The 140,979-nt window shown below is 37.6% G+C and overlaps 4 protein-coding genes across 11 annotated transcripts in view; 2 read left to right on the top strand and 2 right to left on the bottom strand.

Moving 5' to 3' along the window:
• ppp1r1c (protein phosphatase 1, regulatory (inhibitor) subunit 1C) overlaps positions 1–14,699 on the bottom strand; it is a 31,606-nt gene extending 16,907 nt beyond the window's left edge. The window contains exons 1-4 of one of the 3 annotated variants that reach the window (XM_046845630.1): positions 14,384–14,699; positions 12,364–12,424; positions 442–473; positions 1–58 (exon numbers count right to left, since the gene is read on the bottom strand). In XM_046845630.1, coding sequence (XP_046701586.1) covers positions 1–58; positions 442–473; positions 12,364–12,424; positions 14,384–14,464 — 232 coding nt within the window. In that variant the 5' untranslated portion in view covers positions 14,465–14,699. The remainder of the gene's footprint in view (positions 59–441; positions 474–12,363; positions 12,425–14,383) is intronic. The other 2 variants (XM_046845631.1, XM_046845632.1) reach the window with 2 other exon arrangements.
• A 6,247-nt stretch (positions 14,700–20,946) lies between these two features.
• On the bottom strand, positions 20,947–102,157 carry itprid2 (ITPR interacting domain containing 2). 4 transcript variants are annotated; one of them, XM_046843595.1, is made up of 21 exons: positions 102,005–102,157; positions 91,120–91,213; positions 60,292–60,510; positions 57,594–57,636; positions 52,334–52,383; positions 46,296–46,349; positions 44,406–44,445; positions 42,890–42,991; positions 41,711–41,919; positions 37,394–38,037; positions 37,054–37,111; positions 35,912–36,000; positions 33,283–34,962; positions 32,791–32,865; positions 30,620–30,735; positions 29,034–29,178; positions 28,561–28,626; positions 27,934–28,203; positions 26,298–26,435; positions 23,650–23,770; positions 20,947–23,194 (listed from the first exon to the last, which is right to left on the bottom strand). In XM_046843595.1, the coding sequence occupies exons 3-20, from the start codon at positions 60,473–60,475 to the stop codon at positions 23,663–23,665; spliced, it is 4,071 nt and encodes a 1,356-aa protein (XP_046699551.1). In that variant the 5' UTR covers positions 60,476–60,510; positions 91,120–91,213; positions 102,005–102,157; the 3' UTR covers positions 20,947–23,194; positions 23,650–23,662. The 4 variants fall into 4 exon arrangements, with proteins under 4 accessions (XP_046699551.1, XP_046699552.1, XP_046699553.1 ...); XM_046843596.1 differs by lacking the exon at positions 102,005–102,157 and adding an exon at positions 97,387–97,511; XM_046843597.1 differs by lacking the exons at positions 91,120–91,213; positions 102,005–102,157 and adding an exon at positions 65,771–65,875.
• A 20,326-nt stretch (positions 102,158–122,483) lies between these two features.
• neurod1 (neuronal differentiation 1) lies at positions 122,484–125,642 on the top strand. The gene is made up of 2 exons (XM_046841876.1): positions 122,484–122,621; positions 124,157–125,642. Exon 2 carries the CDS (start codon positions 124,161–124,163, stop codon positions 125,370–125,372), a length of 1,212 nt encoding a protein of 403 aa, XP_046697832.1. The 5' UTR covers positions 122,484–122,621; positions 124,157–124,160; the 3' UTR covers positions 125,373–125,642.
• Positions 125,643–130,311: 4,669 nt separating this feature from the next.
• Positions 130,312–140,979, top strand: part of cerkl (ceramide kinase-like) — a 98,659-nt gene continuing 87,991 nt past the window's right edge. For 2 of the 3 annotated variants that reach the window (XM_046841864.1, XM_046841856.1), the window contains exon 1: positions 130,312–130,866. In XM_046841864.1, coding sequence (XP_046697820.1) covers positions 130,548–130,866 — 319 coding nt within the window. In that variant the 5' untranslated portion in view covers positions 130,312–130,547. The remainder of the gene's footprint in view (positions 130,867–140,979) is intronic. The other variant, XM_046841848.1, reaches the window with a different exon arrangement.

Below are 140,979 nucleotides of genomic sequence, written 5' to 3'. Positions count from 1 at the left end.
CTCTCATTGTGGGTGGTGTGTACACACTGGTCTTCCTCTGGGCCGGAGACAGTTGAGTCTGGCGTATTCAGTGGAAAAGTGAAAAAACACAGCGTGAGACAGAAGTAGGATCACTTTACACTCACACTCTATTTCAGGAGGAGCGATCGACAAGAAAATGGCCTTCGAGGTCATGTTTCAGCAGAGAATTCTGGGTACACGTAATAAGCGGCATCCACTGAACATGTCATCACGTGTGTGTGAGTGAATGTAAATGAATATGTGTGTGTGTGTGTGTGTGTGTGTGTGTGTGTGTGTGTGTGTGTGTGTGTGTGTGTGAGAAAGTGTGAGTGTGTCTGAGGGGACAGTGGATCAAAGTGGGGCTTTTAAAGGTTAAGTGGAGTCAGCTAAGAGGGAGATAAACTTCTCTTTTAGCACATTAACACATACAAAGGTCCTTACCTCTGACTGACTACTTGCAGACTGCTTATCATCTGGAAAGAGAAAAGGAATGAGAGCAAGAGAGAGAGAAATAATGAAAGAGAAAAAGAGTTACAGGGAAACAGAGCAGGACAAATAAAGAGGAAAAAACACAGTGGGGTCAGAAGGAAACAGAGAAAGAATTAGAAGAGGAAAAGAAAGAGAAAGAGAAGAGGAAAAGAAAGAGAGAGAGGTTAGTGAAACAGAGACATGGATACACTGAGAAAGAAATTTTGAAACAGAGATAGAGAGAATAAAAGAGAAAATTCTGGAAGTAATGCACTCTGTCAGTAGGTTTATCATATTCTGATATAAAACTAAAAGGAAAAAGAACTGAATCTGTTATACAGGAACTGCTGATAATGTATTGTGGAGTGCAGCCAGGCTGATATGATGTCTCTTGCTGACGCATGGTCCCTAACTTCAGCTTTACAATATTTAGTTAGTTGGCTGGGGGGAGGAAGGGAGGAAGTGTATAAGGAAAACAAGGCAGATAAAAAGGGCAGGAGCACAGAAGGTCAGTATTGTGAAAGGAGGTAAGGGATGTGGAAGGCAGGAAGTGCCAAAGGAAGGTTGGAAGTGTGAAGGTAAGTGCAGAAGGAAGGAAGGAAGGAAGTAAGGAAGGATGTAAGTGTGCAGGTAAGTGCAGAAGGAAGGAAGGAAGGAAGGAAGGAAGGGTGAGAGTGTGAAGGTAAGTGCAGAAGGAAGGAAGGAAGGAAGGAAGGAAGGAAGGGTGAGAGTGTGAAGGTAAGTGCAGAAGGAAGGAAGGAAGGAAGGAAGGAAGGAAGGAAGGAAGGAAAGAAGGAAGGAAGGAAGTGTGCAGGTAAGTGCAGAAGGAAGGAAGTAAGGAAGTAAGGAAGGGTGTAAGTGTGCAGGTAAGTGCAGAAGGAAGGAAGGAAGGAAGGAAGGAAGGGTGAGAGTGTGAAGGTAAGTGCAGAAGGAAGGAAGGAAGGAAGGAAGGAAGTAAGGAAGGGTGTAAGTGTGCAGGTAAGTGCAGAAGGAAGGAAGGAAGGAAGGAAGGAAGGAAGTGTGCAGGTACGTGCAGAAGGAAGGAAGTAAGGAAGGGTGTAAGTGTGCAGGTAAGTGCAGAAGGAAGGAAGGAAGGAAGGAAGGAAGGTGAGAGTGTGAAGGTAAGTGCAGAAGGAAGAAGGAAGGAAGGAAGGAAGGAAGGAAGGTGAGAGTGTGAAGGTAAGTGCAGAAGGAAGGAAGGAAGCAAGAAAGGAAGGAAGGAAGGAAGGAAGGAAGGGTGGAAGTGTGCAGGTAAGTGCAGAAGGAAGAAAGGAAGGAAGGAAGGAAGGAAGGAAGGAAGGAAGGAAGGAAGGAAGGAAGGAAGGAAGTGTCAGGTAAGTGCAGAAGGAAGGAAGTAAGGAAGAGTGTAAGTGTGCAGGTAAGTGCAGAAGGAAGGAAGGAAGGAAGGAAGGGTGAGTGTGAAGGTAAGTGCAGAAGGAAGGAAGGAAGGAAGGAAGGAAGGAAGGAAGGGTGAGAGTGTGAAGGTGAGTGCAGAAGGAAGGAAGGAAGGAAGGGTGTAAGTGTGCAGGTAAGTGCAGAAGGAAGGAAGGAAGGAAGGAAGGAAGGAAGGGTGAGAGGTGAAGGTAAGTGCAGAAGGAAGGAAGGAAGGAAGGAAGGAAGGAAGGGTGAGTGTGAAGGTAAGTGCAGAAGGAAGGAAGGAAGGAAGGAAGGAAGGAAGGAAGGAAGGAAGGAAGGAAGGAAGGAAGGGTGGAAGTGTGCAGGTAAGTGCAGAAGGAAGAAAGGAAGGAAGGAAGGAAGGAAGGAAGGAAGGAAGGAAGGAAGGAAGGAAGGAAGGAAGGAAGGAAGGAAGGAAGAAGGAAGGAAGGAAGGAAGGAAGGAAGGAAGGAAGGAAGGAAGGAAGTGTCCAGGTAAGTGCAGAAGGAAAGAAGTAAGGAAGAGTGTAAGTGTGCAGGTAAGTGCAGAAGGAAGGAAGGAAGGAAGGAAGGGTGAGAGTGTGAAGGTAAGTGCAGAAGGAAGGAAGGAAGGAAGGAAGGAAGGAAGGAAGGAAGGAAGGGTGAGAGTGAAGGTAAGTGCAGAAGGAAGGAAGGAAGGAAGGGTGTAAGTGTGCAGGTAAGTGCAGAAGGAAGGAAGGAAGGAAGGAAGGAAGGGTGAGTGTGAAGGTAAGTGCAGAAGGAAGGAAGGAAGGAAGGAAGGAAGGAAGGGTGAGAGTGTGAAGGTAAGTGCAGAAGGAAGGAAGGAAGGAAGGAAGGAAGGAAGGAAGGAAGGAAGGAAGGAAGGAAGGGTGGAAGTGTGCAGGTAAGTGCAGAAGGAAGAAGGAAGGAAGGAAGGAAGGAAGGAAGGAAGGAAGGAAGAAGGAAGGAAGGAAGGAAGAAGGAAGGAAGGAAGGAAGGAAGGAAGGAAGGAAGGAAGGAAGGAAGGAAGTGTCCAGGTAAGTGCAGAAGGAAAGAAGTAAGGAAGAGTGTAAGTGTGCAGGTAAGTGCAAAGGAAGGAAGGAAGGAAGGAAGGGTGAGTGTGAAGGTAAGTGCAGAAGGAAGGAAGGAAGGAAGGAAGGAAGGAAGGAAAGAAGGAAGGGTGAGGTGTGAAGGTAAGTGCAGAAGGAAGGAAGGAAGGAAGGGTGGAAGTGTGCAGGTAAGTGCAGAAGGCAGGAAGGAAGGAGGGAAGGAAATGCTGATGAAATAAACGAAGGATATTTGAAAAGAAATGCAAAAGGAAGAAAATAAGGAAGGAAGGAAAGAAGTAGGGACAGACATGCAAAATGCCTAAAATGTGCATAAAATGAGACCAGACACTTCCCTTCCAAATTGATGGGAAAGTTGGTTCATTTGCTTAAGCCTGACACCCTATAAATCTCACTTGACTCTGTGCAAGGGGTTTAGGAAACTGAGGGGAACTGCAAATACATTTGGTAATTTAGACATGCTATTTAGACAAGTCCAGCGTAAAACATGTGCCAAATCAAACGTGCGGAGGATCCGCTGTGGCGACCCCTAACGGGAGAAGCCGAAAGAAAGAAAGTTTTATAAGTAGAGTCTGAAACTATTACTGATGTTAGCTATTTTAGGTTACAACCACATTTTCCTAAATACAATAAAAATAATATATAGTATTTTTCTGTTAACGTTTTGTCCTTCTATCCACACAGCCACAGCATTTATATCACCAAAGTGAATACATTTAAAAACATAATTTTTCTCTTTGACAAATTCGAAAACCAGGATGAAATTTTTAAGTCATGTGACCCATTCAACTAAAAAAACAAAATGGCAGACAATGTTGTGTGGCAGTTGCTATGTCAGATTTGCAGTTTATTAGCATTGTTAAAACGTAATCTTCAATTATAAGCATTAAATTACAAGTTTCCTAAAAGTGTACCAAACATTCACTCGCACCAGCAACAATCCAAAGTGATGAAAGGTGAATGAACAGAAAGTAAATGAGGCACAGCAAAGCTTACTTTTTCATGTAGGTAAGCGTTTTCAGAATGGAGGACGAGCACATTTTTTAAAATGTTTGAAAACACATGACCAAAGGTCCCCAACCACCAGGTCACAATCCAGTACCAGGTCATGAAAGAGATTCTACTGAGTGGCAAAAACATTCATATTTTCAGAGCTGGAACATGGTATATAAAAGATTCTTAGTGTAGACCAGAAGACACTACCAGTTACTGTTTTTGACTTTTTCTGACAAACTTTCCAACATTAGTTTAATATACAGTATTTACAGATATTTATGATCTTATTTTGAACAAATCACATCACCCAAACAAAGCACAGTCTTTTATCAAGCCCCAGGCATTTATTTATGTTGGATGGCATTTAACAGTCCATATTCTGTTTGTGTCACGGTTCAGTTATTCAACACACATACAATTTTGTTATCATGGACATAATATCACTACTACCCTTGTGCTTTATCTGAGCCTTGAAAGGTAATATGTGACAGGACAAGGGCAAATTATTTCCTTCCTTGATTCAGAAAACTTGTATCTCTATGTTTACACAAATAGCATGAAAAGAACACAACTGTCATGCTGACATTTACAAATGTTATAGTTATAACTGTCTGTTTTCTAATGTGTTATGTGTTATTTACTTCTTTGAATTTAAGTCAGTTTAGCTATTTACTACAACTACAAAATAACCCTAAAAATATGCTTGCTAGCTAGCATACAGTGTGTAAATATGCATGACCCAATCTGCCTCAGAGTATCTCTGCATAAATTGACCAAAATCTGCCTCAAACTACCTCTGCATAATTGAACTTAATCTGCCTCAGACTACATTGAATAATTTGACCCAAACTGCCATTGACTATCTCTGCATAATTTGACCGATTACACTTCAGACTACATCTGTATAATTTGACCCAATCTGCTTCAGACTTCCTCTGTATAATTTGACCCAATCTGCCTTAGACTACCTCTGTATAATTTGACCCAATCTGCCTCAGAATGCCTCTTCATAATTTTACCCAATCTGCCTCATACTACCTCTTCATATTCTTACCCAATCTACCTCAGACTACCACTTCATAATTTTTACCCAATCCTCCTCAGACTACCACTTCATAATTTTTACCCAATCTTCCTCAGACTACCACTTCATAATTTTACCCAATCTGGTTTAGACTACCTCTGTATAATTTGACCCAATCTGCCTCAGACTACCTCTTCATATTCTTACCCAATCTTCCTCAGACTACCACTTCATAATTTTACCCAATCTGGTTTAGACTACCTCTGTATAATTTGACCCAATTTGCCTCAGACTACCTCTTCATATTCTTACCCAATCTGCCTTACTCAGACTACCACTTCATAATTTTACCCAATTTGCCTCAGACTACCTCTTCATATTCTTACCCAATCTGCCTCAGACTACCTCTTCATATTTTGCACACACATCCCTTTACAATGGGAATACCAACACGGACCCAATCTACCTCTGCAGGACTTTGCACATACCTTGCTATGATGTTCCATGCTCACTGCATACACACTACACACTTTATACACACACATTTATATTTGTTGTATTTGTGTTATTATAACTTTTTGCAGTTGCAATTTTTGTCTTTGCGTGTTCTCTGTATGTCCTGAATTTATGTCATAGGCTGCTTAGTGAGAATGTCCTTGTATAGTTTAACAGAATGTCTCCCTCACATATAACAGTAAACCTTTGAATCTTGAATCTAAATTACTTAACAAGTTGGAAATCAGAAACTGGAATTAACTGGTCATTTTCAACTGGCTTTCCTTAGAGCTGTAAAGTTTTAAAAGTTGTCTATTAAAAGCAACAATCTAACAAGCCGAGAGTTATATGAGTAATACATGCATATACCATGTATGTTTACTTCTGCAAAACTGTCTAATGGTGTAGATTTAATCAGTGAGTTTGCTTCTATATCGTTGGAGCTAATGTCTGCTGGGTTTATTGTGGGTGATGTTAACAAGCATGCTGGGGAGATGTTCTACTAGATTTTTAAGATTTGTGCTCATTCAGCCACAAGAGTATTACTCAAGTCAGGTATGGATTTACAGTAGGTGAGGTGAGGAGGCCTGGGGTGCAGCATTCAGCATTTCAATTCATCCCAAAGGTGTTCAGTAAGGTTGAGATCAGATCTCTATATGACCACTCAAGATCTTCCACTCCATCGCATGTAAACCATATCTTCATAGAACAAATTTTATGCACAGGGGAATTGTAATGCTGGAATAGGTTTGGGTCATCAAGTGAAGAAAAAATATAATGCTACCACAACTAAAGAAATCCTACACATTTTTGTGCCTCCAACAAAGACATTCTCCATATAGTGTATTTAAAATTCTGATGTCTGTAGTTTGATGGACAAGCTGACTTATTCTGTCTGCTACACCTACAGCTTACTACAAGCCAATAAATAATACTAATCATATAGAAATTGTTTTAGAGTTTGTAAATGTCTCCAGATAAGGAGCTCTCTCCTTAAGTCTTACCTGTGTGGAAAACAAGTGCCGATTATTAATAATATCATTTAAATATTTAATCAATTTATTGTGTCACATATAAGTATTTAAATTTGCCTTAAATGGCACTGCACATCTGTTTAATATGCTTTAGATCAAAAGAAAATGCAGTACATGTGTTATATACTGCAGTTATCACACTAGACAAACTATCACACAGTTGTGTTTGGAGACAGAATTACACATAACTCAGACAAACGGTTGTATTGAATAGTGTTATTAGTATTGGTTTCTCATTTCATGCGCATAACTGTGTGTGTTTGTGAAACTATGTGTGTGTTTGTGAACTGTAACTGATCCGCAGCATTGTTTTGTGAATAATCCTAGATTAAATCAATGAAATGGGGAAAGCAAAACATTGGGTTTTTTGAGACTATGTTATATATCAAAAATGTATTTTGAGTGTTAAACAGCAGGACCACAGTATAGATATAGACAATATGGATATAGTTATAGATTTGTAAAGATTTTTATGCCACAATTTTATAATGATAACAATTTACAGTATGTCCAATAATTTCAGTGCAATAATTGCAATTACTTGTATAACTGTATCATTGTAGTCTGACTTTTTTCTGTCATGTTTCACTGCTGCACATTTTCATACAGTATATTGAACTGCAACATATTTTCCTGTAAGCAATAAAGTATACCGATTTAGGAAATAATTGTTCAGTGTTTTGTGAATTTCTTTATAAAGCTGAAAAAGTCTAAAGAGTTCCTTTAGGCTGTATAAGCCTGATGTTTTACCATTTATTTATTTTTTTCTTATTCTTTTTTTTATTTGGCTATTTATCATGCAAATTATTGTATTTATCAAGGAAGTTGGACAGCACTCTTGGTGTTTCCTACTAGTGAATTAAAGAACCATTAAAACATGTTTCCTAACAGACTAATGACTACTGGAGGGTGTTTACAAGGCACTTCGTGTTCTGCACTGTGTTCAGCTCATGTTTTGGGTTGACTGTGGACAAAAGATTATTGTTGTGTGGATGTGAAGTGTGTCTGCACGGCTGGTTGGCGTCATAAGGAGTTGCTCTAGCCAGGAAAAATGGCTTTAGCATTCCCGCTCCCTAAAGACATGCACTACACACATTCGCTGTTTATAGCTCCCATCCACTCACTGACTCACTTATAGACCTCCGCTCGCTTACTGCATGAGCCACACAACTGCTTTTTATAGACACTTTTTACTCACTCACTCACTTGCTTGCTCACTCGCTTACCAACTTCCTCACACACTCCACTACCAATCTGTGGTCAAAATGTCTTTGTTTTAGACTGAAAATTATTTGAATGAAAATACAAAGCAATGAAAACAAGGAATAACATAAGGAAAGCTTAATAGCACAATCATTTTCAATCTTTTTGACTTTTTTTAATGGCTTTGTACACTCACACACTACACACACAGGAGGAATCATTACACACAGAACGTTATTATGTAAGAGACTGCAGGAGTGTATTTCAACCTGCACCACCACCACCATACAACAACTTTCCTGCTCTAATGAAGAAAGCTGTGCCAAAACGATCGGAGAGGCAGTGAAGGGCATGACGCAAGTGTACAGCCTCATCAGAAAGGTTCCTTTATAAGGCACCAGCGGCACGTTTTTAAGGACGCACAGAAATGCCAGCTACACAAAGAAGCGCCTGTAGTCTGAATGCTGCACTGTGCATCCTCGCTCCCACTTACGTCCCTTACCATTACATGCCACAAAACTGAGTTACTACACACTCTGCACGAACCACATTACTACAAAGAATATCAGAAAGAAACAAAACAGACTTTTTTTTGGGACAAAGGAGGATGCCTCTGGTAAATCGTTTGCAGGATAATCAAATCGATCGATTTGTCTGTGCTGAGAATTCCCATTTGGGGAATTGGGTGAGGAAAATAACAGGAAATAAAAACTACTAAATTAAGGGAGACAGAAGAATGCAAAAATCCCTGTTTTCAATTGCCGCCTCTCAACCAGCGGATTTCGAGTAAAGATTTCGAGTAAAGTCAAATAGCTTTATTATCTTTTCAACCATATACAGTTAATAGTATGAAAATTCTTAGAGGCCATGCATTATACACTTTTTTATTTATTGTTTTCTCGTGACCACCACTTAATTTTCTCATGATCTCAACATAACAAACATTTCCTCATGATTTTCTGTGTATTCAGCATAACAGCATGTTCTAGAGACAGCTTCAACGCAGTATCATCACATTCGTTTTTAAACTCTCAAACAGAAATAACTCTCTATCTGTCACTGATTGACAACTTACGCATACTACATTCTGACACTTATAAAGGAGGCTGTCACTGACAATGTTATGTTAAAATCATGACAAAAAATGGTGATCAGGAGAAAACAACTCATGTCGAGAAAATTTTTCTGTGATCACGTGACAACAAGAAAGAACTTCCGTATAATACAGTATAAAGAAGCAAAACAATGTTCCTCCAGGACCAAGGTGCCACCAAAGACAAGAGTTACACAAGACAACTCATTAATAAATAAAGCATAAGCAGACCAACACACAAGACTACAAAATAACACAATACAGTAAAACCTCTAAATGCACCATTCCATGAAATAGTCTGAAAGAAACCAGACAGACCGACGCAATCAACATCCAAATTACTCCCATTTTCCATGCTTTTCAAAGTTGGCTTATAAAACATAAAACGGGCATCTTTTTTTATCCAAGATATTAATGTTTTTAATAACAACCTGGAAATGTAACCCAGCGTACAATCAACATCGACATTAAACTTGACCCTGATTATCATTCCCCTGGACACATTTAGCTAACAATAACATAATCAACACACCAGTTTAATAGCTGGTGTATTTTAATTATTCAACATTAATGTGGGGGGGTAGAAAAATGGAAACACATCTGAGTCAGGTTTAAAAAAAAAAATCAGGGATAGAAAATGTGGACTAAAGAAACATTTTACAAAAACATAAATCTAGGCCAATGTAATAAGATATATGAAATGATGAGAGCATTAATTTGACTATTGATTTGTGTTTGTACAACCAGGGAATAAAGAGAAAAGCAACCAGCAATCATATCAATGGCAGTAGTAATGTTTACATTGGGTAACATTTTTTGGGGACTTTTTTATTTGACTTTATGATGACACATGATGTAGGCATTGCATAATCAGTAAGAACAACATGATAACATTTCAACACAATGTCAAAGGACAGAGAACATTAAATCTATACTACTATACAAGCTGCACATTGACTACTCTAAAATACAGTGTATTCAAATTTAATTTCTATAGTATTGTCATTGGTGGTTGCTGAAATGTGAGGGGTGTATCACTTTTGTGAGACAAAAGCGTTAGGACACATGAATTTTCCAGCCATTGGTGGTTCTTCACCAAAATGTTACCACAAAGTTAGAGGCACACAATTGTATTTTGTAATGATGGATTTGGATGCAATTGCATGAAACAAGTAAACTTTACTTGAACTAGGAGACGCAAACCTGTTCTATGACGATGTCCCTGTGCACAAAGACAGCTCCAGAAAGATATGTTTTACATGGGTAGGACTAGATGATCTTGATCTCCTGCTATAGAGCCCTGACCTCAACCCTACTGAACACCTTTGGGATGAATTGGAAACCTGACTGCACCCCAGGCCTCCTCACCTCACCTACATCATGATCTCTTTTAGTTAGAAACTGATATTAAAAAGAAATAAATATTTTTGTTCCAAACTATTTATCCATTAGTTTTTTTAACTTGTGTTTTTAAAGATGGACACTCACTTTTAAAGTAAAATCCTTTTATTTTACTGAATTGTAAGGTCTATTTGTTGGGATAGATACAAACTTTTGCACACAGCTGTGAATTGGTAACCTTCGAACTGAACATGTGCTCAGCATTAATGTGTGTGTGTGTGTGTGTGTGTTTGTGTGTGTGTGTGTGTTCACAGTTGTTTGTCCTTCAGGCATAAAACATTCCTGAGTCTACACACACACACACACACACACACACACACACACACACACACACACACACACACACACAAACAGAACACATCAAGCTCTTATCAATGACTCATAGTCCAGAACCAGATCAAGCAACTAGTTACAAATCATACAACTTTTATAAAACTGTGATTTGTAGTACACCATGGATATTTTGAGTGTTAATTGGTTACTCTAAGATCTGCCAAATAATAATTTTGGATTCGGATGGGAACATGGTGCATTGCTGTAGTCCAAGTCGAAAAAAATGGGATAGGACATCTTTGTGTTTTGCTTCGACTGGGTTACTCTGCATGGTTCTCCTTGTTCCATATGGTGACGCAACAGGGAGGATGTTTGGGAGATACTGACTCTTCAGCACACTCACACTCACACTTGCACATGCACGTGCACACACAGACACATACACACACACACACACACACACACACACACACACACACACACACACACACACACACACACATCTTGCATACTCAGCTTGAATATGAGCCCATTTTTCCATTGAAATATTATAAATGGCTTGGTGGACAGCTGAGCACAGGAAAGTCTCAGCACGCACAGCACAGCACTCCTAAAATCTTTATCATTGTCCAATTTGCTTCAATTCCTCTGAATATTTTATGTCAGAGTGAAGATACACTATTCAAGTCTCACAAGTCTTTCAGTAATCTCAAATGGCAATGTGTTGTTCAAACCAAAATCTTCTCAAACATCCCAAAACACAAGCGGACAAAATATTAATACAAAAGTTTAATACAAAACTGTTAAATGTTTATGCATGTCCAGTATACAGGTGGACCAGAGTATAAGAAAAAAAGCCCAAAGAGTCAGGTCACAGCTGGAGCAACATTCCTAATCAACATGCCAGTTCTATGATTCAAATCCACACATTGTCCTAGAAAACAATGTTTTGATGATTTTTTTTTATCATAGAACACAGACATATAAAAGTTAATGGTTTCTAATGTCCAGAACTTAAGATGGGTGACTCTCTGAAATGTTCTCAGCACACAATTGGCAAACAAAAAATCAGACAGTATTTTCAAACAGCTTGACCACCAGCTTGTCCTTGAAACCTCCACGAGACAAAACAACTCTGAAAACAAACACACTATCTTATTCTCAAGGAGACTGATAAACACAACACAAAATCTCTCAAGGCCTGAACAGTGTACCCATAAACCTCATTATTTCTACAGATATAAATGTTTGTGTGTGTGTGTGTGTGTGTGTGTGTGTGTGTGTGTGTGTGTGTGTGTGTGTGTGTGTGTGTGTGTGTGTGTGTGTGTGTTTAGGATTTTTGTAACATTTTATATTCTATCAAACATAATGTAATCCATATGAACAAAAAGATCAGACAAAAATTTGTCTTGAGTTCTGGGAACAGCAGAATTTACACACAATGTTTCCAATCTCACCTGATATTCTTCATTTGTTGAAGAATCGGGTGTTTGAACAAGAACATTCCAGGCAAACAAGGTCATACCTGCCTCATTTGGCTGTCAATACAGCTTTTCCGAATCAACAGTGAGGTAATGGCTATTATTTTTTATTTCCACAAACCCATCTAGAGCTCATGTAAAGCTTTATAAGCACATCATGTGCTTATGAAATGAATGAATGTCCCAGAAGTGGCCCTGAGAGCCATCATAAGCGAAGTATGGCAGTGAGTAATGAAAATTCTAGGTGCCATTATTTTTAACATTGAACATTTTACAAAAAATGGCCTTGAAATGGCTTTTATTTTTATGTTTGATACTATAGATGACTGTGTAATAGGAAGCTCTTGGAGTTGTGTGCACTTTCTTTTTAACCTTGACCCAAAAAACTCCAGTTTAAACCAGACCCTTTTGTGCACACACTCTAGATAAGTGTTCTCATGTAATGAGAGTGTTTTGCAATGAGAACGTAGCATTACCTGATGCATTGGGGTCATTATAGATGACAAGAGTGGCTGGAGTGGGCCTTCGTTTGCGTATCTGGAGAGCAAAGAGCGAAAAAAGTTGGAGTATATGGTGAGGGGGAAAAAACACAAGGTCAAATGACAGTATGTGAAAATTGATTTGTTAAGGATTTGTGGAGAAGATAATATAATCAGCTGCCTGAGTGCAGATTGCATTAAATATGAGACATACAAAATATTTACAAAAGTATTGGGATACCTGAGTTTTTAAGCCACATGTGGTATCTGTTACCACAAAGTTAGAGGCACACAATGTATAGGAATGTCATTGATTACGGTAACATTAAATTGGAATAAATTATAACTCTGACTGCACCCCAGGCCTCCTCACCTCACCTACATCACTACCTGAAATTACTAACACTGCTACTGCTGAATGAGCACAAATCTTCACAAGTGCACTCCAAAATCTAGTTGAACATCTTCCCAGAAAAGTGGAGGTTATTGTAACAGCAAATTGGGAGTTAACGTGGAACGGGATGTTCAAAATTTGTGTCAAGTGTCCACAAACTCCATATAGTGAATACATTTATTACACAATACATGATTCAGACTGGAACGGGGCCAAGTGAATTTAGTCATTATGCTTCAAATACAATCTCAGTGCTCAATATCTCAAATATAATCAAATTAATCTATTATGAGATTACAATAAATCAAATAGAACATGATTAAGCCTATCTCTGGTCATTTTCAATTTAATTATTTTTTCAATTTACACTCAGTTTAAGATACAAATAGTTTTGCCAGATAATCTTGTGTATTTCAAACCTGGATTTTGGATTTAAATCTTAAATTCAGTAGGTTCAATAACTTCAGTTTAGTGTATGGATTATTATAATCTTATAATCGTATTTCCTTTAATGAGCTAACGTTAACCATATCTACAATTACAGTATATGTACCTAAAAAACATATATATATTCGACCATTTTTAAGATATGTTCACTAACTACAGTGTCAAAATTCCTTAAGCATACAAAGTGATTTATTTTGTAATGTTCTTGTTGTGTCTTTTGTTTATCAATTACTGAATTCGTTAAACTAGTTACAATTTTTCTTTTCTTTTTTTTATGTTAATGCTAAAGTCTGAAAAAAACAGATAACATAGGGGCAATGGTTATGATTTAAATAATAAAGTATGCTAGAAAGGTTATAAAACTATATTAGTTTAATATTTCAACACATTGTTCTTGCTCATTTGTTAAGAACATTTGTTTGTGCAATGAATGAATAAAAAATGGTTTCTATATAATAAAAACACCAACACATAAATCCAGCATTGTGTATTTGACAGATCATCGCTCCATTCATTCCAATGTACTCTCCTGAATTTGTATTTTGATCAACTCTGTGTTTTATTTTTTGCAACTTGAGATGCATTGTTATACTTTCATGAGCCGTCCAAGCACTGACAACTGCGAGCCTTTCCTGAAAGCTGACCCCTTTCATTATAGTTGGTTTCCTTCACCATCTTTATTGTACACTTATAGCTCTATAATCATGTAGCCATGTCTCTTTTTCCTCTCCAGAGCGATCAGGATACTCAGAATTAGATCTGACGCTGCCTCTTCTAATGGATCTCTAACTCAGCACAAGCCAGGTTTCTGCTGATTGGTCCAAGTGGCTTCATCATTGTAAAATTGGCTCAGCATGTCAGTGTTACCATCATCATTCCTTTTTTCTTTCCTTTTTTTTTTTTTACAGGAGAGATTTTCAGGAATTGCAGAAACCATCATGCACAAAAAGCCATGGACATTATTTTACACTTAATGTTTTCTTTAACTACATAAAGCCTACATGATGATTATATTATTATTGTTGTTATTATAAGTAGTAGTATTGCTTCTCTATTAAAACAAAAAGTAATTAATAAATTCATCTGGTTAATATCTAAACTAATTTTGCATCAATATAAGATCTGAGATCACCATGTGTTAGTAAAAATACTCTACGGGTCTTGGTGTCTACTTACATGTTCCGCTGCCTGAGGGTCCAAATGGCTCTGAAACAGCGGGACGGCAAACTGGATCTTCTTAGGACTGTTGGGCTCCATGGTGTTCGAGAGTCAATGGAGGGATGAAAAGCAGAAAGCTTAGTGTGAGAGTAAAAGAAAGAGAGCAGAAAAAGGACAAAGAGCAGCTGTGTGGTCAGGCATACAGCCGCTCCACTCTTCACTGGCCCCCTCCTTATGAGAGCCGGTGATTAGTCTCCCTTCTGGACTGCCCGCCTTCTCCTGTTCCACCATGCAGCCAGAGAGAGAGATAGAGAGAGCAAGCAAGTGAGTGAGAGAGAGAGAGAGAGAGAGAGAGAGAGAGAGAGAGAGAGAGAGAGAGAGAGAGCAACAGGGATGATGAGAGTGAGACAGAGAAGTAAATAGAGAGCAATAGAAAGATGGATTTGGAGTGTTGGGTTGTTTCCTTCACTTTCCATAAACACTGAATCATTACAGTTTCACAAACGCTAAGCATCCAAGACTCCCTCGTTATCTTCTGCCCTCTGGCCTCTCTGTCAGAGTGTGTGGTGTGTATGTGTGTGCATGTGTGTGGCCTCAGATGGCCGAGGTTTATCCTCCACCCTCACAAACATTAGCAGGACTGAGAGCAGGGCAATATAACCTCCCGGCGGGACATGCTGATGCGCTCTACATTATTGATGATTCAAGTTCAGGAAGCTGTTCTTTTTAGCAGAATTCGCTGCTCGGACAAAGCGAGGAAGCTCATGCAGCCGCAAAGATGCAAGCTCAATCACACTGTCTCATCATTTCGAGGTTTTTTAATTATTCAGATTTTCAGATGTGGTGAAGTTGATTTAGTGTCGCTGTATGAGAGAGCACCATTATATTTAGGTCGAATTTCTGTTCAGATAGATCATGGCAAATTACATTTTGGGTTATGAACACGGCTGGGGTTTATTTCCACCCAGTTAAAAGTACAGCATATAGAATTGCAAAGTGGTAAGTGAATAAAAAACTTAAAAAATAATAATAACTTGAATATGAATAACTTGAATGTGAATAAAAAAAACGTGAATATTTAAAAATAAATTATATATTTAAAATAAAAAAAGCACACATAAAGGCAAATCATTGATTTGTTTATTCACTGTTCGTTGCCTATGCAGGAACATTAGACTTAAAGCAGAAATACGCCCTGGATAGCACTCCAGTTCTCACACAGTGCGCAATGCATTAGTGTTACATAGTCATCACTCTAGCTGGGGTGTTTTTGTGCAGTGGGAGAAAATTGGACAACCCAAAGGAAACACAGTTAAGACAGCAAACCAAGCTCAGGAATGAGCCCAAGACCTTGGAGCAACAGTGCTACTTGCTGGTTCAGTGTTCTGCTTTCAAATTATACAAGACAAAAATGGAGGACAATGTAAGACTTAGCAAATTAATGGGGCACATGGCTAAGCTGCAGGACAGTTTGAACCTAAGTTAATGATCCAATATTTGTAACAACTGCTACTGGGGTGGAATGGGGTGCTATTACTTTCTTCTCTAGCTCAAGCTAAATCCAAAACAAGCTAATCAGACTTCAGTTTGATTGCTTTCGGAATTACAGTGGCTGTGATGTTAGCATGTTTTTCTGTCACAAAAGATACATTGGGAGCAGCTGGGAATTGGCTATTTCAATCAGAAGAAATTTACAACAAATAAAAAACACTTAGGAAACTATTCCCAACCAATTTATGGCACATGTCCAGTTCTCAACTCAATCTAGTTTCACTAAAAGAGCCTCAGCCTAACCTAGGACCTATTCCAAGTGAACCATTTACTTTGGCTACTGGCCATCTGCCACTTCATCGATCCCAGTGCCTGATGATTTGCCTGCGGTCCAAAACACAGCTGTGCATAGGCAAAAAAAACAACAACACTGCTTCAATTTTACTAAAATGTCCATCCAAATCAATTCTAAACATGTACAGGTTTCTTTGTCAATCATTCAGTTGTACAGCGAGCAGGGTTTACACAGACTAACCACAGTGCATTGACTCAACACTTCAACAAAGGTAAAATGTCGAGCTGGTGACAGCAAGCCCAGACTTTGATATGGTCAAAAGTCAATATTTATTTAATAACTGTACTGCAAATAATAACTGAGAAGTGATTTTAGTCAAGGATGCAGTCACTTAGGTTATCCATACTGTTCGAAATTATTCACTGACAACAAATGTCGAAGGACATTTCCATAGCATGCATATAATTTCCCCTAATTAGATATTTTATTTTGTAATTTTAGTAAGTTGCACCCATAAATACATTACAAGCATATAGTAGTTTTAACTGTGAGATCTGCTGTAGTTGGTTTACAAATTTAACACATAAAATGTTATGTAATGATAATGTTACATAATGCTATATATTATACAATGTTTTTTTTATCTGATTGCCCAGAATTGGGCAGATTATTGATTAATGATCTCAGTTATGACAGTATTTTCCCCACATGAGTCAAATTTCAGGTTTGTATTAATGCACTCATTTCAATGTATTTTTCCTAAAGCAACAAACTTACTGTACTACTGGTGAGCCGTTCATTTCCCACCTAGACCTTCAGTGGTGTCCTACTATAATTAATCCACTTCTTAATAGCATCATTTTGATATCACGGATATAAAAACCAGCAATTTTATTCAGAAATGTAGTATAACAGAGCACAGCACACAGACAGGAATCTCACACAGTGAGAATGAATGTCATTACTAAAGCAAGAAACTTAACGAACACAACTGAGTCTCACTAAGGAAGATCATAGGGTGATGTAAAATAGTGGAGGAAGGTGCACACAGGTGGACTATGTTCTATGTAGGAGATGCAACCTGAAGGAGATTGGAGATTGTAAGGTGTTGGCAGGGGACAGTGTAGCTGGACAGCATCGGATGGTGGTCTGTAAGATGGCTATGGATTTGTAGCAATTGGCCAGGCAGAGGGACCGAGCTGGGAAGGATGTGCTGCAAATTAAAACAATAAAGTATGGAGATGATGGAAATGTGTTGACTATTGAGGAGAGTGTGTTAAGAAGATGGAGAGAGTATTTTGAGCAGCTGATGACCGAAGAAAATGAGAGAGAGAGAGAGAGAGAAGGTTGGATGATGTGGAGGTGGTCAAGCAGGTGGATAGGATTAGTAAGGGGAAGTGAGAGCAGTGATTAAGAGGATGAAGATTGGAAAGTCAGTGGGACCAGATGACATACCAGTAGAAGCATGGAGATGTTTAGGAGAGATGGCAGTGGAGTTTTTAAGCAGATTGTTCAACAAGATTCTGGAAGGTGAGAGGATGCCTGAGGAATGGAGAAGGAGTGTGCTGGTACCGTTCTTTAAAAATAAGGGAGATGTGCAGACCTGCAGTAACTACAGGGGAATAAAGTTGATCAGTCACAACATGAAGTTATGGGAAAGAGTAGTGGAAGCCAGGTTGAGAGAAGAGGTGACCATCTGTAAGCAACAGTATGGTTTCATGACGAGGGACATGTTCTGCACCACCCTCAAATATACACCAGACTTCCCTCGTCTGGTGTATATTTGAGGGTGGTGCAGAACATGTATGAGGACAGTGTGACAGCAGTGAAGTGAGCAGTAGTAACGACAGACTTGTTTAAGGTGGAGGTTGGACTGCATCAAGATTCGGCTCTGAGCCCTTTCCTTTTTGCAGTGGTGATGTACAGGCTCACAGATGAGGTCAGACCGGAGTCTCTATGGACTTTGATGTTTGCGGATTATATCGTGATTTGTGCTGAGAGTAGGGAGCAAGTAGAGAAGAGCCTGGAGGTACTTGGTGGGGAGAATTGAGATTTTCATTAGAGTAACGAGAATGGACAAAATTAGAAGTGAGATTATTAGAGGGACAGCGCATGTAGGACGTGTTGGAGACAAGGTGCGGGAGGCACAACTGAGATGGGTTGAATATGTGCAGAGGAGGGACTGGGGTTATATCTGTTGAAGAATGGAACCACCAGGAAGGAGGACGAGAGGAAGACCAAGGAAGAGGTTTATGGATGTGGTGAGAAAAGACATGCAGGTAGTTGGTTTAAAAGAGTCAGATGTAGAGGACAGGATGGAGACGGATGAGCCACTGTGGCGACCCCTAATGGGAGCAGCGAAAAGGAGAGGAAAAAGTAGAAACTTTTTTTTGTGTCTATTATTTTCCTTTTCATTTTATTGCTATTTTTTTTGCTGCTGAATCAAATTTGATATAAAATATCTACTGAAAATTTTTAAGCCAATTAATCATCATCGTCATGGTACATCTAATAACTCGTGTGTAGGAATGCTTCACAACACACACAAAACACACCACACAAACCCACTCTAGAACACACCGTATCCACAAGGAAAACAGATTTTGATCTAGCCACACAAAAGAAACCTGCCATAATTTGTTAAAGGTAGCACATGACTCAATCGTGGAGTCAAGCAGCCCTGTCATCCTCCATCGATAAACATGTGAAAATATGGTACATTCAGACAATTATGTCCTTGTGTGTGCTAAATGAGGTGAGAGAGAGAGTGTGTGTAGAGGGGATGAAGGTGAACTTAATGCACTCTGAAGGGACTGGGTGACCACATTGAGGAGAAAATGCTGATTTAGCACTCTCCTGGTAAACATGGTAATTTTCTTCATCTAACCATCATACGACAGAATAACACCGCACTACATTTACACTACTCACACAAAAAAGTGTTGCTGATAACCACAGGCTAATCCAGTGTATTTGATTGCACAAAATCATGTTGTTTATATCAAATACTGCAACTGAAACAGCCGCTATTTTGGCAAGCTTGTATCACTTCATGTCCGGAAGCCTTACACAAAAGGCCAACATTACATCCCAGAGGCACTTATTTATTTACCCACAATCCCACAAACAGGTCTAACAATGACTGCTCGTGCTTGAGGAGCCATGTTTCCATGGAAATGGCTGGCTGTATTGGGTTTCAATGGCGTGGAATTATTTTTAGATGTGAAGTCGTGTGTATTATTTCCCCTACTGTGATTTAGATAAGATAAATTGGAGCTCTTAGTTGCCATATCAGATACACTGCATGCGTAACACATTCAAAGCATTTAATTGAGATGATTTAATTACATGTAATTACTACAAAATAAACATGCTTATTTGTTGATCCAGTCACCAATAGGACAAAAGCATGTGGTAATCCTTTCAAATCACAGCAATCTGATTCATTATTTCAGCAATTGTTTGGAATATAGCTGTCAGGATTTATTTCTCAATTGTGATACAACATAAAATCTGTAAAGCTTAGTTTGGGATTAAATGTTTTTTCTTTCTTTTTTTCTTCTTTATACAAATAGCATCATTGGCAGCAATCACAACCAATGCATATAACCTTTCAAGTTATATTTATTATTTAGTTTTTTTTATCAGCTCATTTGACTGATTACTTGAATTTAATAAAAAGGAAACCCAAACCTCACTAACTCAAACAAGTGGCGAAACTTACTTCACAGTAAAAACAAGAATTTATTGCTCGGGCAGAATATACTTCAATTTTTCCTTTTAATTTTGAAAATATTTTGCATAGGAATGAGATGCTTGGTTGTGGTCAGATGACACACCTCTTCCAGTCCCCAGATTATTCACAGAAATGCCTTTGAGATATTCTGAGAACAAGATTTATCTGCTTGGGTAGAGAAAGTTTAGCAGACCCCTTTGCTTGACGGTGCGGGGCTCAAATACACCCGGTTGTGGTGAAGAACCAACCTCCTGAATGTGTGGATCTTGGGATCAGAAACCCCTTAAGTTTTGCTATATGGCTTAGGCGTCATATTGCCCCGTTGGGCATGAGAAGCATGGACTTGGGCATATGAACCCCCATGTTTTAATAGATGAAGTCCTGGGTTGGGCATTAAATACACCCATTGGGAATGAATATCTACCTCTTGGGAGATCAGAAGCTTGGGCTTACCCAGATGAAGGTCTTGTTTGGGCATCAAATACCCCTGTTGGAAATGAGAATCTACCTCTTAGAAGTTTAGAAGTTTGGGCTGATGACCCCACATGCTTTGCCAGATAAAGGTCTTGTTTGTACACCGGCTATAATAAACACAGATTTGAGACGCTTGGGTATAGCCAGATAAATCCCCCTTTAATGAAAAATGACCCGATTTGGGCATCAAATACCCTCAGAGGACGCTTGGAGTTGCTTTGAGGGAAACTTCATCTACCCCTGTTAGGAATTAAAGGTTCAAGAAACTGTATTAAAGTACACTAGAGTGCCTTAGATAAACATTTGCCTAAAACATTAATCAATTATCATTATTTTCCAATTAGTAAAAATAAAAAAATTCTAGCCAAGTGATTTTTTCCCTTGAATCTACAATATTAATATAGATAACTAATAAGAGTGATCTGCATAATAAGTACCAAGTATTAATTATTTGCACTCGATAAAACTATTTTCATAAATATATATTTAAAAAACTTATTAAAAAAGGACAATCATTTGAATCACTTTTAAAGCAGAATACAAATAAACGTGAGCAAAAACATTCAATAAACCACAAGTCATCTATATATTCAAAATAAATAAATCTTTATTAATGATTTGCTTTAGAAATAAATTCCTCATGCATCCCAAATGACAAGTTAACATGTCCCTTAAAAATGTAGTCATGTAAATCAGTTATTACACATCATTAGAACAAAAGGTCAACTATGAAAATCGCCTGCCTCGTCGCTTACGCGAGGCTCGGAAGTCATTTGTCTAACACTTGAAACTGTTTACTTGCAAAAAAAGGCACATAAGACATTCAGCACGACAGTTTAAAAAAAAAAAAGGTTTCAAATAAGCTTTTCCCCTCAACAACCTAGCGGCTGCTGTCTTTTAATTACAAAAGAAAGACGTCGGTCATAAGAGACTGGAGCAACAATTGCAGGTTTAGTGCTTGTGCTCAGAAAGCTTCATCGCTACATGTAAAGCATGTTATGGACATTAGATATAAAACTTGGAAATGTGTATGTGTGGTTACACTCATATCACCTTTCTCTATCTTTCGCTCTCCCTTTTTTATTGTATTTTTTTTCAAAGCGGCAGGCCAATAAACAGCAGTTGTGACTGGTCAGTTCAAGTGAACATATTGCACGGTTAGTACCTCACAGAGGCTGCATTAGACGACTCATAGATATGTACATAAACACACTGAAATGCTTTCACCATCACCTACGTGATCGAGTTTATCTAACTTTCACCCTACTAAAAAAGGAAAAGAAAGAAGTAAAAAAAAAAAAAAAAAAAAGGTTTTTTTTTTTCAGAATAATGGCAGCGTACCATATAAAACTCATGAAATGATTTGTAGTCTCTCTAAAGTTTGAGATGTTTTTGTAAGAAACAAACAAAAAAAAAAGGTTTGGAATACTATGACGTTTACACTCAGGTGGTGGAGATGAGCAGGTCCATTAATTATGCATTGATGTGGATGATCCTGTAAAATAGATCCAGTGCAGCAACGTGCGTTAAGGTCTTTAGAAAATCTGGACTGGTTTGGATGAGCGTTGCCATGGAGTAGTGTCTGAGGATCCAGTAGCTACAGTGTGTAAAGATAAATGTATTGATTGGATGGATAGTTTTTTAGTTTTCAGTACAGTGTATGTAAAAAGTGAAGGAATTCTTCTGTTGTAAATCCATCAGATAGGGCAGTGCAGTCCAACTACAGACTCTCAGATGAAGCCTCATTTTAAATACAGTCTTCCCACAAATGGACTGCTTGGGTGGGAGAAGCTTCCATGTGGGTATAAAAATCCCTGGAAATAAAACATTTGGAATGAACATTTTTATCTCGTGGAGCTTGGGTGGACAAAGTCTCCGCCTGGAAAGAAGACTTGCCACAAGAGATGCAGGTATCCTCCAACTGAGTGTCAGAATTCTTATTAGGTATCAAAAAAACCCAGTTGGCGATAAACATTACACTCTCTCTTGGGTGTAATACATTTAGGCTTGAAAACATTTTGGGCTCTGGATGTTTGGGCTTTGACATCAATCACCACTAGTTGGACATAAAAATCCCGGTAATAGTTGTAAGATGTTTGGACTTTGCCAGATGAAGCCCCTGGACTTGTTTGAAGAATCCATTGAGTAAACACAAGCATGGCTCACTGAGAATGAGAATCCCATAGTTGAGTATAAGCAGATTGGTCCTTGGGCATTAGAACACTCCCAGTTTTCACAAGATTTCACCTCCTGGGTGTAGACAAATGATACAGTTTGATTGTAGTCCACACTTGGGCTGATGTAGGGCTGATGGTTTGGGTGGGAGATGACTTGGCTTAGACGAGCTTGGGAGGAGATACGAGCAAATGCGTGGAAAAACCATAGAGTTGAGAAAGTAACTTTAGTACAAATTCGCAATTGAATAAATTATATAATTGTACAAATGTATAAAATGTATTAAATCTATGCTGCAGTCAGATAATTATATTTTACACTCAAATGAAGCATAGGAATGTGTTATGTTTAATGTTAGTGATTATCAAAAGGTAAAAAACAGCTTTTACACATAGCTGCTTCAAATATTCAAATGCACCGATTTATTTTGTCCGCTAGGCTTTGATTTCACATGGTGGGTGTATGAGGCCTGTAGATAGATTTTTCTGACAGGTGAAGGATTGATGATCGTCTCTGAAGCAGTAGTATAACGCTGAGGTGTTCAGAACGCTGTAGTAGAGAAGATCGCCAGGCAGACAGATGGTGTGTGTTTGAGCTGCAGTAGTGTGGGATAGACTCAAGGGGGCAGTGTTTTTCCGATTTTTGATCCACAGCACTCCTAGGCGAGAACAAAAAATGAATTATACAAAATTAGTAATACAAAAGAAATACATAGACAAAATCAGACAGTGTTCATTAGTTATAGAGTAGTTTTTGTTTTTCATATCCAATAGAGCGAATGATTTTCAGGAATTTTACGTTTGGTAAAAGCAGTATTTAACTTGTTTATTGACATACAGTATGTTATATCATATTTTTAAATGATCATGATTAAGGTATGGCTCTGGGTGAGAAACAGGATGCATATATCTGGATATCTGGATATTTGTATCGTTGTAAATGCAATGCAATAAAAATAAAAAAATATAAAAAAATTATTCTCAGGTATCATTTGACTAGAGATTGTATACAAATATGGCAGTGATTGTTATTTAATTCAGCAGATCAAGTCTAGATCATCTGTTGGGTGTCTGCCTGAGAGGCACACAGGTAGTGATTGTGAACTGCAGTCACCTAGTCTCCATTGTCATGGTGCCGGCTTTTGTGTCGCTACGGGAGCTCTCTGTGGCAACACAGCTGAGAGTAGCTCATTGACAATCTCCTTTCTGATCTCATCTGTGAGACTCTGTTTAATCTGAAAATAAGGGGGGGGAAAAGAAACATGAAAATCCAACAGTGGGTACACAAAATAAAAACCACTCGCAAAATGATGTTTAATATACACCAAATGAGTCATTTTCTCATTAAAATAGAAATAAAATGTCACGCAAAATTATTTATGTAAATATTTTAGTGGCGTGACTCATGCACACTTGTTTCTTTATAAAATCTCAGGAGTTCTGGTGGACCTGCAATGCTGTAGGTCAGGGGTCTTCAAACCTTTTACTGTCATTGCCCCAATTTAGAGAGGGGTGGATTTTTTACTCCCCACCTGTCCTTAATCACCCTAAAAAATGGTAATGAAATACTTCATGTTACAAAATGTCTAATTTATCGAAGTATAAAGTTCTGAATCAATAACATTAAATAGCATCAAGTTCAAAAATAGTGAAAATAAAAGTGGAGTTGCATTAGGTACCCTAACTCATGTTGTTTTGATTTACTTGCAATAATTAACTAATTGTTTGTGATTGCTTTAAATGTATGAATTTTATTTTTAATAGAGAAAATCATAATTGAAGATTAATGAAGAACCCCCAAAAAATTACAGAAATCCTGCCGTTCATTATACCCCACCGGTCATGTCTTTATTCACCACTAGAGGGCCACACTTTGGCAACCAATGGTGTAGGTCCATGTCGAGCTTAGCTCCTGCCTATCTTATTTAAAAATAGAATTTTACAGCACATTTTCATCAAATCCAGCCTGAATTTTCTAAGATATCAGAGACCTTTTAGAGCAATTAGGAGTTATCGAAATCTTAGATCTTCAACACTAAGACTTAAACATCTCCTGCTCAGGATTCTACATCCATAGTAAGTAACGGATGCCATGGTATTGAAATCAGACATTTTCTCTTCAATAAAAAAGATATATATATATATATATATATATATATATATATATATATATATATATATAGGCATTATCAGGTCTGAAACAAAAGCAAAGTTCTTCTCGTTGATCATCTTTGGTTACTCCCAAGATAATGCCTCCTCCGTGCACAGGCCATGAAGGATCACAGAATAGTTTGATGAGTATGTAAATCACATATGGTGGTATTTCTGCTTTCCCACATCCACAAAAACATATTTAAACACTTAACGGAAGGATTGGGAGTGATTTTTAGACAGGACTCTTTCCCCTTATCACCTTAACACCAGCGGACGAAATATCACTTGGAGGAACGGTGTTTATCGCTCCAAGACCATGTTCCAGAGATGTGCGGAATCAGTGCCAATGTACACTGAACTGGACTCTTTCTGGCAGCTCATGTTGGCCCAGCACCTTCCTATGTTGGTTTTGCTTTATGATGTTACTCATCCATAAATGAGAGAGAAATGAGGACTTCTGTATTTAAAAATATATGACGAGAAAAACGAAAACAGAAACCGCAACCACGGACTATGGGATCATTTCACACACACGTATATTATTTCACAACACCATTAAGTGACATCACTTTCCTTTGCGTTATGCCAGCAACCTGCAGCTATAAAACTGCCTTATTCCAGCTTCACCCACCCCAATACTTAAGAACATTTCACAAACTGAGCCAAAGTCATAAATCAGCTCAAGTGTCATTTTCCCAGCCAAACCAGTCAGAATGTTCCAGTGTCACTTCAGCGGTTGGTAAAAGACAGGAGAACATTGCATGTGGTGCCAAGAACAAAGTAAAAAGAAAAACACTGGCTACTGTTGACTTTCGTTCTGAAATGACGTGAAAAATATTTCTTTCCAGGAGGTTTTAAACTAATTAAGTGCAATTCCATTTTTTTCAGTGAACTGACAAGGCCAGTGACTTCTTACTCTATCTGCACTAGGGGTCCACCGAGTAACCGGGCCGATTTGTTTGACATTTTTAAATGAATTGGCATCGCCCGATTGTGCTATAAATCAGGCCGATTATTAAGCAGGCGCATGCGACTTAACAAACCGTCCGTGTGCGTTCTGTGCTTGCGTGAGAAAACATAACTCTCTCATATCAGCAGGTGGCAGGAGTGTGTTTACGGCATCCAAACATTGAAACCAGAAGAGTTAAAAGTGTAAATATCTTTACACTGAAAACTGCCACGATCATTACTAATGGATTCGTGTAGTTTTTGGATTATAAATTGCAAGGACAAGTGGAAAGAATGCAAGTTCGCTAGTTTTTTTTTTTACGTGTGCTCATTCGCTCATTAGCCAATCGGAATTCTCTTTCTTGCCATTAAGTTCTTATCCTTCGATCGTAATCTAGTCTCTATATTTTATTGGTTAAATATGATGCTTTTGGAAAGAGATTGAGAATTACATTTGAAGAGATAATGATGGTAATTTCTTTAAATGTTAGATTTAATTAGATGACGGTGGAAATCATCCAAAAAAATAAATCAGCATCAAATTTTGGCTTTCGGCTGCCTTGATTTCTAAATATCAGCATCAAACCCTATATCGGTCAACCTCTAATCTGCACAGCCATGAGGAAAGCCTGAGGGGATATGTCACATTTGTGCAGTCACCTGCTGGATGATTTGTTGCATATGAGCACTTTCACAAGCTTCATCTTCTCTTCCACCTCTTCTGTCTTCCTGAAATGAACGCCCTTCAGCATGATGGTCCTGGTCCAAGACTCTGTGTGTTGATTTCTGAGCCGTGACCTAAACGAAAAGAGTCGGACAAAATGCACGCAAAAGAATGTGAGAATTTAGATTTTAAAATATTTTTCCTTTATAACCCTCACCTCCCATCACCAAAAACCCCCATGATGACCAATCCTTATGTACTTATAATTCTAATCATTCTAGAATCTGGACCCAAATCAGCATCTTCATTATACCCTATATGGAAAAAAGTATTGGGACACCAGAATGTTTCAGCCATATGTGGTTCTTTCCCGAACTGTTATCGCAAAGATGAAGGCACACAATTGTGAAGGACGTCTCTGGATACCGTAGCATGAAATTTTCCCTTTACTTGAACTTGGAGACCCAAACGTGTTCCAGCATGAACATACCCCTGTGACAAAACTAGCTCCATGAAGATATGCTCTGCATGAGTTGGAGTGGAAGCTCTTCTGCTATAGAGCTCTGACCTCAACCCCCTTCGAACAACATTGGGATGAATGTGAACGCTGACCTCCTCACCTTCTCACCTACATCAGTACCTGACTTTATTTACACCCTTGTGTGTGAATGAGCACAAATCTCCTTAATCACACTCCAAAATCTAGTGGAACATCTTCTTAGAAGAGTGGAGGGAATTATAAGAGCAAATTGAGACTAAATGTGGAAGGTGATGCTCAAAAAAAGCACATACCATACTTATGACCAGGTGTCCGCAAACTTTTGCCAATATAGTGTATATTATATTTATAGAGAACTGTTATCTTGGCCCCTAGTCATCCAAAACATCAAATGGTTACAAATTATTTATGATTTATCATGGCCGTAGCCCCAATATTCCAAGACCCTTACACTCATGGGCTCCTACTCAATGCACCTCTCCTCCTCATGAACCCTCCTTTACATGATTTCTTATGCCATTGATTGCTCATCCTAGTTCCCAGTCATTCTTCAAAGAACTCACCTAACGAATTCTAATTTGAGTGATTAATCACCCCTATTAACCCTCATCTTAACAACTCCTTCCCACGTTCAGTGGTTAAGGCTCTGGTCCAGGTCCCAGAATTGCCAAGCGGCCACTTTTGGGCCCTTAAACAAGGCCCTTAACCCTCTGTGCTCTGAGGGCACTGACCTTCACTTTGCTGTAAAGTACATGACAAGTAAAAAGCCGACCTCTTGTCCTGTTATACCCCCCCGAGTTCTAATTCCATGACCCAAATCCCTTGTAAAAACCTGTCCTCGAGATTGTCTCAATCCAAGTGACCCCTAGTCCTTGTTACTGCTTATCTTCATTTCATGTCATCCTTGTGAGCCCTAATCTTCATAACCTCACATATATGTTAACCCTTTTGTTAATCGTTGGAACCCCTTTTCCTAGTGACCTGCCATTAGTGGGAACACTTGTCCACCTTCGTCCTCAGGAACCCTTGTCCTCATACACTTTTGTCATTGTGACCCCTCTGCTTTTCTTGTGTACAGCTGTACTAACTGCCGGGAAAATAAAATTAGTATCAATTATTTTTCAACCCCTGACCTCGAATAGACTCGAACTCGTGCTTGGCGGCGTTGTTCGCTCCTGGCTCTCTGCTCTTGATCTCGCAGGGATGGAAGGAGTTAAGCTGACTGTTGAGCGATAAACTTCTCTTCTCCTTGACGGCGACGAGCTGAGGTCACTAAGGTTGCGGGATCGCACCGGACTTGCTGACCTCGACGAGTGAGCCGAAGTCGGTGTCTCGACTGCACCAGAGCCATCATAGCTCAGCTCCGACTGCAGATACATCTGCTCCCGCAAGAGATCGCTTACCTGGAATAAAAATGTATGCAACAATAGAGCTTTTACTATTGACTTAATAGGAAATCAAGCTTCATCTTAAATTTACTTTATTCGTAATCCAGTTTTATGTGTGTATTATGCACTGACCAAAATTATGACATCATAACATTATGATCGGTGAGTAAATAACACTAATTATCTCTTCATCATGGCACCCATTAGTGGGTGGATTTATTAGGCAGCAAGTGAACATTTTGTCCTCAATGTTGACGTGTTAGAAGCAGGAAATATTGGCAAGTGTTTTGAGCAAATTTGACAAGAACCATATTGTGATGGAATAAACAAACAAAAAATCCTGTGTCTGTACGTGAGCACATGCCCCCTCACCGGCTCTGTAGCTCTGAGTGCAGAAGAACTGGATAGACTGTCCATGCTCTGACCACGAGACATGTCCTATAGATGAAAACACAAAACTTGTACATTGGAATGTAATAATGAAAGAGCGAAGCATGTTTTCACTTTCACGGTTGACTTGCTTTTTTTCTGGCTGTCCTAGAATCTTTTAGATCTTTAAGAACGGTAACAAGACTGAGCACAAAAGAGCTAATATTGCAGAATGAGGTGGAGTATATGCTATATTTGACATCTGGATTAATAAATATTACATTTTGATTCCAGACTGGAATAAGTGTTTTTTGGTGATTCCTAATAAAAACATCTAATTACAATAAAATCAATGTAGTTCCAGAATTGGTGGAATAACTGTGCTATTATTCCGGAAGGTCATTTAAAAAAAATATTGTTAGGTTTGTCTCCCTGCTAGCGGTACATGGATCACAGTGTTGTTGAAGTATACTGACCAGCGGATGGCGGTAGAGGCGACTGCTGCGAGCCGAGTGAAACTGATCGTCCAGAGTGAGGAGTCGATCCTCCAGCTGTATCTCCAACTCCTGCAGCTCCTGGCGAACAGCGACACGGAGCCTCTGCAGCTGTTCTGCCTCTCGCCTAACACACACACACACACACACACACACACACACACACACACACACACACACACACACGAATTACAATACAAATATAATACAATTATTAAATATTAATATTCAAATAATTAAAATGTCATAAGTAAATCTACATTAGTAACAATATTAATGTTACTAATATAGAAACATCCATACATTCACTTTATAGTAATATATTTATCAAAAATGTTCTTTATACGTTATATGTTTTTTAATAATTTGCCATTATTTAGGACATACATTTCTATTGTTCTTAATAATATTAAAATTCATAAATAAAAGTGTAGTTACTTATATAATAGGACACCCAGACTGCTTCTCAAGAAACAACGAAAGCGTAATATTTAAACAAATCTGTTTCTCGAGAAACAGGAGGACGTGCTGAACGAGCTTCGTTTCCTTCACCTGTGAAAGTCGTGCGAGTCTTGAACTTTCACAACCTTAGAAAGGTTCCACCTCTTCCGGCTTCACTGAAACGCTCTATTTTTTTTTTCTTTGTCTTGACTTGTACAACTCTACAGATTTTACAATAGGTTTAAAACTGAAGCATGCTGCAGCTACTCATCAAGATTGGACCCAAGGCATTGGACTTTGGTTCTAAAGGTCATGAGTTCAGATCCCAGCTGCCTACTGGGACCCTAAGCAAGGCCCTTAATCCCATTGATGGATTTCAACTCATGAATTTCAGATCCAAAGTCCAATGTCTTAACCACTAAGCTACCACCTTTGCAGTCACTGTTGGGCCCCTGAGCAAGGCCCTCAACCTTTAGCTGCTCAGATATATAAATGAGATAATTGTAAGTCGCTCTGAATAAGGACATCTGGAATATAACGTATATGTTAATGGAAAAATTATTTGCAGTTACAGCTTTATAGGATCGTTACTTATTTCATTGTTGACCCATCAACTATGCAAATTTCTTATTGTCTACAAAATGGTGAAATAAAACCAAATACAGGATAGTAAAACCCCCATATCCAGTTACCATTTTTTCACTTTTCTCTCAGTTGGACATGACCTGAAAATAATCTAAAAGTCAGAAAGTACACTTAAGAATTTACATTACATTACTTTTAGAGAATTTGTTCCGAAAACACTGAATAGAAAATGTAGAATATACACTGAACATTCAGAATTTACATTACACTTTGTTCTGGTTAATGTGATGCAATGCAATGGGGCTCCATCATGGATGTTAATCATCCCTTTGTCCAGAGTCTCCACACTGCACGTAATAATCCCTTCGACTAATGATACACCGATCAACTGCTCCCATGTCCGAAGATCTGCAACATTCAGCTTCTAGGTAATGTGGCATGGTGCTTAATTTTTCCAAAAGTATTCAACCAGATGAGACCTGTCTGGTGTGTGATGCTTCAATAAACCTGAGTCAGTACATGGTACAGTGGTATATCCTCACCTCTCATCAGGACCGAGGAACTGATAAACCATAGACTGCTGCCTCATCAGCGCCAGCTCAAGGTCCATCATCTGAGTCCGGAAAACGTTCAGGTTCCTCCGCCGCCTCTGCAGCTCCTACGGCGAGCGAGAAGGAACAAATGATGATAGAGTTTATATACATTGGGATAACAACATTCCTAACAACAATATAAACGGATGCTTTATTCTGTCAGAATTCTGACCCAAAGAGTCTGAGCCTTTACCTCACTGATGAGCAGGTTTATTTGATGAGCAGGAGTATTTGATTAAATTTACATTTTTTTTCATGCAATACACATGCAAAACATATGATTACTTACATAAGCCTAAACCTACTACTGCATATTCAACCATGGCCAATACATTCAAAACATACGTAACCCAATAAGGGGGAAAATGTGCAAGTGGGTTCAAATGACATTAAATAAATGCCGTTTAAAAGATAAAGAGGTCTTCTGTGTCATTTTTAGGATGATAAGACCAAATTTAAGACCAATTCAGGACCAATATTCTTAAAATACTGCAAATAAATAACTCAGAACAAAAGAACAAGTAAGCATACATTCTAACAAGGTGATAATGAAAACAGAAGAGGAAAACACAACTGAATAAAATATAAGACAAGAAGAATGAATAAAATAAGGAAAATAGAGCAGAAGGAAATGAGACAATAAAACAAAACTTATGAAATAGAACTGAATAGAATACGATGATAACTATATTTCGTTATTAAAACAAAAAAGGCCTGGTGCAATACTGAGACTGTCCTTAACAACGTTAATTACAGTGCATTCAGAAAGTATTTAGAGCCTTAATTTATTTTTGTATTCTAGAATATTCTACAATTATAGAACACGGTAAGTGACACATGTAAAACGCAAGAAGATATACTGTATTTTTCGGACTATAAGCCACTACTTTTTTCCTACGTTTTAAACCCCGCAGCTTAAAAACAAAGCGGCTAATTTATGAATTTTTTCTGGGTTTTTCCTGGTTTTACAAACTTCAAACCAAAAAAACTGAACCCCATAAAATAAGACCAATGAAATTACCGAAAACGAAAAAAACGCACCTCACCTGTGTTCTGAGCTGCCCGGCATCGGGAGAAAAAACGTTTTTTTTTTAAACGCACGACGATGCCAAAAGATAAACTCCCGAGAGAAATAGTTGTGAAAGGAAGGAGGAAGACAGCGAACAATGACTTTCTTAGTAGGCTACTGTTTAGATACAAGCCGTTGTAACGCGTTGAGTCTGGCTAAAGGGAGAGCTCGCTAACTCCAGTTGCAACAGAAATCATATAAGCACAGACAGGTTTCCAAAACTCGTGCTTTTTTATTTTTCTTGTCAACAGCGGTACGGGTTAGTCAAAGAAACTTAGAAATGAGCATCAGAAAATAATAAGGACATATTCCTTGGTCTCCACACATGCAGTAATACCGGAAAAATGCTCTGCCAGGCTATTCCCAAAATACCGCTATGCTTCTAAAGGAAGCGCAACATATTTCACCCGTTACACCGTGTGTAACGTGTCTTTCGTTAAAGCCTGTGTAAAGTACATTAGTGTAGACACCTGCGGCTTATAGACAGGTGCAGCTTATTTATGTTAAAAATAAAAATATTTGTAAAATTCAGTGGGTGCGGCTTATATATGGGTGCGCTTTATAGTCTGGAAATTATGGTAGGTGTTTATAGGAAACTTTGAATACAAGTCAGAAAACTAAGAAACTACGAGAAAAACAGTAGTGTGTCATGTAAAATTAGAGCAATGAACAATGGACTTTATTTATGAAATTTAACATTTAAATATGGAATAATACAAAAATACATAAGTTCTAGAAGTGTATAAATGGATATACCACAGAAAAAATTACTGTGAAAAATGTATTATAATACTAATGAGGATTATTATATTGCAAAGTTCTATGCAAGTCCGTAGTATTTAGTAACTACAGAAAAGGAAGCAGCAAATACAACACACACTGTAACAATATTAAATTGTTAGATGTATTTAACGACATCTGAATTTAGTATCCCGGAAATGCGCAATATGTCACATGGCAAATTCCAGATCACTTGCTATTACTAAACTGTTAGAAGAACTGCTTCAAACCAAACCTGAACGAAACAAAAGCAATTAAAGATCATCAATACCTCATATTGTGGTTGGACAACCTGGTGTGGACTGTGAACCCTCGAGGGTGTGTCATCACGTTGCTCGGAACCGTTCTGCCAAACAGTCATAAAAAAAAAAAAAAAAAAAAAAAAAAAAAAAAAAATGAGAAAGAAAAACGAGATCAGCTAGATGTCACGCACGTATGAAACAGGTCTGGACTTCACACAAAGATATGCTGAGTCAGCCTTATTGTTTGCTTTTAGGGAGAGACGATCAGTGAAACCAGAAACTTCCTGACTTGGGCCTGCTGGAGAAATAACACCGCTAATCAGAGTCTGCAAATCTAAAGTCAATAGTGCTCTATGTGACAAGCTGGACAGTTAACATACATATTGTTAGAGGCTGGTCAAATTTTTGAGAGAAGATTTAATTAGAAAATTAAATGCTGCCAAAGTTTAAATTGTGGTTTTATTTAGGCAAAAAAACAAAAACAAAACAAAAAAAGGGAGCACCTTCACAAAAATTCTCACCTGGCCAAAACTCTGGACAGTGCCTCTAATTTCATGCAGGACACGACGCAGCTGCATTTCTGTACTGCTCATAGCCGGCGGAGGAGTTGGGGTGTCAGACTGGAACGAAGATGACAATGGGGCAGGCGAAGTGTGGAATGGAGAATTACAATGATGTCCATAGAGCATAGTGGATTGATAAGCTGTTTGACCATAGGCCAGGCTACAGGGTGCACTGCAGGAGTGAGGAAGAGGCACTTGGGGGTTGAAAGGATTTGCCTGCTGGTGCAGGTTGTAAGTGGAACCGTAAGAGTTAGTAAGAGGAGGAGACTGGAAGGACGTTAAGGGATTGTAAGGCATGTTTGGAGGGTGGGTATAAGCCATATTCTGTTGAGGGAAAGATGGACCATGAGGAGGTGTGTATAAAGGGTGAGAAAGTGGTGCGTTCAGTGACTGATGATAATGTGGATACAAGCCACTCTGTGTGTAAGGGCCGGGGCTGTGGATAGGGCTATAACTGTGACTTGGGGGATTAACTGCAACAGGTTTTTGGTGAGAGGAGCCAAACGATCCGCGAAATTGAGGAAGTTCTTGCTGAATGTGCCTTGGAATGGCAGGAAATGGTATCCCGGTGTGCTGGGTGAGATCAGGGACACTGTTAGTGCTCCAAACAGGAGCTTCTGATATACGCCGCAAGGGCCAATCAGCAGGGATGCTGTAGAGTGAGCTTGTCGACCGAGTCAAATGCTGAGGTACATTCATGGGGTACGGAGGCACACCTATGCCGTCTAACTCTACTTCTGAATTTAAGTTGATCGAGTCTCCGTGAACAAAATCAGACTGAGATCTGACATGAGATTTGCTGATTTCTTCGGCAACACTGGATGCGACCTCGTCTGGTTCCTCCTCATAACGATAACTGTAGCATGGTGGAGTGCACTGTCGGACGGAGCCCTGGCCCAGTTGGATGTGCACAGATGACACCACTCGGTTTGTATTTGGGAGGGAGCTGGACCTTTGAAGTGGGTTCCTCACCTGCTCATCCAGATTCTTCAGGAAGTCACTTGATCGAACCCAAACCTGTCCCCTTTGTTCCTCACATGAGGTTGTCCTCTGCTGGGTCTGACGAAGGGTACCACGGACCCTACCTGACACGCTAGGGTTCTCCTTTTCATTAACTGTGGAATCAGAAACAGTACTTGAACTTTGTCCAGGGGCAGGTACATCATCTAACACTGGTTCTATTGAATTGGAAAAGCTTGATTGCGACGATGAATTTATCTCTGTCGAGCTGTCAGAGTCCACGACCATATCTTGATCACTCACAGGGCTCGTCTCTACACTTGCATTAGATATGTTTGATACTGAAGCCAGATCTGTAGATGACTGTGGATCTGCTGACTCTACAGTGGAGCCTGATTCTCTGCTAGAGCTTTTTTCTCTCTCAGCCCCAGCAGTCTCCAGTGACTCTGGCTGTGTCTTGTCTATGATGCAATGGCTAGGCACCTGTTTTCTCACATGTTCAGGGTCTTCCTCAGCTCTGATTGGGCCAAAGAGCCCCATACTGGTCTGCACAAGTAGCTCATCATCCACTAACAGTCTTTCAAAGGCTGGGTGTTCCAGAGACTCGGGTGTTCCGGGTGAAACTGCATGAGCCGTCACAGTCATTTCGCTGTCACAGCTGTCCGAGCTGTCCTGGACCTGATACAGAAGATTAATGCTTAATGTTTTTTTTTTTTTAACCAATGTACACATTTTACAGTGCTGAAGACGTGCTACAACAAACAACACACCTACAAATATGTGATATGTCAAGCTTAATAAATGTTTAGCTACCCAACTTTTAGTCTTAAGTCCATGCAAAAAACAAAATAAAGAAAATACGACGATTTATAACAGAGGTCCCCAAACTACAGCCCAAGAGCCGTATTCCTTCTGAACAATTCCAGAGACATATTCTGAAAATTAAAGTTAAAATATAAATTTTTATTTAAATAATATCTGTATTTAATAATAAAGGTTGACTTTAAAAATAAATATTTCCCTTAATTTCCCTTTTGTTTACCGTCTAATATCCAAACCGATTTTTCTGGCTTCTGGTCTGCTGTAATTATAAGAGCGGTGCCTAGAGGCGAACCACTTATGCCATGTGCTGTTTGTTTTTACATGTGAGACAGGGCTCTGCACAGAGAGCACTATATTACATTTATCACATTTATTAACTTTATAATTATTTATATTTATTTCCTTTAGCACATTAAAAATTTTTGTAAGTAAGTAAATGTTTTGATTTCAATAACAATGAATATAAAACAATATACGTGTGTGTATATATATATATATATATATATATATATATATATATATATATATATATATATATATATATTATGATAATAAAAATCATAATAAAATCTCCACAATAATAGAAGTAGTCACTTCCATGTCATTTTCTGTTGCAGATCGACCCGCCACCCCATTAAAGAAGGGAAAAATAGAAAAACGTTTAAAGGACCGCTGTTTTATATAAAACGTATAGAATATAAGAATAACAGAATAACAATACATGTTATTTTGCACTATTTCCAGCTTGAATTATGGTGCAGTTATAAGCAGGACAACATACTGTAGGGCTACTGTCCGAACACACCTTCAGACTATTCGCTGAGCCTTCTGTTGAGGGATCCTCTGCAAAGCCGCTGCTGTCTGACTGTTGACTAGCTGTCCTAAGTAAAGGCTCTGGAAACAGAATTGTGGGGGATGGACGATAAAGCAGTGAGGCAGAGTTAATATTGCAAACAAATTTGTAAAACATGCCCTGCATGTGTAGCCCAAATAGACGCCAATAGATTATAAAGTTGTGTCTATACAAAAATAAATTCAGATTCGTTTTAATTAGGTTCACTAATCTAGGGTTTTTTCAATGGTTTTAAAGATGGTTAATCTGCACTGTAATAGCTTTTTTGCAGATTAAAAAAATAAATAAATGAAACTGCACACAATTAGCATTTACACACACACACAACACCAGAAATCAGAAATGAACAATGCCACTCAAACTGCCACAGAGTACTATGAGATCTTGGTGGTGCAGGTCTCAGGCTTGTGCTGGACAGGAAACTGACAGGAAAAGTACAATTTCAATTTTCTGGTGCAAAAACATGGAGTACGTTTTTGCAGTAGGAAAAAATTTGGATTCTACCACAAGAGGACACTCTGGATCCACTGCTCACAAACATTCCCTCGTAAGAATCTGGTAATTAGCTTGCTTTCAGGGATTGGCCCTAAACTATGTGGGAATTATTACAATGAAATCTTTGTGAAAAATGTGTATTTTAGGACAAAAAACAAAAAAACAACTAATTTGATTGTGGTCTGCTGTATATTTAGGAGCAATGTTCTTTTGACTAGGTTGTACTAATTCAAAACAGGACGAGTAACAAAATTTGTTCTTTACAAAAGTGTGTTATGTAACGCGAAAAGCTAATATAAAACTTGTGATTCAGCTGCATAATATTTGTTATTCACATTGCTGAATTAAACCACAGCAATGGTAGCTGAAGCCAGAAGTCCCAACCTCCACATATTTGGGAGTCTTTCCTCAAGTTATTTTTCCGGGATTTCTTTCTTAATGCACTGAAAATATTACTATAAAGTGTTAGGAGTTGAAAGATAAGCGATAACTTTGTTGCAGCAACAAACCAAATCTTTATACCATAAATTGAGAAATAAATTTTTAATTATTTAAGTTAAAAAAAAAATTGTGTGTTGTGCATTCAAGTAATAACTCACCACTGCCCTCTCTGGAGTGGTGAATCCCAGATCCTGGCTCATCCTCGTTACTCTGTAACTGAAATAAAAAGGCCTTGTTTAGAAAATATACACTACTGAGACCAACACATGCAAACTAAGTACATGATTACATTAAAGAATAAACAATTATTTTGTGCAACTAAGCTAACAAAAGCCACCGCTATTCTGTCCTGACCTATGAAGGAATATGTGTCCTATACACTCAATATTTATAGCTTTCAAAGGTCACAGCATTAAATTACAGCTCGAAAAGAAAAACAAAACAACAAATGCTAGCTAAGGGAATGTTTGTCTCTGAAGTTCTGAGTGTAAATATTACCTCTTCCATCTCGAAGGAGTCTCGTGGCTGGTTAAGGAGATGTGCTATGTGGGGATTAGGCGGGAAGGAGCATGGCTCTTTATCTGAAGTGGAAGAGGAGGAGACCGTCTTCTGCTTCTCTGAGATCAGACTCGATTCGGATTCAGCGATTTGACGGTCGCTCTGCTCCTTCACTAAGTCGGAAACATCCGGAATCACCTCAGGTTTTTCGCCAGCACTTGGAGACAATCGCTCTCCAGTAATAATTTTAGAGTTTTCTGCCACTGAGTCACAAACATCGACACCACACTGATTGGACTCCTCTGCTACTGTTGCGAGAGAGGAGTCCTTCCTCCTGAAAACCTTCTGCTTGAGCTCAGCATCAGAGTGAGCCTCGGAATCACCGTTTTTTATTTTCTCAGGGTCAGAGTTCGTGGTTTTGGAGTTCATGATCTCTGCCAGGGCCATGAGGTTTGGTCGGGTGATGTTCTTCTTCAGGATCTTGACTGCATTAAGGGTGGAGCCATTCCTCCGTAGTGGGGCAGGCTCTTTAGGCTCCGGCTCCTTGTGACAGAACTTTTGAAGCGGACGGCCCGAGACCTGAGAGTAGATCTCCGAGAAGACGTTAGCGACAGTGGCCAATACCTCAGTTTGACGAAAGCGGCCTACAAAACAAGAAGCAGGCATCAGGTTTTTAACATTTACAACAGAATTTGAATGAAATGTTTTTGCAAATCAACTGCAAATGCCCCAGTGCTGGACTTATTTGCTGCTGAATTTTTGCAAGAATTCCATAAAGAAACTAATGCAAGCATATGCACACATTTAGTCCAAACATTTAAGCAAAAATTATTAAACACGTTTTTTTTTTTTTTTACTTGGACATGTTTCCAGGAGATACAGAATAAACGATCCGAGCTGTCAGTAAATGAACAAGAAAGCAGCTATCTGGCTGTACAGCCATTTTCCTGTGTAAAGACTTGATGACTAAGCGTTCAGGCATGGCTCAAAGGAAGCCAAGCCAAAAGCAGACAGCGCAGAACTGAGAGAGAACTACTGGCTTCTTGATCAGCGCTCATGACACAAGCAGTCAATTCTTCTCCACGCCCCGTGTGTATTCTGAGACAGAAAGACAGATGTTATGCAAGAAAAGACAACAAGATTTTTTGGGAAAGCTGCAGCTCATTTTTGCAGCAGATTGTAATTTTCCCCGTAATGCCAAACAGGATTGCAAGCTTATCTAAACAAACATAAAATGCTTCTAGACAGCATAACTTCAGTGCAACCCCAACACTGTTTGATCAAATTTTAAGGCTTTCTTCATCTTCTGCAGCAAGATTTAGTGCTTTCAGTAAAACACATGGATGCAAACTTGCGCTCCCACAACAGTACATTGTGCAAATGCCATCAACCAAATCAAACCCAGTTCCAAACCTCTGCAATGATAACAAATGAAAAGCCTTGCTCTGGTCTAGATCCTTGCCGATCCCATCTGCTTGCTTTCGACTGCTCCAAGACAGAGGTATTCAAATGTGAGCCAGCAAGCAGACTGGCATTGCGGCGGCCGAACGGCCATAGAAGCAACCTGAACCGCTCTCAGAAATGACTCATAAAAGGCTGACATGTCCTCTAACCACTTTTTCGGTTTAAACACTCTGTCTTATAAAAGACAATGACACCATTGTGTGGCTGTTTCAGCCATTAGAGTTGATTATGCAACACTGGGTTTTTTATGCTTCCTATCTTTTAAACAGCAATGCAAATATAGAGCGCTTACACCCAATTACAAATAACACGCAAAACAAAAATCTGCACAATGGCATTACTTTCTACTGAATGTAGGCGGACAAAGAAATCTGGATTATTTATCAATTGTGGCACAACCTTAAGCCTCTACATCAAAATAACTCCCTGGCTTTAAAAGCAAATCTTTGATATTAGTATCTCTGGCTGTGAACAAAGTCCTAACTCCCTTGTCCAAGAGCTGTGATCATATCTGCCAAAGAAAGTGTCATTGGATCTTTTTGTACACCATGCAAGAACTCAAGCCAAAGTACAGTTGGAGTCCTGACAAACAGTTCCCACAAACTAATTAAATGATTGATGCTCCAAACAAGCTGGCCAGAATGGGGTCTCTGCACCAGACTCCTTAGATTACTTTAAGTTGGTAGTGCCACTAAGATTGATGTCTTTGAGCTGGATGTTCCATTGTTGTATGTTTTATCTATTAAATGTATATATATTTTTTTACCTTAAATTATTCTTGCCAATTCCCACCTCATTATGCATTCCTCCCTCATGTCCTCTCGGGACAGGTTTGAGCCTCATAGTTCCCGTAAAGACGAATTCTTAATGTTACAGCATACACTGACACACCAGAGAATAATGTGCATCAAACATTAGTGCAACAATTTACCCTTTGTTAAAAGACCAGACATGGGGGACGATGAGCAAGAGTCCACATACCATTGGCCATATTGTGGACCCTGTTCAAGATGAATGAAGCCAGTAATTTTTTTGTTTCTGACCGGTCACTTGGCCAACATGAAAAACTGGCTGAATATGTTTGGAGATCAAATTAACAAAACTACAGTGGAACCTTGGGTTACAAACGCCCCGGCATACGTATAATTCAGGTTACAAATCGCAGTTCATCTAAATTTTTGCCCCTGGTTACGAACAATATATCGGGATATGAACGTCGCTCACCAAAAAAATCGCAGGCAAGTTGGTTGTTTTTGCTCTATCCACGCAGCTCGTCACATCAGTTAGCGTCCTGTGTCCCTAGCGAGAGCATCGTGTTACTTATCCGCTTGAACTTTTCCCAGCAGCAGCGTAACAACTCGTTAGTTGATGCTCGTGGAATGATGAGATGGACAACATTAGCCGATGCATAACCACTTTACTTGTTTTTATGAAGATAGATTAGCAGGGTTACAGTCTTTTCCGAAGTACAATACCCATAATGAATTTCACTCTGGACTTCAATACCAACTGATAGTAGCCTTAAAGAAACTTTTCAAAGGGAAAGTACCCGGTAAAGATCTTTTCCTCTTTTGTATTTTATGTGGTATAATTTTAATATAACATGTTAAAAGTTAATAATATTAGTGAATATTGGCTTTATTTTTATTTAAGTAATATTTTTGGTTGTCCAGAACGAATTACCGAAGTTTCTGTTCATTATTATGGGGAAATTTGTATCGGGATACGAACTTTTCAGGTTACGAATAAAGTACCGGAACGAATTAAATTCGTAACCCGAGGTTCCACTGTATTATGATGCTAAAATTCTCCCTTCTTTAAGTACAAGGTCAATGTCTTCAACTTGTAACAATTCATGACCATGGTGCTGTCTAGATTCAACTTGTGACTTACCAATTGAAAGGTAAAGCCCAATCATTTGAGTTCCAAGCTTGCATTACTTTCATGATATGGTCTTGCTATTGCTTAAAAAAAAAAAAAAAAAGAGACTCACCAAATATTAAATTTACAATGTCAGGAGTTTATATCCCAGCCACCCCAACCTGCTGCTCCTGTGCCCCCGAGAAGGCCCTGAACCCCATAGATGCTCAGTTTTATAAATTATGTAAATGTAAGTCGCTCTGGATAAGGGTGTCTGCCAAATGCTGTTAATGTGAATTAACAATGTCCCAATGTCATTTTTGTGAAAAACTGAATCCACCCTCCAGTATATATACTTCTTATGACTGTTTTATTACTGTTATTAGCATATATATATATATATATATATATATATATATATATATATATATATATATATACACACACACACACACACACACACACACACACACACACACACACACACACACACACACACACATACACATATACACATATACACACATATACACCCATACCATACAGATGAACATGACCTGTTTGCATACCTGAATACTTTCCTTGCTATCTCAAGATAAATAAAATACAGAGAGCTTAAAAGAGAGAAAAAGGGCATCCAGATCCTGGAAATTGACTACAACCATAACAAGGTCATCAAATAAACAGCAGGAAACTTCTTGATTAACTAGTTATTCCAGAAACTCATGACCATTCTACAACATGTTATCATTAGGGAAATTTACCTGCACCGTGCTGTTTATTAAACCCAAATAATTAAGAAGAAATCTTCCATGTTTTCCGAACCTTTTACAAGAGAAGAACAGGTGTACAGTGAGATGAGCCATGGGACAAAGCAGCTGTAATCACCTAGCATGTTAAACAGGAAGTTTCATCTACATTCTCTCCAACCAGGAACATGTTCACCATAGATCTTTGAGTTACTACGAACCAGAGAACAAATAAGTCTCTTACTGGTGAGGGCGTAGTTGGGATTTTCCACCTCCATCCGTTGCATCTGTGCTCCCAGATAAACCTTGATATCAATGCCCTTGGCATTGGAAGATGTGTTGAAGAACCGTGATGGGATTTTTGAGGCAATGTCAGGCTCCTCACGGCCAAAGCCCAGGTTGTAGAGGATTTCTTCTGGGTCCTCCTCATACAGGTCCAAAAGCTCGGAGACACTGGTGGATATTGAAGATGTTACAGGGTTAGGAGCTTTAAATTTGGATCACAAGTTTGGTGGTACATTTTTTGCCATAGACCTGGAAGTCTATATACCGTATTTTCTGGACTATAAGCTGCTACATTTTCCCCCCACGCTTTGAACCTTACGGCTTAAACAATGAAGGGCTAATTTGTGGAATTTTCCTAGGTTTTTCACGGTTTCACAAGCTTCATGCCAAAAAACTGAGCCCCATAACATTAGACCAATGAAATTGCCAAACAAGTTCAGGTGAACCAATGAAATTCTTTATATTAAATCAGATGCATTCCCACTGAATCGGGCTACACCACATCATAAATATGGATGAGGTTCCTCTGACGTTTGACCTGCCGCTTACTCGGACTGTCTACAGGAAATGCGAATCATTCGTCACGCTGAAAACAACCGGGCATGAAAAACACACTTCACCTGTGTTCTGAGCTGCACGGCATCGGGAGAAAAGCTTCACCGATGGTGATTTTTAAACGCACAATGATGACGAAAGATAAACTCCCGAGAGAAATTGTGGGGAAGGAAGGAGGAAGACAGTAAACAATGACTTTCTTGGTAGGCTACTGTTTAGATACAATCCGTGTAACAGACAGTCTTTCGTTAAAGCCTGTGTAAAGTTCATTAGTTTCAGTGTAGACACCTGCGGCTTATTTATGTTCAAAATAAAAATCTTTGTAAAATTCAGTGGGTGCGGCTTATATTTGGGTGTGCTTACTAATCCGGAAATTACGGTACTATATATCTAGCCCTATATCCAGGGTCAAGTCATGGGCATAATAACCATCTTATGAATCGCATTTGATTGCATGCATATCTATTTGCTTGCTGCTTATTAGCTGTGAAAATGTAGTAAAATTTTTCAAGACAGAATAAACAAGGGGGAAAAAGGGGAACAAAGAGAACATAAATAAGTGAGTTTAGTTGCATGGCATTACCTGGACACGGTGCCGCTGCTCTTTCCCGAGCCGGTTGAGTTCATACTCCGACCCTTCTGTCTGAACTGACTCCTCTTCTCCATTGCTTGCATGTCATATTTACTAAAAAAAGAAAGTAAGATAGATGAAAAAGAGATCAAACACTCTTGTGCATTCGGAGTTCACTGGTGCCATGTTATAGCTTGTTATTTGGTAGTGACTGACCGCTACTGTTGTCATGAATGGGCGTGGCCTTTCTAGGTTTTTTATTAAGAAACCATGACATGGCGTGATAGAACACTTTTCTTCCAGAATGTGACATATTTCCAACTAAAACAGGCTGTACGTTTCCTCCTGATTACATTCCTGATTACATGCGAGCCATAGAGGGGTTTGAAACAGCAAAAATATGTTTAACTGTTCCTGACTGTAGATTACAGAAAATATACATTGAATAAAATTAAAAACTGTAATATCTACACTGTGTAAATGCCTCGCTGCATTGCTGTTTGTAAAAATATCTATAATTTTTATGTTAGATTAAAAGTTGTATATATATATATATATATATATATATATATATATATATATATATATATATATATATATATATATATATATATATATATATATATATATTTATTGGACACCTGACTTTCATAGTTAGAGGCACACAATTAAATAGGATGTCTTTAGATGTGGTAGCATTAAATCTTCCTTCACTTGAACTAGTAGACCCAAACCAGCTCAATGAAAATATGCTTTTTGGGTTGGTGTGAGTGGAAGATCTTGAGTGTCATACTATAGAGCTCTGACCTCAACCCTATTGAGCAACCTGCACCCCAGGCGCCCTTACCTCACCTACATCAGTACCTGAATTTACTATTGTCCTTGTGGCTGAGATCAAATCCCCACAAGCGCATGCCAAAATCTAGTCAATTATCTTCCCAGAAAATTGGAGGATATAATAACAGCAAATGGGGACTAAATGTGGAATGGAATGTTCAAAAAGCACATAAATCTAATGGTCAGGTGTCAGAAATGTTTATATTATAAAATATAAAATGTTGATTGCACATATTGAAGAGATTATAAGCAGGATCGCTGCAATTGTAGCAGAACATTAAGATTAATACTTGTACTGTACACAGTGATTCCAATAAAACTTGAATGTATTATATAATAGGCTGCGCAATAATTCTCCAAATTAAATGAAGACAAAGACAAAGTTTATATGGAATGTGGCATAAAAAAAATACAAGTGAGCTTGAGGTAGAAAGTATAGTTTTCTGTTCGGTTTATGTTACACTCATCACCTTTACATTATCTGTAGCTGTCCTGTAAGTTTTGCATGATTCTATGCTGGCCTTCTACTGCAGGACTTTGGTACTGTAGTGCTAACACTTTTTACGACTTCAATCAGAGGTTTCTGACCCTCAGCACAATCCGAATGAAGTCGGAGAAAAGAAAAGGGCCAGTATTGCTTTCCAACATGATTTAAAAAAACAATTGACATCGGAAAAGAGGTTTTACTTGCCTGGGGTCAGGTTTGACACTGCTGCTATGGAGTACATGGGCTACAGCAAAAGAGAAGCAGGAGACAGTGTAAGAATGATCGAATCGCAACATCAAATTCAAACCCCAACCTACTGTAGCAACCTAAAGTAACACCACCATTCCGCAAAAAAAAATTGCCAATTGGTAAACAATGTCATACACAGTCCAGATAAATATTCCTCCCGGAATCTCAAGATTCCATCTTAATCCTTTCAGTCTTGTCATCCTTGCGGCTCTTTATAGAAACTCTTCTCGCAAGGGTGTTAGCAAGACAGCGAGAATTTACATTACAAATCACATAAGGACCGGGAGCAAAAGGTGACAAGTCTAGGAAAAGATTCATCTACACCCACTTTCGCAGTTAGGCAAGTATGCCTAGCTTGGCTACATCTGTCCTTTCCTTACTACCAGCCTACTTTAAAGCCACCTGACCAACCAGACTGCAGACTTCCAGCCAAGAAGGTAGGGCTTTATCTTTATAAGGAGCAGGTCAGATTGTGGATACTAGCCTCCTGGCTCATTTGGCAGACTTTCAATGTGATCTCTTCTTTGCATCAGATCTACAAAGCTAATGAAAGTCTGTCTTCCATTACCTTTCTCAAATACTGTCTAAACCTTGTTAAACTAAGTGTACAACTAAAACTACAGCTTTGAACAGGTTCATTTGATCTAGTTATATTCTTGCTTTGATGACTTTTTAGCTAAAAGTTGTTTCACATGCACACTGTTTCACTTCTGTAAAGGATTCCATTATCCGTTGCTTCTGGCTCGGATTTACTCTCACTTCTGCATTCTCAGTCTTAGCTAAAAATCCTGAGACAGTGAAGAGGCAGTGCAAAGAAGGTAAAGCCAGAACAAATGTAAAAGCAGAACTTTGATGATTATTACATTGTGATCATTTTTAATAATTGTTGGAATTTGACTTTTTATTTGATTGTAAATGCTTGTCCTATTATAATAATCCTATAATAAAAAGACAGATCAATTTACAATTTTTCTCATTTTTAATAATTTAACTGGACATTTCTTAAACCCTACCTACTCTCAGATTCCTTTACTGGCCATACTAGAACAATCACTAAAAGTTCTGCTTTGTCAGTTGTATATACGGTTTAAGCAAAAGTCTACAATAGATTTGATTCATTATACAATCTTTTTGTTTAAGTCAGAAAATTTGCAAAGAAAACATCAACACTATGTGATCTAGGTAATACAGCATAAATATATTTAAAAATATGTTAGACTAGGTGTAGGTATATATATATATATATATATATATATATATATATATATATATATATATATATATATATATATATATATTTTTTTTTTTTTATGAAACTTTACAATTTCTTGGACTTTTTCGAAGAATGACCAAAACCCTCAACACCAGTTGCTTGGACCTTTAATAGCATGCTTTATATTCGATATTTCTGCTAAAATCTCTGATATTCTTTTGCCAAAATCCATATAATTTATTGCCTCAGATTCTATTTACCTTTCTTGTTACAAAAGTTGCTTTTATGTTTATGTTTTAATTACAATTTTGTGAACTTTATGTTTGGAATATATGAAAAAACGTAATTCCTAAATTCTTATGTTTTACCAATCTTAATAAAAAATGTTTATTGTGAACACATTACTCTGAATTAATACAGTTTCTAAAAATATTATAAAATAAAATCAAGATTATTAAACAAGTAATAGTTGTAATAAAAAATTATAATAAAATTTCATTCAGAAAAAGGTACACATCAATTAAAACTTTGTGAAAAGCTCCCACTGTCCTTAATGGACATGTTACAATACCTTAGTGAACAAAGGTAACAAAGCCTGAGTGTGTTGTCAGTATTTAGATTTTAACACATACCTTCAGCACCCAAGGACAAGTCATCTTCGAAGCTACAGCCATTCCTCTGTGGTCCTACAAAGCAAAGAAAACGAAGAATCTTTACACTCTGCCATCTTTAATCAAAAGGAACTGGCGAAGAACTCTTCCCTATTTCTCAAAAAGCCCATTTCCTCACACACACCCACACACAGTTCTGTCGCCGACTCAGCTCTTTATGCTGAGATAAAACACATACCATTAGTGTGGACTGTCACTGGCTTATCTACAGAGTGATCCTATTGACCACATGGTGTGTGTGTGTGTGTGTGTGTGTGTGTGTGTGTGTGTGTGTGTGTGTGTGAGAAGATCTCAGCTCCAAAGTTCATAAGGAGTGTTGGATCAGAAAGTGACTTGGACTAGATGATTACTGTGACGCAAGGTATGGGGGAAAATTAACCTACTAACGAACAAACAGTAAAACAACAAGAACATTTTCAAAGTAATGTTTAAATATCTCCTGTTAATATAACGAGTCTAATGAGAGAAAATTACGTGCTGAACCTGTTGTCTGCACACTAAGAAATCACAGGAACCAAAACACTAAGGTGTCTAAGTTAAAGCTGTGCGAGTTTCATTCTTGCTCGAATTATACCTTTAAAACTCTGATGCGCATTAAATCGGACAAAATTACACAATACCACTTACAAGCCTTGTGTGTTTTTTTTCTGCCAAATGTTGTAGTTTTTTTATTTAAATAAATCAACATGCTATAAGTTAACACTAACACTAACATTAAATCAGTCAAAAATGTAAAAATACAAGATGTTTGCTAGATAAATAAATTCTGGTAGTAACATTTCTACTCACACTTGCTTATGGTGGCATTATATATGCAGTGCAATATCTGGGGAGAAAATATACACACCCTTTTCCATAACTCTTTACATTAATGGTTGTGATTATAAAACGTACTGTTCTCTTTACAATGAAGCTCAATTGCAAAGTCTAGACTAACAAAAGCACTCACATTGGCACTGTCTTACTTATAAATCAATATGTGGCATGTTACCAACTCAATTTTCTTCCATTATTTTTGTAAAATATTAGTTACAATCTCTGCTTCAAGTTTGTTTCTAGCACACTTTTCACAATGGACATTCAGAATTATGTGAATTATGTGAATTATGTGTATTTATCCCTGATGAGCACCCTGGGGTGACTGTGGCAATAAAATCTCCCTTAGATTGTATGAGGAAGAAACCTTGAGAAGAACCAGACTCGAAAGGGGAACCCATACTCATGAGTGACATCAAGAGTGTGATTATAAATCATAAAAAAAAGCATATGAGCTGGGAAAATATTTTTTTAATCCCTCAAGAACCTGGAACAATTGAATGGAAGTCATCAGACCGTATTTTACTATATACATTAGCTATTTCGAATTGGGGTTTTATTTTTCGCCACTCTGTTACTGTGTCTTTTTCCGACTTCTTGTCCAGGCTGAGATTTTATTTCCTATGAGTTTTATTTTATCCTATAAAAATAAAGGGTACTTACTAACCCCACACTGTCATTTCATATGCAACACATTAACGTAAACAACAAATACTGCTGTATTGGCTCCCTGCAAATTTGGACTTATTTAGAAAACATGATAATTTACACTATCCCAATTTTACATACCCTGCACAAATTGTATAAAGGCTTTGTCTTTATTTATTACTTTATTATTCTATTATTTCTAATTATAATTTTTTTTTATCTTTTATATTTTTATAGCACACCATGACAGATTGGCAATAAGATTCTGATTATGGAAACAACTTACACACAGACTTGCTTGGTGGATGCGGCTGGGATTTGAAATCGCCTTCGAGATATACACACACACACACACACACACACACACACACACACACACACACACACACACACACACACACACACACACACAACCACCCACCCACCCACCGACCCACCAGGCATAACACTATGACCACCTTCCTAATATTGTGATGATCCCGCTTTTGCTACCAAGACAGTCTTGACCCATGGAAAATTGGAGCTACAGGAACTCGTCAGTTGGATCGGACCACACGGACCAGCCTTCGCTCCCCATGTGCATTAGTGAGCCTTTGCCACCCATAACCCTGTTCACCAAATGTACTAACCACTGCAGACCCACGAAAGCTTCAGTTGTGGAGATGTTCAGACCAAGCCGTCTAGCCATTACAATTTGTCCCTTTCAAACTTCCTTAAATCCTTAAGCTTGCCCATTTCTCCTACTTCTAACACGTCAACTTTGAGGACAAACTTTTCACTTGCTGCATAATAAATCCACCCACTAACAGGAGATATGATGAAGAGATATCTATCTATCTATCTAGCTAGCTAGCTAGCTCGCCATTTATTCATTTTCCTTTAACAGCATGGCCCCAAATGTTTTTAATTTTTTATAAACGCTATAAAATCATTTAAACATAACATACAGTGCCTGTCAAAAGTGTAAAAAATGTCATGTTTTAATTTAGAGACACATGCATGTTCCTTTTGTTTCTGTGCAACAACGGTATGACAATTCACTGTGCCTCTTCTAGGACTTCCCAGTGTTAATCACTAGTTTAGAAATTTCTTTCTGACCTTGTAAACCAGTTAACTATGAATTAGGTGCAGTGACTGGGCAGGTTATTCTATGATAAATAATACTTCAGCTGACTGAATGCTCGCTAAATAACACTCACAGATATTGGATGTATACTTGTTTTATTGGTAAAGCTGCTTCCAATTAGTCGCAGTCCAGATAGAATTACAAGACATTGACGTGGAAATACGTGGCGAGGGTGGGGAGGGGGGTCATTTCTGTGAAATGAACCAATTTAGTTTAGTTTTACAAGAATGGGTTGAGATTCTGCCAAAGCGAAACCAGGATAAAACAATGTTACTAGCACAACATGTACTAAATAAACAGACTCAGTATGGACGAGTAAGTATAAATTAAAACAGAAGTTTAATATTTATTTATATAGACAGATACATATCTTATGTCGATTAATGTGTCTATTTGTGCATGTGGTAAAAGGTATTATCATGACAGAAGTGTGTAAAGAACAGGTTTTTCTCCCTCTGCCTTCCTCCACATGCTGTGTTGCTGTGGGAATTTTTATTCTTTAACTCCAGGTGACCTGTGACGATAAAAACCTACTTATGATTCCGAGTCGCATCATAAACCCCACCCTTTTCTAAGCTCCTTTTTCAGCACAGGGTAAAGATTGTTCAGCCTTTAACACCTTAACTCTGTGAACTGCCATCTGTCAAAATACACACTTGTACCCACCCTTTTACTCCCACACACGGATTATTACATGCAGTAATCACTTTGTATTAATTTGATGAGGACAAAACACTGATTGATTGCTCTTATATATATATATATATATATATATATATATATATATATAATTTTAAGGAACACTTAAAATGACCTGCTTTTCTGGAGATGCTTTTTTTTTTTTTTTTTTTTTAGCAATTACAATATTACCATTATCAAAGTCAGTGGCCTGCCCTTTATATATATATATATATATATATATATATATATATATATATATATATATATATATATATATATATACACACACACACACACACACACACATTATACATACATATACATAATATATGTATATACATACAGTGGTGTGAAAAAGTGTTTGCCCCCTTCTTTTATATATTTTAGAGTAGTCAATGTGCAGCTTGTACAGCAGAACAGATTTCCTGTCCTAGCTTTTTCTAGCTAGGCACTGCAAATGACAATATAGGATGCATTCAGATTCGTTACGTCTACTCCTTCTAGTTGAAATGAATACGTTTCCCTAGAACTACAGTCCTAATGTTACTATATTATTCCTCTACCAAAGCTCATTCCACTGTTGACTACAGACCTTAAACCCCTCTATAGAACTGGTTCAGCATGTTTAAACCATTAAATTGTTGTTTTAATCTCGTGGTCAACATGCTGCTATCTGTTTCAGCCACTCCTTTTTCTCTTGTAGAGAATTATTTACCTCAACTGCAAGTCTCTCTCTCTCACACACACACACACACACACACACACACACACACACACACGTCTCTACATGTCTTAAAAAAGTTATCTATCTGAGTCATTTCTGCAAGCATTTCACATCGGGTTAAGCCAATGCACAAACATGTCAGCCATTTTCCTGATTATATTTTCATTTCCAAAAAAATATGAATACCATCTATTTAATATATATATTTTTAAATATACTTATAACATTGTTATGTATATATGATGGTCAGCACTTACTTTGAATCCCAGTGTTTGGTTAAGGGAGTCAGTTTAACTAAACTTTAGGCAGCTTTATGTAGAAATATTCAGTATAAAATTTCTTTGCTAGCTGTTTTTATTATTGTGGGTATTAGATATTTTGAGATCAGATTGGTTCCTATAACCAGTGCATAAGTAAAAAATACTGTAAAGGTAATTATAAAAAAAAAGGCTATATAATATGACAAATATATCATAATAGATAAAGACAGTTTTATGATATATGATATGTATAGGCTTATTAACAAACTAGCAGGTTTGTTAATTATTATTATTAGATTTTATTTATTACTTTTTAATATGTAATACACTATATGGGGATTTTGTGGACACCAGAACATAAGATCGGTATGTGCTTTTAAATATCCCATCTTACATTTAGTCCCCATTTGCTGTTAAATAACCTTCACTCTTCTGGGAAGATGTTTCACTTAATTTTGTGAAGATTTGTGTTAATTCCGACACAAGGGTGTTAGTAAAGTCAGGTACTGATGTAGATAAATTAGCGAGGCCTCTAGTAATATTAGTGTTTCAATTCATTCCAAAGGTGTTTACAATAGGGTTGAGGTCAGAGCTTTATAGCAGGGGATTTTTCAGACCAACCCATGTAAACCATATCTTCATGAAGCTGGTTTTGTGCATAGGTGTATTGTCATGCTGGAACAGGTTTGAGTCTCCTAGTTCAAGTGAATGGAAAACTTAATGCGAGCACAACCAAAAAACATCCTATACAATAGTATGGGAAAGAACCACATATGGCTGTAAAAGTCAGGTGTCCCAGTAATTTTGTCCATAAAATGAACCTAAGTAATATTATTAAGTAATATTTCCACCAACATGCCAATCAATCCTTCAATCACAGACACACTGTCTACATGTCATACTGAGCTCTGGTGTGCCTTTTGCATTTTCTGGCCCCTTTTATCTGGCTGCAATTCCAGCCTGACGATATCCGATACTGATATCTGATCGGTCCAGAATTCCCTGACATTTGGTTGTGAAATGCTACGGTTTATTGAATAGGTCAGAAGACTTGGCTCTCCAAATTCCATTCGAGTAGTCAACCTTTCTCTAAATCCCATTCACAAAAAAGAAAAAAAAAAAGTCGGGTGACGGTGTAAGCACTCACTCCACCATTAAAACAATCACGATATAAGTTTAAATCTAAATGCCAGTCTTGACCTCAACCACCTGAAGTGGTGTTTAAACCAATATGTCCATTTTGCTTTGAGAAATAACTTGTCGAAAACAACTTAATGGATTATATCAGCTCTGACAAATCAAGTACAAGCTAAACACCCAAATATTTCAGAGCATCAGTTCAATGAACAAGAACACTAACAGTAAACTAGGCAACAACAATGAAGGTCTTACAAAACAGAAAGACAATAGAAGGAAATTGGTACTATACTGTATAGTTGTAGGCAGATATGGATTGGGAGGATGGGTTCATACATGGTAGGGGAAAATGAATATTCTGGAGAAAACAATAATAAAAAATAAAAAAAAATGTAAAAATTAAATTTTTTAAAGAAGCACCAAAAAAAAAAAAAAAAACCCCCGCTAACAGATGCACACACAAAATGATTTTAGATTGATTATAGTTGCTAAGTATTGCATGCACCTTACTCTGTTCTCAGCAGAAAGACAAGTTTATTTTAATAAATATAAAAAAATCAATAAAATAAAACAATTCAACAACAGGAGGTAAGCTGTTACTACTCACCTTTCGTTGGACTATTGGACTGCTCATCTAGAGATGCTCCAAGAGGAGTCCTAATGTGTGCACAAAAACACAAACATACACACATCATCTAACAGAGTAACACACAGGATATTCTATAAAGTAAAATGTGAAAAAAAAAAAAATTGACAAAAGCTTCAGTAAGCTGCAAAAATATTTAGACAAGGAACTGTGACGTTCTGTTTACACAAGGTCATGCTTTACTTGTTCTGCACATAACACATCAAAAAAGGAACCAAACTGAGGACAAATAAATAAAGGAAAACCCGGCTTTTTTAAAGATAAAAGAAACAATTACAAAAATGTATTCTTTTCTTTTGTTTTCTGTTACGTGAATACAAGTGGTCCAATATGACCCCAGTTGGTAGGTGATAGAGTCTGATATCGCTCACAGGTAGACAGACAGACAGACACAGACAATAAGAATTAGTAAATAATAGGCAGGGCAGAAAGACAGAGATGCAATGTCTCACAAAAGTTAGTACACCCCTCAGATTTCCTCAGAAACATTTTAGTCTTCTCATTGGACAAAACTATAGAACTGAAACTTGAATATGTTTCAGTAAATGTGCAGCTTGTACAGCAGTACAGATTTACTGTCCTCTGAAAATATTGCAACATACAGCCATTATTGTCCAAATAGCTGCCAACAAAAGTGAGTACACCCTAATGTCAGTATTTTGTGTGAGCACTATTTTTATGTAGCACTGACTTTATCCTCCTGGGTATGGAATTCACCAGAGCTGCACAAGTTGTTGCTGGGATCCTCTTCCACTCCTCCATAATGACATCATGAAGCTTCTGGATGTTAGACACATGGTGCTTCCCCACCTCCCACTTGAGGATCCCCACAGGTGCTTAATATGGTTCAGGTCTGGAGACATTCTTGACCACTTAATCACCTTCACCTTTTGCTTGCTCAGCAAGGCAGTTGTTATCTTGGTGGTGTGTTTGGGTTCGTTATTGTGTTGGAAAACTGTCATTCGGCCCAGTTTCTAAAGGAAGGGCATCATATTCTGCTTCAAATTGTCACAGTACATGTTACAATCCATGTTTCCCTAAAAGAACCGCAGCTTCTCAGTACCAGCAGCACTCATGCAGCCCCAGACCATGATGCTATCACCACCATGCTTGACCGTAGGCAAGACACAGTTTTCTTTGTACTTCTCACCACTCATGCTGGACACCATCTGAGCCAAACAAGTTTATCTTAGGATCATCAGACCACAGGACATGGTGCCAGTCCATGGTTCTTGTGAGTTAGCTTCAGAAGAGGCTTCTTTTTGGGACGCCGGCAATGCAAACCGACTTGTTGCAGCGTGCAGGGTATGGTCTGAGCACTGACAAGTGGACCCTCTACTTTTAAAGCAATGCTGGCAGCACTAATGCGTCAGTGTTTTGAAGCCAACTTCTGTACCTGACGCACAGCACAAGGACTCATCTTAGATGATTGACCCTTGCAAGGCCTGGTCCAAGTGAAACCCGTCTTGGGAAAAGCTCTGTATTTTATTTTCAGAGAACTGTAAATATACTGCTACACAAGCTGCACATTGACTAGTCAAATTTATTATTATCAAGTTTTATTTCTATAGTATTGTTCCTAGAGAAGATAATAAAATGACTGCTAAAATGTGAGAGGTGTACTAATTGTTTGGCCTTGTTCTTATGTCAGAAAATGTGTAAGTCGGGCGTTCTTAGGTCGGGGGCTGACCTGACACAAAGTCCTTTCGTTGCTCAGGTATAAACAAATAAAATGAACAAACTCCACCAAAAAATAATTTTAAATCACTAAAAAATTGTTTTACTGATCAGTCAAGTCTCAAAAATATGCGAAGTTGAAAAAAAAACCAGAAACCAAAAAAAATTATATATATATTTTATATATACACACACGGAGATTAAAGTCTTCTTCTTCTTTTAAAGTATTGGTATTAAACAAATTTCTACTTGATAATTAGTATTTATCCATCACAGAAGAAGTAACATATCATTTACTTACAACTGCACAGCAGTTAAAAGGTGTATAGAAATTTTGAGCTAAAAAAAAAAAAAAAAAAAAATCTATCTTCTCATTGTTTTGCATAAACGTTTACTGACCACCCTTAGACTTCCTTTATAAACAAGTCTGGCTAGGCAAATTTTCTGTTTCTTTGCCTAGTTTAAGGAAGTGTGTCAAAATCTTTGCTTGAGATAAGTTGATAAAGATTACTTTAAAAAAAAAAAAAAAAAATATATATAAATATAAATAAAAAATATATATAATAAAAACAAAAATTAAAGCCCACCAGACTACCGTATATAAACTTTCAATATAACTCTGTGTTTAAAGGATAGATATCATGGATAGGATCATGACATGACCGCATGTTCATACACATCAGAAAGGTGTTAGTGATCAGGCAGGGAATTTCGAATTTAACTCGGTTGTTGAACTCATGCTGTGTTAAACAGCAAACATTACCATAAAATACAAAAAAAAAAGTTCAAGGACACACCCACAATATCGATTAAATAAAATGCTAGATCTGGACAGAAAATAATATATACCCAAGCAGCCTGTGACAAAACAGCTGTTCAACAAACAATACATAAAGTGAGGGAAAGCGTGATGAGGTATTTCAAAGTAATTACAAGACCTGATCATATTTTATTACAAACAAACAAATTAGGCGCAAATTTGATCTTTTTAAGTGGTTCACTTGGGAACGTAAGGTCTAGCAAACCCAATGCAAACACAGACACACTCTAAACATATGCTTTTTAATATAAACACTTACAAAATGCTGCTTTCGCTCTCAGACTCCACTTTCATCCAGAAAGCTGAATACGCAAGCGGCGTGAGAAACCAGACGGCGTCACAAAGACACACAAGCACAACAGCTTTAGAGCGACTCCTGAACCCCAGGACAGCGATCAAATTCCTACTTATCGAAGATTTCAGGTATCCATACAACTTCAGAGAAGTGAAACAGCCTCATGTCTCGTCTCTTTTTTTGCTCTGTGTGACCTGAATGAGGAAGAAGCACTGATAGCACGGGAATGTTTTATTGACCCAGTGTGGAGTGAGCACAAGCGTGCAAACATCAACCCCCTCTCCACTCACTGTGTGTGTGTTTGTCCCGGTCACGAGTTAAAAAGGGAGATTTACGTAAAGCGAGAACTCAAAGAAATACATAAACCTTGTTACATGTGATCATGAAAGTATTTACAGGCCTCTTTCACCTTTCCTTACAGTTAATAAAATTATTATTATTTCATGATATATAAAGCTATTAGTACATTACTATGTTTGTAACAATGACTTTAAAGATGACGAATGAGAAATTGATGGAAAAATTACTGCATTTTTATATTGTTTTATTTAGTAGACAGGGTTACTATTATCATCATCTGATATTTATTCTCGTTTCCCCTCTTACTTTTGTTTCATTCTAAATATTCAAATTAAACCCAATTGTTAAAAACTTTGAAAATGCATTCAAGAACGAAATTACCTTTTCCTTTATTGTTTTTTCTAAATGTTTTTATTATTTTTACATTGTACATTGATACTGGACATCCAAACTGTGAAAGAACACATATGGAATTAAGACCTTTAGAATGATCTGTAGTTTGTCATTAAAGCTTATGCCCCTTTTCGTTTAATCTATTTTTTAAACATAACCTACAAACAATGGCTGATTCAGGACGAGGGAGTCCTGGTGCTCTTCTATTTAACCCAAAAAAATTATTTTTATTTTAGATTGTCAAAAATCTTGCTTTATTGGCAGCTTGGAAATCTCCACAAACTTGGCCTCCACAATCACCTGATCTAAATCCAGTTGTGATAGTTTGACATGAGTTCAACTGGAGAGTGAAGGAAAAGCAGCCAACAAGCACTCAAAACCTATGGGAATTTCAAGATTTTTGGAAAATTCCAGGTGACAACTTAGAAAAATCTAAAATATAAAACATATTCTGGTTTATTTAACACATACTTGTTTACTACACAATCCATGTGCTCTTTTGTAGTTTGGATGTCATCAGTATTAATTTATAATGTAAAAATGGAGAAGGTGTGTCCAAACATTTTGACTGGTAATGTACATAAAAAAAGAAATTTGTTGAGAAAAATTTTATAAATAAAAGTAATCATTGATTTTACCATCATCATATTTTGTTGTTAAATGCTACCCGTAATCCAATTATTAAAGAAATTATTTTATTATTTCATAATTAATTTAGAACATCTTGACTTTGTGTATTTGTATATATATATATATATATATATATATATATATAGTTAGCTATTATCGAGTACAGTAAAAAGATTTGGCTTGTAACAAAAGCAAAAAATAAAATAAAAAATCCTGTCAGGTTAGCATCGTAGCTAAGACGATCTATATTTATTCTCCACGAGTCTGTCTATGTTGTTTGCTGGAATAGGCGCTACACTTATCCCAGTTATCAAAAAATGTTATTAATTTATTGAGCATCAAAAAGAGCATCATAACATGCAGAAATCCTGTCAGGTCCACTCATGTTAGCTAGTTGCCTAGCAATAGCAGTGGAAATTTGATGCAACAAATAAAAATACATAATAAAAAGTCCTGTCAAATTAGCATGCTAGTTTGTTGTTTAAGATTAGAAGGATTATTTTTTTTTTTTACATATATAATAAACATGACTTTAAAATCTTACGAGATCCAATCATTGGCTTAGAATCAACAGTTTTGAATGTGACTTTATGGAAAACATTTTTTTAAATAAAATCCTCTCAGAAATCCTGTAGGGTCCACTTATGTTAGCTGGTTGCTCTTTCTAGTTGACTAGATATTTGATGATTTTATAAACAAGCATTACTGTCAGAAATTCTGTCAGGCTAGTCCATGTTAAATCGCTGTCTAGTACTAGAAATTAAACTCTGTACCGTTTATTTGAAAAATAGATGTAAAAATCCTTTCAGAAATTGTTTATGAATATGAATTTAAACTGTGCAGCATTTGTATTGGTCCAAATCTAAACTTGGACACTTCACAAGAACCACAAAAGCCGTTCACATCTCTGCCTGCAACCGGCAGCGAATCAGAAGCCGTCACACAAACCTATCCAGAGAGTGTTTTTCCATCCCAAACGTCCTTACGGAGACGTTTGTTTCAACTCAGCGAGACGTATTCGAGTCACACCACAAACATTAATCCTGCTGACAACATTTCCATTTGAATGCAACCGAATGGTGTTGCGTAATCGTCCGGAAGCCTACCTGCATTCTCTCAGCCAGCTCGCTATTTTGTTTGGGATCGGACCTAGAAGAAAAAAAAAGAAAAGAAAAAACACGTGTAAAGGAAGTTTACAAAGCAGGCCACAATCCCACGAGCAGCTTCCTGTTCGAGTTCCCACAGCCAAAGACACACAACACACACATGACATGAATTTGTTTATTGTCAGATAAACCAGAATTAATCGAATAAAACACATGATTTTCTATTCATCCCAAATGTAGTCACTCAATTAGGTCATGTTTGGTGTAATTTTGTTTTGCACTGAATATACAAGGTTAATTTCACTAATAATCAGTAATGTGAGCTCACGGACACCAGTTTAGTTCAAGTTGCCTGAATGAATCAGCAAACATGTTGACTATGTGGCTTATCCATATGCAGTCACGTGTATTTACTGTACCATGCTGCACTTTTCACTGTAACAAAGCTGTTTGTGAGTATATGTGTGCACTGTAAGTATGATCATGCACAATAAACCTCCCAGATCACTGAACTAGGATCCTGATATATCATATATTCATGATTATCAGTATTATAATACTGACACTTAAACCAAAACTGTTCTTTTCATGTGAGTGCCTGCATGAGGGCCAACAGCAATCATTTAAACAGTTGCATTTGCTAATTGTAGCCAATTTCATCCGGACAAACGGCATTCTCTCAAGCACAACACATTAAGAAAGAAGGGGGAGAGAGATGGATGAATAGCTATTAAACACTGCAGTTCTTATTTTTATTACTGTTGCTAGCTGCACAAATAGGAAAAAAGAAAATAGAATTTAGCAAGATAATGTTGACACAATCTCTAAAATGACACTTCCTGAATATACAGTATATCATTAAGCACGGAGGCGCTCACATGATTTAATTCATCTACATGCAACAACAAAAAGGAAACTTTTCTGGTTGAACCAGAAAGTAATTTCATGACAAGAGGCTTTTATAATGCACATGTCCACTCGACATATGGAAGAGTTTTCTCCTGGTTATTATGTTTGTTTTTTTCTGAAATTGGTATCTATAAGCTTCTGTAACTTCTCTAGCCTTGTACCTCCAGGGCAAAAATAACATCATGAATAACATTTACATTCGTGTCATTTAGTAGACAGCCTTATCCAGAGCAAAAAAAAAAGAAAGAGACTTCAAAGAATGATCAATAAATACATTCTAATGCTAGTCAATAGGACGAAGACTAAGAATACCATCAGTCTTAAACTAAAACTGGAAAAATATTTTGTGGTAGTTCTGTGTGAACACTGTGTGAAAACTGCTAATCCATCAAGTGGAAGTCCACTACCTCGGTGCCAGAACAGAGAAGAGTTTAAGAGCATGCATTCAATGTACCCTTAGAGATTGTGGGACAAGTCGAGCATGGGAGGAAGTGTGGTACAGTGTAGGGTGAGATAAGTGTTGTGAGTTATTGGAGGTGCTGGTTCATTTTTTGATTGCTCATAATCGAATGCAGGCAGATACAGGAAAATAGTCACATCTGATTATAGGAGTAAAACTATCATTCCCTAGAATTTCTGTCCAATTATTTCTGTATATAATAGCGTATATTTTAGAATATCCTTATATCTATATAAATACTGCGTATAACATTGGTATGGTATGTGCTTTTTGAGCATCACATTCCACATTAATCCCAATTTGCTCTTATAATTCCCTCCACTCTTCTGGGAAGATGTTGCACTAGATTGTTTAGTGTATTGGTGGAGATTTGCGCTCATTCAGACACAAAGGTGTTGAAAAAGTCCGGTACTGATGTAGGTGAGGTGAGGAGGCCTGGGGTGCAGTCAGCATTCCAACTGATCCCAAATGTGTTCAATAAAGTTGAAGTCAGAGCTTGGTAGAAGAAGATCTTACACTCTAATGAAAAGCTGAATGTAAAGCATATCTTTATGAAGCTGGCTTTGTACACAGATGTATTGTCATGCTGGAACAGGTTTGGGTCTCTTAGTTCAAGTGAATGGAAAATGTCATGCTACTGCATCCAAAGACACCCTATACAAGTGTGTGCCTTCAACTTTGTGGTAACGGTCTGGTGTCCAAAAAACTTTCTTTCGGCTACTCCCATTAGGGGTCGCCACAGCGGATCATCCGCATGTTTGATTTGGCACATGTTTTTACGCTGGATGCCCTTCCTAACGCAACTCCCCATCTATCCGGGTTTGGGACCGGCACTAAGAGTGGCTGGGGTTGGTTCCCTGACCGGGGATCAAACCCTGGGCCGCAGCGGTGAGAGCGCTGCATCCTAACCACTAGACCACGTGTCCCAATACTTTTGTCAATATAGTGTATATTACATGCTGTACATATATGTCTGTCTGTCTGTCTGTCTGTCTGTCTGTCTGTCTGTCTGTCTGTCTACATGTTTAAACTAAACATCCGACTGTTCTGGTTACATCTGCAAACATCCTCTGCTAGAACACAAACTTTCCCCTCCAAGAATATGTTCGAGACAAACACTGATGTAAGAAAAGGAGAAAAGAAGAAACCTCAACATTTTTTTTTTACTCCAAAACCAGGGATAAATAACGCAGTTCATTGGTTTGGCTTTCACGCGATATTGGAACATAAGCGCCCTCCAACAACACACATCTGAGTCAGAAATGGAGAAAGTTATGGAAAAAGAGTGAGTTATAGATAGCAAAGTGTTCTAGACAGCAAGTGTGATACCAGTCTCAGATGGCGTTTCAGGCTTGTTGTTGCTGTTGTCGGTGTTGTTGTTATTGTTGTTCTGTGGTTCTTCTGATTCCGGGGCTGTCCACGAGTCACGACTCTGCGCCCATGCCATTCTCCTTAGTGTGGCAGTTTTCCATGGGTGATCCCTGCCTCCTGGGGCCAATTCACACTCTTCCATGTCCTCTTGGGACACTACAGAGGGAGACGATTCACCTGTAGTAGACATAGACACAGAAACAAAGAATGGGTCCATGAAGATATGCTTTACATTGGTTGGAAGAAAATATCTTGAGTTACCTACTATAGATCTCTGACCTTAACTCTTCTGAACATCAAGTTTGTGTACACCTGACCATAAAATTTGTATGTGCTTTTTAAACGTCTCACTCCACATTTAGTCCCAATTTGCCACAAGGGTATTAGTAAAATCAGGTACTGATGTAGGTGAGGTGAGGAGGCCTGGGGTGCAGTCAGTGTTTCAATTCATCCGAAAGGTATTCACTAGGAATGAGGTCAGATCTCTATAGATCTATAATATGAGCTCATCAAACATCTGAAATCATTTAACTACATTCCTGGAATAAATCGTATGTTCTTGATTGTTCATGATGGTTATTGCTCCATAATGATCTTTTTCGATGATCTGTATTGATGTGATCAAACAAACCAAGCTACATCAAATCAAACATCTGCAATGGAAACATCCCTTAAAAACGTATAATCTCATCAGCAAACGGCAACAACAAACCATTTCTTTCTATTTTTATTTGTTTTTTTTGTTCATTATGACACTGCTGCTTCACTTGCTTGATATTTTTACAGCGTGTATCTACTTGCAAAGCAGGTGTGACCGAGGTAAGAAAAAATCTTAGCAGTTTAGCTGTGGGTAACAATATTGTGGTGTGAAAAAATGCTAATGAATGCTTGGTTTCGAAATTCAAGTGAAAATCCTAAAATGAAAAACTGCAACTCTTTTAAAAATGAATTGAGTCATCCCCTTTGTTCGCTACACACCTTAAAAGAATATATCCCATACTTCCCCAATTTACCTGGATTATTAGCTGCATAGGTTAGCTTTCTAGCTACATTTCTGCTGCCCACATTCCACACTTCCATCCTTCTTTCAATTGATTAACCAGTGACATGACAAACACACTGCATTTTAGGTATGAAAATCTTACAGTTTTAAGACACGGTCAAATTTTCAATCTAGACATCATTGGGTGTACAGAAACCTGGCCACCTACATTTTTTTTTTAATTGTACTGTATACTCAAGCTTGGGAAGACTAATAGAACCTCCCAGTGTACAAAGATTCTTTGAAGAAGAATAATTCTAATCCTATGAAGATACTTCTATTTAGGATGGCAGAGTTTGTATGGCAAATTTGCGTGTCGAATGTCACAAATGTTTTGCATTTGAAATTCACGGATGCAAAACCAAAAACCGTGATGAATTTCATGGAAATTAACATACTGTACTTTCACATAATCCTAACAAAAAAGATTTATGCATTAGAAAGCATGTCGTCAATAAATGTGTGTTGCGTTAAAGGATTTAATTTCGCCTCTTTTATATGTATTTATGTATATAAAAAAAACTAATAGTCAAACAGAAATGCGCGTTGCATTTATCGAGCACTAAAAAATTTGTGGAGAAAGTTAAGGAAAAAGCATATAAGGAGCTGTATGAGAAGATGAGTAAGAAAGGAGAAAAGGATTTGTAGCGATTGGCCAGGCAGAGGGACCGAGCTGGGAAGGATGTGCTGCAAGTTAGAGCAATAAAGGATGGAGATGGAAATGTGTTGACTAGTGAGGAGAGTGTGTTGAGAAGATGCAGGGAGTATTTTGAGCAGCTGATGAACGAGAAAAATGAGAGAGAAAGAAGGTTGGATAGTGTGGAGATGGTGAAGCAGGAAGTGGATAGGATCAGTAAGGAGGAGGTGAAAGAAGCAATTAAGAGGATCAAGAGTGGAAAGTCGATTGGACCAGATGACATACCAGTAGAAGCATGGAGATGTTTAGGAGAGATGGCAGTGGAGTTTTTAACCAGATTTTTTAACAAGATTTTGGAAGGTGAGAGGATGCCTGAGGGAGTGTGCTGGTACAGATCTTTAAGAAAAAGGGAGATGTGCAGACCTGCAGTAACTACAGGGGAATAAAGTTGATCAGTCACACCATGAAGTTATGGGAAAGAGTAGTGGACGCCAGGCTAAGAGAAGAGGTGACCATCTGTGAGCAACAGTATAGTTTCATGCCGAGGAAGAGCAACACAGACGCCTTATTTGCTTTGAGAATGTTGATGAAGGTCAGAAGAAGGTCAGTATAGAGAAGGTCAGAAGGAGTTGCATTGTGTGTTTGTGAATTTAGAGAAAGCATACGACAGAGTGCCAAAAGAGGAGTTGTGGTATTGTATGAGGAAGTCAGGTGTGTCAGAAGTATGTGAGGGTGGTGCAGGACCGGTATGAGGAAAGTGTGACAGCAGTGAAGTGTACAGTAGGAATGACAGACTGGATCAAGGTGAAGGTTGGACTGCATCAAGCATCGGCTCTGAGCCCTTTCCTGTTTGCAGTGGTGATAGACAGGTTGACGGACGAGGTCAGAAAGGAGTCTTCGTTGACTATGATTTTTGCGGATGATATTGTGATTGGTGGTGAGAGTAGGGAGCAGGTTGAGAAGGACCTGGAGAGGTGGAGTGAGGCCCGATTGAGATGGTTTGGACATGTGCAGAGGAGGGACATGGGGTATATCGGTAGAAGAATGCTGAGGATGGATTCGCCAAGAAGGAGGAAAAGAAGAAGGCCAAGTAGTTGCCGGTAGTTGGTTTGTAAAGAGACAGGGGTGTATGGAGACGGATGATCCGCTGTGGCGATCCCTAATGGGAGCAGCCGTAAGAAGAAGAAGTCATATTTTGATCAAGTTGTTTAGTAGGATATCAATGGAAAACTTTTCTCCTTGTTTTACTTTAAGGGAGAAAACACACACTATATGGATAAAAGTTTAAAGACACTTTGAACATCAGCCTGAGGTCGAAGCTCCCACATCTAAATACATCCTATACAATTTTGTGCCACTAGCTTTGCGGTAATAGTTTGTGGAAGAACTACATATGGATAGAAAGTAAGGTGTCAATACTTTTGCTCATACAGTGTATATTAAAACACTAGAGTTTTGCCTGCCACTTATAGATACAGAACATACAATGCAAGTAAAATTAATAGTTTCTTCAATTTAATCAGACAAAATGCAAAAACCCTGCATCTTTTAAATTATTAAAAAATAAAAACCATCATGATTCACATTCATTTAGCAATACGAGTCGGCGTTTGTAAGCCCAACAGCAATGACACAGAGATACAAACCAAACCGGTTCAAACAGATCAACTCATTAGAAACACTTTGCAGACACCCCCGCAGTCTGGCGTGCCACAACAGCACCTGTATGTTTACTTGCAAGACAGAATGTGAGCTTGAGTTGAAACACTTTTCTAATGTAATTACCATTTACATTTATGCCATTTGTCCCTAAACTTGAGCACTTAAGGGTTAGAGAAATTCTAAAAGACCCAGCAGTGGCAAATTGGTGGTTCTGGAATTGGAACTTGCAACCTCCCAAACAGAAGTCCAACATCTCAACCACTAAGCTACCACTTCCCAATCAGAATGTCTCTGGTTTCATCCGTTGGAGTGTAATGAGCATTAGTAATTAAAGTAAAACAATAAACTGAAAAACAAGAAGATTAAGAATATAGGATGGCACATACCACATAGGGCTGAAACAACTAACCAATAAAATCGATAGTGAAATTCATTGTCAACGAATGCCGTTATCGATTAGTTGAGCTGCTCAAGTTATGGGTTAGTCTGATTGTAAGATACCACAGCCAGTTGGGAAAATGGCGAACAGTACAGGGTCAACCGACAGCAGAAAGAATTGTGCGTTGAATTCATCCAAGGCATGGGAGCATTTTATATTTAACACAAGGCATGGGAGCATTTCATATTAAACACAAAATGTCTAAATTTAATATAGTTAAACTCAATATGTCTTGTATTTTTGAGTAAACCTTTATACATAAATACCCTGAATTAGTGTTTTATATACTTAAAGTAAGCAAAACATCTAATTTAAAAAGAAATGTTTATTCAGATTAATCAATTAATAATGCTTTAGATCAGTGCACATGCATCTCTAGTATCATGGGATCACAAATGGTCAATGACAATTTATCACAGATGACACAATATGCAGATATGTTTACTTAAAAATAGAAATAAACTTTAAACAATTACTCCCTAAATGACGTGTTACAGGATAAGATCTGTTTTTATCAGATATCCAATCCATCATTTTGCTGAGATCAGATCGACAGCAATGATAGTTAGCACATTAGCATTTCATTTTATAATACCAATAACTTAACTGTGCTACATTTGACCCACTGCCCTCGGTATACAGAGCACGGATATATTTTGTACACTTTTCTGGCCCCAACATTCTGAATGGTTAATGCTGCAATCTGATTGGCTGTTTGTACTTCTGGCAATTAAAAATTATATTGATATATGCCAACTGGATTAATATTTTTTGTCTGAAAGAGTTTCTTATTTACAGTTAATTAATTACAGTTTAATTACTCAAATACAAACTAATAAATTGAATAAATAAATAAACAATTAAATAATAAAGCATAATAAAAACAGAAACTATAATATAAAGTATAATAATAATAATAATAATAATAATAATAATAATTAATTAGTAGTGATCTCATTGCTTCACTAATACATATTTCTTTGTCAAATTGTAATATGTTTTGTTGTGGATTTAATACAAGATCATTTTTAAACAGAAATGACAAACGTTTTGACATGCACCACATTAATACCTTTTTTCTTTTTCTTTTCTAAGCTTACCATTATATCTGTTAATGAATTTCTTTTAAAAAGTTATTAAGATTACAGTTAAAGATTCGAGAACTGCATTTCTTTAGAATTATTCTAAAATTTATTCAGACATTCAGATAATTGTAGAATGATTAATTAATAATATCTCACACGCCTAGCAATACACAACAGCTATAACAAGTTAAAAATCAGGATACATTTATTAGATACATTACAAAAAGGTTCTTATTAATATTTCAGATCATTTATTATGACTTCCATGACCTTGAGTAAAGCCCTAATCCATCTGAACCACTTAAACCACTGATGCATTCCAGTGCAGGTCTGGTCATGTGTTTTGGTGATTAATTCATGCAAAAACACTTTATATAAAACAAACACACACACACACACACACACACACACACACACACACACACACACACATTTTGCATGCATGCATGACACGAGGTAGAAGTACGTGTCAGGATGTTAAAGCGTTTGAGCACAATTCAGCGAGAGTGTCTTTACCATGGACATTTTCAAGTGGACAAAACAGATAAAGATGAGGAGAAGCAGAGACTCACCACAGACACGTGCAGAAAATCAACACACCTGATGAAAAACTCACAAAGTGAGCAGCCTGACTCTCAAATACAATCCCAGAGAAAGAGAGAGAGAGTGAGAGAGGACACAGACAGAGAGAAAAAGGAAAAGGAGGGAGACAGACAGTGAGAGAGACACGACGAGAGAGAGAGAGAGAGAGAGAGAGAGATAGAGAGAGAGAGAGAGAGAGAGAGACAGAGAAAGACAGAATGAGGTATAGAAAGAGAGACATTGACAGTAAGAAAAAGAGAGGAGGAGACAGACAGTGAGAGACACAGATATACAAAGATACAAAGAGAGAAAGTGAAAGATAGACAAAGATAAATAGAAGAAAAAAGAAATAGACAGAAGCAAAGAGAGAGCAAGAGAGACACAAACTAAGAGACAGGAAGACGGAGTGAGAGATAGAGAGACAGTGTGGGTGTGTGTGAGAAAGAAAGAAAGAAAGAAAGAAAGAAAGAAAGAAAGAAAGAAAGAAAGAAGAAAGAAAGAAAGAAAGAAAGAAAGAAAGAAAGAAAGAAAGAAAGAAAGAAAGAAAGAAATAGACAGAAGCAAAGAGAGAGCAAGAGAGACACAAACTAAGAGACAGGAAGACGGAGTGAGAGATAGAGAGACAGTGTGGGTGTGTGTGAGAAAGAAAGAAAGAAAGAAGAAGAAAGAAAGAAGAAAGAAAGAAGAAAGAAAGAAAGAAAGAAAGAAAGAAAGAAAGAAAGAAAGAAGAAAGAAAGAAATAGACAGAAGCAAAGAGAGAGCAAGAGAGACACAAACACAAAGAGAGAGAGAGAGATAGAAGAGAGAGAGAGAGAGAGAGAGACATAGAAGAGAGAGAGACACAAACACAAAGAGAGAGAGACACACACACACACACACACACACACACACACACACACACACACACACACACACACACACACACACACACACACACCATGAGAGAAAGTGAGGGATGGTAGGATAAAAGGAGTGAGAAAATGAGTAAGGCAGGAAATAGTTGTTTTAGTTAAGTTGAAAGATTACACAGGGTCTCGAGTCATATCCTGTTTGTAGATGGTCTTTTTTCCCCTCTATGGACACATGCATTCGAGCAGGACGTGTTTATCGCCTGTACTGTACATATCTCCGAGATCACAGAGCATGCCTATTCTTAGGCTCTGGCTATTTTCAGGGTGATTTTCATAAATAAGCAGGAAGGAAAGTGCTCTGTAAACAGAGGAACTAGTTCGATCAAGAACACACTGGAAGGACAGGAGGCATGTGGGGGCCGATCAGGAGAGATGGCACACGGATAACAGAAGTGCCTGTGTAAATACGCTCAAATCCTCTCAACTATTTCAATTACAAGTCAACTCGAATGCAGTTGCGTCATGATAAATAAATACATTCCTCAGATGATTGTCAAATAGAAGCGACTTGAGCAGGAGATGATTACAAAACCGTTGCATCACGATTCTCGAAGGCATTTCGAACAAAAACATTACCTCTATAATAAATTATAAAAAGAGGAAAAAAAATATTTTTATAAATAAAATAATTTATTGTATTAATTGTTAAAAATGTGACATATTTAATAATGATTATAACAGCTATCATATAATATATGTATAATTAGATATTTACTTATGTAATTAATTAATTGTTAATTTTATATACAACAATTAAAACATTTGCGAGATGAAAATAAAAAACACAATTTAAAATATGTAACATAAAATATCTGCTATTTACAGTTAAATAATAATCTCAAAATAAATAATATAAATCTCAGAAAAGTGAAATACTGTGACATGAGTGACCCCAATTTCAATATTATTTTGTCATATCACTCAGATTTACGCATACATTTTTTTTTTACAAATATTATCTTAATGTGTCACTCTCTCACTCAGTCAGTCTCTCTCTCTCTCTCTCTCAGTCAGTCTCACTCAGTCTCACTCTCTCTCAGTCAGTCTCACTCAGTCTCACTCAGTCACTCAGTCTCACTCAGTCAGTCTCACTCAGTCAGTCTCACTCACTCAGTCACTCACTCAGTCTCTCTCTCTCTCTCTCTCTCTCAGTCAGTCTCACTCACTCAGTCTCACTCACTCAGTCACTCAGTCTCACTCACTCACTCAGTCACTCAGTCAGTCTCACTCACTCAGTCACTCACTCAGTCACTCACTCAGTCACTCACTCAGTCTCACTCACCACTCACTCAGTCTCACTCACTCAGTCTCTCTCTCTCTCAGTCAGTCTCACTCAGTCTCACTCACTCACTCAGTCACTCAGTCTCACTCAGTCACTCAGTCTCACTCACTCACTCACTCAGTCTCACTCACTCACTCAGTCACTCAGTCTCACTCAGTCTCACTCACTCAGTCTCACTCACTCCTCACTCAGTCTCACTCAGTCTCACTCAGTCTCACTCAGTCTCACTCACTCAGTCTCACTCAGTCTCACTCAGTCTCACTCAGTCTCACTCAGTCTCACTCAGTCTCACTCAGTCTCACTCACTCACTCACTCACTCACTCACTCTCTCTCTCTCCGTATCTCTCCGTATCTCTCTCCGTATCTCTCTCCGTATCTCTCTCCGTATCTCTCTCTCTCGGTCTCTTGTTCTCTCTTGCTCTGTCTTGGTCTCCCTCTCGGTCTCCCTCTCGGTCTCCCTCTAGGTACTTTTATGTTATTATTATATATCCATTATACCTAAATTTGCATAATTTAATACGACAAATGTTAAAAAAAAAAACTGTTACACAAGTGCTTCAAGTCAAACATTTACATTGGCTGTTAAACAATGCTAAACCACATATAGTCGAAAAAGTGTGTTTGTATGTATACATATATTTGCGCGCACCCACACGCACGCACGCGCACACGGGCATAATCATCTAGTCTTCATCAGGTCTTAAAATAAGGTAAATATAACCTTAGGTAAAAAAACATGAAAAAAAGCACCATGCCATTAATTATTTAAAAATGTATGAAAACTCCTTCTATAGAATTTAAAAAGGCTTAGTAGCAGCGATGTGCTGTACGTGTCACCACCTCTATAATAGCATGAGTTTCAGCAGTTTGCTGGTCTAAAGCATTCGAGTACACGTTAATACAGCACCAAGGAAAAAAAAACCCACCACCAATGATCTTAGAGAAGCAATTGTTGCTGTCCATCATCATTTACATCCTGGTAAATTCACCTCAAGGTCAGTGTGTGCAATGCTCATAGAAATTGCAAAAAATTAATTAAGTGTTACATTTCAGACTCTACAGTTAGCATGTTAAATGTTACAACTCAGGACAGAAACATTTGGGGGAAAAAAGAAAATGTTTGTAGTTTGAAAGGGTTTCCAGCCTCAATAAAATAATACAAAAGAGAGCTTGGCAGCACAGCTTAAGTTTGTTAAGTTGCATCTGAACAAAGCACAAGACTTCTGGAACAATGAGAAATGAGACAGATGAGAAAGTGGAGATGTTTGGTCATAATTCCAAGCACCACATTTGGTAAAAACACAATGCAGCATACTGCATCAGCGCAATGGAGAGGTGATGATTTGGGCTGGGTTTGCAATCACAGGACTCTGGCATCTTGCAGTAACTGACCTCCAAACTTCAACCTGACTGAATTATTGTGATAGGATCTTAAGAGAGCTGTGCATAAACACCTGCAAAGCTCAATAAACCAACAGGATTGAAAAGAAGAGTGAAAACTCCACCAAAATGATGTGAGGGACCAATAAAATTATACAGAATACAAGTACTTAAAGCTATTGCTTCTATAGGTGTTTTTATAGGCTATTGAATCATAGGGTATACTCAGTGTTTCACATATGGCTTCTTTATCTTTGTTTTTGTAAAATAAATAAAGAAACTGCATAATGAGTCATGTGTTGTTCATGTGGAGTTGCATGTCTAGCTTTTGAGGATATTTTGGTCTACTTCACTTTGTCAGGCAGGTCCTATTTAAGAGATGTATTGATTGTGAACAGGTGTGGCAGTAATCAGACCTGGGTGTGGTGAGAAATTTACCTCAGGTGTGATAAACCAGAGTTTTAACAGGGGGGCAGACACTTTTTCACACGGGGCCATGTAGTTTTAGATTTAGTTTTCCCTCAATGATAAAAACCTTCATTTAGAAACTAGATCATGTTTACTTGTGTTATCTTTTACTAATATTTAAATTAGTGTAATGATCTGAAACATAAAAGTGTAACAGACATAAGAAAAAATAAATCAGGAACTTTCACACCACTACCGTATTTTTCGGACTATAAGCCGCTACTTTTTTTTTCCCCACGTTTTCAACCCCGCGGCTTAAACAACGAAGCGGCTAATTTATAGATTTTTCTGGGTTTTTCCCGGTTTCACAAACTTCAAGCCAAAAACTGAAGCCCATAACATTAGAACAATGAAATTTCCGAACGGAAACGAAAAAAACGCACCTCTCCTGTGTTCTGTGCTGCACGCCATCGGGAGAAAAAACTTCCATCGGGTGATTTTTAAACGCACGACGATGCCAAAAGATAAACTCCCCAGAGAAATAGTTGTGAAAGAAAGGAGGAAGACAGTGAACAATGACTTTCTTGGTAGGCTACTGTTTAGATACAAGCCGTTGTAGCGCGTTGAGTCTGGGTGAAGGGAGAGCTCGCTAACTCCAGTTACAACAGAAATCATATAAGCACAGACAGGTTTCCAAAACTCGTGCTTTTTTATTTTTCTTGGCAACAGCGTTATGGGTTAGTCAAAGAAACTTAGAAATGAGCATCAGAAAATAATAAGGACATAATCCTCGTCTTGAACACATGCAGTAATAGCGGGAAAATGCAGTGAATGCTATTCCCAATATACCGCTATGCTCCTAAAGGAAGCGCAACATATTTCACCCATTACACCGTGTGTAACGTGTCTTTCGTTAAAGCCTGTGTAAAGTACATTAGTGTAGACTTATAGACAGGTGCGGCTTATAGTCCGGAAATTAGGGTATATATTTTTTTTTATTTTATTATATTATATATATTATTTTTTTCTTACTATTCTATTCCATTTTCTTTTCATTTAATTGCATGATATTTCTATGTAAGAAATATCAAAATACAAAAATCTAAAATGTATGTTCAGGATATGATGGTTGGGAAGAAACCTGCTGTAAGGTTGCAATGTTGAACACCGGCACTGCATCACGTCTTGTGTTTGTGTAGCAAACAGCATGAAACACGTCAGAGGCTTTTGTTTCTCCATCTCTTATCTGCAATCGCTGCTCCGAGTGAACGAATATCAGTCTTTGGGGAAAAGTGGAACATGGAGCGAATGTTGTGCTTTATCCTGATAAAGTGGGTGGAAAAAGAACTTGAGAGGAAGGAGGAAGGTAACGTGATGGACATCTTGGCTGTTAAGAGCGTTACGGGACACGATCACAATCCTGCTTCATTAATGTTTAATCCAGTTTAGTGCTTTGTCAACGATGTGTAATCGTTTAAACACAGCAAAGGAACAAGATATGATAATGGAGCGTTTCTTTGCAGCTGGTGTGCGAAGGTTTCGATTCAGAACATATTAAATCCGATTGTTAGGCCTGGGTATGGAGATGTACAGTGTATGTTTTATCGATTACGATCGTGATGTTTTGTTTCTCTAAAAGACCTTTTTTCCCTTCTTCTGCTTCTATGAATATCTAGAGCTGTAACGATTCCACAAGTAACTTGAGTAATTCAATTAAAAAATTCGCTTAATTTAGTCCACTTTACTACACACGGAGCACTGCGTTTCCTACGGACCGTTATTACTCACGCACCACCCGCTAAACTCTGGAGCGCCCTGGACAGGGAACACAGAGGACGCTGCAGAATGAAAAACAGAGGAACGGGGAGAAAACAGAGAGGGGCGAGGAGAAGACTCATTTCTGCCACATTAAATAAAAAGTTTGCCTAACTCCAAGTTTCTCGCAACTCTGACTGAATCAGGCAACGTCACCCCTCAGCAGTGCCAGAAAGCTTAACACTTTGAAAATGAAATGGGCCACAATCAAAAGAATCGCATGGAAGGAAAATGAGCCTTCGATCCCTGGAGAGAAATCTGTCCAACAATCAGCTCTGGAGGAGACAGAACAAGACAGATGAAGCAGAGGAGCCTCATTTATACACCTACAGATTCAAACTTCAGGCCGACAGCTTGGTTACCGGTGGATGCACAAGAAATGTCGGATGTTTACAAGAAAAAAGTCAGAATTGCGAGAACAAAAAGTCAGATTTAGGCACTTTTTTTTTTATGTGGTGGAAACTGGCTTCCATATAATTTAGGCCAAAGTTTACAAAAGTTTGAATCATGTCAAACTAAAACAAAGAAAAAACAGTGTTTATTTATTTATAAAAATTTTTTAGTAATCAAATGTATTTTTATTAATGTTTTTTTTATTAATATAATTGCATTTAAATTTTAAAGTAATATGGCAATTAAATGCACCAGAATTGTCTGATATTTATAAGAAGAAAAAAAAAAGTATTTTTTTATCTGGTGGAAACGGGCTTCCATAGCATTCAGGCCAAAAAAAAAAAATAATAAAAGTTTCAAAAGTTAATCATTTCACACAAAAAAAATAAATAAATAATGTGTTTACTTTTGTTTTAGAGTAATTTTTATTAGTATTTTTTAATTGTATATATTTGTATTTGCATTTTGATGCCAATTATTAAATGCACTAAATGGGTTTAGTTTTCACAGATATTCTTGTGTGCAATTTCAGCAACAAAAATGTAAATTTTTTAAAAGGAAACAAATTACTTGTTCATTTTAAGAGACCCGTCTTATTTCCCTTGTATATTTAGTTTCGCTTTTTAATAAAGAAAAATCGTTGGAATAAAATAATCGATAGCAACAGCCCTATTTATATAAAAAAAAAAAAAAAAAAGCACGTACATTTTTAGTTACTTGATATTACATACAATGACATTTTAGGGTTAGAGTTTTTTTTATTAAGGGTACACCATTTTTAGCTTCAAGGATTTTGATGAAAAAAATGCAATGAGTGCTTTGGTAATTATTTTACTATGTAAATAAAGGACAAGGCCTTGCTGAATCTATATGCATCTCTTTCTCTCTCATCTGTTGGATCGGTCTGCACGGCCCAGCCTTCACTCGCCACCTGCATCAATGAGCCTTGTTCACCACTGTTACTTCCTTGGACCACTTTTACTACATACTAACGACTGCAGACCAAGAACATCCCAAAAGAGATGCAGTTTTGGAGCTGCTCTGACCCAGTCGTCCTGCATCACAATTTGGCCTTTTTTCAAACTCACTTAAATCCTCACAACTTGCCCACTTTTGCTGCCTGACATATCCCATCTTTTACAGGTGCCTATAAACTGAAGCTGAACTCAAAGATCTAAGACTTTTTCTATGTACACAAAAGGCCTATTTCTCTCAAATATTGTTCACAAATCTGTCTAAATCTGTGTTAGTGAGCACTTCTCCTTTGCTGAGAGAATCCATCCACCTCACAGGTGTGGCATATCAAGATGCTGATTAGACAGCATGATTATTGCACAGGTGTGTCTTAGGCTGGCCACAATAAAAGGCCATTTGAAAATGTGCAGTTTTACATTTTAAACTTTTTAAAACTAACACACACTCACTAGACAGATTTGTGAACAATATTTGATAGGCCTTTTGTATACATAGAAAAAGTCTTAGATCTTTGAGTTCAGTTAATGAAAAATGGGAGGGTCTTGCGTCGACTTCCACTAACGATGGAGATACGTTACGAAGACCCCGTCGTAAGTCAAAAATATCGTAAGTCGCAAATGGTGCTATGACTGTGTCAATGACAGTCTGTGACAGCCTGATTTATAATTTTTATTTTCTGCTCTAAACTGATGGCTTTTCTCTTCTTTTTTCCACTACAAGCAGGAGACATACTAGGCACTTGGAAGACAGGCTTTTATCACTAAAATTGCTGTTTGAAACAGAAAAAAAAAAAAAAAAAAAAACACACTGAGACAACTGTTGACCGCCAGCGAGAGTGGGGAATCTCACAGGGTGAGAGATTCACTCATTCCAGCTGTCGTATCGTAAGTCGAACCGTCGTAACTCGGGGACCATCGTATATAAAATTTACATTGTATTTTGGGGTCAATCTGCATGGAATGAGTTATGTGAAGCTAACATTTCATCAATTTATGAGGAACTTCTTTACCCAATTGTTTATACTGAATGAGCTTCACAAAAATATAAAATGAAAAAGTTGTGATGAAGTCGATGTGAAATAAAAATTAACTGGATGGTGCATTTCAATTGAATTCACTCTGACAGCTACTCCATGGACAACTTGCATTATTTAAAATCTCTGCAAGTTCGGAAAGTGGATGAAGCTCAAATTCAAAAAGACTCTTACTGCTCGACTAAAGCTAAATAACTAACATAAATAAAAAGACAAAAAGGAAAAAACAAACGTTTATCAGTAAAGTATCCCTCAATATAATGCAAGCTTTAACGCACTATAGTAAAACCACGCCAATGATAATTTAAGATGCAGCCCATGCTAAGAGTAAAGGCACGCGAAAGCACACACGCGCACCATTACACAAGAGTTATCAAATTACGTACGATTTATTCTGGAACGTACTTAGTGTTCAAACCCAACCAGGACAAATTTGCACATATTATTTATATAAACAGAGTTTAGCAAAGCTACACACATCAATAAAGACAAGTTATAACTGCAGTAAATCTCGAGCAGCAACAACATGGTCAAGGTCTTGTGTCTACAACGGCATAGCGAAATTCACTATAGGGACTTAAAGTCTGAGGACATCAGACAATAAGCTTGGTATGTGCTTTTTGAACCTCCCATTCCACATTTAATCTTCATTTCCTGTTATAAAACATTTCCTGTGGTAAAGTCAGGTGTAAGGTCTGATGTAAGTTAAGGAGGAGAAGTATTAGATCTTAAATGGACTGCTTAAGAGCTTTAGCCTATTCCTGCTGAACCTTTGGAAAAAAAATACATTCGGCTAGAAAAGTTAGATGTCCCAATAATTTTGTGCCTATCGAGCATGAACGCACACATGCGTGCACACGACCCCTAACCTGAAACCTCCCAGAATTTAATCGGTAGAATTCTTTAAATATTCTTTGTCCTCAAACAAACCATCCACAATATTTATACAGAATGTTTATGTTCACCGTCCTCCTTTAAATATTAAAAAAATAGAAACAGGAATGTTTCAGAAAGATTTTGTTAAGCTCTAAGTTCAAAAAGGTTGTGTATCTTGTAAAAGATGATGAGTGCTAAAACTTCTATGTTACATAAAAGCTTGTATAAAAGTTCTGAAGGCTTTTGTAAAGTTCTAAAAGCTTGTTTAAGAGTTCTAAAGGCTTATGTAAGGTTCTAAAAGCTTGTGGAATGTTCCGAAGGCTTGTGTAAGGTTCTAAAAGCTTGTATAACAGTTCTGAAGGCTTATGTGAGGTTCTTAATGCTTGTGGAATGTTCTGAAGGCTTGTGTAAGGTTTTAAAAGCTTGTATAAAAGTTCTGAAGGCTTGTGTAAGGTTCTAAAAGCTTGTATAAAAGTTCTGAAGGCTTGTGTAAAGTTCTAAAAGCTTGTGTAAAGTTCTGAAGGCTTGTGTAAAGTTCTAAAAGCTTGTATAAAAGTTCTGAAGGCTTGTGTAAAGTTCTAAAAGCTTGTAAAGTTCTGAAGGCTTGTGTAAAGTTCTGAAAGCTTGTATAAAAGTTCTGAAGGCTTGTGCAAAGTTCTAAAAGTTTGTATAAAAGTTCTGAAGGCTTGTGTAAAGTTCTAAAAGCTTATGTAAGTTTCTAAAAGCTTGTATAAAAGTTCTGAAGGCTTATGTGAGGTTCTTAATGCTTGTGGAATGTTCTGAAGGCTTGTAAGGTTCTAAAAGCTTGTAAAAAGTTCTGAAGGCTTGTGTAAGGTTCTAAAAGCTTGTATAAAAGTTCTGAAGGCTTGTGTAAGGTTCTAAAAGCTTGTATAAAAGTTCTGAAGGCTTGTGTAAGGTTCTAAAAGCTTGTAAAGTTCTGAAGGCTTGTGTAAGGTTCTAAAAGCTTGTATAAAAGTTCTGAAGGCTTGTGTAAAGTTCTAAAAGCTTGTATAAAAGTTCTGAAGGCTTGTGTAAAGTTCTAAAAGCTTGTGTAAAGTTCTGAAGGCTTGTGTAAAGTTCTGAAAGCTTGTATAAAAGTTCTGAAGGCTTGTGCAAAGTTCTAAAAGCTTGTATAAAAGTTCTGAAGGCTTGTGTAAAGTTCTAAAAGCTTATGTAAGTTTCTAAAAGCTTGTATAAAAGTTCTGAAGGCTTATGTGAGGTTCTTAAAGCTTGTATAACAGTTCTGAAGGCTTGTGTAAGGTTCTAAAAGCTTGTAAAAAAGTTCTGAAGGCTTGTGTAAAGTTCTGAAAGCTTGTATAAATGTTCTAAAGGCTTGTGTAAGGTTCTAAAAGCTTGTATAAAAGTTCTGAAGGCTTGTGTAAGGTTCTAAAAGCTTGTATAAAAGTTCTGAAGGCTTGTGTAAGGTTCTAAAAGCTTGTATAAAAGTTCTGAAGGCTTGTGTAAAGTTCTGAAAGCTTGTATAAAAGTTCTGAAGGCTTGTATAAAAGTTCTAAAGGCTTATCTAAGTTTCTAAAAGCTTGTATAAAAGTTCTAAAGGCTTATGTGAGGTTCTTAAAGCTTGTGGAATGTTCTGAAGGCTTGTGTAAGGTTCTAAAAGCTTGTATAAAAGTTTTGAAGGTTTGGGTAAAGTTCTGAAAGCTTGAGGAATGTTTTGAAAGCTTATGTTAGATTCTAAAAGGTTGTATAAAACTCTTGAAGGCTTGGGTAAAGTTCACAAAAAATTGTATAAACATCCTGAGGGCTTGTGTAAAGGTTTTGAAGGCATGTGTGAGGTCCTGAAAGCTTGCAGTCCTGTAGGCTTGTATAAGGTTCTTAAAGCTTGGGTAAAAGTTCAGAAGACGTGTTTAAGGTTCTGAAGGCTTGCTTAAAGTCCTGAAAGTGTGTACGGTTGTAAAAATGGTAAAATGGTGTAAGCTTGTGTAAATGTGTAAATTCATTAATGAGTGAAAGTCTCTCCATCAGCTTGTGCATCTGTCTCCTATGTATCTGCATGACTTTAGCATTAGCATCAGCACATTATTATTAGTGCAACCCCCAAAAAAGTACCCCAAAAAAGGTTTTGCCTCGTTTGGATTTCCATAAATAAATGAACAATCTTGTAGTCCTATTATAGAAACATTTAGTTCTCACAAACTTGCATTCACACACACCGTTTCCTTCTGGAAACAAAGAAACTGTCTACTGCTATAAATACAGATTAAATGTTACGGCACACTGACAATGTGTTAGCAGCTCTATAAACACACTGGGTTAAAGCCGAGTATATGCTCGGCATGAGAAGTCAACAGGTGATAAGTGGACCACTGTGGGTATGATACAAATGCTACTCCAACATAAAGTGTGCTGTTGAGGCGCCATAATTTCACCTCACTTGAATAAAGGAATCTGCCATATAAATAAAATTCTCCTTCATTAATAGATGAGATCTCCAATTCTGCATTAGATTCCTCTAAAGCTTCAAGTTGGTTTTTATTGTGTTTTTTCTTAAACTGATTGACAAAGTGAGGAAGAAGGAAATATAGTTCCCCAAAAAAATCCTAGTTCTAAACTTAAGACAATTTTTTGAAGCAGAGTTTGGGGAGAAAAAAAAATAAAAAATAATAACAAAAATAAATGGTTGATATGTCTGTAAAACTTTCAGCAAGCAACATCATTTTTGTTTACAAAGGAGAACATACATGCATTCCAAATGTGGACATAGCACTAAATCTAAAAATAAACCCAACCAAACTGAAACATATTCAAATTAGATTTGGACATGAAAATATTTCGGATATGTGCAGCACTTGAACGCCATGAGAGCACTTTGGAAGAAAGTGTCACTAGAGTACAATTTTTAAACATTAATTTGCAGTGTGCTGACTGAGGCAAACAAATAGTGTTTGCCAAGTTTTAAGTGAATGTTTAACATTCAAAAACCATGTGTAATATTCTGCCCAGAAAATCCTAAAATCATATGTAAAAGTTCTACACACTCATAATAATAAATAAATCAAAATACTGAAGCCCTGGATAAAGTTCCTGAAACCAAGTTTAAAGTTCTACACACTCATATAAATAAATAAATAAATAAATAAATAAATAAATAAAAATACTGAAGCCCTGGATAAAGTTCCTGAAACCAAGTTTAAAGTTCCTGAAGCTTTGCATCAAGTCTTGAACACTTGTGTAAACCCCACTGAAAGTTTATAAAGTTTTCAAAGTATTTGTAAAGTTGCTGCAAACAAACAGTGAAGATTTTACATTCTAAAACCATGTATAAAATTCTGCAAACTCATGAAAAATCTTGAAACCATGTCTAAGGTTCTGCACATATAAAAATCCACATATAAAAGTTAGCACACTCATAAAAAGTCCTGAAATCATGTGTAGAATTCTGCAGTACTGGTAAATAGTCCTGGAATAATGTGTAAAGTTCTGCACACTCATAAAAAGTCATGAAACCATATGTCAAGTTCTGCATACTCATAAAAATCCTGAAACCTTGTATAAAGTTCCTGAAACCAAGTTTAAAGTTCCTTGCCATGCTGGAACAGGTTTGAGTTTCCAAGTTCAAGAGTTCAAATTTTATTATACCACATCCAAAGACATCCTTTACAATCGTGTGCCCTTCAGTTTTGTGGTAACAGTTTGCAGAAGAACCACATATGGCAGGAAAAGGTTGTATTCAAATACTTTTGTCCATATATTGTATGTGATATTTCTTTCATTTTTGACAACTGTGTAGTTTTGAGTTACACAGTAAAACAATCCGGATGCAACTTTTTATTCCAATCGAGCAGAAGCCACACCTGATTTCACCCATTTGATTAGATGATCTTGGCTTTCAATAGACTCAGGTGTGGCTTCTGAGTAGTTTGAATAAAAACCTGTGCTGCCACCGAGTAAAAAAAAGGATATTTTGTTTATTGAAACATGCATTGTCGTATACTATGTCCAATCTACCGATGTTACACTTGTTTTGTCCTGCTTCCTCTTTCTTTCATCGGGAATGTTGGAATTATTATACGCAAGAGCATGAATAGTATGTGGCCATTTTCAGTTGAGTAGTAAAAGTTACTATAGCACTGTTGATTGGAACTGGATCTTCTCAAAAAACATTGAGATTTGTATTCTAATGAAAAAATGCACAGTATGAATACAGATGCATAATGGAGGACCATTTCACATTGTATTTAAGTCAGACTAGTTTATGCCACTTAAAAAGATTCTTGTTTAGTATAGTTCCTCAGAGAAACACAGACCCTAGCTGGACCATAATACACATGTAAAATGGGCTAATGATTCTCCCATACACACATTAATTCAGCTGTTTTGCTCATTAAAGCTTCTTCTCTGACAACAGATAAAAACATCCGCATGTGCACAACAACTTAGAGAGCACCAGGCTTTAAGAGTGCATCCTGCTCAGGGAGGACAGAGGAAAGCAATTCGGCTTTATCCATCAGCTCCAGCCAGTATGTTTTGACAGTATTGATGGGAGACAGACTAGACAAGACATGACTCCCAGAAAATGTGGTCCAGACATAGTTCTCAAGACAGAACACAAAGGACAAGATATCAAAGCACTACCGCACACGCCGGATAAACTGGAAGCTTGTCTCAAATCAAAAAAGATCTGAAAAACGATGCAGTGTACCGTTTGTATCGCGGTACTCTGGGCTTTGAAACGTGGTTAACAAAATATTATGAAAACCTGTACTGTGGGATAACTTGACTTTTTTGTCAGGTGGCCCAATCAATCTAGCAGACATGTTAGAAGAAAGTATTCACCTATCAAGTCATTTAAGTCTACTCTATCGTCTTTTTTTTGACAGACTTTTTTTCCCCCTAGTCCTCCTAATAGTACTTCTACTCTGAGCTTCCTCTCCTTTTGACTCAGTTTCTAATGTTGTATATGTTTTTAGTGTACTACAGCTTGCCCCCTCTTTTGGAACAGCCCCCTGAACAATGCCAGAGACATATTTTAAAAATGCAATTTTAAATATATGTTTTGCTAATAGAATATCTGTATTTGATAAGAGTTGGATTTTCATACAAAAATTCACCTTTGGTTAATTACGTAGCCATATTATTTGTTGGCTTTAACCAAAATGATTGTGAAAATCATGAATCGAAAAATTCAAAGAGACAACAAAATGGCCAAACGATTGGGAAAGAGAAAAGTTGATTCTGAATGCAGGGTATTTAACCAGAAGTGGACAAGCGATTGTTATTTTGTTCAGTGCAAAAAACTTTTGTCTCATCTGTCAAGAAACAGCGGAAGGTCGGAAGGTCGGGGGTTCGAGCCCCGGTATCGCCAAATTAACACTCTTGGGCCCTTAAACATGGCCCATAACCCTCTGTGCTCCAGGGGGCCCTGTATCATGGCTGATCTTGCGCTCTGCCCCCATCTTCTAAACAACCAGGGATATGCGAAGAAAGAATTTCACTGTGCTGTAATGTATACGTGACAAATAAAGGCTATTCTTCTTCTTCTTTCTTGTCTGTATGGTGCATAACAAAATTATAAACTAATCTAGCATTAGGAGGCATAATAAATATTTTTAAAATCTCTATAATAATACTGGTAATCACTCCGGCCCATGACTAAAAGTTTGGGGACCCCTGATTGAAAGCTATAAACATTTATACCCCTGTCTCACTCACATAATCTCAAGTGTACTGTATCCAAGAACTTCTGCCTTAGTCAAAAAGCCTGTCCTGTGCTACACCAAGGATGCTTATTTACAATGTGCTCATGCTAAAGAACCTCTCCTTCTTACAGTAGAGAATGGGCTTCCCTTTCAATTCTGGTTCCTCTCAAGGTTTCTTCTGATGTTGTTCCTCACCACAATCACTTCTGGCTTTGTTCATTAGGGATTATATTGCTCAAATTCTCAATGTGAGTTAAATAAAAGATTCAGTATCTTGCTAACATTCCAGAAGAAATGGGACAAACCTACGTTTTTCTATAAGCTGCCCTCTGGATGTGGAAAAACGCTTGAGATTTTTTTTTTTTCATCCTTGCCGTCTCCCTTTTCTTTTTTGTTAAACAGTGCTTCCATAAAAATTATTAAAAATAGTTCCTCCCTTCGGGTCTACAAAATCAGTAACAAGAGGAAATAGACGGCCAAAAATGTGCATCCAACACCTGGGCATCCAGGAAGTACGAAGAATCAGAAGACTTCCATTCTCGCCAGCTGCTTCTGCTCAATTCACAGAAATAAACACTGATCTTATTATTAAGTCAAATCCATCACAAAAAGATCCCCATTGGGACAAATCTATTTCCACATCAAGACTATTTCTGAAACACTGCATATGCACAATCCCACACACACACACACACACACACACACACACACACAATCTGTGTGACCTCTTTTCAGTGGAACTAAGCACAAAACAGTTCCCACATCATGTACCAGGCCTGATAAGCATCCGTTAATGGTTGACTGCATGTTTCGGAGAACATAAAATGTGAGGGCACCAAGTTCACTGTGTGTACTGTACTTTTTACAGATAGTTATACATTCCTTATAGAAATTAATAAAAAAAAACAGTTAAGTTTAGAATCAAGCAATAAAATTGAAATAATAAATTTATTTTATATAGCACCTCTAAAAGTTACATCTCGAACACATTCCAAGCATAAAAATTGGAAATAAAAAAAAAAAAAATAATAATAATAATAAATAAAATAAATAAATCACAGATACATAAAAAATAAATAAAATAAAATAAAAAATCACCTGAAAGCTATCCTTAAAAATGTAAGATTTAAAAGCAGATTTAAAAACACTAAAAGATTCAGCCTGTCTAATCTCAATAGGAAAGAATTCCATGTTCCATGCACAGGAAGAATTCCATGCACAGAAAGAAAAAGCCTGATCACCCATAAATTGTAAACAGGTAGAAGTACAACGCAAAGAACAAAATCAGAGGAGCAGAGATCCCACCTTAGGGGCCAAGTAATGAGGCTCTTTACGATGTAGGCCTTCAAGGTCAGCATAAGAATTTTAAAATCAAAACAGGGAGTCAATGCAATGACTCCAAAACTGAAGAAACATGCTTAAAATTCTTCCAGAATGTCAATTTGGCAAAGAAGTATGGTCTGATTGCTTGGTCAAATGACTATGTACAGGTCAAAGCTATACCACTAGCTAGTTAACTAAAGTTTTAAAAACATGCAACAACATTGATATAATTGTGCAAGATTACAATTATTAACAATATACAATATGTTTAAAGTATAAGGTTGCACACTTTCAAATTTTACAAATGCAATAAAATTAAAGATGGTATTCACACAAATTCGCATGATCTTTCACCACAGACAAGTGCAATTCAGGATGTGCAAAAAAACTGTTTCAACACGGAAACATGCATTAAACAGAGCAGCATTATTCACTCACACACTATGATAATAAATGCCATACCATATGATTTCATACATGCACACTTAAGTATATGGACCCTACAACAGGAAAATAGGAGAAACTACTGTTTACAACAAGTAGCCATAATAGTAAAACCACCTAAAACTGTAGGTCCAACTTGAGCCACCAAAACAGCTCTGACACTTAGACATAGACTCTGAAGATCCATCACAATGTTTGTCCATCACTGAAATCTTTCACATGTTCCTTAAATCTATTTTTGCAGTGTGGAGGGGTATATTTTCCACACTGCACACCACTTTTGGTAGGTACTAATCAATGCATACAACAGCCCATATGACCTAAAGATGCTCAAAGCCCTCACAATGTCCCATTTTTCCTGACTCCAATGCATCAACTTCAAAATCTGACTGTTCACATGATGCCCGAAACATTCCACCCCTTGATAGGTTCAATGCAACAAGATAATCAATGCTATTTAAGTCACATATCAGTGGTTTAGATGTTATGGCTGATCTGTTTTGGTTTTAAAAAAATAAAAATTAAAAATATATAAAAATTGGATTGAGAATCATGATCCCATCATATTTCCTCAAGAATGATAAAGCTCTGTAGGCAATGAACTGCAACCAAACACTTATCAAGAAGGAACTGTCTTTGCTTAGTAGACAGTAGATGCTTGACCTTAAAAAAAAAAAAAAAAACAATTACATGTTTTTCTCCACTTTGGACTCAAACATTTTTTTTTTTTTATTACAAACACTGAAGTGGCAGATCAATAAATCCCGAGTAACTAATGTTCTATTCCTTTTCTCATGATTCCTACTGCATATCAAGAAGGCTTTAATCTAGGGAACATCACATTTTGATGTATTGCTCAGTTATTTTCTCAGGATCACATACAGTTTTTACCACATTACTTACAATAATTCATAAAAATGTATAGTTATTAATGTAAAATAATGTAGACATTAACATATAATTATCAGGTCACAATTCTTTGGAACTGGTCATTTTCTGTCCAAGAACTTTCAAGTAATCTTTTCTTATCCAGCCTAAATGCAAAAATAAACACTTCCCGCCAAAGGAAAATGAAACGTGCAACCGAAAACAACGTCAAACTATTTTTGATCGTGCAAGCTAATGTTACTAGGTTGAAAGGGCGTTATGGCAACAGCCGCTTTCCCGAGCATAACAAGATAAGACTTGTGAAACGTTAAACTAGCCGTCCTGAGGCACGCCTGCTATATATTTTGACTCCCTGAAACAGAAACATGACTCCCAGACTGCAGCCACCCTGACTGACCTTTGCTACCGGCATCATACCCAACTTCAAGCTTCGGTTAAAGTGGCCCACTGACGCACAGCTCTCTATTGTGACATTGTTCAAGGCAGCACGGCTAAAAGCCTTGTAGATACGAAAGACAAATCCCTTCCTGTATCCCTCCCAGAAATCCCTCAGGGATCAATAATGCGTTTATGAAGGAACCAAAAATAGTGCCTTTTTTTAGTAAATCGTTCCGTCTATGCAAAACAATGCAGCATGGATACAACACCAACACCAAGGACCATTCTAATGGTTTTGCATAAAGCACCTGCTTTACCTCAGGGTGTCCACAGAGGAAATATTTTTAGGTGGTAAAGCTTAAAGGAAGTGTGCCCTCGAATAAAATAAAAAAAAAAAAAAACATGCAGAGTTTTCGACGTCTCTCATCTGGATTTGGCAAGAACATGAAAAGAAAAGTCAAGATGGACTTCCTGTCCATGACAAAACACGAAAGGACACTGCCAGAGGGCAAAGCAACTCTGCAATCTTTTTTTTTTTTGTTTAGCTTAAGTGACACAGTGCTTACAATAATGGCACTTTGCGTATCGCTGCCAACGTTTGAGACTTTTTCCGTTTCAGAAAGGCGATGCAAAAAGCGCAAACAAGAAATTCGGTCTATATTAAACCTTAAGAGCCTTAAGTAGATTACAGCTGGTCAGGAAGCACTCCTTCACTATGTTTGAATCGCCTCAGCGTACCAGAGGTTAGGTTCTTTGTCATCATTATTTTGTTCAAAGTTCATAAAACTGTCAGTTGACCCAAGACATTAAGCAGGGTTATTCAAATGGTCATTCTATTGTTAAGTCACTACTGAAGAAATAACCACTTACAGCTAATAATAGAGAATAAAAGGCCTGGATGAGTGACCACGATAATAATTTTATGTAAATACATGAAATACGGAAATAAAATACTAAGAAAATGGAATTTAAGTAAAGTCTTTCTGGGCTAACCAAGAACTTTTGCAAAGGCCAATATTGGAAAAGATCTATTTTTCGCTAATTAAGATGTGCAGTTCATATTAGCTTTTATGATGGCATGCTATACTTTATAGGCAGCTAGCAACAATGGTTGACAAATGATAAATATATTAGCTAACCCACAAGGCACATTAAAGCTTCCCTGTACAGCACAGCACACACAGTTCCTTGTTTAAATTGCTTTATGGCAAGGCAAAAAACATTAACGCTAACAATGTTCTAACCTTTAGCAAGGCTAAAGTTAACATGCTATGTCTATGTCCATGGACTAAGGGAAACAAACAAATATACAATTCTAACTACGTCAACCTTTTGCATTACTAGGTGGATTGTCAGTTTTGTCCAGAATGCAGCAGGCAGAGTTCTCACAAGGTCGAGAAAATATGATCATATAACCCCAATCCCTACACTGGCTACCTGTTAAGTTTCGAATAGAATAGAAACTATTGCTACTTAACTACAAAACATTGAATGGTTTATCTCCCATGTATCTATCCAGTTTTCTAACACGCTACAATCCGTCAAGCTCCTTGAGTTCTCAAAACTCTGGACTTCTAGTAGTTCCTAGAATAGCAAACTTCACTAAAGGCGGTAGATCATTCTCACATTTTTAGCTTCTAAACTGTGAAATAGTCTTCCTAACAGTGCTCGGGGTTCAGACACACTCTCCCAGTTTAAGTGCATATTAAAAACGTATCTTTTTAGCGAATTCTACAATTAAAACACATCACATATCATAAGCTTGTGCTCCACAACATCTGATCACATGTACATGATCAAGTTAATATTTTCTTCTTCTTCCGGCTTCTCCCAGTAGGGGTCACCACAGCAGATCATCCTTCATCATACCCCCCTGTCCTCTACATCTCTTTCACACCAACTACCTGCATGTCTTCTCTCACCACATCCATAAAACTCCTCCTTGGTCTTCCACTTTTCCTCCTTCCTGGTGGCTCCATCCTCAGCATTCTTCTACCAATATAACTCATGTCCCTTCTCTGTACATGTCCAAACCATCCCAATCTCACCTCCCTCACCTCCCTCACCAAAACATCCTACATGGGCTGTCCCTAATAAACTCATTTCTAATCTTGTCCATCCTCATCACTCCCAACAAAAACCTCAACATCTTCAGTTCTGCTACCTCCAGCTTCGCCTGGAGTGTGAATGATCAAGTTAATATAGTAGTAGTTAATATTATGAACCTCTTCACTGCTTCTCTTTCTCTACCCATCCCGAGGCAGCTCCAGTTGTGTCCCACCTCATGAAGAAGTAGAAGACTACCCTACAAACATCCAGGACCATCATATACATACCAGTGAACACTGGAATGGCTTCAGGGTGGATGCAGTGTTTCAGCCAATGTGTGTAGTGCAGCGGGTGGTGGGATAGAGTAGAAGAATGCGCCATAGCTATATCAGTATCTTCAGTTTAAACCTACACACCATGTTTGTGAAGTAAAATAATTCCAGTTTTTCCAACTGATAACTTAAAAACTACTGTGTTTATTGTTTTTGTAATGCCATGCAAATAGCGATGACTTTTTCCATCTAGGGATCAATTTGGGTATGATGAGAAGTTATGGCATCTTACAGAATTTTGACCATGGCAGAGTTCATTAGTTATGTTGTAATGTTCTGTAAGTATTATAGTATTTTCTTTGTTGATACATTTTGGAAGATTCCTACAGATGTACTTTCTGAGTAGAAAAGCTGTCTTTTGTTCTGAAGTGTATTGCAGTCTATTAAAATGTGTTTGTTTTACAGTGAGGACATGTTGTGGGCTCTTTTTCGTTTGGCAGAAAGGCATGTACGAGTCTGGAGTGTTCTTGTATATACAATCTGGTCGTGTCTGGATTCAAAATTAAAGTCGAGGAATTGTCTATGGTTTATAGCTGGGTTGATTTGATGTAGCTTGTTACCTGGTCACATTGCAGTTGCCACTTTTTTGATATATGTACACTTATTTTTGGTTTGAGGTCTAAAGGTGGGATTTGACAATCTTTTGACTCTCATTTTGAAAGCTTCCTTAGCAGCAATGTCTGCCTGTTCATTGCCATACAGTCCTATGTGGCTTGTTATCCAGCAAAAAACAATGGTAAAGTTTTGTCCCTGTTCTAGATATATAATGATTTATCAACCTAGCATTATCTGTTGGTGATGTAATGCTACACACACTGGTCATGAAACATTATTAGGCCACAGAACAAACCCAAACACGACTTTAAAAAAAGTCATTAAGTGCTTTTCCTGTATCATGACCGTAAAAGGTGCAAAGGTGAATGTTTACATACAAGTTTTATCAACGGCTAAATTTGTCCGTGCTTTATCACACAAACACTGTCGAAGAATGCAGGCTTTCCAGACAGTCTCCTTTTACATTAAGTTCAAGTTTTTTTTTTTTTTTTTTTTTTAAATATCATCCACAATGACAGTAATTCATTAAAAAATTAGCTTACTTATGATTTAAGATTACTGGCCACATGTAACCATTAGAAGCTCTTTCAGCTTACCTACTTGCAACAACACTGATATCTGATGAAGTCTTTCATGCATTAATGCTGTAGAATATCACTAAAGAATGAGAAAACGTCAGTAATAGTAGTATGAGCCCAGTATTAGTGGTATGCTTTGGCCATGTTGTAACAACCTGAATCATAGACCTTATTCTTCTTCAATTTTGAATTTTTTTGAGTCTTGCTTTACACTCGGCAGCTCCCCATTAACTGTTTGGCATGTGCATTATCTCGCTGTGTTTCTGCTCAGTAGCACACTTTGTATTCAGCACATGGTGTTACTTCGCACCCAGAACAGGGCCCAGGCATGCAGAGGAAGTCGTGAGCCAGGAAAACACACACACACACACACACACACACACACACACACAAACAAACAAACAAACAAACCAACCATTGGAATGCTCTTTGGCTTTATGAGCAGTAAATAAAAGGCCAAACTACATAAAAAGGCCATGGATTTCTAAAGATAAGTGATATTGAAATATGATATCTTAAAATATTAACCCTATCATAAGGAACTGATTTATACACTTTTTTTTTTTTCTTTTCTAAAGAAGTAAATAAATTGTCTGCATGTCAGTATGCCAGAAATAATCAAAAACAATCAGTGAATTAAATGAATAAATTATCTATCCAACATCCTATCTGAATATTGTAACATTTTGGTAGAAATATTTGTAGAAATATGTGGAAAGAAAAGACCTTTGCCTTCATAATTGACTGAAAAGTACATATATCAAACCAGCTACTTATTACATTGTGTTTGAGGTTTGAGATTGAGGTTCTAAAATACAGAAATAAAAAAAATACAAAAAATGTTTGTGTTTGTTTGAGGTTGTCACATTTATTTAAGAAAGAAATACACCTTTACCTTTATAATTGACTGAAAAGTAGAAATATACAATCAGATACGTACTATGATGGAGTTGATTGATTGAAGTTATAAAGTTGCAAGTAAATACATTTTATACACATACACGTAATATTATATAAATATATAAATATCTATAAAATGTTAAGCTTAAAGTTCTTGTTTAGAAATGTATAGACACACACACACACACACACACACACACACACACACACACACACACACACATTTCTAACCAAGAACTTTGTGCATGTGCCAATATTGGAGGAGATGTATTGTTCAAACTCCACACCAGGTACCAGTTAGACCTATTAAGATACATAATATTGATTAATTTTTTTTTTGTCACAGTATACTATGCTTTGCATAACAAAACAACACTTTACTATACTAAACACAAAGCAAATAAAACTACCATGTGCTGTCCGGGTCCTTATTTAGATTGCTCCTTTCTTTAAATATGACAAGGAGGACACAATGAAGTCAATCATGTTCTGTGCTATGGACTGATATATTAGATGTGGAAATCATCATGACCAATATTGTGAAGTCGTGAAGAAATTTTATTTGTAGTGTGATTCGGTAATTTTCTCCTTTATAGATAGATCGATAGTCAGCAAGTCATTGAGTGAACATGCTACATGACCATGGAGAAACAAACCGTTATACTAGTTGCCAAACAGAAACTCAATATTAATTATTATGCATAAAACTGTTTTGTCTGCTAACAAAATGCAAACAGCTTTATAACCAACTGAAAATGACAAAAGTCTTATCAGCTACTTGTTGTTGTGATGGATTGCAGTTATAAAGTGCAGATATATAATATAATATTGGTCATCATGATCTCCACCTGTAATATAGAAGTCCATCTGAAATCTAAAGATATTATGATATCAGAATTTACAATTTCTGTTGAAGCCACACATCTACATATGCAGTTTTTAGACAGCTAATGCTAATGTTGCATACGCATCATCAGGGTGCTCCATTTCTTTCAGTAACATGAACTCTACTCTTTTTAACGTAAACACATTCCCTATAAACAAATATATTTCCAAGCAACAATACAGACGCAGAAAAAGAATCCAAAGCCTTTTATTTAAACTACACCCAGTTTTGTGGTGAAATGATTCATTAGTATCTAAGAAGTGTGCCTCGTTTATCAAGCTGAATACAAACAGATATTGAATAATATATAATATTGGGAGACCCCGAGTTATTTTTCCAGCCATATGTGGTTCATTCTCAAACTGCTATCACAAATTTAGAGGCACACAAATTTACAGGATTTCTGTGGATGTTGTAGCGTAGAACGTTCCTTCACTTGAACTAGGAAAACCCAAACCTGCATGACGAAGCCCCTGTGCACAAAGCCAGCTCCATGAATATATGTTTTGCATGGGTTGGAGTGGAAGATCTCCTGCTATAGAGTTCTGACCTCAACCCTATTGAACACCTTTGGGATGAATGTGAACGCTGACTGCACCCCAGACCTCCTCACCTCACCTACATCACTACCTGACTTTACTAACACCCTTCAAGTCAAGTGAAGAAGTGAAGAAGCTTTAGGCGTCATTTCAACCATATAGCTGACGCAGTACACAGTGAAATGAGACAACCTTTCTCCAGAACCCTGGTGCTACATAAAAACGACATAAAGCCACATAAAGTGCATTGTGTGCAACCTAGGGCAAACAGTGCAAGACAAAAGACATACAGGATTCTTGTGGCTGAATGAGCACAAAAGTGCCACAAAAGCACCACAAAAGCGCCACAAAATCTAATGGAACATCTTCCCAAAAGAGTGGAGGTTAATATAAAAGCAAATGGGGACTACAAGTGGAATGAAATGTTCAAAAAGCACATACCAATCTTATGGGCAGGTTTAGGCAAAATTGTTAATTTAAAAATAATAATAAAAATGGACATATAGGTCTATCTACCTGCGTCTTGCTGTAAACTAGTAAACACAGCTAACGATAGAGAAGAGAGACGCTTTGAAGTGTCTGCAAACATGTGCAGTGTATTAAAAAAAAAATGTGGTAAAACTGCATTGTTTTTCTTGTGTCACATATGTATGGCCCTTTCACACAGAGAGGCAGACGAATAAGACAAAATCAGCCCTGAAGGCAGTATGCGTGAGACAGTGAGAATTTATGGTGTGGGTGTGTGTGTGCGCATGGAGACAGGGCCATGAGTGCTACACCATGTCCTGTACAACTATTAGCATAACACTGTTTAATCATTAGCCTGACGAGGTCAGCATTGCCCAGGGCTTTAGGCTGAGCAATGGGAAAAAATGCATATGGATAGCTTGAGCACAAAACCCCTCGAAACACTTCCTAGACAAAGTGTCATGAACACAACCAGGTCTCTCCTTTGATTAACGAGTATATCATAGAGCAAGAACACACACACCCACACACACTTGTGATGAATATCAATAAAACAAGCAACGAAGGGGAGCTGGCTGAAATCCCAGGAACACTACGTCAGCACGGGACACGATTATAAAGCAGATGTGACCGAATGTCCGAGCACAGCACAAAAACAAAAGCAGAACCATCAGATTCAGATCCACAACCAATATTTAGAATATGACAAGATCTTACGGATCTCCTTTTGCCTCACACTGTGGTTCAATATTGGTCTTGGAAGGGGAGAAAAAAAAAAAATTTAGGTTCTGTTTAGATAAACGTTCTCATGATTCAAAATGTCATGAGATTAAATCAGTATGGAAACCTGGAAAAACATTATGTGAGCTTTAAACGGGGGCAAAGAGATGCGTTTGAGCAGTTATATTGTGATTTTATATATATATTTATTTATTTTATATAAAATTTGGTCATTTTCCTGTTTTCCACCTGATGCAAAAAAAAAAAACCTGACAGCCAATTATGAATTATGGGAATTATAATGAATAAAAACACCTTTCATATCAAACTACATTGAATCACCTTAATTACAATATCTGCACCTGCCACATCAATCAGCAGAGTATCAGGGTGAACGAGGTGTGGTGCAGCACGGCTGAAGATAAAAAGTCTTAATTTCTACCTAATTCATACAAGCAACGTGTCGAAAATCTGAATTCACAAAAGCCGAACGATGAAACATAGGCTTTATGCTGGCTATGATATTTTCAGAAAAAAAAAGTGCTTACCTGTTTATTTGTGGATCTTCACATCAGTACTTGTTTATGCTCGATTCTGGTGTTGACTTATTTTCTATAGCAGCACGTCTGTGAGTAGATCCGGCTATAAGGCAAATCACAGACCTGTATTAATTTGCATGTTTGAATACATTAATCATTTCTATAGTAACTGTTACAGAAATGGCAGTTTGCAGAAGTTGTTTCAGGGACATTAGGGCTGAAATACACAATCTGGATGAAACTACTGGGACACCTGACTTTTCCAGCCATATGTAGTTCTTCTCCGAACACAAAATTGGAGGCACACACTTGCATAGGAAGCCTTTGGGTGCAGTGGATTTACAGTTTCCCTTCACTTGAACTAGGAGACCCAAACCTATTCCAGCATGACTAACCCTATGCTTTACATGAGTTTAAATGGAAGATCTGCTATACTGAACACCTTTCGAATGATTTGGAACACTGACTACACCACAGGACTCCTCACCCTACATTTAATTTTTCATTTGTATACCGCTTTTAACAATGGACAGTGTCTCAAAGCAGCTTTACACAGAAAATGTGGAACAGGTTAAAAGAAACCAGACTCAAGAGGGAACTCATCCTCATCTGGGTGGCACAGGATGTCCATTTTTTTTTTACAGATAAACGATGTTGAGGTGTGCAGTGGTGATCAAACACAAACTGTAGTCCTGATTCAGTGTAGCAGACTGTTGACATTAACTACAGTCCAAATCCATCCTCAAAGCTCCTGTGTTACTCTGTAATTTCATGGATTCCCAAGCCATAGATGTGAAACTATCCCCAGCTGCTCAGAGTGGCCTCTAATCGAAGAGAACACCATCCAGTGGCAGGCCGGGACGAAGCAGGCATTCAAGGTGAGGAACAGGAACAGTGGTCACTGTTACCTCAGGAGATTGTTCAACTCAACGTTCATCAGTACCTGACTTTAGTAACTCTTTTGCCTGAATGAGCACAAATCTCCACAAGCACACTCCAAGATCTAGAGGAACATGTGGTCGAATCTTATGGTCAGGTGTCCACAAAACATTGTCCATCTAGTTTACATCAAAATTATCCGTATATAGAGAGGTTATTAGAGGTCAAAGTTTTAAAGCGGTGTAGATAGTGGAAAATAAAATGAAATAATAATAAATAAAAACGCACGTACCAAAAATCTGATAACTGAAAATAGAAATAGATTCTTGCACACTCGTTTTAATGTTGACTTAAAATTCAATCTGTCTCAGAGAAACACAAGCTCTGACTCAATATCATCAAGTATTGCTTCTGCTAGTACATACAAGTTTCCGTTTTCAGCAACGAGCAGCCTTTAATAAGGAGAAGCTTTTACACGTCACATATACGCTACGGCACAGTGTTAGACAGTTCAAGTTAAAGCCATGATACAGCACCCCTGAAGCAGAGATAGGTCCCGACCTCCGACCTCTAACAATAGAGCTACCACTTCCCATATCATGTCATGTATTTTTCCTGGGAATCAGTTGTGAGTGGCTGTGATGAACACATATGCATAAGCATACCCTTGCATCATACTATATTACGTAAAATAGGTAATTACAGAGTATCATTCACTAGTTGTTTCCAGTTTACTAGCTATCTTTTACATTCTTGGGATGTACAGTCATTTTGGAAGTTTTTGTTTTCAATCACATCACATTTTCTTCAAAACCAAGCAACCCTAATGGGTGCATGCCAATGTAACCATAAACAGATAAAAAGCATAACATGTCATTCCTTAGTATCAAAATTTTTGTTGTCAATTAGTTTGAATAAACACTGAAAATCCATTTCTGGGACATACCAGAAACAGTCCTTCACGTCAGGTCATCACTACCGAGTTGATTCAGCCGACGTGTCATAAACTTTCACCTTCATGCCACGGTATATTTCTGTACTATATCATTACCTGTTTCTAAAAATGTTTTGCACAAATCAAATGCCTGTGATGCATGTTTACTTCTCACGTCACTCAGTCTTTTGTTCTTCTGCACCATGGCATGCATGGACTAGGTATTTAAAGCCTGCCTGCAGAATGTATTGATGGCGTCACTTCCTTTTAAACCCACAAAGCATTTTTGTGTCAGATTATTACTTACATCCGTGTTTGCTTTCACATTTTAGCAATTGTTTTTTTACTTTTTGTTTTGTTTTTTTGACACTCTGTCCACTTCCTCTTAAAGCGGTCAGGCTAAGCTGCTTTTGCTGAAGACGCTCGACTTCCTGTGAACAAGCTTTTCCAGCACATGAATAGTCATAAAACACTGAGAGCTAACATGACTCAAGGAGGAGAAATAAACCGGGCAGGACGAGCATGCCCTAGAGTTTTCACTGATCCTCCCACGTGATTGCGTAGTGTCTCTTTTCCTGCAGGTCAAAAGGTCAATTCCAACTCCAAGTGTGCTAAAGATGAGCCATCAGAAATCCACTGCCCGGTGATCCCTGACCTTCAGGGCTGTCTAAAACTGCTGTAAACACAGACTTCCTGTCTTGCTAAAACACACCAATGTTTAATGGGAATGATTTGCTCTTACTGCTCACATTTTCCGAATTAGGATCAGAGAGATAATGATGCTTTTGGATTGTTTGGACTGGTTTAACACTGCATTTTGTTTTAACGCTAAATGAAAACATGCTCAAAAAAAACTTGCATATACTGATAAAAACAGCCAAAATACACTAAAGAGACTAAAGTTTGTGGACATTTAGTCCCCATTTTGTACATTTAGTCCCCATTTGCCATAATAATACCCTTCAATCTTCTTTGACTAAAAGACAGGAGGCAGAGCTGGAGGTAGCAGAGCTGAAGACGTTGAGATTTCCGTTGAGAGTGACGAGGATGGACAGGATTAGAGTGAGATTATACGAGGGACCGTGCATGTAGGACGTTTTGGGGACAAAGTGAAAGAAGCGAGATTGAGATGGTTTGGACATGTGCAGAGGAGGGACATGGGGTATATCAGTAGAAGAATTCTGAGGATGGAGCCTCCAGGAAGGAGGAAAAGAGGAAGACCAAGGAGGAGGTTTATGGATGTGGTGAAAGAAGACATGCAGTTAGTTGGTTTGAAAGAGGCAGATGTAGAGGACATGGTGGTATAGAGACAGATGATCTGCTGTGGCAACCCCTAATGGAAGGTAGAAGATACCCTCCAATCTTCTGGGAAGATGTTCCACTAGATTTTGGTGTGTGCTTGTGGAAATTTGTGCTCATTCAGACACAAGGGTGTTAGTGAAGTCAGATACTGATGTAGGTGAGGTGAGGAGGCCTGGGGTGCAGTCAGCGTTTTAATGAATCATGCTTAATAGGGTTGAGGTCAGAGCTCTATCATCGAAAATCTTCCGCTCCAACACAGGTAAAGCACATCTTGATGAAGCTGGCTTTGTACACAGGGGCATTGTCATGCTGGAACACGTTTGGGTTTTCAAGCTCAAGTGAAGGGAAATGTAATGCTACCGCATCCAAAGATACAATTGTATGCCTCCAATTTTGTGTTTACAGTTTGGGAGCTTGTTATCAGGCCCTTGACAGATTCAGGTACAACAAATATGACTTACTGCTAAATATTATATATATATATATATATATATATATATATATATATATATATATATATATATTTGTACACCCAGTACTGTTAAATGTTACAATTATAATTATTATGATTTTACTTTAGCATACAGGTAGACAATATAAAGTATTTCCTCATTTCTATTTTTCCCCCCAACAAATTCACTGCAGCGAAAATAAATACGCAACTGGCGACACAGGAGAGTCTAACAAGGACATGTGTAATTCTTGCTCATTTCCTGACCAACGATATGTTCTTAAGACCAACAAACGCTTCATATTTGCCATTTGGGCGTGGCCCATTTTATCTTTAGGGGAAATTACAAAGAAGGCTGGACAGTTGTATGATTATAATATTGACACTGTTGTAAATGAGATTATCATACAGTTTTCTGAGATAGCATAAGCAGCGTCTATACTCTAGTAACATTTATGATCTCTGACAGGAAGTAGCGAAACTTGTGAAATGTGGAAATTTTGCAATCGTTTTACCGAGCAATTTGTTAACAATTTTGGTCTTGCACCGACTTTGTAAAAGAAACCTATACATCATACATATCTAGATGTTTTTAAGTGTCATACTTTTTACATCAGTCTTAATGTGATTGATGATTTAATCTGTTAGTTGAAGTGAAATTCACTACTTGCTTTTTTTTCTACAAAATACAGAAAAAGATGGCAAAAGGCAACCAAATGAAACCCAAATAATATTAATTTTATCAAATACAATACCATTTGTCATGATGAGATTTACTTTTAGAATCAAGGAAATCTTTTGCCAAAAAATGCTGAACAACTGCATCTTAGATAAAAGAATATAAATGAAAAATAAAACCTAATGAGGTTACAATCATTAATTTGTGAATATTTTAACATTTGGCAGACACCCTTATCCAGAGCGACTTACATTTCATGTTATTTTTATACAACTCAAGGGCCCAGCAGTAGCAGCTTTGTGGTGGATTTGAACTCACAAACTTTCGATCAGAAATCAAACATCTTAACCACTAAACTACCACTTCCATTTTTTTTCATATCCCAGCTGGCCAGGAAGCTTTGGATCTGAACTCAGGTTCAACCATGGTACAACACCCCTGGAGCAGATAGGGTTCAATGCCTTGTTTAAAGGCCCAAAAGGGGTTTGAACCCCCGACCTTCTGATCAGTAACCCAGAGCCTTAACCACTGAAATAATTAGAAATGGCTGTTAGCACATCACCAACTAAATATTTAATAAATTTAATTAATTATTTAATTGAACATTTATTTTGCTTCATATTATAATTTAGTATTTAAGTAATAGGGTTCAATGAAACGAACAAACAAAAAAAACTGGCAACAAAAGTGAGTACACCCTAAGTGTGTCCAAAGTGTCAATATTTTGTCGGAGCACCATTGTTATGTAGCGCTGCCTTTATCCTCCTGGGCATGGAATTCACCAGAGCTGCACAGGTTGTTGCTGGGATCCTCTTCCACTCCTCCATAATAACATCACTGAGCTGCTGGATGTTGGACACCTGGCGCTTCTCCACCTTCCGCTTGATGATGCCCCACAGGTGCTCAGTAGGGTACAGGTCTGGAGACGTACTTGGCCACTCCATCACCTTCACTTTCTGCTTCCTCACATGCTGACTATCTGAGCCAATCAAGTTTATCTTAGTCTCTTCAGGCCACAGGATATGGACAGGTCGTTGCAGTGTGCAGCATATGGCCTGAGCACTGACAAGCGAACCTTCCACTTCTGAAACATCTAAAGCAATGCTGCAGCACTCACGCGTCTGTTCACTTTTTAGATGGACCCTTGCAAAGTCTGTTCTGAATCCTCTGCATGACCCTGGACAATGTACTGTAACTCAGTATCAGGGTGTTATGGATCTTCTTATAGCCTCGACCATCTTTGTGGAGATCAACAATTTTACTTCTTAAATCCTCAGAGATTCTTTGCCATAAGGTGCCATATTGAACATCTAGTGGTCAGTATGAGAGAATTGTACTCAAAGCACCAAATTTCATCTTCTCTAATACAAGATACACAAATACACAAAGTTTTTGTCCTGTCAAGCAGACAAAAACAACATAACAGCTGTTATCACTTAGGGTGTACTCACTTTTGTTGCGAGCTATTAATACAATAATGGCTGTATGTTGAGTTATTTTTAGAGCACATTAAATGTGTACTGCTACACAAGCTGCACATTGACTTCTCTAAAAAAAATATATCCAAGTTTCATTTCTGTAGTATTGTCCCTTGAGGAGATACTAAAATAGATGCTGAAATGCGAGTTACTTTTGTGAAATACTGTACACACACACACACACACACACACACACACACACACACACACACACGATGTATGAAATGATGTATATGAAAATGCCTAAAAATACCCACAATGCTGATGTAAAAGCATACAGATGCATAAAAGCTGTAGGTTTCAGAAAGGTTTCACAGGAAATGACATCAGTACATTCTAAAAGACTAACGCTAAAAACCTTTTTCCACACATACCACAGAACCGATTTAAGAAAAGGCGTGTGCACCTTGAAAACATCCTTCCTCCCCTATGTAGCAGCACATGGCACTGTAGTCATACAGTGTCACCGGGTCAAAAAGCCTCTACACACGTGTCCGAAACACCTGCCACAACACGTCAAAACGATCCCCAAACCCGGCAAAACGTTACTTACAGACAGATAACGTAATCCCCTTTCTTTTCAGGTTGACGCGAGGGCTCGTGAGGCGCATCGGCCCGTCTCCTGTTTCAGCTGCTTTCACTCGGGAGAGAGCAGCAACTCGTAGCCAAACATGCTTTCACAATCGAGGCAAGAATGTAGAAACCCATGTGACACTGTGTCAGATCCACCCATGTTAGCTCAGCAAGTAACGCACGCACAATTCTGCCCACACACTCTCTCACACACACACACACCTGGACACAGTTATTTGAAGCAGCTCATAAGACAGCTGCACAGCGTCCTGCTTTTCCAACGTCAACAGTGGAAAATCTGGAGAAGACACAATGAACCGAAGCAAGTCACTAATTTAATTAATCAAATTAAAAGGAACGCGTTTTGCAGAATCGTAATGGGTTTTCACGTACCTGTAAGCTACAGGTTTCAGAGGAGTGCGCCAGCAAAATAAACACAAGGACAAATGCAAACAACTTCCTCGTGAGTGCAGTGTTTGGAACACAAGCCTATAGATCGTAAAGCGTTTATTTCCATGTGCTCTCACGCGAACACACCCAAGCATTATTTAACTCCTGAGTACTATAAGAAGGCAAACAAATTAAATTAAATGTATGGCAAAGCCAATTTGTTCAGTGCGGTCACCGTGACGAGGTGTTCATTTTGCAAGAGAGAAGTGAAAAGTTCACTTCAGGCTACAGTGCTGAGACTTTTTGATATGGGGCGATCGCTCATTCTTGATGCTTTGGCTTGAGAAGTGTCAAATCTGCACCGCTTGAGTTTCCTGTTCTCTTTTAGCCATGACTTCTTCGCACCTCTGACGATGTTCCCATCCAGAGAAAAATCACCTCCGTCAACAATACACAAAAATATTTGAAAAAGTGTGTTATTCACACTTTTCAACCGTCTCAAAGCGGCTTCACAGAGTCAAATCAGTTATAAAGTTGTATAAAGGAACGTATACGTTAAGTGCCGATTATCTTTTTCCTTATACAGACGTTCCCCACTTTACGAACTTCCGCGGACACGAACAAACCTGTCCTCAAAGTGAAATTTGTGGTCGAAAGAATTCTAAAGGGAGGAGATCCGCCGCGAGCTAGCCGTCAAGGTGGAGGAGCGTCTGTAATTGTAAATTAATTCCTAATGAGCGAATGACATACGTTTGTAGAAGCGGTCTGAACACCTACACTTGTAACCATGGAAGTAAGTGGAACAACTGAATTTAATGTTAATTCATTCCTACTGTACCAAATGTGCTTGAGATCAATTTAAAATAAAAATCAGCACATTCAGGATATATGTTCAGCATTTCGAGGCATCAGTCTCAAAGTGAAACTTCAAATCTCTTATTCTCACATAGAAGTCCACAATTTAGTCAAGTCCTACCCAAAAAAACACCCCTCAAACCTCAAAAAGACTCAAATCTAATATAGATCTTTTTAAATACAGCACTGACTCCTCCAAGTCAAATCCAGGCTCACTAGGACACTACCAGACTTAAATCCAAGTCAAATCTTCAACTCTAAAATCCAACTTTATTCACATCAGAAGGTGCGATATGGCACAATTACCATTATTTATACATTTATGGTCACACTATCTAAAAGCATTTGAATTCTGCACAGGTTTTCCAGAAAAATGGCAGGATTGCAATCTTCTTGGTGACCTGCATGATTACGACAACATATTGTTTTATACACAAACCAAAAAAAAACATCTGTAAACAGTGTCAGGTTTATGTACAATTTTGTCCCACTAGATATGAATTTAAAAAGCTATATTTTTTCTACTGTATATTAGAAAAGCATACCATGATGTAATTTATCAAGATTGTTTGTTGCTGTATCACCCAATTATCTCAAAGTGTGCCTCTGCAGAATGGCTTTACAATAATAAATTAAAGCTATAGTTGGGCAGTTCGAAGAACAAACAGAACTGTTTATGTAGCCAATTGACACGTCAAGTATAAAGCAATTTTTTTACCATTTTATTATATAAGAAAGCACGTTTTCATTATTACTCCAAGCCTCCTAGCTGCTTAATAGAAGACAGAAAGCACATTGTTTTAGAGGACAGGTAGTGAACGCGTGTCCGTGTGTGTTGAATTACACTTTCACACCAAATCTTTACCATGACAGATTATTTGCGATTCATTTAATGACTTTAGCTAAAAATATCACAGAGTTTTTCCTTGGAACCCTCGGCCACTCCCTTACCAAAGACCTGTTGCCACTACATGTTTTTCCTGTAAACTCAACAAGCCTCTCCCACTCGTTTGCATTCTCCGTGTTTTTCCTCAGTCTCATGTCCACTACCTTACATGAAATTTACCTGAAGGACACTGACTCTACACCCGACACCTGAAATACAGAGCTTTTGTATCACATGCCATCGATCCAATCAGGTCCTGTAGCATAATATAGCAGGCCACTTAAAATCTTCCATTCCAAACATATCTTCATGTAGTTGGCTTTGTGAACATTGTCCTGCTGGAACAGGGTTTTAGGTCTTCCAGTTCAAGTTAAGGGACAATGCAATGCTCCAGCATCCAAAGATGTTCTAGACAATTGTGTGCCTCCAATTTTTGGGGAATAAATGCATATGGTCTAAAGATCCATGTACAAATATATCACATTTCAGTAGTGAATGGTGGTGCATTCTGTATTTATATTATAGTAATAGTATTTGTATTGATAAAATCTAATGCAGTTGTGAAACCACCCAGGAAACTGATTACTTCATGTAACGACTCACAATATTGCAGCATATAAATATTGCCCCATCACCTAATAATAATAATAATAATAATAATAATAATAATAATAATAATAATAATAATAATAAGACAGCAAAAAAGCAAGGATCAATAAAAGCCATCGACCCTGGAAAACTTCCTGTGCCAACAAACAAAGTTTCGCACCAACACTGCTGACTCCTTCCATAAATACTGATCACTCAATTATACCCATTTCCTAATCCATTAATGAGGATCGTCCACCACACATGTCCCAGTGCCAGTTGTTCCGATAGAATCAGAATGAGGTATTCAATGAATATAAACTCTGAATGAGAACGAATTTATACCTCCTTATCATTCAGAGTCATGTTTTAAACAAAACTCAGCTTTTCTTTGAGACGTGTCCACTAATAGGCACTGGAGGGTACAAGCTTCCATTTCATGCAAGCTACACAAGCAACACACATCAACACACACCACGAGAAGTCCAGGTGACTGAGCATTTGTGAGGAATCACAATCACAAGCTGTGCTGTTCCTCCTACATTTCATGTAAAACACTTGGGGAAGGTGATAAGTGGTGCACCACTGATTTATATAAGTTGGCAAAAGAAACATACTGGATATATGAGCATTAAATCAAACAGCTGGGAAATATTACACTTCAAAAACCGGTGCATTTACAGGTAGCACAGGAAAAGCCCCAGATATCATTTAAACAATAAGTGAGTTTACAAAACAGTTACATAAAAATTTAATCTACGGTTTTTGTTTTTTTTTGTTACATTTTGCAGCGCATAAAAAAACATTTTACTGAAGAGAATCACATTTTAAACGTTTGTATTTTAAAATTTTGTGGAACAGTTTTATCAGACAATCATTAATTTATTGCTTGTTTTGCACTTGTTTGCAGAAAAACCTAATGGTGATATGTATTTATGTATGTATTAATGTTTCACATTTTGTGGTATAATTTCCTTCAAAATCAAACATGTATTTATCCATGCATCCATCACAATTATCTATCGGGTTTATCCATTTATTTATTTAATTTATCCATTTATTTATTTATCCATTTATCCTTCCATCTATCCATTTACTTATCTATCTATCGGAGGACGGTTGCAATTTTCTGGTACAGATTTAGCCAAAAAAATACATGTAATTGCTACACAGTCGGATTTTTCATGAATTAATTTATTTACACAATTATTTTTACTTAATTTATTCATGCATTTATTTATCTTATTTATTTTTTAAGCAGATTTTTTTTAGCAAAAAAATTTATAAATAAATTTAAAAAACCTACATAATTGCTTCATGGTCAGATTTAAAGATTTTTTTATTTCTTTATACATTTATTTATTTTATTTATACATTTATTTATCTATTTATGTTTAGTGCGGTTGCAATTTTTGTGGCCTATAGTACACATAAATAAATCCTTTATGTTCGGGTTTTGTGATTTTAATTATTCATGCATTTATTGATTTTTATTTCAACATGCATTTTTACTTTTGTTGTTGTTCATTTTCCTGGCAAAACATATGCATTGTAACAAGATAAAATAACCAAATATTTTCTTTCCCTTTTTTTGCGGCAGGGATTATTTTTCTCCAAACAAACAAAACAAAAACAAAAAAGCAAACAAACAAAAAAGCCCCGAAAAATTACAAAAGTCTCAGCACATGAGCAACACATGCAAAACGACGAAGTAAAGTAAACAAACATGAAGCACACGATATAGAAATATAAAGTATCCATGCAGAATAAACAGATGTGCATGCAGTAACATTGTGTTGCAAAATACAGCAGGACACATTTATTAATACATTTACTGATACAAGTTTGTCTGCACAAACACAAGAAGAAACAATCTCACCATGATGAAAGGAGGAATCGGCGTCTCACACACACACACACACACTCCGAGCTGTACCGTGGCATCTGCAGGAAGAACTGGGCAGAGGGGAAAAAAGTTTCCCAAAAACTTCGTCAAAACTACTATAAGATTTCCTCTTCCGGAGAAACACGCAGGCAGCAGGCCAAACGGCGACCTGGAGAATAGAAAAGTGCACTACATTAAGTGCTCTTTAAATGGCTCCCTACGCCCTATGTAGTGTACTGGGTGTCCAATAGGTTGCAAGAAGAGATGAAGCCCAGTATAGTAAGGGCGGGTCAGGTGGAAAAGTACTCCTAGTGTGCAGCCTGCTGGGGGAATTGGGGAATTAACAACCCTCTGGAAATGATTTCTTCTTGCCCTTCCGGCTGCTCACGTTAGGGGTCGCTACAGAGTCATCAGTCTCCTTATCACTCATTTGCATCATTTTAACCAGGCACATGCATGTCTTCTCTCACCACATCCATTAACCTCCTCCTTGTTCATTCCGCTTTTCTTCCTAAGTGCCTGCTCCACCCTCAGCATTCTTCTACCGATATACCCCATGTCCCTCTTCTGAACATGTCCAAAACATCTCAATCACCTCCAAAACTTCTTACCTATAATAAACTCAGGTCTAAATATGTCAATCAACAAAGTAAAAAAAAAAATCCATGAGATAATATCATTGATGTTTGCATTCCAAAGTTGTCTCCATACTTGTGTTCTAATGGGAACCTCCAATATGAGGATTCTAACCAGAAAGAGAGAAAGAAAAGAGAGAGAGAGAGAGAGAGAGAGAGAGAGAGAGAGAGAGAGAGAGAACAACAACATCACCATCATCACCAACAACATTCACAGGGCAGAAGTGAACATATATATGTTATAAAGAAGAAAGTAATGGTTAAGATCAGGAATGTTTCCACAAATTATGATCTCACATCACCATTTGATGACATGGTGGCCTTCAATAATCGCTTCTGCCCTTCATGTTCACGCTTTCCTTTCAAAAACCGCCGAATGCTTTGTTTTTTCTATGCAAAATTATTTTTCTCCAAGCAGTTTTGAAGGCTTCATATCCTCGTTTGGATAGCCAGTCATCACATATAGAGACGCCTCTTCTATAATCAACATCGTATCAAATTAAAAAAGAAACCAGAAATATTGTTTAAAAAAAAGGAAAAAAACCTTTGTAATGGATTATGGTAATGAGCTCATACTTTATGGCGTCCATAGCTGGCAAGTAAGCAACCAATTCTTCTTCTTCATCTTTCGGCTGCTCCCATTAGGGGTCGCCACAGCGGATCATCCGTCTCCATACCACCCTGTCCTCTACATCTGCCTCTTTCACACCAACTACCTGCATGTCTTCCCTCACCAAATCCATGAACCTCCTCCTTGGCCTTCCTCTTTTCCTCCTACCTGGTGGCTCCATCCTCAGCATTCTTCTACCAATATAATTCATGTCCCTCCTTTGCACATGTCCAAACCATCTCAATCTCGCCTCCCTCACCTTGTCACCAAAACATCCTACATGCACTGTCCCTCTAATAAACTAATTTCTAATCTTGTCCGTCCTCGTCACGCCCAACGAAAACCATAACATCTTCAGCTCTGCTACCTCCAGCTCCATCTCCTGTCTTTTACCCAATGCCACTGTCTCTAATCCATACAACATCGCAAGTCTCACCACAGTCCTATAAACTTTCCCTTTCATTCTTGCAGATACTCTTCTATCACAAATCACTCCTGTCACTCTTCTCCACCCACTCCACCCTGCCTGCACTCTTTTCTTTACTTCCCTAACACACTCTCCATTACTTTGCACTGTTGACCCCAGGTACCTGAACTCCTCCACCTTCTCCACCTCTTCTCCCTGCAACCGCATCACTCCACTGCCCTCCCTCTCATTCACACACATGTACTCTGTCTTACTCCTACTGACTCTCATTCCCCTTCTCTCCAATGCATATCTCCACCTCTCCAGGCTCTTCTCAACCTGCTCCCTACTCTCACCACAAATCACAATATCATCCAAACATCATAGTCCAGGAGACTCCTGTCTGACCTCGTCCGTCAACCTGTCCATCACCACTGCAAACAGGAAAGGGCTCAGGGCCGATCCTTGATGCAGTCCAACCTTCACCCTGAACCAGTCTGTCGTACCTACTGCACACTTTACCGCCGTCACACTGTCCTCATACATGTCCTGCACCACTCTCACATACTTCTCTGACACACCTGACTTCCTCATACAATACCATAACTCCTCTCTTGGCACTCTATCGTATGCTTTCTCTAAATCCACAAATACACAATGCAATTCCTTCTGTCCTTCTCTATACTTCTCCATCAACATCCTCAAAGCAAATAAGGCATCTGTGGTGCTCTTCCTCGGCATGAAACCATACTGTTGCTCACAGATGGTCACCTCTTCTCTCAGCCTGGCTTCCACTACTCTTTCCCATAACTTCATGGTGTGACTGATCAACTTAATTCCCCTGTAGTTACTGCAAGACTGCACATCTCCTTTATGCTTAAAGATCGGTACCAGCACACTTCTTCTCCATTCCTCAGGCATCTTCTCACCTTCAAAATCCTGTTAAACAATCTGGTCAAAAACTCCACTGCCATCTCTCCTAAACATCTCACGCTTCTACCGGTATGTCATCTGGTCCAACCGACTTTCCACTCTTCATCCTCTTAATCGCTGCTCTCACTTCCTCCTTACTAATCCTATCTACATCCTGCTTCACCAACTCCACATCGTCCAACCTTCTCTCTCTGATTTTCCTCATTCATCAGCTGCTCAAAATACTCCCTCCACCTTCTCAACACACTCTCCTCACTAGTCAACACATTTCCTCTCCATCCTTTACTGCTCTAACTTGCAGTACATCCTTCCCAGCTTGGTCCCTCTGCCTGGCCAATCGGTATAAATCCTTTTCTCCTTCCTTAGTGTCCAACCTCTCATACAGCTCCTCATATGCCTTTTCCTTGGCTTTCGCCACATCCCTCTTTACCTGCTGCTGCATCTCCTTGTACTCCTGCCTACTTTTCTCATCACTCTGTCTATCCCACTTCTGTTTTGCCAACCTCTTTCTCCTTATGCTCTCCTGCACTTCCTCATTCCACCACCATGTCTCCTTGTCTTGCTTTCTATTTCCAGATGTCACACCAAGTACTTTTCTAGCTGCCTCCCTCATCACTCCTGCAGTAGTTGCCCAATCATCCAACACCTCTTCAACACCACCGAGCCCCTGTCTGACCTCTTCCCTGAACCTCACACTACACTCTTCCTCCTTAAGTTTCCACCATCTTATTCTTCTTTCAGTCCTCACTCTCCTCCTCTTCTTCTTCACCTCCAAAACCATCCTACAGACCACCATCCGATGCTGTCTAGCTACACTGTCCCCTGCCAACACCTTACAGTCTCCAATCTCCTTCAGGTTGCATCTCCTGCATAGCACATAGTCCACCTGTGTGCACCTTCCTCCACTCTTATACGTCACCCTATGATCCTCCTTCTTCTTAAAATAAGTGTTCACCACTGCCATTTCCATCCTTTTAGCAAAATCTACCACCATCTGCCCTTCCACAGTCCTCTCCTTAAAACCATACCTACCCATCACCTCCTCATCACCTCTGTTCCTTCACCTACATGCCCATTAAAGTCTGCCCCAATCACCAATCGTTCTTTCCTAGGTACACCATCTACCACTTCATCTAATTCACTCCAGAATTGTTCCTTCTCCTCCATTTCACAGCCAACTTGTGGAGCATAGGCACTGATGACATTTATCATCATCCTTCAACTTCCACCTTCACGATCATCACCCTATCAGAAACTCTCTTCACCTCCACTACTCTCTTACTGTACTCTTCCTTCAGAATCACCCCTATACCATTTCTCTTTCCATCCACACCATGATAAAACAGTTTAAATCCACCTCCAATGTTCCTGGCCTTACTCCCTTTCCACTTGGTCTCCTGAACACACAGCATATCTACCTTTCTCCTCTTCATCATATCAGCTACCTCTCTCCCTTTACCCGTCATAGTACCAACAGTAGCCCAATTTCCACCGGTACCCTGTCGGCTAACGATACCTGTGGCGGTCGTTGTTAACCCGGGCCTCGACCGATCTGGTATGAAATTTTCATTTGTGATCCGCATATTTGATTTGGCACATGTTTTACGCTGGATGCCCTTCCTAACGCAACCCTCCCCATTTACCCGGGCTTGGGACCGGCACTAAGAGTGCACTGGCTTGTGCATCCATAATGGCTGGGTTAAGTAAGCAACCAATTACCAAACCTTTATTGCTTTATCCTGGTTAGTGTGTAGTAGTGGATCATAGTGGATCTGCAGTCTATCGCAGGAACACTGGCGTTGAGTGAAGTAGAGTTCACCTGGGTGGCTCACCATTCAATCACACTCTCATATACACATTCTAATTCATACTTAGGGGCAATTTAGGATATCCAATCCCCTGGATGTTGGGAGGAAACCAGAGTACTCAGATGAAACCCCCAAAAAGAACACGTGGAACAAGCTATCCTTCAAAGACATCTTTGAGATCAGATATACAGGCCATACCACAAGATGCCAACCATTAATCGGAGTAAGAATCGAAAAGCTGTATTGGAACTCCTAAAGAAACAGGAGTAACAAACATTCTGCAACAAAGAATGAACTGAAAAAGGATCCGATCTGAGCGAGGACCCACCATTATCTCTTATCTGCCTCCACAAACACTAACATTACATAGAAATGTAAAAATATAGAAATCCGTGTACATGCAACCTATTATACTTGGCAATAAAGGTGATACTGATTCAGGGAATTCTGATTCAGAACTGGTCATGTTCAAGCCCCGGTATCACCAAGCTGCCACTCTTGGGCCCTTGAGCAAGGCCCTTAACCCTCTGTGCTCCAGGGGCGCCGTATCATGGCTGACCCTGCGCTCTGACCCCAGCTTCCGAGCAAGCTGGGATATGCGAAGAACAAATTTCACTGTGCTGTAATGTATATGTGACAAATAAATGCTATTCTATGTTGTTCCAAAACCTTCAGAGGGGATTTGATCACATCAAAAGGTATATGCTGGATTTTAATATTGTTGAAGTAAAGTTATTGAGACTCAACTGAAAAAACAATGTTTTAATTAGGAAGGCAAAATGTCAAAAATCTATGTATAAAATCTTTATGACACATGCAGAATGACAGCTCATCGATGCAAAAGTAAGTGCACTTGTACAGTACATCTAGACAGGTTTTATTTGTCTAATCCTAGGGACAAGGGAGCAATTATGTAATATAATGTGCCATATACAATTAAAATATATGCCTTACAGGTGAGCTGAAACAAGTTGTGATAATGTAAAAAGATGAAGTGTCTCCCCCTAGTGGCCAAAAGAGACCTAGAATTTCTGTGCTCTATATCAGAGGTTCACATCCACTGGGCCGTGCATCATTTGGTACCAGGCAACACGAAAAGATTTTTATTTAACAATTCCACATATCGAGGGAGTGAATGGATGGAGAATAGAAGGAGCGATGATTAAATAATTAAATATTAAATGTAAAAAAAAATACACACACACACACACACACACACACACACACACACACACACACACACACACACACATCTATATTACCCAAAATGGGGTCTAACAATGTAAACTATTTAATTACATTTTTTTATTAAATTTAATTTAATCAATTGAATTTGTGCCAATTTAACTGATTACTTAATTTAATTAATGTAAAAACATGTGTATTGCAATAATTTGATTTATTATATTTTATTTTTATAAAATATTATAAAATACTATTTTATATATTACTTAACCAAGCAGGTATAGGTAGCCAAGAGAATAAGATTAAAAAGAAGATATACAAACAATAATATAAATTAACAAGGCAGGAAACAACCTCATAATGTAAATAGTGCATGTAGAGTAATTGGGAAATGTTAGCCCTTGCTTTTTTTTCGGAGAGAAATTGTCTGTCTTCATGAAGTCAAAATGGAGGCTGATCCGAACTTGAGGGAGAAGTTCAACCGTTTTGGAGATTTCGCTTTTATCTTAGAAAGGTTGAAGCTCTGAGGTTGGGTGCAGGTGTCTAACCAGGGAGTGCAGATAATGTGATGTAACACTTTGATGCCTGGATGATTGCGGTAACAGGAAGTGAGTAAATGTAAAACGAGGCTTCAGGAAGAGCTTCATGAGCAGAATGTGGGTGAAAGAAGATCAGAAAGTAGAAATCTAAAAAAAGAGTATAATATAATATGAGTGCTACTTAATGTAAAGGACAATTATTCTTTTTTTTATTGGCACTAAAGAATGTTCCTACACTCATGTGACTGATGGCTCTTGAGCAGCAGCTACTGTTTTTGTTTATTTCTTCCTGGCTGCTACTTCAGCAGTTTAGTGTCTTCGCTGGCAGACATTCTGGCAAACAGAAGAGCTTCTTTCATCACAGGCTGTAGGAGATCTTTGCTGCCTCATGGGTAGACCGTATCGCCTGCAGAAACAAAGCCTTGTCTGTGGAATCAAGTCTCCTGTTTGGCAGAAGAGACAGTGTGTTTCAGCTCCAGGAAAGTTTCCCTTAAGCGAATCCAACCGCCGCAGGAAGATGAACGGAAGTGCCTCTGCAGTTCTGTAGCCCTTTGTTTTTCTATTTCGGTTCCATCACTATTGTCATCAGCACCACTCGTTTTGTTGCTCCAACTAGTCTTAACAGCTGTCATAGCTTAAAAACAATATTACAGTGACTAGATAGGCAGTTTGCAAAGTAGTAATTTGTAGTTAAAACACTGCGAAATGTATGCTTGGTGCGTTGTTTTCAAAGTGACAGGCTTTCCAATTTCTGTTACATACTCTTGTGATGCAAGTTGGTCCCCTGGTGGTCTAGTGGTTAGGATGCGGCGCTCTCACCACTGCGGCCCGGGTTTGATCCCCGGTCTGGGAACCAACCCCAGCCACTCTCAGAGCCGGTCCCAAGCCCGGATAAATGGGGAGGGTTGCGTTAGGAAGGGCATCCAGCGTAAAAACATGTGCCAAATCAAACATGCGGAGGATCCGCTGTGGTGACCCCTAATGCTGCACATTTTCAGGATTTCTTGATATAAACTATGGTTTTGATTACAGTAATTGAAAATGCACAAAATCTTCTGTACATCATCTATGAATTTCAGCAGCACAAATTTATTTATTTGATTGGATATTTGATTTATTTTGATTGTAAGAGACTGGACAGGAGTCACACTTTTACTGTACTGTATAAGTGTTTGTTCCTTAGTTGTTCATCCATTTTCAGAATGTATAATTCTGTGTTTTGCTCTGCCTGTAAACACTCTCCAATTTAAGGTTCACAAGATTCACCTTTGACCTGTTTTAGAGAACTAGTTGATTACTGGTTGCTAGGGTCCCTTGTGGTCTAGTGGTTAGGATGCGGCGCTCTCACCGCTGCGGCCCGGGTTCAATCCCCGGTCAGGGAACCAACCCCAGCCACTCTTAGTGCCGGTCCCAAGCCGGATAAATGGGGCGTTGCATTAGGAAGGGCATCCAGCGTAAAAACGTGTCAAATCAAACATGTGGAGGATCTGCTGTGGCGACCCCGAATGGGAGAAGCCGAAAGAAAGTTTTTTTTAGTTGATTAATGGTTGATCTGATGCTGTTCACTCGCCTTCAATAGTGACATTCAATATTCATCTGCACAATTCATCAATTCAACACATTTACAAAAAATATTTATTACAATTTTTTTATGAGAGATTTCAATGACGTATACAATGAACTGATGCTGAGATGTTTTGGGGGTTAAAACTATTCAGGTGAAACCAGTATCTTATATTTTGATCAACATGAACATAAACAACTGATAATGTAGGAAACAGCAGACACTTGTACACAATCCATTAAATGATGTACAAAAGCATTCACAGTTTGATCAAAGCAACAAGAAATGTTCTTATGATGATCACAAATTTCTAAATGATGTGGAGGTTGAACAGGTAATTTCATTACTGATCTGAAAAAAACGCTCCAAAGCAAGCAATTTAATGAAGGGGAGTGAACGGCCTCAGATCAACCGATTATCAACTAGTTCAATAAAACAGGTCAAAGGTGAATCTTGTGAACATTCATTAAAAACGGAGAAAAAACAAAGAATTACAATTTCTGAAAAGTGATGAACAACCAGGAAATGAACAGACTCTATTATAGTACAGTAAAAGTGTGAATCATGTCTGGTCTCTTGAAATCAATATAAATCAAATATGCCATTAAATAAATGAATTTGTGCTGCTGAAATTCATAGATGCCAAACAGAAGAAATTCAGCCTTGTGCATTTTTAGTCACTGTGATCAAAACCATAGTTTATAGTAAGAAATCCTAAAACTGTGCAGCGTCATACTGACAACATGCCCAAACATTTTGATGATCTTGTTTGTCAACAAATTTTACTTTGGAGAGAAGAACTAAGGATTTTTAGAAAAATACACACTTTTGCAAGAAATCCAATGTTTTCTGCTGTTTGTAGAAATAGTTTTCAGAAATGCACTTAGTGGTTTGCACTTATTACGAATGATTTGAGAAAAGCTCCAAAGCAACTGAGAAAAAATGTAAGAGAAAAAAATTAAATGAGCATCAGCATGAAAAGTCAAACGTGAGTCAAAATATCCTCTGAAAGATCGGCCTTATATACATGTTGCAGTGGCTGATGGGAATCATAGTCCAGGTGTATAAATCCTGAGAATGATAAGATACGTGTGCCTTAATTTTATAAACCAAAATGAAAACCAGTAAAAAAACCAACAAACCAAGTCTGATCTTTTACAGGAGTGCAGAGCCACTGCATCAGTGTGCACCATATTTAGTTATTTCTAATCCTTTAGTGTCTACCTGATATGTACAATTATAGATAGATAGATAGATAGATAGATAGATAGATAGATAGATAGATAGATAGATAGATAGATAGATAGATAGATAGATAGATAGAAGGCAAGCAGACAGATAGATAGATAGATAGATAGATAGATAGATAGATAGATAGATAGATAGATAGATAGATAGATAGATAGATAGATAGATAGATAGAAAGGCAAGCAGACAGATAGATAGATAGATAGATGATAGATAGATAGATAGATGAATAGATAGATAGATAGATAGATAGATAGATAGATGAATAGATAGATAGATAGATAGATAGATAGAAAGGCAAGCAGACAGATAGATAGATAGATGATAGATAGATAGATAGATAGATAGATAGATAGATAGATAGATAGATAGATAGATAGATAGATAGATAGATAGAAAGGCAAGCAGACAGATAGATAGATAGATAGAAGATAGATAGATAGATGATAGATAGATAGATAGATAGATAGATAGATAGATAGATAGATAGATAGATAGATAGATAGAAAGGCAAGCAGACGATAGATAGATAGATAGATAGATAGATAGATAGATAGATAGATAGATAGATAGATAGATAGATAGATAGATAGATAGATAGATAGATAGATAGATAGAAGGCAAGCAGACAGATAGATAGATAGATAGATAGATAGATGAATGATAGATAGATAGATAGATAGATAGATAGATAGATAGATAGATAGATAGATAGATAGATAGAAAGGCAAGCAGACAGATAGATAGATAGATAGATAGATAGATAGATAGATAGATAGATAGATAGATAGATAGATAGATAGATAGATAGATAGATAGATAGATAGACCCAGAGGAAAACTCACAGGATTATAAAAATGAGTGTATATGTGTGTTGTGTATTTTTCATGCCACCTACTAATGTGTTAACTGTACATAATGTTTTCTCTCACACAGAATGAGATCTAAATTGGGTCTGTATCTCAAAGGAAATTTAATTACAATTGTTAGTTTGTGGTAAAGCAGATGGTCCGAGGTTCAGCACTTATGTATTCATTAATTCAGCCAGGTCTATAGAGTTTGATTTATGAACGCTCAGCGTGTCTCTGAGGTTCATGGGCTGTACGAACAGCATCTCTCTGTTCAGAAGTGATACAGGCAGTGTTCACACACCTGTAAATGATCTGTTTGCTGCTTGATGAGTTATTGATTTACTTAATTTAGATCATTTGTCATAGTTTAAAAAATGGTTATAGCTACTATGTGCAAATTGAAATGCTAAAAAAATACTAATATACTTGTAATCACTGGTACAGATTAGGGTAGCACATTAGAGTAAACACATGTTTTGCTGGTTTGAGTATTTCTGAATCTGCTGATCCTGATTTTCACAAATGCAGTATCAGTCTCCAAAGTTTAGACAGTGGCAAGTGGCAGTTCTGCAACCAGAAAGACTGATGATGAGAGCTGATTACAGCAAAATGGTCCAAATGATTTCAAACATTCTACAGTAATTCAATTCAAAATAATTAAATTAAAACCATTCTTTACAACCATGCTGACCTGGAAAGCATCTTGGTATGCAGAATCCTCAATTAATCTTGCATTACATGTTGTAAACCACTGTACTATCGGATCACATTTATGTGACAAAACATATATGCCCAAGTTAGGGCCTGTGGACCAAGTTGAGCCAATGGTGACCTTCGATTCGGCTCACCATACCATATATGTGAAGAAGGGAAAAACAGGGAAAAATGCAATTAGGAACAACTTTTGAAAAATACGGACCGGTTTCATGTCTCTCATTAGAGGTTTCACTGAAAATACACCAAGCAGGCATAACATTATGAAATAATAATATGAGCGGTAAAGAGAATATCACTAATTATCTCTTCATCATGGCACCTGTTAGTGTGTGGATTTATTAAGCAGGAAGTGAACATTTTGTCCTCAAAGTTGACGTGTTAAAAGCAGAAAAAATGGGCAAAAAAAGGATTTGAGAAAGTTTGACGAGGCCCAGATTGTGACATCTAGCGACTGAGTCAGAGCATCTTCAAAACTGCAGCTCTTGTGGGATGTTCCTGGTCTGCAATGGTCAGTATCTATCAAAAGTTGGATTTTCCAAGTCCAAGGAAGGAACAGTGGTGGAGGTTTGGGCACCTCTGTGATAAAATAACATTATTTAATCTTTTGGTTTGAATAATTCTTTATTGCTTGTGCTGGTTAATAAATGTGCATGCACCCATGCTGTAATTATTCACAGGTTTATTTACAACTGAAGGTTTCAAGATCAGGATGAGAGAGGATGAGAAGAGAATAGCCAAACTTTCTGCAACTGAAAGAAAATCTTCAGTAACTCAAATAGCCACTCCTTACAACCAGTAGAAAAGCCCTCAACCCTAATGAACACCTTTGGAAAGAATGTGAATGCTGACTGCACCCCAGATCTGCTCACCTCACCTACATCAGTACCTGACTTTACTAACACCCTTGTGGCGGATTGAGGACAAAATCTCCACAAAATCTAGTGGAACATCTTCCCAGAAGAGTGCAGGTTATTATAACAGCAAATGGGGACTAAATGTGGAATGTGTTGTGAAAAAGGACATGCAAATCTTATGGTCAGGTCTCTACCAACTTTTGACCATTTAGTGTGTAATGTCTAATAAATTCTTTAAAACTTTATTTAGTATCTAATAAAAATCCTAGTTCATTGACACAAGCTTCATTAAAGAGTCAGTAATACTTTAAAACCTGAGTTATATTTTAGTTTGAACAGTTCGCCACAAGGTGGAGCCTTTTTCAAAGACAATCACATGCATGTGACTTGTTGAACAGAGATGAAATCAGCTAATTATAATAAACTCCTGACACCGTCAATCTGGCCGCTTTATTATAATGAATAATGTGTGTTCAACCAACCAGTATGAAGTGGTTTAATAAGGTGTTGGACCACTATGAGTCACCAGAACAGCTTTCCATTGATTCTTTGGAACCGTATCTAGAGTCATGATCACTAAAGATTTTCCTTTAGATGAAGGTGATAAAGACTTGGATCTACATTAGATGGTGATTGGGCTGGTTTGAGATCTGGTGAGAGTGAAGGTCATGAGCATATGATTTCAATGATTGTTAGTCTTCCTCATTATCTATTTGTGAACAGTGAATGGGGTCGAGGACATACTGAACGCCCATCAGGATAGAAATGTCTGATCATCGTATAAAGGACTTTGCATGGACTTGTGGAATCCCTAATGAGAAAGAAATGTAGCGGATGTAGGGAGCATGTGGGTTAAAAGTTGTGCTGTGCAAAAATCGTTTTTTGGCCAAAATGTTCCTTTAAAACATGATTAATTAGGTCCTTCAGCACCAAAGAGCTAATTAACAGCGCTACTAATTACTACAGAATCTGCATGTTTTTGCATATGTTTGGAGTGGTCTCAGTTTGAGTAGACGAGGTTTTAACATCTAGTCAGTCGCTTTGAGCGTATTTCTAAAAGTCACATCATCCATCTTTAAATTTAATCCCATTGGGATGAGAAAATACAGTGATGTCGTATGTGTATTTTCCTTACTTTTGCAGCATTGCATAGAATTGGGGTTTTTTATACCTCAGATTTGACTGTAAATTTATAATGAAGTTATTTAGATTAGGAAATCTGCATAAAAAGAAAACACACCAGCTGCCGTTATTGTGCCACTAAAGGCAAAACATGTAGAACACATTTAATATGATGTATATAATTTAGTACCATTTGTATAATTGTTCTCTCTCTCTCTCTCTCTCTCTCTCTCTCTCTCTCTTTTTCTCTCTCTGTGTGTGTGTGTGTGTGTGTGTGTGTGTGTGTGTGTGTGTGTGTGTGTGTGTGTGTGCATTGTAAATTCTAACCATAAATCCAAACTAAAGTTTTGTTTTTTGTATTTATTGTTACAAAATGGACAGAAAGAAAGAAAGAAAGAAAGAAAGAAAGAAAGAAAGAAAGAAAGAAAGAAAGAAAGAAAGAAAGAAAGAAAGAAAGAAAGAAAGAAAGAAAGAAAAAGGAAGATAGATTTGAGCAAATTAGGAAAAAGTTTTAATATGACAAAATATTTTTAGCAAAAACAAAAGACAAAAGAAAGAAAGAAAGAAAGAAAGAAAGAAAGAAAGAAAGAAAGAAAGAAAGATAATTTAGTAGAGTTAAAAAATTCAATGAGGAAAATTAGAAAGAGAGATAGATACAGAGAAAGATGAGAGAGAGAGAGAGAGAGAGAGAGAGATTGAGACAGAGAAGGAATGAGAAAGTTAGTAAAACAGAGAGAGAACAACAGAATGAGACACAAAGGGAGAGGGGGCTACATACTGTTTATATAGCAACAGTGAGGTGACATGAGCTCTGTGCACATGACCAGAAGAACCTTTGACCGGCAGTGGAGAGAACAATCTGCACCTTCACTCTTGTAGGCATTCAGGCTGCTCCAGTGTTGCCCTGGACGACGCATGTGGACACAATGCAGGCTGACTGTACACACTTCCTCATCAACTCTAAACACTTTCTAAATATTACATTACAGTTTCTCTCAGTTGCTTTGGAGCGTTTCTCAGATCAGAAATAAATTACTCCAAACTACTTGTTCAACCTCCACATCATTTAGTCATTTGTGCTCATCATAAGAACATTTCTTGTTGCTTTGATCAAACTGTAAACGCTTTTGTACATCATTTAATGGATTGTGTAAAAGTGTCTGTTGTCTCCTACATTATCAGATGTTTATGTTCATGTTGTTAAAAATATATTATACTGGTTTTACCTGAATATTTTTAACCCCCAAAATACGTTACACAACATTTATATGTCATTGAATACAAAATGGTTAAACAAGTTGTCAGAATCTGTCATCTAAAATTTATATTCAACTTTTTTGTAAATGTGTTGAATTGATGAATTGTGCAGATGAAGCTTGAATGTCACTAACGAAGGCGAGTGAACGCCATCAGATCAACCAATGATCAACCAGTTCTCTAAAACAGGTCAAAGGTGAATCTTGTGAACATTCAATTCTGAGAGTGAACACAGACAGAGCAAAACACAGAATTAACTGAAAATGGATGAACAACTAAGAAACAAACAAACACTTGTACAGTACAGTAAAAGTGTGAATCCTGTCCAGTCTCTTACAATCAAAATAAATCAAATATCCAATCAAATAAATGAATTTGTGCTGCTGAAATTCATAGATGCCAAACAGAAGTAAGTCAAATTTTGTGCATTTTCAGTCACTGTGATCCAGACCATATTTTATATCAAGAAATCCTGAAAATGTGCAGCATCATACTGATAACATGACTAAACATTTTGATGATCTTGTTTGTGAACAATGACAAAGGGATTTTTAATTATGATGGGAATGAGATGTTCATTGACACAAATATTTACTTTTGAGAGATGAACTGAGGATTTTGAGAAAAATACAGGCTTTTTGCAAGACATCCAATGTATTGTGCTGTTTGTACACATTGTTTTGAGAAATGCACTTACTGGTTTGCAAATATTAAGGATGATTCAAGAATTGCTCCAAGGCAGCTGAGAAAAACTAACATGATCTGCCCTTTTCGACCATAGAAAAGAATCTATATAATGTTCATCTACAGAAAACGAATAATTACTGGTAAAACTACTAAACAAATTACTGAAACTACTACCTACTAAAATAGCAGAATCTAGGAAACTACTTAAAAATGTAAAGTGAAAGCATATTATGTCTATTAAAGCTATCTAACTAATTATTCTAACTATTTATTTTGTCTACGCACTAGTAGAATTTGAAAACCAAAGTCAGGATTTTTATTATTATTCACCGAAATTGTGCGAATTTACAGTACCAACATACTTATGCTATAACATAGCGAAGTAGCTTAATCACTTAGGTTTGCTGAACAGCTAGTCAGTTTAGCATGCAGTTTCCTTGGGCAAATATTTCATGTTAGCATTTTGCCACACTTTGATTTGCAATACGTGACAAATCATCTGTGAAGTTCATTCAGTGGGACCAATAACTGCCTATACATCTCATAGGTCAATTGAAGCCACTGACTCAACCACTTAAACTTTCTTTCAGCTTCTCCCATTAGAGGCCCATCAATTGTGTTTTTGTTTAGTATTAATGGTTTCTAAAATTTCTACATGACAGTGGTGGTATTAGGATGTGGATTAAGTTGGGTAAGTCCCCACTGAAGGCCCAGGTACCAAATGCACGGCCCACCATTGGGTTCTACCAGGAAGTGACCATTGCATTGGGCATCCTTTGTAGGCTGTTCACACCACCTAGAATGGCTCCCTTCATTGTAGAAGAGAACCTACCCCAATGTTTTTCATATTGACAAACTGCACAACAAGCCATCATTCTGAACAATGCTGACAATGGGATGCCTTCAAGGTGCTCAAACCACAAGCACTAGCTCCTTTTCCTTCAGAAGATCAGTTGATCTACTCATAGACGCTATTTAATTATTGAACTCATCACCCCATCACTAAGAGTAGGCCCAGAAATGCTGAACAGGGGCATCCTTGTAAGGTTTCTAAAACCACATGAACTGGCTCCTTCTGATTTAGAAAACCAGTGGATCTACTTCAAGGTGCAGATTGCCAAACATTTTACCTCATCACTCAGAGTAAGCCGAGCAATGCTGACCAGGAGCATCATTGTAAGCTGATCAAACCACCTAGACTGGCTTTTTTAGGTTCAGAAGTCCAGCAGTCTACACCAAGGCTTTTTTAGACCATGAAACTCCTTAAACACTAAAAGTAAGCCCACAATACTGCAGAAAAACTTCTTCTTCTCAAAATAAAGAGGGTTAGGGATCCGGTGCAATGTTAGTTAAATGGCAAGCATTCAGTGCACAAGTGCATAATGGACAATTGCAGGTGGGTGGCATCGTGGGCTAAAGCATTGTGGGCTACTGGTCAGAAGGCTATTAGTTCAATCCCAACAATATCAAACTTACCTTTGTCATATGCATCCAATTTACATTTATGGCATTTGGCAGAGAAGCTTGTCCAGATCAACTTACAAAAGTGCTTCAAAGTCTCCATCAATTAAAAACTTGCAATGATGGTTCATCAAAACAAGACTAAAAATACCCTTAGTCTAAAACTCTGTTGGGAGAGTTTAATTTTAACAACCGCTGGAAGAGGTACTTTATTTGAAGACTCCTTGTGACATCAAGTGTAGGTACAATTCACCACCTAGATGTCAGACCAGATAATAGTCTTAAAGCAATCAGGCTCTTATCCATGGCTGTTGCATAGGCACTAGATCATATCTGACCTTGCTTTCTGAGCACATTAACTTGGAATATATGAAGAAAAAACACTGGTCAGGCATAACATTATGACATTATATCATTTAGAGAGGTGAAGTAAATAACACTGATTCTGTCTTCATCATGGCACCTGTTAGTGAGTGGGATATATTAGGCAGCAGCGAACATTTTGTCCTCAAAGTTGATGTGTTAGAAGCTGCAGCTCTTGTGGGATGTTCCCAATCCGCAGTGGTCATTATCTTAAAAAAGTGGTCCAAGGAAGGAACAGTGGTGAACTGGCAACAGGGTCATGGGCGGGCAAGGGTCACTGACGCACGTAGGAAGCAAAGACTGGCCTGTGTGGTCCGATCCAACAGATGAGCTCCTGTAACTTAAACTGATGAAGAAGTTAATAGTGTTAATGCTCGATAGGTCACGACTGTTTTGGTAGCAAAAGAGGGACCAACACAATATTAGGCAGGTGGTCATAAAGTTATGCCTGATCAGTGTAATTTTACTGTGGTTTTGAGACAAAAATTACATCTTCCATTTAAATAGTTAATTTGCCTCTCCTGACTATTTCAACGTGTCGGTTTTAATATCATTATACACAAGCCAGTGCACTCTTAGTGCCGGTCCGAAGCCCGGGTAAATTATGAGGGTTGCATTAGGAAGGGCATCCAGTGTAAAAACATGTGCCAAATCAAACATGTGGATCACGATTACCGGTGATCCGCTGTGGCGACCCCTAATGGGAGAAGCCGAAAGAAAGTATACCATATTATAATCTAGGGTAAATTGTGTAAAAATCCAACCATAATTTCTCATAATCTAATTAAAGTCCAGCCATGGCCAACCAATTTCCAATATTTATCTGAGTATTCTCACGAAACTTTTTCTTCACTCCAGTGAAGTATGATAGTCTGGTTACCAGGTCCAAGTGTCTGTGTTTCAGAATCATTGATTTATTTCTCCACTTTTCCAACATTGGTTAGAATTACAAAACTGTGTAGCATTTGCCTTCTTGTTTGAACTTCTGGCTGAAAATCCTTTTGTCTAAAGAGACAGAACCATTAGTTTGACCAGTTTAGCAAACTAGATGTTGTTGTTTCACATCACAAACTAAGATTATAATGCTCCAACATGTTGCCTGTCTTCTGGGAACCTAAATGTATGAGGTGGTTAAAAAGTTTTAATACTACTTTTGTAACACGCCAACAGATGGCAGCACAAGGCTGCATGCACAATCACAGGGAGCACCAACTTTCATAAGTCAGTGTGGGAAACGACATTGTCCTGTGCACATGTAGAGCACATGTGGAGCTTTTCTCTCTTTACAGGCAAGTTTCTCTCAGGAAAGAACATGATCTCACTTCTGCACTTTACTCATCAGATTTGGCTCCTGTAGATTTCGCCTTCTTCCCGAAGTGAAAGATCCAGCCCAAGTTTGCCCAAGTTTGCCGTTTTGACACCATTGCGAGATCCAGTGTGAATAGCATAAGGTACTTGACACGCTTCGAAAAGAAGACTTCCAGGACACATTACAGAAGTGGCAGGAACGGTAATAGCGCTGTATTGCTGTGCAAGGGAAATATTGTATTTCTGCAAGGGGTGTCTGCCAAATGCCGTAAGTTAAAAATCTGGAGACCTTTAGCAAGAGAGCAGGGATTACAACCAAAAGTACATGTTGACATTTACGTTATTTATATTGTATAAATATATACTGATTCTATGGATTGAGATTTTACGCACATTTTTAAAAGGAATAATTAAATGGTGGATCATTACATTAGAGTTGTAACTTTTTCAATGCTTTCCTTTTCAGTGATGTGGCCATGAGGGTGGTCTGTGTGTGTGTGTGTGTGTGTATGTGCATGTGTGTCAAGACATTTACCAACCCTTAATATAAGCCTTGCCATCAATGTTCTATGCATACAGGCACAATTACAATAAAGTTAAATGATTTCAATCCGCATAGTGGTTTTGTAGTTATATTTATATTCATATAGTTTATGTATATTTAATCCAGTTTAGTTTTTTTTATTGTATAACACATTTTAACAATGGACATTGTCTCAAAAAAGCTTTACAGAGATAAATGAGATAAAGAAGTTGGAATGTACAAGTACCTATATGCTTGTTCCTTATACATTTATCTGTAATGACCGAGCCAGTGGACACTGTGGCAGGGAAAAAGTCCCTAAAACAGTATAAGGAAGAATCCGTGAGAGGAACCTGACTCAGAAGGGAACCATCCTCATCTGAGTGGAACTTAATGTCCATTCATTCATATATAAAATCCCTTTAAGATCCAACAGAGTCAAGAGAACTTAAAATGTAGTGTCATGAAGTTGTTTTTAGGTTTTTAATTTTCCATTATAAAGAAACTTTGATTTTATACTTAATAATAAAAAATGGTGCCTTGTCTTGATTTCCATGCATCATTGGTATTGATATGGATATGTGTCACAGGAATGGATATGAAAAAAATCATTTTCATTTATACTACTGCATCTAATTTAGATTACACATTAAAGCTCCATGAAGATTTTAAATTAAATTAAACTGACAAGATCATTTAGTCACAATTGCTCATCACTTGCTCCTACTCTCATTGTGTCTCATATTGTCTCATATTGCATTTCCTCTTTAGTAGATATCTATTTTCACATGTAAACACACAAATACTAGGAAGATTTGGGAGAACTGACAACCTGTGACTTTAATTAACACTCTGGTCACTGGCCTGTGGCTTTTCCAATCTTCTAGTCATAGCTACAATGTGTCCAGTCTTGTTTAGTTCATCTAAAGACTCGCTCAATTCTGCTTCTGTACATTTTTCAAAGCATTTATATTTATTATTTTACATATATTTAAATATTTATCTGAACTTGTAAGTTTGCACAATTCTCCGATTTCTCCACAATGCTCCACTTCTGGTAGATGCTGAACTGCATTCTGCTGCTATGTACCTGTACATCCAATGACAATAAAGCTGTATCGTTCTAGTATCATTTCATTTGTTGTTGCTGCTGCTGCTGCTATAGTTTTTGTTGTGGTTGTTGTTAAAGATTATGATGATGATGATGATGATGATGATGAAGATGAAGAAATGTTCTTGTTTTGTTTTTTTTGTTTTTATTCTGTTGCTGCTATTCCATCATCATCATCATCATCATCATCATCATCATCATCATCATCTCAGTTCTTTCTTCCTTTCTTTCTTTCTTTCTTTCTTTCTTTCTTTCTTTCTTTCTTTCTTTCTTTCTTTCCTTTTCTTGTTGTTCTTATTCTGCTGTTGATAAGGATGATGATTTTGCATCTGTGACTAATAGTAATGATACATTTGTGTTTTTTTATATTGTTTATTTATTTTATATTTTAATATATTTATATATTGATGATATGACAACAGCAATAATAATAATAATCATAACAACAATAATAATATAATAATAATAATAAGAGCTAGAGAGAGAGAGAGAGAGAGAGAGAGAGAGAGAGAGAAAGAGAGAGAGAGAGAGGGGGGCAGAAAGGAGAGAGAAGAGAGAGAGGCAGAAAGGAGAGAGGGGGGCAGAAAGGAGAGAGAAAGAGAGAGAGAGAGAGAGAGAGAGAGAGAGACAGAAAGGAGAGAGAGAGAGAGAGAGAGGCAGAAAGGAGAGAGAGAGAGAGAGAGAGAGAGAGAGAGACAGAAAGGAGCGAGAGAGAGCGAGAGAGAGAGAGAGAGAGACAGAAAGGAGCGAGAGAGAGAGAGAGAGAGAGAGAGAGAGAGAGAGAGAGAGAGACTGTGATTTGAGCGCTTCTGTCCCGCTGCTTTTAAAGCGTTAACTTCATCCCTCCGGCTCTGAACAAACAGGTTTCCTCGGAGTCTCTAACACGGCGACAGATGGCCACTTTTCCACCTCCTCCTCCTCCTCCTCTTCCTCATCCCCCCATCCTCCCATCCTCCTCTCCTCTCTCTTCTTCCTTTTTATTCGCCACAATACGGGAATACGGGCGAAGGCAAACGGGAGATGTCACGTGACGCTCCGGGGCCCCGTTTTCCTGACGTAGTCGGCCATATGGCGCGTGCCGGGGGTAAAAAAAAAAACAGGGAGAGAGAGATTGATAAATAGAAAGAGAAAGAGAGAGAGGGGAAAAAAAGAGGGAGGAGCCTGTTCTCCCCGTCCTCCAGTCATTGGTGCAAAGGAGGAGGGGAGGAGGAGGAAGGGCGGATTAGAGAGTGAACACAGGCACGCGCGCATCTCCCAGCATCATCAGCTCCTCCGTATATAAGGCGCCGCATCCCGTTCACGCGCTGCCACTGGATCATCATCATCATAATCCTCCTCATCAGCATCCTCATCATTATCACAAGGATCTCAAATGCGGACGGGCATGAAGCGACCATAACGGGACCCTGGGCGCAAAACTAACACACAGGTGAGCTTTCATTTATTTATCCTCTTTATTAACCCTTAAACCTCATCCCACCACACCTGCACCTGCTGCTTCATTAAGAATAATAACAATAAACAAACAAAAATAAATGCATCATTTGGAATTATGGACATGCATTTATTTATTTATTTATTTATTTATTTATTTATTTATTTATTGGATCCTCGTTGGGACTTGGCTATTGGACACCTGTATCTACCCCTGGGCCAAAAACAGAGTGTATCAATGTGTTAGATATGACATGGTGTGTTTTTTATAGCTGTGAGATGAATCAGATCCTGACACTCCTCACCTGTTAGACTGTTATACAGGAAATTAGTATTTGCGGAATAATAAATGATGCAGGGCACTTTGTCAGATTACATGTTTAATGCTCATCAGAAAACTCTTGAATTGTGCAAATCCATCTAGTGATGTAGGAGAAGGGAATGGTGAGGCAAAGAAGTTCAAATTGAAAGACTTGAGAGCTATAAAGACAAATTGAGAGACAAATCGGATATATATATAAATATATAAATATTAAAATGTGTTCATGATATAATAATAATGAATTGATTTGTTTTACTATAATGCGTATTTTGCGTGTATTATTTAATCTTTGGGAAGTAATAAAGAATCATTTTGTCAAAAAATGAGGATTGACTATTACGCATGACAGTGTCTGGGGGAAACCAAATGGCAAATACGCACATTTTCTTTAAATCTTTAATCTCTAAATAGTGACCCTGTGTCTAAACACTTTCCAGCAACTACATAAAAAAAAAACAATCCAGATCTATTTTAATATCAGGGGAAGATCTGCACGCGAGGTGATTACTTCTGCTGAATTAAACACCGACATTTGGTTGATAAAGTAAAACTAAAAAAAAAAAGTCTTCTTCAAAAAAGTCTTCTTCTAAAGAGTCTTCTTCAAAAAAGTCTTCTTCGAGACCATGACGCATTGGGAATAGTTCGACCAGATGATGGAGAGATGAACATGGTCTAAAGGGGTATATCGCGTGTCTTTGGTTTAAGTGAACGTCAGACACGTGGGTTGTTTTCTGTACTTCTTATAATATTAATATTTCCAACGGGAAAAGTGTCCATGCTGTACCCTGAATATGATTTATTTTTATTACTTATATATCTATATATTATATATAGTGTATACAATAAAATACATGTAAAAACAGAAATAAAATAAAAAACTGTTTTCCTTGTGGGATGAACAAAGTGATGATAGATAGATAGATAGATAGATAGATAGATAGATAGATAGATAGATAGATAGATAGATAGATAGATAGATAGATAGATAGATAGATAGAAAGAATACTTCATTTAACAGAAAAACCTTAATTTATAATTTGAAGAAAGGTATATGAATATAAATATATAAAGATAAAAATTTTATTCAAAGGTGGGCTCTGATTTACTGAAATCTTCTTCATTCTGTCTGCTCCAATATTATCTTTCATTAAATTTCTCTCTCTATGTGTGTGTGTGTGTGTGTGTGTGTGTGTGTGTGTGTGTGTCAGGATAATGACGAAATCTTGCACGGAAGAACCCTCGATGGTCGAGTCTCAGGCCGGCAGCGCCAACTGGACTGAGAAGAAGACGAAGGCCGGGCACGAGGCCATGCGCAAAGACCCGGAGAACGACCAAGAGGAGAGCGTGCACATGCTCGAGGACGCGCACGAGCTGGAGGAGGAAGAGGAGGAAGAGGAGGAGGAGGAGGAGGTGGAGGAGGACGAGGAGGAAGAGGACGAGGGAGACGACGCGAGTAAGCCCAAGAGGCGCGGGCCGAAGAAGAAGAAGATGACCAAGGCGCGCCTGCAGCGCTTCAAGATGAGGCGCATGAAGGCGAACGCGCGCGAGCGCAACCGCATGCACGGGCTGAACGATGCGCTCGAGAGCCTGCGCAAGGTGGTGCCGTGCTACTCGAAGACGCAGAAGCTGTCTAAGATCGAGACGCTGCGTCTGGCGAAGAACTACATCTGGGCTCTCTCGGAGATCCTGCGATCGGGCGAGAGTCCGGATCTGGTGTCGTTCGTGCAGGCTTTGTGCAAAGGTCTTTCGCAGCCCACGACCAATCTGGTAGCCGGGTGTCTGCAGCTCAACCCGCGGACATTCCTGCCTGAACAGCAGAGCCACGCGCACGGCCCGGGGGTTGCTCCGTACGCCGGCATGCACCCGTACTGCTATCAGAGCCCGGGCCTGCCGAGCCCGCCGTACGGCGCCGCGGACGGCGCGCCACACCACGCGTTCCACGCCAAGGCGGCGGCGCACGCGTACGGCAGCGCGCTGCTCCTGCCCCCGCCCCCGCCGCCGCCCCCGCAGCCGCACCCACCAGCACACCCGCAGCCGCCGAGCGCCCTGCAGCCGGAGCCGTTCTACGACGCCGCGCTGGCCGACTGCGCGCACAGCCCCGCCGCGTCGTTCGACGGGCCGCTCAGCCCGCCGCTCAGCGTCAACGGGAACTTCTCCTTCAAGCACGAGCCGGCCGCGGAGTACGAAAAGAGCTACCACGCGTTCGGAGGAGGAGGAGGAGGGGGCGTGCAACCTTACCACCATCACCACCATCACCCTCCTCCAGGACACCACCATCACCCTCACCCGCACCCTCACCACCACCACGCGGCTCTTTACGACCTTCAGCCCATGGAGAACGTCGTGCCCTACGAGGGTCACTCTCATCACGAACGGGTCGTGCACATGAACGCGCAACTCAACGCCATATTCCACGACTCATGAGCTCGAGGGGACTTTTTAACTTTTTTTTTTTTTATTTCATTTTTTTTTTTTATTTGCAGAGACATTTTAATTCATAAAGTGCGTGTCATCATGGGTACATGGGTTCATGGCTTTTATGGCTTACTGCAAAAAAAGAAGAAGAGGAAGAAGAAGAAGAAGGGGAGCAGCAGAAAAAAAAACACGCCCTAATGTTGAATTAACACGTGCACTTTTTACTTTTATTTGCAAAACAAACAAACAAACAAAAAATTGAAACAAAACAAGAACAAACAAATGTTTCGTGTGTATGTAACTGGAAATTGCCCGTGCTTGGAAAAGCCTGTCGATTTTCTGGAGAATTCGTGCCGGACTTGACACACACACACACACACACACACACACACACACACACACACACACACACACACACACACACTCTAACGAATGGACATGCAAGCAACATGCATGCATATATGTGCGCACACACACACACACACACACACACACACACACACACACACCTTACAGTTAAAATCTACACAACACACCTGTGTTGTTCCTTTGAGCTTCCAGAGGCTTGAGTCAGCCTTCATTATGGTGTTCACAATATCAGTGCAAATCTCAGCTACTCCTGTAAAGCAAAAGGAATAGGGGTCCTAAAGTGGGCCTGAAGTTTTCTGGTTTAAAGCCTAGTGTTCTCTTTGTCCAGCAATTTAGAAAGAACAACTAAAAGGTAAAAAAGTTTAGTGTATAGTGTATAAAATCACCTCAATTGTCCCCATCACCTGTTTTACAGCTTTGTTAGGCCCGGATCAGCGAATTAGACTCGCACGATTACAGACACTGTTCTGTGTCAAAACATTGATTTTTCTGTTGTTGTTTTTTTTTTTTTGGAGTAAATATACCATGCTAGTATTGTTCGGTGTAGCAGCTAGCATAACAAGACACAAAACCAACCATGTATTGCCTTCATAATTTGGAATAATTCCGATTTTTTTTTAGTATTGTAAAAAAACAAAACAAAGGGAATAAATTAAAATCTAAGTTGGTAGGTTTAGGTCATTGTATTTATTTATTTATTTTCAGTTCATCAGAACAACAGTATACACTCCAACTGGCTTTCAATCAGTTTCAGGCTCCAGGAGACAATATTGTCACAAGTAGTGTAGAAAATAGTAAAAGATTTAGAATGTTTTTTTTGTAAAAAATAGTTCAACACGTGACGTCGGGTCTGCGATCCAGCACAGCCAAGCAAAGTGTAAATGATGTTTTTGGGCCTCGAGGCTAATACAGTGTTTATTTGTACTGATCCTTGGCTATTTGATGTATGTGTTAATTCAACATGCAGGGCTTTTTTTTGCTGTTCCAACACACACACACACACACACACACACACACACACACACACACACACACGCTTAATCCTATGGTATGTATTTATTGTCTTTATAACTGCCTTTGATAGGAGGAAAAAAAAAAGAGGATGCACATATTATTTCCTTCATCTTCTGTATTGTAATTTTTAAGATCTATATGCGCTGTGCATCGTGGTCACGGGTTGAAACAGATCCTTGACCGTAATCCAGAATGTGTTCATTCTTCACATTACACGAGAAAAGCAATAATTTGGGGAAATAATAACAACAATGATGATGATGATGATGATGATGATAAAAAAAAAGAACTATGCAATTTTTAATCAAATAAACTGGGCCAATTATAGAGATGAATAGAGAGAATGCTATATTTTTCAAACCTACTACATTTTACTACTACTTCATTACTACTCTATCCCATCCTGTTGTGGTTTTTTTTTGTAATAGAATGCTTCATTTTTTTATAAAGTGGGATTCATGAGCCACGCCATGCAAACTCCTTCTTCCCAACCCCTTCAATTATTAAGGTTTTATATAGTAAAATTGATTTTATCTTGTTTATATAAAATAAATAATAAAGAAACCAGCAGGCAAGTGCTTTGAAGACTCTGCTACGTTGCCTTAGCAATCAATCATTTACTGTAAAATCATGCAAAATTGCACAAAATCCATCTTTGGACTCTTTCCAAAATCCCCTTTTTGTTAATTTTTTTTAAACAGCCACAATAATGACAGCTCACTTATTGAAAAATAAGAAGGAAGGAAGGAAGGAAGGAAGGAAGGAAGGAAGGAAGGAAGGAAAAAAGAAACCAATCATGGACTATATTGAACTGTTTAAGTGCTGGGAAAGATTTGGTGTTAGAAAAGTGTTGATGTTGTATACATATATTAAAAAGAAAAAAAAGCAAAAAAAGCTTGACTATCATCTTTTCAAAATGGAAATAAACACTGAAATCTATCACACTTTGTTGAACTTATTTGCAAGCAGATTTTATATTTTTATTACTTATTTATTATTTGTTTAGTTTCACAATTTTATAAAAAATAATCTTCATATCCTATAAAGTAAATTGTAGCTTTATTATCTCTCTAATCATTTTCTTTTTTCTACCTAAACTGGAGAGAAACAGGGTGACATGTATGCGAGTGCAAACCTGCTCTGGAGAAGAAAAAAAAAAGAATGAATGAATGAACAATTTACTTTAATTGTAATGTTTGTTATTTTTGTGCTAATTGTTGCTATATTGCAATCGACAGGTTGCTGCATCGTATGTTCATTTTTTGGACGCCAGATTCTCATCTGTATGCCTTTTATTCTTTCTTTTTTTTTTCGGGTGTACATTTATTTTTAATGTAAAGATCAAATGTCGGGTTTACAGCGTTAATAATAAAAACAAGATCTAGGTCTATTTAAAACGAAAAAAAGGGAGAGAGACAATATTTCAAATATATATCTATCTAATATTATACATTTAAAATAAAAAAAGACAGGAACAAACAAACAAAATAAAAAACCCCGAAAATAACAAAAAATTATAATTTATTATTTTGAATTAACGCATTTTATCCAGACAATGTACCATATACCGTATAAAATACAGATTGGATTATCTATCTATCTATCTATCTATCTATCTATCTATCTATCTATCTATCTATCTATCTATCTATCTATCTATCTATCTATCTATCTATCTATCTATCTATCTATCTATCTTTTTTTCTTTTTTGCCCAAGCTTCTGTTCAGTCATTTGCCATTATTTATGCAAAATAAGGGCATATGAGGAGCCACAGATGTTCCTACTGCAAGAGGAGGATTTAATTTATGAAAATGATCCTGTTTTAATGCATGGACATTCATTGCATAACCCAATACCTCTGTCATTAGGGAGAAACAACCTAACGCCTATCTATTCTTTTACACACACACACACACACACACACACACACACACACACACACACACACACACACACACACACACGTCATGCTTTCTCGGCGATCTGATTAGGATTTCTAACCCAATAACCGATAGAACACATGAAACTCGCACCAAATTTCCACCTGATTCAATGAAACCCCAGAGCCTCAGAGTGAAACCTTCAGGGGGGTAATTAATCACAGACTGTTGGATAATTTATGGAGAAAAAAATCAAATCGCTGAATAATTGAAACAGTTAAAAAAATACAGTTTTGGGACAACCGATGTTTAGGGTAGTTATACATTTACACACATCCGGTCCATGTTACATAATAAACAATCAGATCAATCATAATAAATCAGAATAAACAATCAGATCAATCAGAATACATCAGAATAAACAATCAGATAAAGAAAACAGACGAGCGTTATTTAATCACCTTGGTTTTTTTAATTATGATTATTTTGTATTGATATAAATATATGATGTCGGAGAAATGTGGTGTAAAGAATTAATAATAGTAAGTGATTTTTTATGACTTCTGGGTTTCCACTATGGGGGATTCGGAAAGGGTTAGCAAAGCCATTAATAAGTGTTTATTGGACTATTTAATTTAACAAATTAGATTTGGAGGTCTGGATGAAGTTATTTTTATTCTCATGGGATTCGGATAAACGTGTTTTGTTTTGTTCGGGGTTTCATGTTCACACGTGTACTGTACATGTGTCAGCTTTTCTCTCCTGATCTTTTCTCTCCGTTTCAAATCATTAAACAACAGAAACGAGTCTTCTATACACAGCTACTTACTAATACTAATAATGTATATTCTAAAAAAAAAGTATCTAAAATATATATCTAAAACGAATACTCTCTTTTATACTGTATACTGAAATAAGAGGAAAACAATCGTTTAAAGGTTTTAATGCCGACAATTGCTTGAAAAATAATACTTTTAGGATTTATTATATATTTAGTGTACATTTAAAAACAAACAAACAAACAAACAAACAAATACTAAGTAATTTTTTTTATATATATATAAATGCACATTTAATGTAGATATTGATATCAAACTATTATGTATCATATTTCAATACCTGTTATTATAAAAGCTGTTATAATGGTAAAAGATGTAACACACACACACACACACACACACACACACACACACACACACACACACACACACACCATTAACATATTTAGGATACAGTATTATTTACTAAATAACTAGGACAGTGTCACGTGTGTCAGGCAGTGTTAACATGTAACTGTGTTAACTATTATTTGTATTTTATTTCCTTATAAATTATTCATTTTAGGATGGATATATTGCTAAACATAATATAAACAATCGCATCTCAATAAATGATGCTATATTTTTTTTAATATAATGTATTTCTAAGTTACAGCTGTATACAATATAAACAATATTCTAGTACTAGTATTTAATTCTGCATTAGAATTGGGCACAAACTTATTCATAATTTTTTTACATGGTTTTAAATATATGCATTTATTTTAATTCATAGTTTAAACCTATAAAAATATATAGGTTCCCAGGTTGCCAGGTTTTTATAATTTAAATAATTATTAATCTAATAATTATAATAATCATAATAACAACAACAATAATAATCATTATTATTGTTGTTGTTATTATTATGTGGATATAAGAGCAGGCTTGAATGTGGGATGTTTGCAAATAAATCTGAATAAAAACATAATAAAGTTTGGTGACTGAGTGTTGCGCGTGCCCGCGTCCGTCGCCTGGGTTCCTTCGCGCGTTCGCGACACCGGAGGGGTTTGGGACACGGCGGGAGCGCGCACGCCCCGTGGGGGGGAAATACTGCGGTCGGAAAAGCCAAGCGGTGCTGTCGGATGTTAGACTTGAAACATGTCTGGATCTTCGAAGAACCCGACAGACGCCATCCAGACGCGGTCCGAGAGGCGAGAGGAGTTCAAGGAGAAAGAGCAACCGGTGTCCGAGTCTCCTGGGCTTCCAGGAAGCCGAGTCAGGGCGAGGAAGAAACGGCAAGAAGAGCTCCACCACTCCGGGGAGGAAACACCTCCAGCTCATAAAGGGAAGGATCAGTATTGTATCGGGGACGAGCCGATCATCAGAGGAATCTTTCAGATCGGCAAGACGAGCCACGACGTGATCCTCTCGGCCACGCGGCTCACGTGGACGCGCATCCAGCCAGAGAGCCCTACAGGTACGCGGTTACTATAGTTACCACGGCGCGTTCGACTTCTTGCGTTTAAACCGGAGTGTTTATTATCATTATTGTTATTATTATTATAATTATTATAGTTGGATTGTATTAGTCTTTAGGAGAACAATAACCACATAGTAAAATGAGCTCGGACAACTTTGGAAGTATTTTTATTTTATTGTATTAACACACTGAACAAGTGGTCGTGACGTTTATCAATATGGCGGATGGCCTCGTTCCACTTCCGGTTTGTACCAAGTGCAACGTCTGGTCATTAAAATACAGGCGGGAACACTTGTTAAAGGTGCAATAGAAAATAATTGTATATTTATTACCAGTACCAAAAAACTAGGTCTTAATTAAAAACATAAATACATAAAACAATTTGGAAACTATATTACACCCCGGTCAGAAATGATTGTTTGTATTTGGTTTGACCGCTTGTCAATCATTTTATAGACACGCCCACAAAGCTCAATTATATTCTCATTATTATGAGTAAAAAGTTGCACTGGATGTCTGAGTGCACATGAAAATGATGTGATGATTAGTTAAAATATAAAAATAAAAAAAGGATTCTGTTCTATTCTATTCAATTTTATTTTATTCAATTTTATTTTATTTTATTTTATTCTATTTTATTTTATTATAATTTATTTTATTTTATTCTATTCTATTTTATTTCATTTCATTTCATTTAAATTTTATTTTATTCTATTTTATTTAATTAAATATTTTACTATTATTATTATTTTATTTTATTCTATTTTATTTTATTTTATTCTATTCTATTCTATTCTATTTTATTTCATTTCATTTCATTTCATTTCATTTTAATTAAATGTAATGTAATGTAATTTAATTTAATTTAATTTAATTTAATTTTATATGGCACGTTTAACAATGGACACTGTCCCAAAGCATCATTACAAAGAAAAAGTGATTATAAAGTTTGAATTCACAAGTTAATCCCTTCTAAGTTATCCTTAATGAGCGAGCCAGTGACGACTGTGGCAAGAAAAAACGCCCTTAGATGGCATGAGGAAGAAACCTTGAGAGGAACCGGATTCAAAAGGGAACCCGTCCTAATCTGGGTGGCACCGAATATCCATTCATTACAGGTCCATCATTGTTTAGGTATGCTGTTCAGTGCTTAAATGCAGAACTGTCCTGAGCCATTGTAATATAGTGTTTATATTAATTCCAGTCCAAATCCATCCTCAAAGTTCTTAAGTTGCTCAGTAACTTAATGGAGATTTAGACTGTTGAGGTGGAATCATCTCCAGCTGCACAAAGTGTGTCCAACTGAAAATAACTTCATCTAAAGGTAGGGCGTCTGGACAGATCAGGCGGATTCGAAGACAAGAAAGGGACAGAAACCCTGGTCACTGGTACCTCAGAAGCATGTTTAACAAGAGAGAGAGAGAGAGAGAGAGAGAGAGAGAGAGAGAGAGAGAGAGACAGTGACATAATAACTAAAAGGAAGAGCCAAATAAAAGACATGATTAAATTCAACACAGACATGATTCAATTCAAGTCAATTCATTTTTATTTCTAGAGAGCTTTTTACAATGGACAATGTCTCAAAGCAGATTTACAAAAATAAAGCTGTAATAAAAGAAAATGCAAATTTACCCTTATCTAGTGAGGCAGTGGTGACTTTGGCAAGGAAAAACTCCCTGAGATGGTATGGGGAAGAAACCTTGAGAGGAACCAAACTCCAAAGGGGACCCATTCTGGGTTCATCGTTGTTGATAGGTGATTAAATGCAACCTGTGGTCCTGAGCCATTGTAGCAGATTGTTGACATGAGGGATCTCTGGGATAAGGGACGGTTCTCCACACCTGAGTGAACGCGTGAGAGTGGAGGGATGAAAAAATCCAAAAATCATAGTTCACCCAGTATATAGTCAGAAATGGGTGAGGGTTTAATGAGTATAAAAAGTTTCTCACTTTTACCCATTTTATTTTCAGAAGAAAGTTTCTCTTTAAAATCTCCTTCAAAGGCGTCAAAACATAATCGGCAATTGGAAAACGTAAAGCTTTAGCTACCATGTAGCTGTAAATCTAAGTAAAACAAAAAAAATAAAAGCAAGACCAAATATCAATATTCCTTGCTTCCGGTTCTGCCAAATCATCAGCATCCATACCTTCATCCTGGTTTCCTTTTCTGCCTTTGTTCCAAAATGCTCGATTCTGATTGGTCAGGAGATGCTGAATGATTTTCTTTAACAGCATTTTAACAGCAATGCTTTAATGTTAATCTCTAATACTTTATTCATAGTATCGATTCACACCGGTACTTTTTAATATTGCCTGTAATAGAATGAGTGGAATAGGTATCAATGGAAGAAAACGCATCAGGACACGAAATGCTGTTGTAGGAAGAGAATTAGCATTGGGATGAAAATAGAAAAATCACTGCTTTTTCATTTTTATATGTAGGTATGTTAAACATTTATATAATACTTGTATGGTTTAGAGACAGTGGCACTGAGTAAAAGACAGGAGCTGGTCTGGAGCTGGAGGTAGCAGAGCTGAAGATGTTGAGGTTTTCGTTGGGAGTGATGACGATGGACAGGATTAGAAATGAGTTTATTAGAGGGACAGCGCATGTAGGACATTTTGGAGACAAGGTGAGGTGAGATTGAGATGGTTTGGACATGTGCAGAGGAGGGACATGGGGTATATCGGTAGGAGAATGCTGAGGATGGAGATACCAGGAAGGAGGAAAAGAGGAAGACCAAGGAGGAGGTTTATGGATGTTGTGAAGGAGGACATGCAGGTAGTTGAGTTAAAGGGGCAGATGTAAAGGACAGGGGGTGTGGAGACGGATGATCCGCTGTGGCGACCCCTAATGGGAGAAGCCGAAAGAAGAAGAAGAAGAAGATACAATAACATTACATACTAGTTCAATTACTGGTCTCGGTAGTATTGCGGGTTTTTATGCATTTTTCTTTCTTTTTGTGATTTACCTACATACTTTAGTAAACCAAGAATTTAAGTGTACATGCTTAAGGAAAACGTAGCAAATAGCAAAGGGAAACTAACTAGTTACAGTAAAGCATTGTATAAACTGCATGCTAAATCATGATACACTTATTTTTTCAAAGTTGTTCAGAAACAGAAATGCTAATTATAGTAACTTCCCTCAGTACTGCTCGTGTACTGATACACATCACTGATACACTTTGGTAATAGTCACTTCATAACCATAACCATCATAACTATAGCCTATACAAGTGGTACAATCCATGCTAGCACCAGCCTCTGGAAGGAGGCTGTTCATTTACAAATGTTGCTTCTGAACCAAGTGATCGCTGCATCCTAATTGGACTGCGTATACATTGTGGTAAAAGTATGTATCTTTTTTTCTGAAGAAAAAACTACATGATTTTGAGTGTGTAGCAAACGAGTATACAAGTCCACAAGGGGACATACTAACACAGTATGCCGTGTCACGTAACAGACGAGAATGTTGTTGCCTAGCTGCTCACAGTTGCTAACAACAAATTTATTGTTGCATGTCAGTGTTACTTTAAATTATTTTACACGCCATGTATGGAGGTTCAATTTAAAGCAAACAGAGTCATAAACTCCGAGCTGTGGGCATTATCAGCTAAAGAAATGTCCATGTATCCAGACTGCAAAAAAATCTACCATCCAATCCTGATCATCCTTTGGGAACCCTATTTCAACACACAGTGTTTTGGGACACGCTAATTTTATCTTCGGATACTATTTAAGATGGATAATAAATGAATTGGGAGACAGCATGTTGTTAAAGGCTACTAAACAGAGGGTTGTGAGGTTGTGAGCCTGAGCAGGCCTTTGACCTACAACTTCTCTAGGGGCATTGTGTCTCACAGCTGACCCTGCTGTCTGACCTCAGCCTGCTAACCAGTAATATAATACTGTAATATGATATTAAGGGGAAAAAATACTGTATTTGTATTAAAAAGGCAATACTTTTTTATTTATGTTGTTCCTTGAATTAACTGCTGCACTACCTGGGCAAAGAAAATGCAGATGGTCTACTTAGGTGAAAAAGAGTACACAGATTTTATAGCCAGCATTATTTTAAATACTTGTACCTGAAAGAAAGAATGGATGAAGGAAAAAGAAATGAAAGAATTGCAGGAGCTTTATTTAATTTCTACACCGACCAGCCACTTTATTAGGAACACTTGCACACCCGTTCGTTTATTCACTTAGCCAATAAACTAAGAATGCACTCACAATCAAATGATCGCAGACACATGTCTGAAATTCAGTAAATGTTCACATCAAGTATCTGTACCACACAAAAATATTTGATCTCAGTGATGGTGACTTGGATGTCTGTACCAGATGGGCTGGCTCAAATCTCCTGAGAGTGTCTAGGGTTTACACTGGCTGGTGCGAAAAACAGAAAACATCCAACAGGAATTCTTGGCTACAAAAGGACAGCGGTGGACAGAAGCCATGTAAATGTAAATTATGTAAATGTAATTTGTTACTGAACTTAAGAAGCTTTTTTGTGTACTTTGCTGAAGTATTTGAATTCAGGGAGAATTTTACTTTAACTTCATTATATTTTAAAATGAATTAAGTTTTTTTACATTTTGCGAATATAAGTCGTTCCTTTTTATTTATGAGGATAAAAACTTGGTCAATCACACAGCAATCCACCAATCAGGGTCGAGCATACGCTCTGTTTTAAACTTGCTTTGATTGGCGCTTGATGTATCTACTGATCACCAACATACAGTTCAGCGTCAGTTCCACAGCAAGCAGAACATCTTTTGATGAACGAATCACAACACCTGTGAGTTTTTTGAAGGTTTTGGGCTTATTATAATTATAATAGATATTAATCAGTGTTTGACTCATTAATACCATTCTATTAATCGATTGTTGTGCTGAGATTAACAGAGTCTTTTTACATAAACTGAGTTCCTTAAGTGAATTATCCTGTGATAAAAATGATAATAGGAACATTATAGTCATAATAAATCATAGTACTTTGGATACTTAAGTACATTTGAAGGTAAAACTTTTGTAGTTTTAATCTACTGAAAGTTTAAAGGGACACATTTACATTTACTCGAGTCATATTTTACTGTATCACTACTTTAACTCAACTACATGGTTTGTGTACTTCATCCACCACTGATAGCTACTGAATTATTATCTATTATGTAACACTCAATACAATATGGTGATTGGAGATATGGGATTGATGAAACAGGATGGTGGGTGGGGGGTGGGGGGGGCTAGCGGGAAGTCAGCGCTGCCAAGAAGTCATGTGTGACAGATGTGTTGGTAATAGATTCCGGCCGATTGTTGTGGCCACCTAAAGTAGAGCATCTGTCAGTCTTGTGGACATTTAGCAAATGTCCAAGTAAATGATACTCAAAGCGACCATCTGCATGACTGCACTGAGCACACAAACATATGACTCCTTTCGCAGGGCTCGGATTAGTGTCATTCTCAATGGGGTTCATTCGGGTTTTTTGGACCAGTCTTATATTTCGAAACCGATTTGACATATTTGGCTCAGAATAGGTTTGTAATTAATCTATCTATGTAAAAAAAAAACCTGTGTAAATTCAGGACTCACTCCTCAATCGCGTAAGAGGTAATATCAACATCCCTGTACTAGTTTTTATGACTATTTTCTATATATTTAATATGTAGAGCCGAAATAATGGATCTCATCTGTAGTCATTTCTGTAAAAAATCTTTGTGGAACAGGTTGTCGAGCAGATAATGTGCAGTAGATTTATCTTTTGTCAGTCACCTGGAGTAATGCAGTTTAAATCAGTGTTCATGCAGCTGTTAGTGTGTTGGATTAGATTTCACTCAAGTATCAAATATAATTTTCGATTAGGGTTGGACCTTCCAAGGGTTAGAAAAAAGTGTTAGGTTTTCTAGCCGGGATTTACATCCAATTTGACCGGAGAACGATATTAAACAGGTTGAATATTCCTGACTCTGTATTCTGTGGGATGTTGCACTTTGTATGTAGCACTTTGAGCATTTTGTAAAAACTATTTCTAAACTTAAAAACATACACAAAAATGCCAGGGGTTTAAAAAAAGAAAAAAAGATGTAAGATGAGTTAATGTATGGTCAATATGGTCATAAAACACTAAAGAATCAATAGTGCTAACGGTAACTGCTAGTTCTATGTATTCAAGGTTAGCGGCTAACGCTAGCGGCGTGGATTCTTTAGCGTTTTATGTCCAGCTTCAATATTTTTTCTTAAAAATCCTGACAATTCCGCATATCGAGGGAGTGAATAAATGAAGGATGGAAAGAATGAAGACATTTGTTAAAGCTGAAATAAATAGAACAGTTAAGTAAATCATATCTTTAGAAAATTACATATTTAAATATAAAACACACACACTTTCATACACATCTGTATTACCCAAATAGGGTCTAACAAATAAAAACGATTTAATTGAAATTTAATACATTTTATTTAATTCATTTAATTTGTTCCAATTTAATCGTTTACTCAAATTTAACCAATATAATAAAAAAGTGTATTGCATTGATTTGATTTATTCTATTTTTATAAAATCTTATAAAATATAATTGTATATATTATTTAACCAAGCAGGCATTTCATTTAAAATTGTTTTGAAAATGTGAACTGTTCAAAGGTGGATCACAAATATTATTAATATTAAACTGCGTTAATAAGAAATTACAAGCAATTTTATGTTATGCATAAATGTATATATAATAATTTAATCATTGATTATAATATGATTATTGTTATTTATTAATGAGTTTATATGTTATTTAATTAGAAAGCCAAATCAGTTAATTTAATTTTAAAATTAAATAAAATTTATTTATTTATTTATTTATTTATTTATTTATTTATTTATTTATTTAATGATACTGGCTTTATTAATACCAAATATGTGGATCTCAGTGAGCTTTATTCTGAAAATTTAGCATGAAAAAAAATGAAACTACTAAAATCTGACTACAAGTCAATTTCAGGTTTAATAAAACCCAACAGATTAATCAGTATATAGGGACACTGGTCATGTTTTAATTTTATTAGAATTCAAAGCTTATCTGTGCTTGTTTGGACGATTCAAATCCTTGTGATTGGACATCTCAAGGAACCACTTCCCATTTCGAATACAGAGATCAGTGAGGTAATATTGCACGTACATCACACCTAATCGGCCCTTGACACACCTCTTCATATTACAATCCATCCACAGTGTTATGTTTTGATTGTAGGTTTTTTTGTGTGTGTCTGTGTGTGAAGATGCATCAAAGGCTGCTCATGGACTGAGGGAAATGAAAGAGAAAGAGAAAAGCGGTTTGGCCCACTTAAACTCGGCAGCCAGTACTTTCTTAATCAGTGATCCAAGCTAATGTTATTAAGCCAGCACTCTCATTACACAGAAAGCATCCATCTAATAACCCCCTATGGCCTTTACCAAATGCTCTCATGAAACTGCCAGAAAACGGCAGCACGATGCCGAGATGCTGCGCTTCCCTTTTTGACACTTGTACGTATTCTTTTCTTGCCTGGGGGACGCGAGATTTTAGCCACATCCTTGAGCTTGTTTTATTATATACAATACATCAAATGTCATGTAACCGTATCATCACATTAGATGATCGCAATGTAGTGAGCCATGCTCCGGTTTCACACAAAACAAAACCATGGATGGTTCAAATAAGCCGAAAGTATTTCACATACATATGCACATACATATAATGGCTGGATTAAAAAAAAAAAAGAAATCCCGCAGCAAAAACTACAATTTATCGAATTTAATTTAAATATAGTTAAGATGATGCTGGGGCTATGGGATTGATGTCATTCTCTCAAAATACCTCCCACAAACACATTCCCAGAATCTCCCAGTGATACGTCCTTGCTTCAAACTATAATTTATGTATATTAATCAGTGTTTCAATGTTCTGCTTTTAAACCTTAGGTGTAGGGGGGATTATAAAATAAAATAAAAAACCTTATAAGTAAGATAACATTTAGTACAGGTTATTTTCTGAGATGGATACTGCAGAATATCAGCCAATATCTGATCTGATGTTCTTGTCTTTAAAACAACTCAGGCACTTAAAAACCTCAGTTTTTATGTTGAAGTTCCATTATGATACATATAAAATTTGCAATTTACTGTGAATTGCATACAAAGTGTAAATACTATACAATTCATCCAAACCAAAAATAATCATAGATAATCATATAATCATTGGATCTCTACTAATAAGTGGATCTGCTAAAGCAAGGTGACATATGTTCATTTAAATATATTATAGTTTCATGATTTTAATTTTCCATGTAAAAGAAATGCACAGGCTTATGTTAAAAAATGAAAGAAAAACTGTATGATGAAATGTTTTAATATATATTCAAGAACCTCAGGAACCAATAGGAAATATGTTGAGATAAAATCCAAGAAAATGCTCTCAAGAAAACAGGATCAAACTGGAAAGAAATATATTTCCATAGTATATCATGGTCAGTATTTCTCACATTGAAAGTAAATATAGCTGTTTGGATTAGTACTGAATGGGGGTTGCAAAATTCCAGGAATTTTCAAGAATGGAAACTTTCAATGGGAATTAACAGGAATACATAGGAATTAACAGAAATTAATGGAAATAAACTGGGAATTTAACAAATTGCAGATTAACCTATAACAAGGAACTTAAATTTAGTTGAGAAAAAATCCTGCAGAATAATTTTGGTTAAAAACAACCAGATTTAGTGTATTCGAAAAAATTAGTGCAAGTCGAAAATGCTATTTTAGGAAAAATCTGTATTAGTTTGCATGCATGTCAGCTTATGACCAAACAAAATATATATTTATGACTAAATGTATGTAACAGTTATGTAACTGAATATGATACAGTTTATATCCCATAAATTCCTGGTAAGTTTCCAACTTTGAATATTTCAAACATGAACAAATGAAGTTCCCATGGAAAGCATGATAGGGGTAGAAGCAGAAGTAGCCATGAATGTGACAGTATTGGATTACACAGGATGGGTTTCTAGTATCCTCTGAGCTGACCCACAGTCACTGTGATTTGGAGTGTATCCAGAGTGAGGGAGTCTCAGTTTTTTGGTAAAATCACAGCTGGACACAAAACTGCATGAAAACTACTGGAGTAACAAACCAAAATAAACAGATGGGCTGTAATATAGAGAAGCACATTTTCTGGTATTTTAAGTCATTGGTGAGGTAAATGACCAGTCATTTACTGTGACAAACCAACAAGGACATTGTAGCTACACCGTGAAAACTCTGCAAGTTATTGATTAAACATTATCCTAAAGCAGATATTTTGTTTCTTGTTAGCTACATTAGTCACAATTACACACTATACATTTATACACTTTATGGACATAAGTTACAAAGTTGGAGAATTTGTAAAGCATGACTTTGTATCAAATTCTAATTCATATTTTATTTGTCACATACACATTCATACAAAGTACTTCATGGTGTGAAATGCTTTTTATGACTGTCCAACTTGTAAACATAAAAGAAATACAATATAAGATAAAAAAAAATTAAAGAGTAAAGTAACATAAAAATAAATAAAATAAGTATAAAAGTATAGATTTTAAATATATTAAAATCGAATCTGACTATAAGTATGAATAATAAAAAAAAAATGAAAAGAAATTCTCTAGCAAAAAAGTATATAGATGTATATACATACATACATGACATATGTATGACAAATTGCAGCAACACTGAATGAATGAATAGCCTTTATTAGTCACATATACATTACAGCGATATTCTTTTCTTCGCATATCCCAGCTTGTTTAAACCCTGGGGTCGGAGCGCAGGGTCAGCCATGATACAGCACCCCTGGAGCACAAAGGGTTAAGGGCCTTGCTCAAGGGCCCAAAAGTGGCATTTTGGTGATACCAAGGCTTGATCCACCTTAACCAGTGAGCTACCAGTCCCCCTACCTATTTTTTCCTAGGAGACCTAAACTTGTTCCAGGATGACAATGCCCCTGTGCACAAAGACAGTTCCATAATGATATGCTTTACATGAGGTGCAGTGAAAGATACCTTTGAGATGAATTGGAACAAGGACTGCACCCC

This window comes from Silurus meridionalis, chromosome 3 (genome assembly GCF_014805685.1).
Source record: "Silurus meridionalis isolate SWU-2019-XX chromosome 3, ASM1480568v1, whole genome shotgun sequence".
NCBI classification, from domain to species: Eukaryota; Metazoa; Chordata; class Actinopteri; order Siluriformes; family Siluridae; genus Silurus; species Silurus meridionalis.
This window is presented reverse-complemented; position numbering and strand designations above follow the sequence as displayed.

Excerpts from the sequence above, each read along its gene's own strand:
- itprid2 (XM_046843595.1), bottom strand. The coding sequence starts at position 60,475 with ATGGAAGAGTGTGAATTGGCCCCAGGAGGCAGGGATCACCCATGGAAA. Across the intron at positions 57,637-60,291 it reads TGAAACGCCATCTGAGACTG|GTCCGATCCCAAACAAAATA; the intron begins GTATCACACTTG and ends TTTTTCTTCTAG. Across the intron at positions 28,204-28,560 it reads CACTCAGAGCTACAGAGCCG|GTAAGCGATCTCTTGCGGGA; the intron begins GTGAGGGGGCAT and ends TTTTTATTCCAG.
- neurod1 (XM_046841876.1), top strand. The coding sequence starts at position 124,161 with ATGACGAAATCTTGCACGGAAGAACCCTCGATGGTCGAGTCTCAGGCC.